Source organism: Pteronotus mesoamericanus, unplaced genomic scaffold (assembly GCF_021234165.1).
Source record: "Pteronotus mesoamericanus isolate MK-2021 breed Mesoamerican mustached bat unplaced genomic scaffold, CSHL_Meso_final contig_94, whole genome shotgun sequence".
Taxonomy (NCBI): domain Eukaryota; kingdom Metazoa; phylum Chordata; class Mammalia; order Chiroptera; family Mormoopidae; genus Pteronotus; species Pteronotus mesoamericanus.
The window spans coordinates 33,685,499-33,829,677 of NW_026555285.1; positions in this window are offsets into that span (position 1 = coordinate 33,685,499).

A 144,179-nucleotide genomic window follows, 5' to 3' on the forward strand; every position below is an offset into this window, starting at 1 on the left:
TTGTGTTTGATCTCAGATTGATCAGCTAGCGCAGCAACTGGTTTCTAACTGTGGTCTGGTGCCTAGGCAAACACACCAAATCCAGTGACAGTGCAATTGTCTCTCCACCAGCGGTGGTTGCCACTCGATCCAAAACTATCTTCTGGGATTTTTGGTCCAATATCTTCAAAATGTATGACATGATTTCCCCCCCAGATCTTTAAAACTATAAATTAGGGAATTTTTAATTATGTCAGCGAATAACTCTTTCTTCCTTGGATGCCGCACTTTATCCTTTGGACGACATTGAGGTCCAGTGCTACTCACCCAATTGGCAATACTGAGGTGGTGGTGCTGAAGCAAATTGTTAAATAAGAAACATTTAAGTGTGTGTTGAGAGTTCTTTAAGTCCTCAGAACTTTTCTGATAGCCAGTCCTCTTTCGACTGGAAGGTTGCCTCACTTTTTTATTCAGCACCTTCCCTTTTATGCTAGGGACCTACTGAGGTTGTTATTTTTAGTGTCATTCTACTTTAGCAATTTATCATTTAGATATTTAGATTTGGGTATAGATTTATCATCTAATTTTGTCTTCTAGAATTCCCAGATCAGTGTCTACATGGGGTAAGGAATTCTTCTGAATGGTTCCATTTTCTCAGAATCATGCTGGCTGCAGAAAGAAAATACACAGGGTGGGGCGAAATGTAGCCTTACAGCTTGTATGGAAATTAGTGTAATAATTAATAAGTAATAAAGTAAGAATAAACCCCATATTTTGCATACCCACATCTGTAAACCCACCTTCGCTCCACCCTGTATGAACTGAGGCATGCATGGGGGAGAATGGGGAAGAATGGACAGAGACAGAGAGACCAACAGAATGATCATTCAGTGGTCTGAACTGAAGAGAATTTTGATTTAAACTAGGATAGTGACAATGGAAAGGAAAGGTATGGACAGCTGGAAGAGGCGTTTGGGATGTGGAATCAGTAGGACTTGGAGAGAGCTGGATATGGTGAGTTCGGGAAGAGTTTTCTAGCTTGGATAAACCGGGTGGATCCCTACTGAAGCAGAGGACAGACAAAGAGGAGCAGGATGGTAGGGAAGGTGTTGAAGTCCAGTTTAGACATGTTCCATTTTAAATGCTGATTAGCTTTTCTTGAAGAGAATCTCAGAGAGAGTCTGGGTATCATATTTTTGTATACAAACTCCTTAGCATATGGAGGGAATGGAGAAGGTGTGAGTTTTTGTCCCCAACCAAGGGGTGTCACCTCTGACTCTGCTTTTCCTTCTGTGTAGACATGGAGGGATTTCACACAGAAGATCTAGGAACTTTTCTACCTACATTGGTCCCACATTGATATGAACTAGGATTCCCATATATGGAAAAAATCTGTGATAGCCAGTCATTTTTATTAGCTTGGCCGAATTGCCTAGGCACCTACAGTTGACAGGAACTTGATAAATTAAAAAGCACGTGGGATAATCTTGTACCTAACAATTCTTCACAGACCTGGTGTCTCTAAAGCAGTTGTCCTTTTTGACTAATGGATTTGAAAATTCAGCTTCACCCCTTAGGGATCTCAGAGGCCATTTCTTTCCTGCAGCCTAATTGCATCATGACTCTTTCTTGATTTTTGAAGCTAACAAAACTTGAGCCAAGCATAATCTACTTCTAAATATTTTCTCCTAGACACTGGAAAAAAGCTGAAAGCTTCATCTTGTGGTTCCCTCAGTAACTCCACAATGCTGTCAGTGAGAATGGCCCAGAACTCTGTTTTGGCTGCTGGTCTCCCGTCGTTGGTCTTTAGCATTCACAATCCTCCACAGAGGAAGCATGAGAAAAAATGCAGTGTATTGTGAAAACTTGTGTTTCATTCACCATATTCTACCATGGTGCATAAAAAAGCTTGACCTGTAAACACGATGCAAAACAACTGTGGGTCTTAATGTAGGTTTCGCACATAATATTTCTACTAGTGGAACTTGTTTGGCTAATAAAGAAGATTTGTAATTGATTTCTTTAAAAAGTCTATGCAGTATAATTCTTTTGGTGTTAATGCCTGGCAACAGTTTTGGAGAGAGAGAATGAATTCTGGCTTGGCTGGAATTTATAGATTGCAAGTACAATCTGAGAAAGGGCTATTCCCATGTTCTCCATCTCAAAAAGATGGTCACATGATTCGGCCCCCACCAAGCCAGGATGCTGAGAGCCACGATAGAAGTAGCCAGGAAAAACATTCCCCCTTTTTATTTCTTTTGGATTCAACTTGTCCTGAAATCTAGAGACAAAATCGACTTCTGTTGTTTTACTAGCAGTATGTGAACAACGTTCTTCCCAATACTTTTCTTTAAATGATAAGCTATACATTCTCTCCTTGACCGCTATTGAAGAGGTCAAGTCCAACGCACAACTTGTAGTGCTAGATTCCTGCCCCACCAGTTCTTTTCAAAAAGTTTGCTTTTATTTTTTTAAAAGACATTTTTATAAAGTTTTCATAGAAGTTTGTTTTGGAGATGTATTGGGCTAGGGAGCAGAGCAATGGAAGGGGTCCTTGCACCTACTGTGAGCGCTACATTCAGGACCAAACATAGTTTTTTAAAGAAAAATTTGTTTATAGCTAATGGTTCACAAAGGCATATTTTGGGAATATACATAGTAGCATGAAATAAATGTCAAGGAGCTTTAGCCAGGCTGTCTAATTCAGTTTTGTCTGTGTACTCATACCACTGTTCAAGGTCATTCCAAGGTCAATCTTGGATTTTTACATCCCAGGCCATTTTCTACAAGGCTCTTAAAGCTGGTCTGTATCTAAAAAGTGAGTTTTTCTTTCTGTTGAATGTCACTGAAGCACAAAGAACAACTGATAATAAAGGCCACACAAGTACTATATTCTAGGCACAACACCAAGCTACTCTACTTGCTTAATCTTCTTTAATGGCGAACAAAGGCAAAAGGTCATGATGTCACTATGTGCTGCTGCCCAGGATGCTCAGCGAGGGGCAACATTTGAGTATAGTGTGCACTGGAGTCATGGGAGGAAAATGTTAGATGTTGAAGCTGGAAAGGTAAGCTAGTTGACCGTTAAAAGATACCCATGACCCATGCTAATTACCCCAGTCCACAGAGATCACTTTCTCCTCATTTCTTCCCTCTTTCTTTGGTCCTTATCTTCTCATATTTCCTTCTTTCTTTAGTTCCCGTTCTTTCCTCTGCCAGCGACTGTGAACCCTTACCTTCCCTGACTCCCTCGGGCTCTGGATTACTCTCCATCAGTTCTGACTGCCCTGGCTGTACCCACTCTGGTCAGCCTGTTCGGTGTGAACTGTGTCAGTGCGGCTGGGCTATGTGCAGCATTGTTTTCTTCTTACAGAGCTTGCGAAAGCAGATATTTGGGTAGAACTATATTCTGTCCCTGAAACATCCTCACGTGCTGTGTGTCTTGATAAAAATCTTCCCTTGAGCTGTATTTTGAGCAGAAAAGTTGACACCTGGTACACTGGTGTTCTTCACTATAATTCTCAAGAAAATAGAGAAAGGCCCACTATGAGGGAAAAAAAGATTTTTTTTTTTAATCTATAAGGTTTTTAGATAAAAGCAGACTAGAAATATTCAAAGTTTTTTTCCTCAAAAAATATTCTTTTTGAAATCTGGGGATATTCTTCAGCTGAGGCTCATAGCTGCCAAAGTTAAGAGAGAACTGAGGCACAAGAAAGATGAGCTGATTAAAAGAGTGATAGGTTAAATATTTATTTCTGAAGGTAACCAAGCAAATATGATCTCTGAATCATAGTCAGTAAGCTTAGCTGCACGTGTCATGTGGAACAAATGGAGATGGGACAAATATCAGTCCTGGGGTTATAAAGGTATGGACCTGGGTTGTATTTCTGTGAAATGATCGCTCTAGACTGCTGAAGACATGGTTTGTGAGGATGTAGAATGTGATCTCTAAAAGCCATGTGCCCTTTCACTTAGAATCTCGTTAAACCAGTTCCATTTCTTATTTTGGAAAGCACTAGCTTGGCTGATCAGGAGTCTCATAAAGATATTATAGTTTTGAATGTCATTTGACAACCTCATTAAGGGGTTAGGAGTAATGGCTCTGGAGTCTTTGATGGAGAGCTAAGTTGAAATCCCCACATAACTGCTGTCTGACTGAGCATCTTAATTGCTTTGTGTCCTAGTTCCTTTACATGCAAAATGAGATAATAATATGACCTACTGTGTAGTTATTATAACGTGTAAATGAGCTAATGAATGTAAACCCTTTACAGAAACTAGCACTAACAGACTCACAGTACATGTTAGCTATTTTCATAATCATGATGTAGACAATCTCTTTGTATACCACTTGAAGAAATGTGGGTGGTACCATGGGTTCCAGAGAGTCATAGCTACTGCATGGTTGTGGACCTAAAGATGCTGGTTGTTTCATTGTCAACTGCAAGCGGGGCTCTCTGGTTAGTATTCTTGGCTCCAGCTTTGTTGACATTTTGCTAGTGCATTTCATTAAGATGTAGGAGAAGTACTTACCAAACATATAGCTGGAGTAAAGTGAAGGCAGAATAACTATATTGAGTACTATAGCTGGAATTTAAAAAGAAATGGAAGAGTTAAAAAGATGGCCCGAAATTCACCAAATGTAGTTTAAGGCATCTAGGTACAAAGTCTTACTTTTAGGTTCCAAAAATTAAGCTGTGCTATTCTAGAGTAGAGGACATCAACTTCAAGAATAATTTATATCACAATTAGGAATAAAACACTTTATGAGTCACTATAATGTAAGGGTGTTCAAAAGCTAATGCAACCTTAGACTAATTAATGTAACAAAAATGGTCCTCCTTGAGCCGGGCTCCAAGCCGGTCAGTTCCTTGGGAACACCCCAGCTGGTTCAGGTCAGGAGGGATCAGAAGGGACATTGACATGCAAGAGCTTTGTAGAAGGGGGTAAAGGAGATGGAAGCCAAGACTCTTGGTCAGTGGTTGAAGAAATTTGGGATAATTGGCCTGGGAAAAAGCAGTAGTTAAGGGTTAAGGACCTCTACTGTTAAATACTTGAATAATTTAATGGGGAACAATGAGTCAATGTATATTGCATTGAACCATAGAGAGAAAAGCAGTACACACATGTGAAAATCACAGTGAGGTGGATTTTATTTAAAAACTAGGACGTACTTTGTAGAACACAGGAATGTCTAAAAGTGTAAGGTATTGCCTGTAAAGCAGTGAGCTTCTTGTCACTTGAAGTATTCAAATGCAGTCAGAAAGACATAAATGTTGAAGAGACAGGGCCAGATTAAGGTTCTCTTTACCCTAAGATTCTTTAATTCTCAGCCTAGTAGCCATCCTTCTCTACTGAATCATCTGTGACTAAGGAGACAAATTTGAACATGATGCTAATTAACTAAGTTGATCCCTTAGAAGTGAAGGCAGAAGTACCGCCAAACAAAACACAGAGCCCTGGAAATATCACCCTGCACAGTTGCCACCCCTAGAGAAGTACAAGCAACAGTTAAAAACAGAGCAAAACAAGAGTATTCACATAAAAAAAAAATGCTTTGAACAAACAAAATCCCAAAAAGCTTCTTTAAGAATTGTGGAAAGAAATCCAAGAGATTGGAGAGTAGGTAGCAAGATGACTCATTTGCAATGAGCCATGAAACTAGGGTCCAGAATAAGTTGATAGAATCAGCGTTAAAAAGTACAATTAGGGAGAAGAACAGTCAGCCTGTACAGTCGAAGGTGAGGGATGCCAGTGGAGCATAAAAATTGGAAAAGGAAGAATTAGTCTTCCTGAAGGAAACAGGCCTATGGTCAGCAGTACCCAGAAGGACCGAGCTGGGTGGGCTTTTATTTGATTCCTTTAGGAAGAGTGCCTGGAGGTGTGGCTATTCTCTCCTTTTACCTGCCATAGAGACAGACAATATGCAATTCTAGCTGAAGACACCTATTACTAGCCATTGAAAGGGAAGAACAAATAAAACCAACTCAAAAGAAAGAGCGGTTAAAAAATTGGAAAAATAATTGCCTCCTGCATTCTGCAAGAAAGGGATGTTTTCAGAGACAAGAGTTGCTTAACAAAGGTGAATTAGCAAGGAGGGTGCCAAAAGCAATCACCTAAGCAGCAAAGAATTTGGAGACTGGTTTACGAAGGCTGGATTGAAGGATAACTCTCAACTGATGCCAGGGCTAGGAAGTTCATTAATAAGGGAAAGGGGACAAGCGGAATAGATACAATCTACTTACAAGAAAGCAACGTTAATAGACAAAATAAAGCAAGGCAGGTGTGTAATGGAAGGAGAGGCAATTAACTTTGAAATGGCAGGATTTGTAGGGGGAAAGGCAAGCAGCCTGAATAATTTTTCTGGAACAGGAAAAGAGGAAGGTGATGGAAAGGCTGATAATTACAGGGTGAGAAGAATGTTCTCTTTCAGGATACAAAAGATGTTAGGAGACCTGGAAGAAAAAAAGATGGCTCTGAAACAAACATGCTGAAGTGGAATCCTCAAACTCAGGAGGATGCGGGAAGATGCAAACTCAACAGCACAAGTCAGTTAATTGAATACCTAATATGTCAGAGGCCCCATCTTCCAATAAAAGGTCCTCTTTTCTGAGAAGCTTACAGTCTGGGTAAGAATAATAACAACAATAACAATAATAATAATGTTTATTGAGTGCTTCCTATATGACAAGTATCATGATAAATATATTTAATAGTCACAATAATCTGTGGAGGTAGGCATTAGTACTATTAATATTTCTATTTTACAAATAAAGAAATAGAGACAGAGAAGGTTTAACACAATGAGAAGCAGGTGACTTGGAAGGTAAATTGGGCACTTTGACTCTAGAACCTATGATCTTAACCACTATTCTAGTCTGCCTCTTGGGCATTTAATAGGGTCATTTCAGGGAGCTTAAAGTTTTGCACCCTCAAGTATCTCACTTGAGAAAGTAACACACAGTACATGGAATTCTAATACTAGACATCTCTCATTTAGGGTAGATTCATTTTGAAAGAGGAAGCTTATTAAATTATTACTGACTACTGACTTCAGGGAATCGATCCCTATCCATTCAACAGCCACTTTCCGTGTATTTACTGAGGTGCCAGAATTGAGCCATGCCTTACGGATGCAGAGATAAATTCAGTGTTTTTTCCACCCTGAAGCACTGCATGTTCAGGATACTGTCTAGCCCCCCCCCCCCCCCCGGCCCAGGCTGCCATCTGCCTCCTGGACTCCTGCAGAAGCATTTGAACTGGTCCTTCCACTTTAAGCCCTTCCCATTAATTCCCATGAAACAGTCACAGTTGTCAGTTGAAATGCACATCTCTGCTTGTGTCTCCCTTTTGGAATCCTTTGATGGCTTCCTGCAGCTCTTGGGATTAAGACCCAATTCATTAAAATGCCCTACAAGACCTGATATGATCTGGCCTCTCTCTAACTTCTTAGATTAACCTTGCTCTCCTCTGCCCCTTCCTCTTCCAATGTCTCCATGCTAGCATGGTTCTCCCCAAATTACTTTTGCCCACTTAATTGCTATTCATTTCTTAAGATCTCCCACCCAATGTCACCACACCAAGCTGTCTTCACTGAGCACCCCTCCTCCATACCCAAGCAGCCTTCCCTCTTCATTTCATCTTGTAGTTCCCTGTGATTTCACCTTTTAAGCACTGACTACAGTTAGTGTGATTATTTGATTAATGTCTGGCTCTTACAGTAGACTCCATTAGGACTGGGATTCTGTCTTCCTCTCATTTGTATCTTCACACACAGAAAGTATGCAATAAAGATTTATTGATTATATTGATGAATCCCCTCCTCCTGGAAAAGATCCCTATTTTCTTTGTGGCCACTTCTGCGGTCTCGGTACTGCACTCACCATGCATATTTAGGCATGGCTTCTACTGCCTCGTGGCTTGAACATATGGGTGTATCTGTCTTTTTATCTCTACTGCACTCTGCTGCCTGCTCTCCTCTCTGTATATTTGACATTTAACCCTCCTGAGAGATTCTTATAATGGTTCAATTGGTTCTTCTCTAGCATAGAGGAACATTTGGGGCTTCTCTTACAAGCTATTTTATAAGCTGCTGAAAGGTCATTAAATAGCCTTGCTTCAGTCAGCTGCCAATTCCTCATCCAAACAGATATGGCCATGGTGGCGGAGTCATGGAGTACAAATTCCTGAAATCAATATGTAAGGAATTGCCTGCACTGTCTTCTTCGAAAGGAGTCTTAAACATGGCAGGCATTCAGAGCCAGCACCCAGCACAGCGTTTGGAAAATATTACACATGTAATAAGTAATCATTGAACAATGAATCTTATATGAAAAATAACTGGGCTGAGGGTATCTAATAATGATGTCAGCACTTGGTGCTGCAATGAGAGCTCCTGTCCCCAATTGCCTTCCTAGAACTCTTTCGACGCTACCATTTTGCATCTAATGATAAAATGAAATCCTTAAACAATTACAAGATTGACAGCTAGAGACAGTAGACTCTGAATACACAGCTAGAGACAGTAGACTCTGAATACATACATATTGCAGCCTTTGGAGCAATAGTGGCCTTTTTGTTTTTTTGGTAGTTGGTTTGCTTTTTGCTTTGTTTCCTTGCTTCCCTTGTTTAATATGATCCCCTTCTAACTCTGGAAGTCCTTTGTAGATGAGGGTGGGTTAGAGGCATCGCTGGCTGGAGAAGGGCACCTCCTTACATCTACCACCTTCTGCGATGCTTACCTGCCCACATGACTTGGCCATGGTTTTTATTTTTCCCTGGTACAAATATGGAGGAGGTTTTTCTGCACTCTCAAACTCATGAGTGTAATACCACCATATTCCATAGCAATACATTTTTTCTTATTTCAATGGGGGAAAGAAGAGCTTGCTGGATTTTATATTTTGAACGTACATATATTGAAGTAGGCAAATTAAAAAAACTTGTTCACTCGTGAATCATCAGAGCCAGGGAGGCTTAAAAGAAGTGACACGCAAGTACCACTCCATCTATGACTGGATGTTGAGGCCATTCTCGCAATAACTTATATTTTTACAATGATTTTGTGGACATTTAAGAAAAATGAGCTTATTGCGGTATTGGTTTAGGGATAGCTTATCCTGGATTATACAACCACTTGTCTCTATACTTTCTCAAACTATAGAGACATAGAAGCAAAATACTTAGCCTGTCTTTTTGGCCTCTTCTCCCCTGAGCTTTGTTTTGTGGGAATTCTGAAGCTGCTCTTGACAGTTAACCTAACTTTTTTTTTTCCCCCCACAAGGGAATAAACCCAAGCACAGCCTTTGGAGCAATAGTGGCCTTTTTGTTCTCTTATTGAAAGCCTCTGGGATTGGTGGCTGATGAATCACCCCTGGTCCACAGACAAAAGCTCTTCTGATTGGCTGTCACTGGGTCAAGTTTCCCACCCTGTCTTATCTCCGTGGCATCCTTGTACGCTAACAACAGGACTGGGTGTAGGGCCGTGTTAGTTTAGGGAGAGATAGTGTGGTTTAGTCTGAGCCTTTGCCTGGTACTAGTGATGCCAAGTGAGACAAGAGATGGAAAAGCACTTTGCACAGACCAAAGTGCTCTATGCGGCGAAGGAGAGAGCAGACAAGAAAGAAGGCCACCTATGGATAGGACCAGTGCGACCTTCAGAAGCTCATGTTACAGGCTGAGGAATCTGAGGAAATTCTTTGTCAAGTTACTTTAATTGAAGTGGCTTTGCAAACACAAATTTTACATAGTGAGCATTTAAAAAATACAGGTTACTGCAGCTGAAAACTGTTATATTAAGATAAAATGTGCAGCTGGGTTAAAAAATGACAGGAAAGGGTAGTCAGCTAATGCATGTGCAATTCCTGCATTTGCTAACAGAGAATGCAGCTCCAAAAAGGGCACATTTAACAAAATGTGGCCCCACCATCTCATTTGAGAGGAGGGAACTGAAATCCTGGAGACTGAGGAGCTTGCTTAGTGCCACCCAGCAAGTTCATGGCAGAACCACAATTAGAACTCAGAACATCCGACCCCTAGTTTATATGTTATGAAAGGAATGCCAGCTTAGATGTCTGAGATGTGGATTCAAGTCCTGGCTGTTCCACTTACTGTGTGTCCGTGCAGCTTTCTAATTGTACAGTACTACTCTATTTGCTTCTCAGGTTGGCTGAAAGGGTACTATATGCCAAAGTATTTTGCCAAGAGTTATATAAGTGCAGGGTTATGTTGCATTTGTTTGCTTAACTCGATACTATCTGTTTGATAAAAGCCAACTTTGTAAATAATAATAGAGAAGAAAGCCTGTTTTTTTCATTTTCTTTTACCCTTTAGAGTCTGGCAACAGTGCTGGATACACATCATACATAGTAGAGGAGCTCACTAAATGCTTGTAGATTTGTTGAAAAGCAAGATTTGCAAATTTAAATGTCCTTGTGACAACACAGCTTACTTTAAAGAAATCTTGCTTTCAGAAAATATGTGTAAATGAACCATAATCCATAATTAATATTGCTCATTCATGTTTTTCATGCAATGGATATTAGTGAGGGTTTTTCTTTTTTAATATAATCAAGGAGGTAAATAATTTCTTGTTTGCCTGGAAATAGTCTGCCTTACCAAGTCCCAATATTTGCCCTGGTTTCAGGTGCAGACTCAGATCAGTGTAACTTTATCAGGATATCACCACATTCATCATTACCATCCACTCTTGGTCTCCGTAAACTCACTGGACGTTTATTTAAAAACTATGGAACAACTGTCGTACTTTAGAAACACATAGATAGATAACATTCATCACACCACTATTTTAACAGACTCAGCAAAAACATGCTTTAGAACTGTAAATGTTATGACACAATTATTTTATCGAGTTGAAATTCATATAGTATAAAAGTAACCATTACAATGTGTAAAGTTCTGTGGCACTTAGTACCTTCACAATGTTACGCGACAATTACTTCTGTGTAGTTCCAAAACGTGTTGATCGCCCCAAAAGAAACTCTGCACCCATTAAGCAGCCACTCTTCAATCCTCTCCCCCTCTCCCACCACCCCCGGCCCCAGCCCCTGGCAACCACCCACCTCCTTTCTGTCTCGAAGGATTTACCTGGATGATCGATTGTATTGGCTTATACTGTTCTGTCTGGCAGTATCTCCTTTAGTTTCACACTCATTCTGAAGACATGGTCAGTTTGTATTTTCATGTCCAAGCTACAAAAATATAATTAGAATGAAAGAGAAGTTAATTGACTTGCCACTGGCCCGTCGGGAGAGGCATTGGCTGGCTGTGCCAGAAATACAATGTAATTGACCATGACAGATTACATGGGTACTCAGAAGGGAGAAAACTACAGGTTAGCATTTGTCACTGCATTCACACTAGCCAGCCTCAGAATTGTGCTGCTGAGTTACTCAGCTTGAATGGGATGGGCGACAACGTTTGCCCATTCATTCATTCAGCCAAGAATGAGTGTCTAAAATGTACACATTCCTGAGCTATGATGTACTGTGAATGACTGCTGTGTGCATTACAAGTCACAGTTCGAATGCAGATGGTTTTCTCAGCACTAGTTCCTTGCAAATCAAACTAAGTAAACAGTCTATTCTTAGGAATCATTTAATACACATACACGTTCACTAATATTTAAAGATCAAAATTCTGTTAGCTAGACTGGGGATTTTCTTCTCAAATGGCTTTGCAAATGTCCTAACATAATCTGAGGGCACCGGGTGAGCTCCTTTCACGGCCTCTCTGGCCACAGGTGGGGGTTTCTCAATGCCTGAAGGGGCTGACTGCTGGGCTAGTCCGTTTGTTCAGGGCTGTTTAAAAGCCTCTTCATCAGCAGCTCTGTAACTGTGCATTTATAGAACTTCACTGTAGTCTCCCACTGAAACCGGGCTCTTGATGCCTTGATGTCTAGCCAGTCCTCTTCTGTACGCGTCACCCATGTGCAGGCGTAAGATGTGATGTAAACAGAGGGCTAAGGTTTGAAATGAGGAAAATGGGAGGACCTAGCCAGGTCATGGATGCCGCTGTAAAAAGTTATTTTTGGCATGAATGTGGGTTCAATTTAACCCATTCTTTGTTTAAAAGAAGTCAAATTATACATGGAACTGGGACCTGGGAACCCCCAGCCCCTCCCCAATATCATGGTCTGCCTGGGCCTTCATGATAAGAAGTTTCAGGTTATTCTATTGAAATGCAAGGGACCAAAGAGTGTTTGTTATCTGTTGCCTTTCAAAGGGCTCTAAGCAGTGAAATAGTATCTGAGAGAGTGAAAGAGACACAAGACCAGACTAGCAGGTGTTGATCCAAAATGAGGTGAAAACACTCAGAGCACAAACTCCCAGCCAATATGAATTTATTTTTGTGCCTTCAGGTAGGAAATGCCTTACAAATGGAACATGATCTACATTCTTAGTCTTGTGGAATAGGTTTTAAAATTTTAAGGTATTTGCACTAGAAGAAAGATTTCATGATTTACCACAGTACTGCATTCTTTCTTACAGCAGAGGAAAAATGACATAAAGGTTACCATCAAAATTAGTCATTTGTAGCTTAGATTGAGATATTTTCAGCTTTGAAGAGATATGCTGCTATGTGGCTTATAATGTGGCCTTCACTTATCGAACCCATTACCTGTTCCTTGAATGAAAGTGTCCATTCCTTTGGTGTACCAGGGAAAGGATTCTTGTTTGACTTTGAAAAGGAATAAGGGAAATCATTCTTTTGGCTGAACATGTACTTGTTTGCTGTAATTTCCACTGAGCTATGGTGATATTTTAGGATTCTGCTTCGGAGGTGATTAGTTTTTTCCCAAATAGCCCTAGGTTTTGAAAACATTTACATTATGCAAAGAAAAATACTTCTCTTTTACCTCTCTGCTCCTCTCTAATGATCAAGATATGTCTCTTTTAAAATCAAACTTAAAAATCTCAGGAAGCCTCCTCGACTTAACCCATGCACTGGGTGGGCACCCACATACAACGCCACACAGGGGTGATTCACGAGTTGAAATCTTGTTGGTGGTGACTTCTTTTGAGGACATTATTTCAGTTTCCCCAAGTAAGCAGATGCCTGCTCAGGATGGAGAGAGTCCTTCCCCAAAGGTGGGTCCAGGAGAGTCCTGAGCACACAGGAAATACCCAGTAAAGTTAATTGGCTCAACTCGAGGCCAACATACAGGGTCCGGCAGAGGTAATCCCTCCTTGAGTGTGGTTGGTAGGGTATGTGCTATGTCTTGTACGAGATGGAGAGCAACTTGAACATGTCACCTAAAATGTCATGTGGTGTGCTTGAGTGTGATAGTGTTATGTTACAGAATTACATGCTTATGATTTTGTAATAAAAGCTTTTGTAATAAAAAAGGAGCATTATTTGTGCTGGACCCTGTATATTCTGCTCTCAACCCTCCTCTTAGATTTTATACATGCACACGAACGATTTTTCAGAGTAAAGCATGTGCTGAAGTCATTGAGGGAGGGAGAGAAGAAAGAAAAAAGGGAGGGAAGGAGAAAGAGGGAGGAGCACAAGAGGGAGGGAGACGGAAAGAGAGGACAAGAAGAACAAGGGGGGAAGAGGAGGAGGATTTAGTCTTTATATATTAGACGCTGCACTGCCCTGTGGGTATACTAGGCCAGCTTTTATTTTAATATGACAATAGGAACTGGTCACCATTTTCCTAGGTGACGTCCTCAGTCTACATTGAAAGCGGAGTATGGTTTACAGACGTTGTTTCTCTGAAAGCATTGCCGTTCAGATAAGTCCTGGAATCTTGGATGCTCATTAAAAAAAATAAATGTGAGAAAGGGGAAAGGAAGTCTATGGTTCCCAATGCCTCACCACTGGGGAATTTAAAACACCGATCTAATACCTCAGGTCACAAACTGATAGTCCAATTTCTGAGTTTGATGGCCTTTTTTCACAGGCTATGATTCCTCTAGTGAAAGAATCTTTGCAAAAGCATGTGTTGGAATTGCTCTTCCCTTTCCTTTTTATTTAGTTCATTGACTTAATAAATATTTACTGAGAGTCGAATTTTGTGTCAGGCCCCGTTTTAGGCCCCTGAGAATAATGTGGCAAAGGAGACAGCAGAGTCTGCTCTGGGGGAGCTAAACTCCCAGCAAGCAGGAATAGACAAGAAATACATTATGTCGGACTGTTTGTCCTCTTCACTGCTGTCTTCTCCAAATTTTAGCTCCAGCCTCACATTCTCTGTGAGGTCTTCCTTAAAAATTGTTTCCAAATGCTAGATACCACATTCCTCTATTAAAAGCTCTCATATTGTAATTTTGCATGTTTGTGTGATTATCTGATTAAAGCCTCCATCTGCCTCTGCCCAGGAAACTGAGGACAGGGATTACGTCCTCGTCCCATTGCAATCCCAGCAGTTAGCACAGTGCCTGGCACATGGTAAACACTCAAATATTTTTGAATGAATAAGTTAATACATGTGTAAATTAGACCATATGACAAAATGAGATAAAGGCATGAAAATACTTGTTGTTTATGAAGGGCCTTGTGGACTTATGAAATCTGGAGTTTTCTGGCGATACCAAAGATCCTTCTTCTAGTCTTATGCATGAGGTGGGCCCTCCTGAGCTCCTCAGGAACCTAAGGAAAATTAAAACCAACAAAACAAGTAAATAAAGCAAAATTTTCGATGGAGACCTGAGACTGTGATTCACATGACCCAAACCCCCCTCAAACTCCAGCCAAGACACTCTCTCTCCAGTTCTCTCTCTCCAACTTTGGCTTTTCAGTGGAGGAAATGTATCTTGTTTTTTCTTTTGCTGGCCTTTTTTTCCCTTCCGATATCTGGCATAATGCCAGACAATTGTGTTTACTCTAGTAGTCACATGATCCAATAGCTGAGGCATTGAATAAAAAGAGACTTAAGAGAGTGGGTAAATGAACATATAAAAATGTCAAATTTATTATATTGGACAAATAACTGACCTACATTTCAAGTCCTGGAGGATTAAAAGTTTATGCCATTTTGAGGTCATGAAACCTCAGGTTAAAACATATAAGAGATATTTTATTTTTTTCAAAAGAAAGTTTTTCTCACCTTGATTATTGGTAAGGCTCTGGTTCCGTCATGAAACATTTTCTAAAACAGCCACTTCAACGAAAGATCCTGAAAAAAACAAAACAAAACAAAACAAAAACAACCTTATTTCTGATTCATTTTTTGGCTGGAGCTAAATAGTTTTTTTTTCTTTCTGCAGTTAGCATTTACTTCATAAAACGTATTAGTCAGCTTCCTATTTCTGAGGGACTTGTGTTAAAATGGAACCAAGCATGCTATATGTTGATAGGCTCCAAATTATGGTTCGCAGGTACTCAGCCTTGCTCTGTGAGGTTGTTAAAGTCACAAGCTGAGGGAATTTTAATCTCCAAGATCGACCTCTTTCAGAAACAAAAGGGGTGGGGGTTAAGGAAAGAAAAAGTACACACCTGCAACCTACTTCTTTTTGAAGCAAAGCCTTTGAGCAGATGGAAGATGAGATAGAGAAAGAAAACAGGCCAATTGCCAAGAGAGGTTTGTTTACAATACAGGCAAGTTCCTTCAGAAGTTGATAGGGAGCTGTTGTCATGGAAATGAAGAGAAATATTGCTGCAGGGTTTCACAGAACAAATTCCTACTACAAATGTACCTGGATTTAAAAATGATGGAAATGAGAAGGGGGGCAAAGAGCTTCCTGAAGTTTCAAGTAATCCTTCTCTCCGTGGCTTTTCAGTCCGTTCTTCAGAGCCTGAGAATTCCTGGCCTTGGAGTAAGCAAAATAAGTAATCAAAAAGGAACTCCAAACTGGAAAAAGAGAATTAAGTGTTAAAGAGAAGAGTCAATAGCCCACAATATATTTTAATTTTGAAATATTGCCTATTGTTTATACGGTTTCTCTGAAAAGTAAATTATCATTATTAAAAACAAACCAGAAAGACGTTTTTAGTCCTGATTACAGTAGCACAGGTGAAGTGCCTAGTACAGTACACTGTTCTACGGCGCACAAATATTAACCTTTAAAAACTAAATAAAATTGATCCCCTGTTCCCCTCCAAAAAGACAGAACCAAAAATCCTTCCACTTTATAATCTGTTGCCTGTTTCAGTTAACACGTCATGTTTTCTCTTTGCATTTTTTGAAGAAGATGGAGAATGTTGTCACAAATTATTTTCCTAAAATGTAAATTGTAAATTGTTCGCATGACGCAGTTTAGTCCTGCAAATCCTCCAGGCTCCAAATTCCCTTTTCGGAAGTGCTTAGGAAGCCGTTTTCTAGCTTTTATCCTCTCTGACAATTTCAGCTGAGATTGACGTCATCTTTTCCTTTTCCTTTCCCACCTCCTACACTTTTATCCCACTAAGTTTCTTGTTAGGCTTTAATTGAACAAAGCAACACCTGTGTTTTTTACTTGACTTCAAACCCGAATTTCCAATTCATTTTTTCAGCTGCCTACAAGGGTTGTTTTCACTGACAGCAGGTAATTAGCAACTTCACACAGATGGAGAAAAAGTAATCTAGAAGCTATAGAAGACTTTGCTGCCTATTGCTCATATTAAATTTAGATGCTGATAATCAAAAACTTGACATTGTTTATGAGACATTGTAGCACAGTATTATGGAAAGAATAATAAACTGTAAGTTAGGAAACCTGATTTTTCTTCTTGGCCCTGACGTTAGCCAGCTAGATAACTTAAGAATTTTGCCTGACCTACTGTAACTTTACTTTTCTCCTCTCCAGCAATTAGAGTGGCTGTTATGTTTGGTCTCTTGTAATGTTGTTATTCTGTGAGAATCATATACAGTTCAAATAATAACATACCTATTTGCAATATGGCTCATAATCTTCTAGAAGCTACCGTAAACTTATCATTACTGTTTTTTGGTTGTTTTTTTTTTCCTTTCTCATCCCTGTTCCCTCTCTATTGCTCACATTTACACAGGCATCCTCAGTTTCTCTCTCACTCATGTGTTGTCTCTGCATACGATCAGGCTCTCCAGCTCTCTCTGCTGTTGCTATAATTCTCTTCCTACCTTCCAAAGGGGATTCATCCCAGAGAATGTGCTCAAGGTTCGCATTCACAGAATTACCAGTAAAGGTTTGCCTGGATGCCTTGCCATCAGCATTCATTAAGGTCATTAGAAGACGTGAAGACTTAATTTAAGCAAAAGAGCCAAAGGTAGGCCAGAGGATGGTTGCTTAGAGGTGGTTCAGTGTTTGAACTCACATGCATTTGTATAACTTACTTTTATTTTTTTTTAAAGATTTTATTTATTTATTTTTAGGGAGAGGGGAAGGGAGGGAGGCAGAGAGGGAAACATAAATGTGGTTGCCTCTCGTGCGCCCCTTACTGGGGACCTGGCCCACAACCCAGGATTGTGCCCTGACTGGGAATCAAAAGTGAGCCCCTTTGGTTTGGAGGCAGGCGGTCAATCCACTGAGACACACCAGCCAGGGTTACGTGTTATTTTTTAAATTGCAGTTAACATACAATATTATATTTCAGGAATACGATATAGTGATTCGACATTCATATACCTTACAAAGCGATCACCAGGAGAAGTCTTGTACCCCCGAGGCCGAAAACCCCATGGGCACTCTTGACGTGTGGGGTGTGGCGTGTATCCTGTCGCTGACAAAGCTGTAATATGCTTGACGCTATTCCCTGTGCGGCGCAGGACGTCCCCATGACTCATTTTATAACTAGAGGTGCGAAAGTCTTAGTCCCCTTCCCCTTTTTCACCCACCTCCTTACCCCACCCCGCCGCCTGGCAATCATCAGTTTGTTTTCTGTATCCATCAGCCTGTTTCTGTGTTGTTTTGTTTGTAAGTTTATTTTGTTCCTTAAATTCCACATATAAGTGAAATCATATGGCATTTGTCCTTCCTTGTATGTCTTATCAAAGTCTGGCCATGCTGTCTCAAATGACAAGATTTCATTCTCTTGATGGCTAACATGCCATGAACACCTAAATTGCTTCTGTATCTTAGCTATTGTAAGTAATGCTGTGACGGACATAGTGATGCATATATATTTTCAAATTAGTGCTTTCATTGTAGTCAGAAAAATACTCAGAAGTGGAGCTGGTAGGTTGTACAGTAGTTCTGTCTTTAATTTTCCATAGTGGCTGCACCAATTTACAATCCCACTAACAATGCATGCGGTTCCCTTTTCTCCACATCCTCCTGCCAACACTTGTCCTTTGTTGTCTTTTTGATTATGGCCTTTTTTTTTTTTTTTTAACAGGTGTGAGGTAACATGTCCTTGTGGTTTTAATTTGCATTTCCTTGATAATTAATGACAGTGGCCATCTTTTCATGTGTGTGTTTGTCTTCTTTGAAGAAATGTCTATTCAAGTCCTCTGTCCATTTTTTAATCAGATATTTTTAAATTTGTTGTTGAGTTGTATGTGTTTTTTATATATATTGGATGTTAATTCCTTATTGTTATATCATTTGAAAAATATTCTCTCCCATTCAGTAGGTTGCCTTTCCTCATGCACTTAAAAGTATTGATTGATTGTGTCTCTTAGAAGCTTGTGTGACCTTGCAGCAGCTGCTTAGATGATCTGTGCTTCTGTTTCCTCATCTAAAACATCGAAACATTAATCGTACTTATCTAACTTAGTTGTTAATGAGACAATACATGCAAAATATTTATAGCAATACTTGAAAAATACCCATCACTTGTCTACTGTCAGCTTTATTCCTGGGGAGGGCAAAAGTGGTAGGGATTCATGGACACATTTTCTGCTGATCTTCAACTCCTGCTATTTCCAGAGTTGCTGGATCTTTCCCCGGTTTTTATTTATTTATTTATTTATTTATTTATTTATTTATCTTTTGTCTCTGTTGTTCATTGTTTCCTTTCCTCATTTCTATTCTTTCTTTTTTTTTTTTTTTTTTACTTCCAGGACATACTCTTCCTAAAACCACCTAAATAAAAGGAGATGCTCCTTCCCATTCTTGCATTATGATAGGCTTCTAAAAAGGGAAGAGAGGCAATTAGCTCATCTTATTTCACTGAAATATATTGTCCACTTAAAGGCAATCAGTAGTTCTGTGGTTCAGGCAAACAGGATATTGATTTTTTTTCTTTGATCCAACTGAGTAGTTGACATGTTTGTGTTTTATTCTGCATCACAGGTACTTGGACGTGGGGACCCTGTTTCCTAAGTAATTCCATCCTTGTTTTATGCCTAATGAAACATGAGGCACTCAATAGGAACTCGGGGCATGTTCGTTAATAGTTTTTCTTGTTTTAAAATGAGGGATTCTATGAGCCTGTCTCCATTTTGCTTGGTAGTTCAGTTTGTTCATAGAGAGCAGGATGACAGCTAAGGTAGGGGGTGGAGGGATTGAGCAAAAAAGGAAAAAGGACGTGTGGGCATGGACAGCAGTGTGGTGACTGAAGGCGGGAGGGGAGTATAAGGGAGCTAAATGGCAGTGGAAAAAATACAATAAAAAATGTGGTTCGCGAAGTTTTGTGCTGAAGATTTCTCTCTGGGTGATGCTCCACCATTGGGTAGACCAGTTGAAGTTGATAGTGATCAAATTGAGGCATTAATTGAGAACAATTAATGTTATACCACAGAGGAGGTAGCCGACATACTCAAAATATCCAAATCAATAAAGTTATTGGTGAAAACGAAAAATAAAATAAAATGAGGGATTCTAAAGCTTGCTCCAAATAATGCTGATGGTTTTCAAAAGCAGTAATAAGAGGGATGGTGGAAGATAAGCAACTACTCTAAGCCCCTCCTCTGCTGAACCGTATCTCTCTGCCTCCCATCATTGGGCTTCTAGAGGGTAGAGCTGCACTTCAGTTTTTGCTGCGTGTACTTTCAGTTAGTGGTGTTTGTAATTTATCGCTGGGCCCACTGAATTTTATTTTAAAGATTTTATTTATATATTTTTAGAGAGAAGGGGAAGGAAACATCAATGTGTGTTGCCTCTCACGCACCCACTACTGGTGACCTAGCCTGCAACCCAGGCATGTTCCCTAACTGGGAATCGTACTGGTGACCGTTTGGTTTGCGGGCCGGTGCTCAATCTACTGACTTACACCAGCCAGGGTGTGAATTTTAAACAGAGAATTCAAGAAAGACTGGGGCATCTGTGTAACAAATACATTTAAGGGGAAATAACTACCCCATATTCTAGAAAAGTCAAAATTTTGCTCCTTAACATTGTCTAAGATAGGATGTCGAGAGAGCCTTAAACCTTGTACAGGTACCTAAGTTCCTGGGCCTCAGTTTCTTCATCTGTCAAATGGTGATCACAGCACTATCACATGTATGAAGATTAAGTGCCTTGGTATGTCAATGATAATAATGCCTGGCATTAAGCATGTACTCCTAAAGTGCAGCTATTGCAATTTTTTTCTCCTCCAAATGTTACTTTCTGCAGCTATGGTTGTGTGGGTGCATGAAATAATTGCTTCTTTTCCTTGGAGTCTTTCTGTGGAATGTTTGTCATGACCCTATCATTTCTTGCTGTTGGAATATTTGGCCTCTCCATTACAAACACTTCAGATGATGACTCTCTCCTTGCCACACAAATAAACCCAAACTGCAAGTGAGGAACTAGCTTGAATTAAGATCTGTGAATGCTCTTACTTACTTTGCCTAGTAAGATTGACTTTATTTTAAATCTTGTTTGTTTTTTCTCCAAGGGAGGAAACTTCCGGCCCTAGCTTCTTAGGTGGGTTTGAATCTTGGAGTTCTTCCCCACCAAAGAGAGATTGGTTTAGTTTCTCAGCGATAGACTTCAGTGTGTACTCTAAGTTTATTCAGCTTCTTAATTCCAGGCTGAACGGTCATCATTTTCCAGCAAGTGGATCGGGCACAGCGAGCTAGCTGGGGTTGCAACCTCTGAGTCTCGGTGGGTTACAGCGCCGTTGGGCGCAGGACAGGAGCAGGGGTTCTGTTGCGGGTCGTGTCACTCTCGTCCTCTTGGGCCACAGCGTTCTGCCCTGGGCTCCCCGAGTCTCCTCAGCAGATGCATGCAGCACACGGTGTTGTGTCTGCATGGCAGGCTGCTGGGGCCAGGCCTGGAAGTAGCGGCTGTGCTCTGCCCCCAGGCGCTGGACGGCCTGAGGGAGGCTGGAGGATGGATGGAAGCGTGCTCAGAAGGACAAAGAAAAGATGGTAAACGACTACTCGGTTTCTGCCAAAACAAGCTAGTTGGTTCCACCAATTTTTTCAATTGTGAAATATTTCAATATATATGTATGTTGAAATATTATATATATATTTTTAACATATATATAACATATTCCACATATATGCGCACACACATATATGTGGAAGATACAAAGAATGATAATGCCAGTTGAAGACATAATATGTTACCAAAGCAGTTGAGATCTCTTACATGCCTTTCCATCTATGCATCTTTTTGTATATTGCTGTTGAACAAGAACTATTTTTTTTTTGTGCTTCTTGGTCATTATTTTTATGACAGATATATTTATATCCAAGGTTTATTTTGTTGTTATTTTTGGCTTTTGTGCAAATAGTATCCTATAGCATGTGTTCTTTGATGACAGTATTTTTACTCATCTTTATGATTCTGAAATTCATTCATGTTGATGTGTGTAGCTGTAAATGATTCATTTTCACTGCTTTATAGTAATGTGTTGGTTAGGTAAACCACAATAGATTTACAGTTTCCTGGTCATGGGCAGCTGAGTTGTTTTCAAGTTTTTCTTTTGTTTTTGTTTTTTTTCAATCAATAGTGCAGTGAATATTCCTGTATGTATCTTTTCATACACATGTGTAAATTACTCCAAGGTATGAATCTTCCTTCAATACCAAAACACCATTCTATTAAAATTTTATGCAATAGTATAGATCCTTCAAGGAAAATTTAAATAATTTCAATTTTCATTAACTGTGGCCAGTTTGGTGTGAATTTGTGGCCACTGAGTGCTAGCTTTCCAGAGCAGGGGGCTAAGATAGACAAGAACATTCCAGCCCCCAAAATCCATTATCCCCTTCTGTTTTTTGAAGAAAATTTACAACATAAATGTCTGAAGGAGCTGTACTTCCATTAGCTGTCTTACTTTGTGCAATGGGACTGGGTAATTTTTTGAGATTTCATGTTATGTGACGGCCTATCACTTTCCTGAGGTACAGGATTCTATATGACAGAACTAAATTTATTTTTGAGATAAAAAGGGAGAGTCCCCAAATTTCCTCTCCTGCCCAACTTCTCAGCCTCCTTTGTATGACATAAGATTTCACTTCCCTTGGAAATGCAAACACAGCCCTCTGGACAGTCCATGAGAGAGAAGGTTTAAGAAAAGCAGAGACATTCTTAGATGTTCTTAGAACCAGAAAGAATTGTATCCAGGGTTCTCACAATGGGGAATAATGTCCTCAGTGGGATCATCACCACAAATGACATGGTGGCTTTCACAGGCCTGTTCTTGATAGAGCCCATTCACACAAGACAGTGACATCGCCGTGATGTGACACTGGTCACAGAGACCCCGCGGTGGGATAAATCGATGAGTTTTACACTAAGATAATCTTCCCATTGCCCAGAAGAAGGGCAATATTTTTGATAAGAACAAAAGTAGTAAAGAATTATGAAAACAATGTTCTAAATAAGAACCACAGAGGAAAGAAACCTGTTCTTGTAGCAGAGGTTTGGCACCCTGCTCATTCATCAGATAACTGATCTTGCCAATTCAACATAAATTTCTGGTTGCTTTCTCATATGACTCAGAGGTTTGCATATACCTAGAATTTGCCTATGTGGGGAAATCCTTTCAATCCTTACAGACCTGAAATATTAGAAAAACAACAAAAACAGACTGACATTTTAAAATGCATGTGTTTGAAACTACTTGTTTTTAAAAAAACTTCTGCAATTTTAAACCACACGGATAGTGAGCGAATTTACTTTCCACATATAAAACTGTGTTGTTGCAACAGTTTTCCCCTGAAAGGAAATGAGAGAGTGAATAGAGAATTTCTCCCTTTGTGATATGCTTCCTAGCTGTGAATAGTTCCTCAGTCCCTGGGCTATTCAGACACTGAATATCCCAGCTGCCCAAAGTGCAAATACTCGCACACAGCAGTCAATAGTGAAGGTTTTATTGCACAGCTGCCTGGGTTCAAATCTCACTTGTGTTGCCTTCAGTGTATCCCCAAATCTATCCGTTCCTCAGTTTTTCTTATTTTGTAAAATATGACTGATCAAACTACAACTTACCTTGTGTAAGAGTAGGGACGAAATAATTATCCTCCACACCGAACATCCCAGAACCTTCTCTTTGCCAGATATTGTGCTAAATGCTAGTGATATAAAGTCAGGGCTTTGGAGAAAGAGCAGCTAATAGCTTAGTGGGAGACAGAAACTTTCTGCACAGTAAAAAATATTCACATTTTCCTAGGGGCCATTCTTGCATTTACATTTCCTTTTTGCATGCATTCTTTAATTCTGCACAAATAATTTTAAAACAGTTTATATTTTTGTTACTACCACGTCCTCTGTAAAAAAAAAAAAGTATAAAGAAAACAAATATATCTTCATCATGACATTCTTCAACTTCGTATAGGTTCTCCTACGTCTGGCAGAGTTATGAGAGGGGCAGGCGACAGACTGAAGGACAGGCAGGCCTGGAGTGGAATTAGATGTGTAGGGCACCGGTACTTGCCTCCTCAAGCTCTTGTGCTCATAAAAGGGAAATTCCCATGGGCCAGCCTTCTCAGTGAGACATCAGAGAAGATGCTCCTTCTGTCTCTTTGCTTGGCTGAGAGGACCCGTGCTTCCCCTGGGGGTGGGTGGGGTATGGTCAAGGTCACTGCTCAGGTGTGGCCTGTAACCCATTTGCTCTATTCGGAGGCCCTGCTCGCAGGCTGCTGGCATTGTCCTCCTGATTGAGCCTCCTGAGGAAGCTGCATCTGCAAAGAAGATGAGCAGAGGGGATGCTCCCACAGTTCCTCAGTTTCTCTGTCTGTGACCAGTTTAGTGGAGAAAGACTGGAAATCCCAGTCAGATCTCAAGGCCAGAATATGCTAATACAACTTTACCGGTTTTGTTGTCTAAAATCATGTCTATTTCTCCATTAGAACAAAATATAATGAATTGGCCCCTGAAATTTCTGGGTTGTAGTCTCTTTTCTATCACCTACCAGCTCTGTTATCTTGAATAAGTTATTTTACTATCTAAATGCTCTGTAAGGATGACAATTGATTAGCTTCCCATAGCTGTTGTAACAGACTACCACAAATTTAGTGGCTTACAACAGCACAAATTTACTATCTTACAGTTCTAAGCACCTGATACATCATAGTGGGCTGAAAAATCAAGGTATGGGCAGAACTGGGTTTCTTTTGGAGGCTCAAAGGGGGTGTCTACTTTCTTGCCTTTTCTAGCTTCTAGAGAGTGCCTATATCCCTTGGCTCATGGCCCCTTTTCCTATCTTCAAAGCCAGCAGCATAGCATCTTCAGATCTCGCTTTTACTTTGACTCTCTTGCTTTCCTCTTACAAGGACCTTGTGATTACATTAGGTTCACTAAATAATCTAGGACAAGCTTCCCATCTCAAGATTTTTAACCCCATCTGCAAAGTCCCTTTTACCAGGTAAGGTCACATACTTAAAGTTCAGGGGATTAGGATGTGGACATTTAAAACTTTTTTTAAAAAATTTATTTATTTGAGAGAGAGAGAGAGAGATATCAATCCACTGCTGTACTCATTGATGCGTTCATTGGTTGGCTCTCATATGTGCCCTGACCTGGGATCGAACCTTCCACCCTGGTGTATCAGGATGGTGCTCTAACCAAATGAGTAACCAGGGCAGGAGGTGGACATTTTTGAGGGAAGGAAGGTGGGCATTGTTCTACCTACCACATATTTTGACTGGATAATCTCTAAATTATTTTCTACCCTTATATGTTTCTATTGTAAATTATGTTTGGGGTCCTTATTATTTTGCACACTTTCACTTCCTTATAAAAATACAGCCTACCTGATACCCAAAGTCTTTATATCACCATGTCACATCTTGATTTTTATATCACGTTCCCTCCATTCTTATAGCAACAAATTAATAATTATCTTCCCCTATAAAATTAACTCTCTATTTAAACCCAATATTAGAAACAACTCCAGCTTCTAATTTCTCGAAGTCTCTTTCCTTCTTTAAGTTGTATTTATCCTGACACATTATTTGTAGTTCTAGTGTTATTCTTTGCTGATGTTTTATCTTCTTAGTCCTATTTATTCACAAATGATGGTAAAAAATGACTTTATCCTCCCTTTCTCAATACTGTAAGGGTACCTTAACCTAGTTAAAGCTTAAGGATTACATATATATGTATATATATATTTATATGTTTTTTTATTTGGAATAATCAACTGGGTTTTAGAGTCAGAAATATGAGGTAGCATGCACTCTGACATTTAACTGAATTCTTATAAGACACTAGAGCAGATCTTCACTGTTCTGAAGACATTTGCAGAATGCTTCTGGAATTTGCTGATTAACAAGAGCTCATTTCCTGTTCCTATTCCTGATCACATTTTTGTCTTACCATAAAATCATCAAATGGAATTTCGTAAACATCAACATATGTTTCCTTTATTTGTTCTGATTCTTCTCATCAGAAGAGTGCCTAATTTTTAAGGAACCGTATTCCTGATGCTGCCTTAGCTGAGAGAATGCTCTTTTCACTGCGAATGAACTAGTGGGCTGGGCAGTGTCAGAAATGGTGGTATTTTACTCAGGTCCTTATTTATTTAGGTACTCATGAAGGAGAAGATTGCTTTGTCATCCAAAAATGCTCTATCTCCCATGTAAGTGTCTACTCGCTTCCGCTAATAGTCAGACAATGCAGGGGCCCAACCCTCAAAAGATTCTTTGAAAATGTACCAACTGTGGTGAGGGGAGATTTCTTTCAGTTACCCCTGAGAAAGAAAGTATTTGCTCTTCACTGCGAGAACAGCATTTTCAGAACTTTTCAGTAGGGCTTGAGTTTCACTACAGTCCTTGAGAACTGCCATCATTTGGTACCACTTCTCCCAATTCCCAGGAAGACGATAACCTGCCGAGACTGCCGCTAGCACCGCGTGTGAGCTCCGGGCAGGGGTGGAGGCGGCGGGAGCGGGGCGAGGGGGAGGCATCGGCTTTGATTTGTTAATTACGTGGTTCCTCCTGCTCCGATGCCTCTCCCTTAAACTTCCTGGGAAATCAAGGTAAATGTCACATGGTGAGCGTCCCTGTAGGAGTATTCAAGTATGAGATAGAAAGGAGGGAGGATCGTTTGAACTGTTTTCCTCCGTCAGGGCCACCTGGAGGGTGTGCAGAGCCCCAGACAAATACTTATTTTTTGCGAGGTTTGTCTCTACGTAAAAATTATTTTAAAAAAATGTATCACAATAGACGCAAGCGTATGGACAATGACTTATTGATGAAGATTTAGAGTAAAAAGTAGAGAAGAGGTACTTAGGTATTTGTTCATTGTTCAATGAGAGCACAGGAAGATTTTTTGTGGTGTTTAGAGGCAATTTCTTTCTGCTCAGACCCAGGCACCATTTCTTCATGTTCTTATTTGTTAAATGTGATCATTCCCACCACAAGAAAAAGGTAGCAATGATGCTGCTACAATGCCATGGCTTTGCAAATCCCATTTGTATTAAAACACTGATGACCTTTTCGACTCTGAAATTCCCCTCTACCCTTTATTTTATTTATTTGATGCCAATTGTATCACCACTCATAACCTGTTTCATACCAGGAGGGATGCCCATCCCACCGCCCATAGATGATGGCTTCCAAAGCTCTCTCAAAGGTTGTTATTGGGCTTCGCTGATGGTACAAAAGCACATCTCATTCAGAGTACACAGAAAATGTGAAAAATAATTCATTTGCTGGCCACATAGAATTTATTGTGTGTAAATCTGTAACATAAACATCAAACGAATACATCTTCCAACCATGTTATCCCTTGAATTCTTTAGGCCCTAATCACCACATTCCTAGGGGGGGGCATCTTTTAATATTGACAATCACTCTCTGCCTTCCACACATGGTCATCAGCAGGAAGGGTGCACATAAGGCCATGGAAGAAAAAGAAAAGTGATTCCTGCAAGGAAAGTGTGTTCCTCATCCAGCATGGCTTAAGCTCAACCTAGGAAGCACGCTGTCACCACAGGGATGGAAAGAACTCATTGGTATTGAAGAACAATGACGGTCCCAGGAAGAGATGGGTGTGGCCAACTGGAGGACTGCCTGCCACATGGGGCAGAGCTATGAAGGCCATAGGTGACCATCCTGGGTGCCAGCATGGTCATGGATGGGCAGACCAAGTAGAGAATGCCTGTACCACCCCACCATCTTAGGTACTGTAGACTAAGGATGATACTCTGCTCAACACATGCAGAGGACCCACACATAATGCTCCAACCCAAAAGGTAGCCCTACATTTGGATTTTTCTTTACCGGATATGAGGAAAAACTTATCTAAACTACTGTGTGAGCAATACAATTCTGGTGACCTAAGTGCCATAGTGGACAATGAGAATGATGCACTTGCTTGCCGTCACCTTCTGGAAACCTTGTCCCAGTTGCAGTACCTCAGAACCGCTGCATAGGCACAAGTATGGGACTCCTGGGTCATTCACTCAACCTTAGGCTCGAGGGAGGTAGATTAAGAGAGTTATTGGGTTGGAGAGCACCTCAAAGAGGGGGAACAAAAACAGGGGTCCCTGTGGGTCCTGACCAATGCTTGTGCTCATGGCCAAGATGGTACTGTGGTCTCTCTTGGTCCCAGGCACAAGAGGGGGACTTGGAAGAAAATACTGAAGATGACACTCCAAAGAGCAGAACCCCCTGAAATGCAACATGAGTCCCACTTCCTTGAGTCTAATGACTTTGTGTGATAATAGGTATAGGTGTGTGCTGGTAGGTAGATGATTATACTGATTATAATATGTATATAAACTCATGTATTTTACTACTAACTGGGGAATCCCTTTTGTCTCCTATTTATTATCCTTTGATCAGACGTGACTGAGTGCTTTGATATGACCAGCAGAGCCAATTTATCCACTGGGCACCAAGGTCAGCAATGCTTTTGGGAGCTCAGAGAACCGTTTTTACTGCTTTTAAAAGCAGTGAGAAATTAACTTTTATGTCTAAGACAACATTTCAGTTTATAACATTAATCTATCTTTATACCAACACAGTCATAAAAAATATACATATATGTATACACACACACACACACACACACACACACATACACACACACATATATATATTTGTTTTTCATGGAGGAAGACACAACGCAGCCCTTATGGCCAGCTCTGTACTGGGAGCTGGAGATGCAGCCGTGCACAAGAAGTAGTCTCCTCCTTTATGGTATATGACAGTGGAGGGAGATGGAAAGGAACATAGAAAGTTACCATACAACACAATACGTTCCTCCACCAGGGGTCTGCCCAGGGAACTACTGAAGACTTGGTTGCAGGGTCGGGGCTGCGTCTGTGCAAATCAGTGACGGGTGGGGGGTGAGTGCCTCATTTCACTGTGCTGTGCAGCCAGATCACCAGTTTTCACTTATTATCCTTGTTATTGATGCAGATGATGATCCACGTGTATCATAGGCAGCTATTAGCAAGTCAGCTACTGGTAGAGATTTAGCTTTGATACTCATTGCTTTGAAATATAAGCATCCCATCTGAAAGCATTTTTGAAATAATTGTGAAATGTGTAATAAATGTATGTATAATTTGCTACCTGGCTCTGTGTTCATGATTACTTCCAGGTTCTTCAAACTATCCAAATCAATGGTAATCCTAACATGCCATGTTGAAGCTGTGGAGACTGGAATAGACATCTCCAAGTGATGCCTATTTAAATACCTCATGGGGCTGTGATCTCATTACCTCTCAGCCTGGTCTACAAAGGACAGCTTTGTATCTAATAAGTTCTCCTTGAAATTTCTTTAACAAAAACCCTTCTGTGTGTTTGTTTTGCCACATCCAGCAATGATACGTTATATATTGAATGGCTTATTAGTTTGGGTTGTATTTGATGATATCCAAGTTCCCTTAAAACCTTGAAAGTCCAACTTATTTACATTTTGTTTAACGGAAACAGGGACTCAGCTGAAAACAGGTACGTTATTCAATAAACAATTAGTGAACACCTATTATACTATTGTGCCAGACACTGTGCCAGGCCCTCAGGTTTGACAAATAAAAATACAGTCCTTACCTTCAAAGAACTCATAATTTACTGGCGAATATGGACAAAGGCAGAGCAGTGATTACAGTACTGTTATGCTTACCTTTCATGACAGATGGACCCTCCACCCAAAGTTGGGTTTTGTTGTTGAGGCTTATAACATACACACACCTAGAGGGTATGATAAGGTTTACTGCTTGTACGATGGAGGTCTCTGAGACAAGTAGAGCAGATGTCTCAAGCAGATCTGAAATGGCTTGAGAGGACAAGGAAAGGACTGGCTCAGGTTTCTATTGTGGTTAGGGGGTGAGGCCAGAATGAGGGGTCCCACTCACAGACAAAGGCTTGCATCGTGTGCGTCTTGTGCCAACACCAAAGGAGGAGCTCACAGGTCTCCTTATCAGCTCATTCAAATGTAGGACGCAAAGCAAAGAGGAAACAGTGAAACTTAAAAGCTATTCGCAGTCAAACATCCAAAAAATGGAGCTGGACTCCTCATTCCAAATACAGTGTGATGAGCAGTGATGTATGGGAGGTTTGCAAGGGCTGTCTACCTCAGATGAGCATTGAACCCAGGTTTAGAGGGTTCAAAGAAGCTCCTAGAGAAATGTACTGTTGAATGAATCGTGAAGGGTGAGAGGAAGAATGAGAAGACACTAGTCATGAAGATCTCAAGGCAGAAGGGTATCATGCTGGAAGCACCGAGAGGTAAAAATGCATAGTCCCTGTTCTGGGAGTAAGTCTAGATGATAGGAAAGATGTAGAGACAGAGCAGTAGATGGTTCTGAAGAGTATGAGGTTAGAGATCCATTCTAAGGATGACGGGGAAGCCCCGTAGAGCACTGATTTTCAACTGGTGTGCTGTGGGATCAAAATTATACTTATTTTTTTGTGTCAGATCAGCAAAAAATATAATTAGTGTATGTGTGCCATGAGATGAAGAAGGTTGAAAATCACTGCTATGGAGTATTAATCAGATCTGCATTTTAAAAGATGGCTATTCTATTTCAAAAGCCGCCTAAGTTTTAATGAGGAAAAGTGAAAGTCATGATCAGTGAGCGCTATATAACTTGATTAGTTAACCTGCTCTTGGTAATCACAGACTCAGTTTAAAACAGTCACTCTCAACATAATCTTAGGTGTTTCTAGTGGGGGCTGTGCCATGGAAGGGCAGGGGAATAAGAAACTCTTGGTCAGTCTTTTCAAACGATGGAAATCACTGTACTTTCCCCAAACATTCTGATACATCTCATAGGGTTTAAGAAAAAAAAACACCTGTTTGGGTGATTTGGGTATATGTTGTCTCCTGCCTTCTAGAGAATTACCGGGCTAACCAAGCAAAGCTCTAAGAGTGAATTTTAGGTTGGGGTCCAGCTGTCGAGATGATAGACTTGGCCTACAAGACTGGGATAGAGGGTAGAAGGGGAGGGATAGTGGAAATCTTTCCTGGAGCATTAGAATCACAGAAAAGTGGATTCCAGGGTGGTTGTAAGAGGACTAGATGACCTAGCTCTCATGCTTGAGAGATGTTCAACTTTGTGGAGGACAGAACAGAAGATAATGCACAGAAACTGACAGGAGAAAGAGAGAGCAGAAACTGCCAAGAGAAGCTGGACCCTGAAGCTGGACACTCCCTATATGTCCATCATACTAGACTCCCTTCCTCTTACTTTTGACATAAGAACTAAGAACTCATCCTTCAGGACTTTTGAGAATGGGAAGCAAACGCTAATCAGATATTTGTGATATGTAGTCACAATTTTTATTTTCTAAGCAGATTCCCTAGTAACATCTCAGCCAGTGGCCTTTGTCTTTTTGTTCCATTTCAGGCAGCTCTCCTGGTAATCCTTGTGCGACACTACAATCAGCTGCCATCAAACTGTGGGCTCCGTGCTGCTGGAGGCAAAAGAGTAATAAAGTTGGAACTGGTCTGCTGAGCAAAGGCTCCTTTAAAAAAAAAAAAAAAGCAGGAGGCTAGGAGTTGGGGGAGGAGGAATTTGATTAAAGAAAGAAAACCTTCTGTGACCAAGGCAACCAGAAGGCCCCCAAAAGCCTGTGAGAGCTTGGGGGACAAGGATGAAGAAGTCCTGTAGATTTGTTACATCAAGATGTTAATGTTTCTAATCAAGGTTTCTAGGTGACCCTTAGGTAATTACTCATGGTCCAGTTGCCCTATTATGTATCTTCAGCTGATTCTCCTCTTTGTACCTTCTCTTCTTTTTTCCCAACTGACACCACTAACTTTGAGAAGTGGTTATGAGCACTAATTTGATCTTAGTGCTTAATTCACTTCTTTCTCTTTTGGTAGCCGATTGAAGAAAAGAAGAAAGTTCTCTCGATCAAGGTTTGATGCTTTTGAGAGAAGAGTGAATGATTTAAATACAGGAGCGTGATATTTTTCAAACAAAGGCTAGCAGCCTAATAAAATAATTCTGACCACATGAATGAATCCACTTTACATTTTCATCACCAGGTGCACCCAAGACCAATGTCCATTCAGGTGATTATAGGAAAATACTTGTAAAGTTACTGTTTTAGCAAATTAAAACTTCAAGAGCATAATTACAAATATATGCCTTAGTAACAGTAGGCACTTTTAAAATAGCATAAATTTATTATAACAACAAGGAAAATTGACAATTTGTAGTTAACCCCACAGGTTAAGATTAAAACAAAACAAAACAAAACAAAACTCTGAACTAAAAAGAGAGAACAGTAGGTAGGGAAGTATTTAATAACATGGCATTTAAGGAGAAGAAAACATATTTTGTACTCAACTTGCTGTTTCACATGAATCTTAAAGTATTTTATATTGTACCCTCTCACTCTAACCAAGCATTATTTACATTTTTACCCACTGATTAGTTTGTAGAAAATTAGTTCATCAGAAGACATACGGTTAATTGCGTATTATCTATGATTCATTGGGGCAAGTCTAGTCTCCTTACTAAACTTGAGTCCTCTGACTACAGCTGGCACAAAAGAAATTTAAAGTCTACAGAAAATAATAAATACTTATTGACTAATACTTTCAAGAGCTTAGACTTTGCCCACTAGGCTGACTTACAGTGTCAGAGACTACCTTTCTAAGAGTTAAGTTTTCCAGAGAATGTGATTCCCAGGCAGGGTGGCAATGTTTAGAACAAGAAAAAAGCTCGTGGCCACCTCCCGCTGCTCTCTCCAGCATTTCCAGGGAATCTGATGGCTACTCTTCTGGCGTCCAGGTAAATTTCTGAAGATGGTTGACTTCAAAGCTCTTTGATTTTTGTCAAAGTGGGAAGGAGGGATGAAAAATGTTTCTTTCTGGTGAGCAGTGGCCTGTTTTTCATGACATTGCTCAATGCATTTTGAAACCTTTTCCAGGAACAGTGATGGATTTGCATGCATGTATCACACTCCATCAACATCTTCCCTCTTGCTAATATGGATTTATGAGTTAGCTTCTCCAGGCATCGGGAAGGCATCACATGGCCACATCTGAGAGGGGAACCCTGCACCCGTCCCGACCTCTTCAGGGATCCTTAGCGTCATCCTCACCTAACTGTAATCTACCCCTCCGTATGCTCTCTTCCTTGATGGCAAAAATTAGTGAAGTACTCGCCATTTCTCATTGTTAAATTTATACATCAGATTTAAAATTACTTTATCCAACAAAGAAACTGACTTGGAATCCCAGAACTGAATCCGAAGAGAAGCCCAGTCCATGTCAACAACCAGATTTGGGCTCTAGCAAAACTAAAGTTTAACAAAGTGGATCGCCCCCGCCCCCCCGCCAATGATTCCAAATATATTAATTATAGCAGGACCTCAGGTGACTTCTTAAAATAATCTGATTAATTGTTTTGATTGCACCAAATCAAAAGACAGGGAATCCCAAGTTTCTGAAACTCAGATACCTGAAGTATGGTTAATAAAATTATAAAAGTACTATTTAGTGAAAATATTATTAAACCTTAGTAATAAAAATGACCATAAATCATACTGAAATATATTACATTTTGTCCTCTAGCCAGAAAGCGGCTTTATGTTTTGTTTTGTTAAGTTTGCTGTATTTATGTTACATAAATAGAAGCTCAATTAACATTTATTCAATAGAATAAGTAGTGCACACCTGGTAATAAATATAATAAACTCTGGGCACATTTTTGGAATGGTTAAGTCAGTATTCTCCTTTGGTAGGTTGTCTTTTCTAGACTTGCCACACCCTTTTCCTATTTTAACCTTCTCTATTCTCACCATGAATACCATTCTTTTCAGGATTTGAAAAGTGTGACTATTCTGAGATTTTGTTGCCCAAGTATCTTCAGGTAAAAAATAATCTTTTCTCCAACAGCTATGCAAATACAGTAGCATTACTAAACTTTTGGCTATTTCAATAATAAACACTTTGCAGCTTATTTCTACTCATCATTTGTTCAAGGGAAGGAACTGTGACATCTGACCTCTTGAGTATGGTCCACCAGGCCGGAGCTGGCACTTTATTTCTGCTTCAGGCCACAGAGGTTGTGAGAGAGGATGCTAGTCTTCCCTAAGTCTTCCAAAGATAGAACCTCTCTGAGTTCTCTTTTATCAAGGAAGTAACCGGTAGCATAAACTTGCCAACAAGAGACAATCACTTTTTGTAGTTAAACAAAATATACAGACTGGTTTCTGGTTTCAGAAGCCATAAACTAGGTTTCATTCTTCTAGTGATGGATAGAATTTAATATTTGCCACTGAAACATGAAAATGAGGTGATTTGATAAAACGACATAGTCTTAATGGCCCTATCTTTTTAATCTTCCAAAGAGGAGGGAAGCAGCAAGCAACATTTTATTATGCTCACGTATTTTGCGTGTTAGGAATTCAGACTTTACCACAGACAGGATGGCAAACTTCTGCTTTACCATGTTTGAGGTCCCAGTTGGAGAAGCTTTGAAATGAATCAGACCACTAGAGGCTACGATCACCTGAAGCCTTCTTCACTCATGTCTGGCACCTGGGCTGAGACAACTTGAAGGCTGGGCTCAGATGGGTCTAACGACCAGAATTCTGACACATGAGCTTGCCACATGACTTGAGCTTACAGCATGGTGAGCATTGGATAGATGGACTTCTGATGTGGTTGCTCTGGGCTAACAACTGTGCATCCCAACCAAAAAAGATGGAAGCCACATGGCCTTTTGTGACCTAGCCTTAGAAATCTCGTGGTGTCACCTCTGCTATACTCTATTGATCTCCCAGACTGAAGGGGAGAAGAAGAGACCTCATCTCTTGATGGAGGAAATGTCAAATATTATGGCCATACTTTCAAAAAGCTCCAGAGGAATGGCTTTTCTTTGAAAAAAGCCTTACTCAAGTATTGTGGATAAGCTCATATTGGTTATTTCTTGTTTCCTCAGTGACTCTATTTCCATGTAGTTCTTCCGACTCAGCCTGTGATGAATACTTCAGCTACATGAGAGAAGAAGGTGAAGAACTAAATTTTTGCCGAGTTCTGACTGATTATGTGTGTCATATTCACTCCCACTAAGCTCATATCAGCGCAAGCTATGGCCAGGCCATTCTGGAACTAAACCGTTTTAGAAGACTTAGGGAGTCTTTCTTCCTAGAATCATTGAGATTTTAGAGAGGGTTTGACTTGGTTGGCTTGGTTTCCTCAAAGACTGTGTATCTCCAACCTGATAAATGTGTGTGCCCACCTCCCTAAAGAAAGTCTCTCAGAGGTTCCCTCAGGGTTGCTGTGCCCTTTCTTCAGATCTCTGTCCTTCAGTGGCTTTACCATCTTATGAGAACTGCCTGGGGATCTATTCTTAGGTCTGCTTTATAATCTGAAGCCTGTGTATAAAACCACACCATTTCTTTGGAAGTCTACACAGCCATTTTTACGGCCTAGTCCTATTCTGTTTTGCTCTATGATTTTTTTTTTTTTTTTTTTGTAATTTTAGTCCTTATTGAATGAGCCCAGGACCTAAACCAAAAATGTGTGTGTGTGTGCACTTTCAAAATTGTCATAAGTAATTATAAAAAAGACCCCATCTTATCCCTCTCCCCACTTAATACATTTTTGCTTTCAGCCTTTTCTTCTCTCATTTCTTGTGGAAACAGTTCTAGGTTTGCCAGAACTCAGCCTGCTGCTTTACTTGTACGTGTACATTTCATGTATTTCTAATTCAAATGCTTCTGTCATTCTCATGAAAGCAAAGCGAATAAAAACTTACACGTCACAATGGTTCATGTGCAGGACTAACCCACAGAAGCCCCACCGGTGATGGTGGTGGGTCCATGACTATTTTTGCCAAGGTGTTGCTACTGCTTCCGATCTCCTGCTGGCTCCGTGGAGAAAAGAAACCCAGGAGGACAGGTTAGTTTGGGTCCTGACAGGGTAATCAGAAAAGCCCCAACATCTAAAACTAACTCTGACATTCACAGTCCTCACAGATGGGTCTCAACAAAACAGAAAGTGGTCCCGTTCTGGTAATGTTAGCTCTGCCCAGGTCACCCTCTTGCCTAGCTGGTTTTGTTCATGGCAGCACAATGTGACACAGATTCCAAAGGCGGAACCCTTTCCAGGACCAGGGAGTGGTAGATTATATAACCAACCTGGGGTAGTGTCAGGTTTATCAGTGGCTGATAACTAACAACTTGCAGCTACTTGTTTTTGCCAAGAACATCCGAAGAGATCTTGTTTTTCTTTGTAAGACAGAGTAAAATGATTCTAAATTCTCAACAGTCAAATGAACACATCGTTTAGTAAGATTTATTTTCCGTGTAAAATCTATAGTTCACTTAAAAATACATTCCTTAGTAATCTCTTTTCAAGCTATGCATTTATTCTTTGTCAAAGCTGGTAGATGGTGTTGGCAACAACATGTGTAATAAGATTCCTAGAATGCTGGGAATGGTTGGGTAGATAGATCCACAAATTGGTGAATTTGCAAGCAGAATTCCAATTGAATTCCAAATCTAAGTAACATAACAGCACATGCAGGCAAAAGAAGACAAAGTACCCAGTATATCGACACAAAAATTGAAAATTACATTTCAATAAGCAATGGAGTCATTTATTTGAGATACAGCAAGACATCAACTCAGCAATCAACACTAAGGATTAAGAATATTTAGTTCTTTGATGCCATCTGGAAAGGATCTGTGTTTCAGGTTGTGTATAAAAGGAAGCAGTCATTAAAATAATTCCTATTCTGTCCTGGCCAGGTGCTGCGACTGGTTGGAGTGTCGGCCCGTACGACAGAAGTCTGTGGGTGCCGTTCCCGGTAGGAGCGCGTACAGGAAGCAACCAATCCATGTTTCTCTCTCACACTGATGTTTCTCTCTCTCTCTCTCTCTCTCTCTCAAATCAATAAGCATATCCTTGGGTGGGGATTAAAATAATAATAATTGTTATTATTATTATTATTTCCATTCTTTACCCCACCTCAACCCATTTATCTGTGTTATGGTTTAAGAAAGTTATAGACAAAGTTGAAGTAGGAGAGAGAAAAGAGTGGCCCACAAAGGAGAATTTGCCCAGATCTAGTCCTGAAGGCCCTGGAAGATCCTGCACTTTCCCAGGACTTTCACTAATTCCAAAAGCTCTGGGAGGTCAAATCTAAATCTAGGCCCAAGTAAAAATCTAGAGTGACGTGGGGACAGAAGCTTGAGCTTGTATCCTCGGTCCTTATTCTTACATACCCGCCCCTCACAAGGAACAGAGCAAGACCTGTCTTTTTGAGAACAGGCAGGTAGGGGATGGTATAAATGATGAGAATTATTTTAACCTTAAAGAAAACATTGTATTATAGTAATTATTTTTAATAATAATTATATATTATGTAGGTAGAGCCTCATTCTTTTTAAAGACAGTGTCACTTCTGTTATTTTTTTTTTATCATTTATTCTATTACAGCTGTCCAGTTCTGTTATCTTAATTGAGCAAACCAAACAACCTCGCAAAGTAGATAAAGAACACATTATTTTCATTTCACGGAGCAATTCACTGAGGCTCTACAAGGATAAATAACTTACACAGGATAAATTAGAAAATGAGTACCCAGTGCCTTTTCCATTAAAGGGTTTTGTGACTTTCTCCAAAATATGTTCCTTGGAACACTCATCATGGTAGGTAACACAATGGCCCTTAAAAGATCTCCACATCCTAACCCCTAGATCCTGTGAATACATTGTTCTACATTGCAAAGGGCGGTTATGGTTGCAATTGGAATTAAGGTTGCTAATCAGCTGATCTGAAAATAGGGAGATTATCCTAGACTATTCAACTGGATCCAATGGCATCACAAAGGTCCTTAAAAGTGGGCAGCAGAGTAAATAAGAGTGAGGCAATGTGAGGTTTCAATTTGTGTCAATGGCTTTGATGATGGAAGCAGGGGGCTATGAGCCAAGGAATCTAGATGGCTCTAGAAATCAGACAAGGCAAGGAAATACGCTTGTCCTAGAGCCTCCAGAAAGAAATGCTGACACCTTGATTTTAGCCAGGCAAGACCTGTATCAGACTTCCAATGTACAGCACTGTAAGGTAATATATTTGTGTTGCGTCAAAACAATTAATTCTGTGGTAATTGCTTATAGGAGCAATAGAACACAAGGTCTGTCCAACAAGTGCCCAGCCATGTACTGTGAAAAATAGAGACATTTATTGAAGAAGATATAAGAAACATTGTACATAGGACAATGATGCTTCAGTCCCCTTCAAAGTTACGACCTTCTTCAAGGAATCTGATTCATTGTTAGTGGTTTCAATCAAGTCATTAGCAACTGCAGCATGATGTTCCTTCTGCTCGGGTAGCAGAAGCTGTGGAATGAATTTTGCCCCAAGGTGTTTCATGCTAAGATCCTGCATCAAAATCTCGGACACAGTAGTTTTTGGAATCCCCAGACCAGCTTCCAGGTCTCGCACTGTCAGTCGCCAGTCTTTGCTGATTGCAGCCCATGCACGCTCAACATTCTCAGGTGTTCTGCTTGTTGCAGGTGCTCCAGAACGTGGATCACTTTCAACAGATTATTGACCATCTTTGAAGCATTTGTGCCACACTTTTATTTGTGCTGCACTCATTGCATTGTCCCTGAAAGCCTCCTGAATCATCTGAATACTTTCCGTGGAGGAATGTTGAAGTTTAACGCAAAATTTGATGCTCTACTCTCTTAGTCATTTTCAATGTGATGGTCACACAGTGCACATGGTCGCTCAATGGCATCTACCACCCCAACTGACTAGTACAGTGAAGTTGTCATTGCTCACACATGCACAATCCGGTCCGCTCTCTTCAGCTGCCAGGTTACACTGCTGTTGCACAAACTGCTCTCATTATATTAACAATGGCTGGACTTTTTCTGGACAGACCCTGCATGTACTGATACACTAGTGCTGTGGCATATTTTATGAACAAGTTTTTCTAAGGTAATGTTATGCTAGTACATGTTTAAGAACGAGGTTTCCGGAAGAAAAAAGAAAAGCTCCATCAGTGTTTGTCAATTTCTATGGTATAAGTGCTCCCACCAGGGTTAATTTCAAGCTACTAACATCATCTATTTCAGTTGGAAAGAGAGGCCCACAGTCTCCCGTGAGCTGGTACGAGGAAGCGGCAGCATGCCACTGGAATACACTTGGGAAACTGCATACTTAGCCCTTTCAGAATTTCACTGTGCACATTAGATTTGTTACAGGTAGTCCTTCAGAGAAAAAGCTTAATTCTACAAACTTACTTGACAATATTTTTGCCCCCTGAATTGTAGACATTATGTGGAAACTTGGGAAGTCAGTGACAAAATAGTATCAGCCATGCCATCTACTGCCTCCCAACCTAGATTTTTTGTACTCTACCAAGACATCTTCCCGACTTGTGAATACATTTTACTTTCTTCCTATTACCCATCTCATAATAATTGGGGAATATGAGCCTAGAGGTAATAATAACATAGGAGAAACCAGTATTTGTGGCTAGCCCTCATCGCTGACTACTCACTTTGCTGGGCAAGGCAAGTAGCAGCAAGCAGCTGATAAAAAAAAAAAAGTGATTTATATTGACATCAAAGACCTATTGACTGAAGATCTCCTCTCTTTTACCATAATCAGTCCATGTTGACTACTGAGTGAGGGGTCACCTTGCTTCAAAGAACCAGCTTTTGCGTGCTGGGTGTTAGTGTAATAGGATAAATGACATTTGCCCCGTGACTACTAATTCAAATAATTCCCTCTCACAGGCTTTTCAGAAGCTTGGGGGAATCTTTTGATAATGATTTAATTTTTCTCCTGAGCTTGTTAACTCTGCTTATTAGTGGCATGGGGTGGGGGTGGGGTGCTTTAATCTTGCTAATTAATGCATTTCTGTCTCTTCCTGTTTAGATAATTTCTTTTGGATGACTCAGTCTCTTTAGGGTAAGTGCTCAGTCTTTCAGATTTCTCAACCGTTTCCCTGCTCCTTCCCGAGATGGTGTCATATGTCTCAGGGCCGCGGGCCAGAGGAGATCATGTAATCCTGTGGCAGTGGGCAAGTGGGGCCGCTATGAATGCCGGTCCTTGTTCTGCGCGCTGTTCTCGGGCTCTGTGGTGAGGAAGTTAGTCTGTTTGGCTCACTGAGGTCTGCTGACATGTGGCTGGCTCCATGTGGCCTCTAGAGAGATGGAGCTGATACCCACACCTGACATTTGTGGGCTCAGCCTTTTGCCTTCAGTCTCAAGGCTCCATACCCTGCAGCCCTTGTTTCCAGCCCCGACTTTGACCCGCCCTTCCCACACTTCTGTGGACCTTCTCGTTGGGGCTTCCTGGAGCTAGACATGTCCCACACTGACAAATGTCACTTCAGCCATTAAGGAGCATCTCTCTTGCTGCCAGGTTATCATGCTGGTGGCATGTTGGATGAGACAGAGACAAATGTAGAGCTTCTCTGTCCCTCAGGTTATCACAGAGACAGTATGTTACTAACTCTAGTGTTCTTGGATCTCTCATGACGTTAGGGGGCCTTGGGGATTAGACAGTTTTGTATTCCGGTTCTGTCATGGTGGCCTATCGCTTCTTTACTTCTTGTACCCTGCACGGTGCTTGAACAGTGATTTTGCATTGCGCCTCCTTTCTGAGTGAAACACAGTTCTTAGCCCAAATCTATTTCAGTGTGGATCATGACTTAGGCTTCGTGGGTGACAGAGATATTCTCTCTGCACCAAGGGTTAAAAACTCAAGTGTTAGATGGTTAGGCTTGGATTTCATATAAGGAATCATGGAAAAACTAGGGGGTGAGGATTACCTAGGATGAAAATAGACTGATTTAATATCCTGGCTATTCTCATTATACCTGCTACTAGAATTGTGCTAATGAAGATGGAGAGACTCTCCCTACCTCTCATGCCCCCAGTTTGACATCACTTGAGAATTTAAGTAAATCTCATTGAATTTTATTCCTAGTGTGTGTGCATATTAATTTCATTCATCCATAGCAGGTATGATTCATAACGCAGTATGATCATAGTGGACATTAGTATTCATAATGTGCTTGGAATAGATTTAGAGCAATTGCTTTATTTTCTAGACAAAAGACTTATACTCCTCCTCTCTATTTCTCTAACAACTTGCATTTTGTTCTATTAGCATATATTAACCACACTGTAACTAGTTTTCATATATTCTGTCCTTTCTCTAAGTAACTCTCTGCATGTACATTAAATATGTGTGGCCCTAAGAGCCAGGATCTTGTGGTATTTATGTCTGTATCTTTCACATATGTATCCTAAGTGATGTGCCTGGACCCCAGAAGCTACTCAGTTCATGAATGAATGAAGTCACCTTTCAGCAAATAGGTAGCAGAGGAAAACATCTCATTTCCACATCAGTGTTGGGTCCCTGGTCGAGGAATAATGACTGAGGAGTGGGAGCAACTCCCGAGAAGTGAATCCCAGCAGACCGAAACCTCGGTTTCAAACCTGAGACATTTTTATCAAGTTCGACAGTGTAGATTGACTGTATAAACATGAAGTAATCAACCAACTGTGAATATTGAATGGGGGCTCTAGAGCAATATGTTTTTATGACAAAATAGACATAACTGAAACAAGCATCTGACAGCTGGGCACATGGTAAGCCCGACATGTTTGCCATCGTCATGATATTTCTACTGAGTGTACTGTTAGCCCCAAGCAGTTGTTATTTTTATAAAAATTTAAATTATTTTAAGTTCAAAAATGAATACATACTTCTTATTGAAAAAGCTATAAAGCACAGGTAGGTTAAAAAAGAAAAAAAATAATCAATATACTACCTGATGAAAATCATCATTAATCATTTGGTCTGTATATTTATATTTCTCAAAAAAAATTACATCATGCTTTATTAACTATTTTGCAGATTTTTTTTGCTTTGACTTAAGAACAATACTATTATTGACATCTCTTTTTAATATTTTTCTATTCTAAATTCTAAGTTGTACTGACTTTTTAATGTATCTCTTCAGTTTTACGAGGTATTAGAAATTTTCTTTCCTCATGGTGAAGAAGAAAGTATGTGGCTTCTTTTAGTATGTGGCAGAATTTTCATTCATTACATCCAAACAATTTTTAGTGTTTCTCAGAATTCCTTCTTTTTTAAACACGAGAAATGGTTTTTACTGGGCTATGCAATTGATTAACGAATTACTCCCTGAGCCTGGCTCTGCGTCTTAGGCTCAGCTGTTACTGTGTCTAAAGAGACTCACACGTCTTCAGATTGTTTCAATACTGTTGGGAAACACTAACCATCTCTAATGTCTGCCGTCTTGAATATAATGTAAGCTAATTTGTTTATAATATGAACAGATCTCATGCTGGGTGCTTGGAAGTGAAGAAAGTTTTTCAACTGTGAACATGCTGTTTGGAAGTGTGAGTTTCTCTGGAATGTGGAACAGGTTCTGCTCAATACATGATCCCTAGATAGCTTTCAGCCCATCTGTCCAACAGGTTACATAAGAGGTAGGCATTTCTCAAATGGGAAATATCTGTATGTCTCAGATCGAACTGATTTTCCTGGAAGCAAAGGTGAGAATTACAAAAAAAAAAAAAAAAAAAAAAAAAGCACTGGCTAGTGTGGCTCAGTTGGTAGGAGCATCAACCTGTACACCCAAAGGGTACAGGTTACATTTCCTGTCAGGGCATGTTCCTAGGTTGCAGGTTCCATCTCCAGTCCTGGAGCCTATGAGAGGCAACAAATCAAACTTCCTCCCTCCCTCCCTCCCTCCCTCCCTCCCCCTCCCTCCCCCCTCCCTCCCTTCCCTCCCTCCCTCCTTCCCTCCCTCCCCCTTCCCTCCCTCCCTCCCTCCCTTCCCCTTCCCTCCCTTCCTCCCTCCCTCTCTCCCTCTTCCCTCCCTCCCTCCTTCCCTCCTTCCCCCCTTCCATCCCTCCCTCCTTCCCTCCCCTTTCCCTCCCTCCCTCCCTCCCCCCTTCCCTCCTTCCCTTCCTCCCTCCTCTCTCCTTTTGTCCCTCTCTCTCTTTCTCTCTCTCCCCTCCTCTTTCTAAAAAAGTAATGAAAAAGATGTCCTTGGGTAAGGATAAAAAAAGGAACAACAAAAAATATTCCTAGTACATGCAACATCCTAAGAAAGTCATTGTCACTTATTTATAATCTGAGATAAATATAACAAGCTGAGCCAAAAAAGACAATTGTGTGTCATGTAAAAGGAGGCTTATGAGCCAGTTAATAAGGAAAACCAAGGTAGGCAGATCAGTGTAGGCAAATTTTAGAGTCAGGCAACTTAATTAAGTCTTCATCAGGACATCCATATGCAATATATATTAATTTTATACACATTATTCTCTATTTCATAAAGTGCTACATAACCTGCACCTAATAAATATTCTGGTAATATCTTTTGGCTTAGTTTGGGTACTATGTGGGTTCAAAGATAACAACATTGCATTTATTTGTGTTATGTAATTAATCTGGTTTTCAGGAATGTCTCTCTTTTTATAGTCTAATTCCTACATTTGGAGCTAGAGAAATTGCCAGTTGACAGTGAATGCATTTTAGTATCACTATCTTTAAGGCAAATTTGTACTCCTTTTGATATTGAAATTGGGAATTTGCAGTAAAATAATATCATCATTGTGCAGCATAATAGGTTCCATAATTCAGTATAATTGGAAGTCAAAGATTGTTTGAGAACGTAAAGCAAAGTATAAAATAACTAGTTGCCGAGAAGTGTTTTCTAATTTTTCTACAAAGAGTATTTATAGGATAATATAAACATCATAAAAAGTATCATCTGTGACATATTGTACTACAAAATATTTAATTACATTTGGCACTAAGCTCTTGTGTACGTGTGTGCATGTGTGTACATATGTGCATGTGTGTGTGTGTGTGTGTGCAAATGTCCTAGGTCACAATGTGATGGAATTCTAAATTTTTTTAAATTATATTTTATTGATTATGCTATTACAGTTGTTCTGTTTTTTCCCCCTTTGCCCCTGCTTCAACCAGCACCTCTGCTCCCTCAGGCAATCTGCATACCATTGTTCATGTCCATGCGTCATTCATATAAGTTCTTTGGCTACTCCATCTTCTATACAGTACTTTACATCCCCATGACTATTCTGTAACTAACGCGTTTGTAAGTCTTAATCCTCTCACCTCTTCATCCATTCACCATCTAAATGCTCTCTATATCCATGATTCTGTCTCTGTTTTTCTTGTTCACTTAATTTGTTTTTAGATTCAATTGTTGATGTAATTATATTTTTGCCATTTTATTGTTTATAGTTTTGATCTTCTTCTTAAATAAGTCCCTTTAACATTTCATATAATAATGGTTTGGTGGTGATGAACTTGTTTAGTTTTTTCTTGTCCAGGAAGCTCTTTATCTGCTCTTTAATTCTAAATAATATCTTTGTTGTGTAGCGCAATCTTCGCTGTAGATCCCTGAGATTCATGATTTTGAATGTTTCTTGCCAATCCCTTCTAGCCTGCAGTTTCTTTTGAGAAATCCGCTGACAGTCACAGTCTTATTGGAACTCCCCTCTAAGTAACTGACTTCTTTTCTCTTGCTACTTTTAAAATTCTCTATCTTTAACCTTTAGCATTTTCATTATGATGTGTCCCAGAATGGGCCTCTTTGTGTCCATCTTGTTTGGGACTCTCTGTGCTTCCTAGACTTACATGTCTGTTCCCTTCACCAATTTAGAGCAGTTTTCTTTCATTATTTTTTCAAATAGATTTCCGATGTCTTGTTCTTTCTCTTCTCCTTTTACCTTCCCTACAATGTGAATGTTGGACCTCTTGAAGTTGCCCCAGAGGCTGCTTACACTACCCTCATTTATTTGGATTCTTTTTTCTTCTTGTTGTTCTGATAGGTTGTTTTTTGCTTCCTCATGTTCCAAATCATAGATTTGATTCTCAGCTTCATCTATTCTACTGCTGTTTCCCTGTAAATTGTTCTTTATTTCAACTAGTGTATCCTTCATTTCTGACTGGATCTTTTTTATACTGTTGAGGTCCTTACTAAGTTCCTTGAGCATCCTTACAACCAGTGTTTTGAACGCTGCATCTGAAAGATTGCTTATCTCCATTTGTTTATTTCTTTTCCTGGACTTTTGATCTGTTCTTTCATTTGGGCTGTGTTTCTTTATCTCCTCATTTTTGCAGCCTCCCTGCGTTTGTTTCTGTGTATTAGATAGAGCTTCTTTGATTTTGTGTCTTAGTAGTGTGGCCTAATATAGTAGGTATCTGGTAGGGTCCAGTGGCATAGCCTCCCATATCACTCAAGCTGAGTTCTCAAGGTGTGCCTATGTCTGGGCTGAGTACACACTCATCTTGTAATTGAGCCTTGGTTGCTGTTGGCAGACCAATGGGAGGGATTTATGCAGGCCTATCAGCTACAAGGATTGGCTATGACCACTTACCACAAACCTCCACCTTCTGTGGAGGATCAGTTGTACAAGGGTAGGGTGGTGATCCTCCAAAGTGGTCTATAGCTGTCCAGGGGGTACAACGACACTGAGGTTTCCCAGGTGGTGCAGGCCAAGGTCAGACTCCATCTGTTTTTGCCTTGGGCCACCCTACCTGAGCTATTAAGCAATCTGAGATGGCTGCTACTTGTGCTGGGCTTGGAGATTTTTGGGTGAAACCAAGCTGTGAATCTAGGCTGGCTGCTGCTAGAGCTGGGTCTGGGGCCACTTAGCAAAAGGTACAGGGGCTAGGGGCTCACTGAAGCTGGCTGTGGCTTGTTTGAGAGGATTTATGAAGTTGTGAAGCATGAGCCAAGACCAATCACTCATATGAAAAAGCAGCTTCAGAGGGCCTTTAAGTTGGGTGGGACAGAGTTTCTGTGGATATCCAGGGCGCACAGTGTTAGCCAGGCTTATGGAGTCTCAGATATGGCACCAGCTTGCTGGCTGTGTGTGGGGAGGGTTTAGGAAACGGGCAATGGCCTCTGTTTGCCTTGATGCCAGACACTTCAGTTTCTCCCTGTATACCACTGGTGCCTTTCAAGCTGCTACCCTGGTGCTGGAGCTCAGAGGAGTGAGTCTGAGTAGGTGAGTCCATTTGTAGGGTCTTTACAAGGAACTGCTTGGGGGTCCAGAAGTTTCTTCCACCAACTCAATCCCCACTAGTTTTTGCAGTCAGAATTTTGGGGACCTCCTGGCACTGGAATCCTGGGCTGGGCGGGGTGTGGGGGGCCCTGATGTGGGGCTGGGACTCCTCATCCCCAAAATATCCCTCCCAAATTTTTATCTACCACACATGAGTGAGGGACCAGCCCATTGTACATCTGTGCCTCTCCTACCAGTCTGGATGGATGTGTTTTCTTTTATTCTGTAGTTGTCAGACTTCCATTCAGCTCAATTTCTGATGGTTCTGAGTGATGGCTGTTGTATATTTTAGTTGTAATTTTGATGCGGTTGTGCAAAGAGGCAGGCCATCTCTGCCTATGCCACCATCTTGAGTACAAGAAGTCTCTAAATGTTTTCTGAGAAACAGAAGCCTATAAGGAGTTGGGCCAAATTCTGGGGTGAATTATTCATGGAAAACGACATCTACAAATCTTGATGTCTAATTAAAACAGAAGGCAAATAAGTACATATTTCCTTTTCTTACGGACATTGATTTTGTGTGTGTGTGAAATAGATATTACATTACCTTTTTCTAAATATGTACTACAGAGTGAAAAATAAAAACAGCATTGTATCTTTTATGTTTATAAAGTGGAATTATCTAAATTTGCTCATTTTAAATAAAGAACACTGTAATACTCTTATAAACCAGGATTCTGTTAATCAGAAATCAAATATATTTCTGCTTATCTCTGCTGTAGGCAAAGATTTATTAATAGTTTTATGAAAAGAGTGCTACATGACTTTATATTTAATTGTAAAGTGTGCTCAGCTCATTGATGTCTAAAGTCCATTTCACTTTAAGATTCTATTCAGAGTTATTCCTCAATGACTATTAGCATTTTCCAAAGTGTTTGAGAGAATGTTCTAGTTTTTCTTCAACATTGCTGAAACAGAATGCTCACATAATTTTAAACTCCTTTTATTGCAAAATAACTGTTATCTCCTCTTTGCAAATGAATACACAAAATATATGAGATTATTTGCTCTGAATTAAACTGTTTTATATACATATATACATGTATATTAAAAATATATATTTTACCAAGAATTAATCATGATTCTGCTATGAAAAGCTGAAATCTGGTCTTACTATATTTAGATAGCATGGCAAAAATGACCCAAGTGGCAGGACAATTTCCAGAAAGTTTCAGTGTAAACTTAGGTAGGTTTTGGCACATTTGTCTTAAAAGTGGAGATGAGCCCATGGAAAGAAATAGATTATTCTCAGATGCTCCATTCCTGGCATGTTCAGCACTCACCTCTGAGTCTTAGAGTGATAGAAGCAGACTGTGTACTTGTGAATATGAAATTCTACCCAGTGGCTGTTTTAACAAGGTAGAAAAAGGTTTTAGAGGACTAGGAAGTACCCAGAGACTGTAGTAAGAGATTAGAAACTAGAAATGAGCTAGAAGGCAGTTAGGGCGTTATATTGTGACAGTAAAGAATTCCAGCGATTCCTTAACAAATAGTTGTTGAATAGCTGCAAAGTAGAAGACCCTGTTCTATGTCCCATTGAGGGTCTAGCTGTGCTGTAAATTATAAACTACTAGTCACCTGTGACTGTTTAAACTGAAATTGGAATGAATACATAAAATTAAAGTTTAGTTTCTCAGTTGCACTGGCACATTTCATGTTCTCGATAAACACTGGTAGCTAGTCACTACCATAATAGACAGTGTGGCCTAAAAACTTTTACATTATCACAGAGAGTTCTCTTGGAAAGTACTGGCAGAACAGTCAAAGATGTGATTTGGGTGCTCTTCCTGCTGGCAATCCATTTGAGGACATTATGTAAACAAATGGCTTCAATACCAAAGAGTGCATTATATGAGCAATTTCAGAGGTAAAGACACATGAATGAGTTAAGAGTGAAGATCAAATCACAAAGACTGGTTAGAATTGAGTCATAGAACTGAAGAAAGAGTATGAGTTTAGCAAACAAAGATAAACAGAAATATTCTCAACATAAAGGAAGACAGGAATTCAAGGGCAGAAAAGGTGGCAAGTTAGCTGGGACAAAGAGACCCTGAGAGACGAAAGCATCTGAAGTCATTGGAATTCTGTCTTTGAAAGAACCCTTCCAAGGCTAAGAGTCTGGACTTTTCTATGAAGGGGTTGAGAAACCACCAGAATTTCTTAGTAGGAAATGTGATCCAAGTATTATTTCAGAGAGGTATTTTTGGTAAGTATGTGAAGGCTAGATTGGGTGAAGAGAGAAATTGATAAACTATATTAACAACTGTTGAAGATAGGCAAAAATTATAGTTGTAGGGACCTGAACTTCGATATTAGAAATTTATTCTGGACACACGCTACAATAAACTTTAATAAAAATAAGATTATTCTGAACAGTATTATTAGAAATTCAGGGGAGAATCAAGATGGCAGAAGAGTGAGTGGAAGTCACACTGACCTCTCAGGACCAATCTGGAATTACAATTAAATTGGGGAGAAATCACCTGGAACAAACAACTGAACAACAGCGAGAGAGGAGCCTTATAACCTTGGACAGACAGAAGAATCAGCTTTAGCACAACCTAACAGGTAAAGAGTGTGGTACAGACTCAAGAAGGTGGGTGGGGTGCCCACAGGCAGCACCAGAAGGATACTGAAACAGCCAGTTGGATCCCCCTGAGAAAAACAGGGTCTAAGCCATAAGCGGGGATCTCCAGTCTACAGCACTAGAGCCCAAAGAGTACACAGAAAACAGCCAGCTGTGAAAAGTGGCAGGGTTGCTCTCTGCCAGAGACAGGAAGCTGGAGACACAAAGAGCTGTTTTAGGGGCCAACATATAAATTTTTATTTGCAGCCACTTACCCTGAGTTTTGGCAGAGGCAGGGGCAGGGTGGGCTGGAGATGCCTGAGGAGAGACTGAGGAAGGAGGCTTTGGGGAGAGAACTGAGAGAGTAGACAGTGAGATCCCGGTGCTGACTCATCCCACATGCTGCAGCAGCCATATTGCTCAGGCAGGCTACTCCCTTGAGTGGCAGCAGCATGAGAGGACACAATAGCCCTGCCCTCAGGAGGGACTCTGCCCTGGCCTGGTGGTGCTACAGCCTGACAGCTGAATACAAGGTGGCAGCCACAGATAGTAGATCCCTGGCTAGCGGGGTGCAGAGTGGTCTGGAGATGCTTGAGGAGAGACCAGAGACAGAGACTTTGGGGAGAGAGCTGAGAGAGTGGCCGGCGGGATCCTGGTGCTGACTTATCCCCCATAAAGCAGCAGCCATCCTGCTCAGACAGAGACCCCTCCCCCTGAGCAGCAGCAGCCTCAGAGGACCAAATAGACCTGCCCCCAAGAGGGACTCTGCCCCGCCCTGTGGTGTCTCTAAGCCCGACTGCTGAGAGCAGAGTGACTAGATTAACAGCTGAAGGAGACAGCCACAGACAGTAGATTCCTAGAGATCTTGAACAGACTATCTAAGGTCAGACAGGGTCAACATCTGACATCATCAGAGGCAGATCCAGAAAGAAAAACACAGTGGTCTCCTACCATAGATGTTCACACCATAAAGTCAGGAAATCAAGACAGATCAATTTAAGAAGCAGTAGCAAAAAAGAAGAGTCTCACAAATAATGGGAAGACAAAGAAACACCCCTCACCCCAGTCGAAGGGAAAGGAGGAATCCCCAGAAAAAGAACTGAATAAAATGAGGCAAGTAAACTATCAGATATTGAGTTCAAAACAACAGTTCTAAGGAAGCTCAATGAGCTCAGTGAGCTCAGAGAGAATTACAAAAAAACTACAGAGAAACTACAAGGAACTTACTGCAAACTATATCAGCATGAAAAAAGACATAAAAACTATCAATAAGAGACAAGAGGAAATGAAGAATACAATTTCTGAATTAAAGAACAAAGTAGAAGGAATCAAAAGCAGGCTAGATGGAGCAGAGGACTGAATCAGCAAGCTGAAGATAAGGTAGAAAAAAGCTCCCAGAAAGAGCAAGAAAATGAAAAAGACTCAGAAAGAATGAAGAGGTGTTGAGGGAAGTGCAGGACAACCTGAAACATAATAACATCCATATAATAGAAATACCAGAAGGAGAAGAAGAAGAGGATAAAGGGACAGAAAACCTGTGTGAAAAAGTAATGATGGAAAACTTCCTTAATTTGAGGAGAGAAAAAGTCACATAAGTCCAGTAAGCATAGAGGTTCCCATTCAAGATGCACCCAATGAGGCCCACTCCAAGACACATCATCATTAAAATGGAAAATATTAAAGACAAACCGAGATCCCTAAAGACAGCAAGGGAGAAACAGGTATTAACACATAAGGGAGTGTTATGCCTGGTATGTCTAGCAGCTGGCTTCTCAGCAGAAACACTACAAGCCAGAAGGGAATGGCAAGAAATATTCCAAGTCATGAAAAGCAAAGGCCTGCAACCAAGACTGCTCTACCTAGCAAGGCTCTCGATTAAAATGGATGGCAAAATAAAAAGCTTCTCAGATAAAAGAAGTCTAAAAGAATACAACTCCACCAAACCAGCATTGCAAAATATGCTAACAGGACTGCTTTAAGGAGATGAAGAAAAAAAGCCTATGAATACCCAGTTCCTTTCATAGTCACCAATACTTGATATTACCAATATTTTTAATACTTATTAATCTAATTGAGACAATGATGTGTTATTTTGTTACTTTATTATTTGTTGAAACTAAACCTAAATCTGGTTACGTATATTCTTTGCCTATTTCTATTAGTTTTAAAAAGCTTTAAATGACATTTTGGCATTCTTTATCTACTTTCTGATTAAATGTTTGTAGAATTTTTTTCCCTAATAAAAGAAAAAAAACAAATATTAACCTTTTTTTAGATGTGTTGCAAATACTTTCCTATTCTATTACTTATCCTTTAACTTTTTAATATGTATATTACTGTATAGTCTTAAATGTTTAATATAGTCATATTCTCAATATTTTACTTTATAACTTCTGAGTTTGAATATGTTACTTCAGGGTAAGAAAAATATTATTTTGTATTTTCTCCAAAAACTTAGATTTTACATATTGATTTTTAACTCACCTGAATATATTTTGTATAATATGTGAAATAGGGCTCTATATTTATTTTATTTCAAGTAATAGTGGTCCATGTACCTTGTTTGTTGAATAAGCCTTATTTTCCCCATTGATTTGAAATATCAATTTAATCATGTATTACATTGTTAGATATATACATTTGTTTCTACAATGTTCACTTGATTATTTCTGTGCTGGTATCATGTTGTTTTAATTGTAGAGACTTTGTAATGGATTTAAATTTTTTAATATTCTATAATGGATCTCAACATTTAAAAGAATAAATAAAATCAATCTTCATTAAAAAAAGAAAAAGAAAGAAAGAAGGAACTCCTAGCTTTTGTGACAACGTGGATGGACCTGGAGAATATTATGTGAAGTGAAATAAGCCAGTCAGTGAAAGACAAATACCATATGATCTCACCTATAAGTGGAATCTATTCAACAAAATAAATTAACGAACAAAATAAACCACAGGCATGGAAACATGGAGCAGACTGAAAGTGACCGGAGGGGATGGGGAAGGAGGACAATGGTGGAAAGAAGGAGAAGGGACTAAACAAAGAACATGTATGAATGACCCATGGACATGGACAACACAGTGGGAATTAACTGTGGTGGGGGGGATGCATGGAGGAGGGCAAAGGGGGAAAAATTGAGACAACTGTAATAGAATAAACATGACATAAAAATAAAATTAAAAAAAATAGAAGTCCAGGTCTCCATTTTCCCTAAATGACTGATGTATTACGTCTCTCATTATCTTCCATCAGAAAGATGAAGCTTGCTCATAATTCATAGCAGAGCAACAGGAGTATCTGAGGACAAGCAGGTAAGATCAGTGGGAAAAATTAAAGGAATGAAAATAATTCAGGCTGAAAAATTGTTGGAAAGAGAATTCAACAATTTCAGAGTGGAAATGAGCTGAGAGATTGGGAGTGCTGACACCTTCATCTTAATAACATCCACCCCCACTCTCAGTGCTCGCTCCGTTTATGCAGTGGGACAGTGGAGCAGGCTAGTGCTGGCTATATGGCATCTCTTCACAATTTTGCCTTCAGTGAAACCTCATGGTGGGAGCATTTACACCACGGAAATTGGCAAAGGCTATATAAATCAGGGCAGTTCTCACCCCTACTGTGCCTACAAAAGTTTGTCACCACTGTGCCCACAGGAACCACAGAGACAAGGTTGATCTCTTCTTGAAAAGACAAGATTAGAATCTAAATACACTATTTGTGCCTGAACAGTCATACCAAGGGCATGGAAGCTGGTTCTTATAACCCAGAGTTTATAATTCTCAGTGTACCTAGGGATCTACAGTATTTTGCAATGTCATGTACATCTTAAGCAGCATATACAAGTGCTTCAAATGTATTAAGTGTTTGAGATTTATTTTTCCTTTCTCACTTTACTGTGGAGCTGTTCAGGAGCCATCCAAGAGAGGGGAGTCTCCTGCATTCTGATTTCCTTGGGCAAATTTTATGTAGCCTGACCTGTGATTTATGGGCAGGAAAGCTCTCTGTGTAGTTACACTCTTACTAACTGATGTGTGTAGCTTGTCTCCCTTCAAGTTTAGAGAATAAAAGTTGTTTTCTCTTTTAATGGACTTAGACCCTTCCCTAATTGGGTACTTTTCCTGCTACGGCAATAGTGAGCCATACTTGCTATGGCTGTTTTACTGTAATTTCTTGCAGTCATTGGCTGAGGGCTTACTACATGCCTCATACTATCCTAAGCTCTTTCAATGCACTCTCACTTAATACTCACCACCATCCTTTTAGTTAGAAACTTTATACCCCTTTGCCAGATTAAAATAAGACCAAAGAGGTTAATGAATTTGCCCAAGGTCACATAAGTGGTTGAGCTAGGATGTCAGTTCAAATCTCTATAATGCTAACCCTATACCACTAAGCTACGTAGCATGGGGGAAAAAAAAATCTCTTTCCAGACAATGATAAGGGCTACCAGGAGCCTTACGGAGTGAAGAATGACAGCCACTAGGGCTTTGGCAACCAGGAATGAGGCTTTTTTTACTGTGTGCCCAGCAAAGTGTGTTGCTGTTACCTTTATGGGCTTGTGGGGAGAATAAGGCCCAAGGTGCACTTGGACACACAAGGGGAACCTTGTTCTATGGATTTACTTCCTCTGAAACCTCACAGGTAATGAAATGGATTTGGTGGTTCTAATAAAATGCTGGTGAGAATTCCCAGATTGAGTCAGGGTCCCCAGATTGAGAAAATCCATGACCAAATTTTTCCAACTCTTGTCTCATTCCAAAGCTCTAATATTTTAAAAACAACAACAATAACAAACTAATCAGGCATTTCTGAGATTTGAAAGTAGGAAAATAATTGTTTTTGAGATGCAATGTACAGATACAGTTATGATGGGGGAAATGCACTTTGCAAATACCTAGAATGCTTACAAAATTGGTAAATAACTTTAAGGTCAAAAACCACACAAAACATGCTTGCAAAAGGATCCAATTGCAATTTGTGGAACTGATACCATTTTGTGAACTGGGTGTGTAATGTGGCAAAGCTATCTGCTTTTATAATGTCATGTTTGTGTATGTTCACACTTATGCACAGACATGCATCTATGATAGTAACTTGATAAAATACCCAGAGGGTATGAAAAGTCCTGCCTAGACTGGGGTTTTAGACATGCTTCCTTTATTCTCAACACCCGTGCGCATAAGGACCTGCTGCAGCCTGAGCGCAGACTTGGCAGGCAGAGCCTGTGCACTGTTTTCTTAAATGCTCTTCCTTTCTCTTCAGTGCCCCTATTTTAGGGGCACTAAGTAGCCTCATACTTGCCTCTCAGACTTCTGAAGGGTATTGAAGACTTGTTTGGCGCACATAATTTATGCTGTGCTGAAAAATAGCAAAGACTCTAATGGTGCCCAGAGAATCCAAGTTCTCTGAAACCCAGGATCACATTAATATGCAATATTTCATTTACAACCCCCTTCTAAGTAGGTTTGAGAGGATAATGCCTTGTTTGAATAATAATATAGCACATTTTACTATTCAAAGTGCTTTCACATAAATCATCCGCCTCATTTTATTTTTGAAACAATGAGGGAGATAAGGCCAGGATTATTACCTACAGGGAATCAGAAGCTCAGAAAGGTCAAGTGATTTACTCAAAGTCACATTGCAAGTTCTCAGCAAAGCTGAGATTAGAAGCCGCGATTCTTCATTCCCAGCTCAGCTGGGTCTTTTTGAAAGAGTGTTAGTGCCCATAGCTTCATGGGTGGAATACTGAAATTCCCAGGCACAGCCTCTTTTCTCTAAGTGCTCATTTCTTTGGTTTGCCAAATTTTAGCATAATTTCGATGTGTCGGTCTTAGGAGATGGCAGAGAATTTTGAATAAAAGTTTAAATTTAAACTTTTCTCTTAATAAATGACTAAAATCTGACCTGAAATCACATCAATTTCTTATATAATGCTTAACATTTAATCATGGTCAGGGTTTTGAGTTTTATATGAGACAATTAATAGGAAAGCACTTGGTAATCTCTAAAGTATTGTAATAGGGAGAGACGACATAGGTACTATTAGTGTCAAAAATTATTTAATTGATTTAATTTGTAACGTAATCGTTTCAACTTGTTAGAAGCAGCATTTTGTTTTGTTGACAGAGTTTCTGTGCTTCGTCCCTTTTTATTAGTTTCATTGAAGCCTCCCTTTAAGTACTTGTATATATTTTACATAACGCATAAACATGGTGATATATGTGTATATAGCTGCACACATGCTAGAGGGTCTTATCATTTTTTACTTGCAATCCTTCTCACTCTTCTCACATTCCTTATGTCCCCCCCATGACACATAATAACAATGTATTCATTCACCTCTGTGTATCTTACCATGTTCATATTATTGCAAACAAAAATATACTCAGATACCTACACATGTACATATAAATATGTATGTGTATATATAGTATATATACACACTACCTTATGTACATGCATAAACAGGGATTTTAAAAATCATTGAAAAAATAAATACAAGATCATACAATAAACATTTCTGCAACTTGTTCAGTTACTAATTCCACATGAAAATAAGTTCTATCATACCAAATGGTCTAGCTTTCTTCTCTTGTCTCTAGTGGATGCATAATATTCCATAGTAAGGATATACGATCTGAATTCATCCATTCTCTTATCAGGAGGCTTTTGTTTGTTTCTAGTAAGGGTTTGTTGGGTTTTTTTCCCCACATGAAACAATCCTACATGAAATATACCTAAACAAGGCTGCATGAAATACACCTATATAATTGTTTAATTTAATTAATTTATTTATTTAGAGTGCATGGAAGATAGGGAGAGAGAGGGTGAAAAACATCAATTGGTTGCCTCTCTCACATGCCCCAACCAGGGACCAGGCCCACAACCCAGGCATATGCCCTGACTGGGAATTGAACTGGTGTCCTTTTGCTTTGTGGAGTGATGCCAACAAATTGAGCCACACTAGCCAGGGCCTCTTATATAATTTTTTTTTTAATCTCTATTCTGGATTACCAGAGGGGGAATTTTGGATTTAAGAGTATTTTTAACTTAATAGATTTTGCCACATTGCTTTCTAGAAGACCCTGGAACTCTTCAGGTTTCCAACACTGTATGGGGGTTCCTGTTTTCTTTTATATAATTCATATTCCCTCCTTTAGGTAAATATATAACAAGTGTTCTTCTAATTTTTGCTAGTTTGAGGCAAACTAATAAAGTGACATATTATTTTTTCTTTAAATTTTCCATTCCTGACTGCTAGTGAAACTGAGCATCTTTTCATACAATTGTTAGTCATTTGGATTTGCTCCATGAACTTGCCTACAACCATCTCATGCCTATAACTCAGTAGTTCTTTTTCCTTTTCTTTATTTGTAACATCTACATATCCACTATTGTGTGCTTTATATATTAACCCTTTATCATTTGATTTACAAATATTTTTTCTTGATCTTAGTTCTTTGACTCTGTGCATGATATCTTTTGCCAATTTAGTTTTTCTAAAGTAAAATATGTCTATCTTTTCTTTTCGTTTCCCATGTTGGTTAAAATTGCACATTGGGCCTTTGAGATCTTCAAATATTTTTTATTCCATGTAGTATTTACTCTTGTCTTTAGTTCCTCTGAATTAATGCTGCGAGATTGGGGCCCTTGCTCATTTTCTTTCTCTGTGTCATTGCTAATGATTAAATAGTTCTTGGTCTTTCCAATAAATTAAACTATTTTTGTCTATTTTAAATTCTCATACATACTGAGATTCTCTCATTTAATTCTCTGATTTTTAACAGAATTTATTGGGGTGACACTGGTTAATAAAACCTTACAGATCTCAAGTGTGCAGCCCAATAAAACATCACCTGCATACTGCACCATGAGCTCACCACCCAAAGTTCTGATTTTTAAAAAATTTATCGAAACAGAAAAAAAAAAAAATGTATCAGTCAATTTAGAGTGTGGTACCAAATTCTGCCTGATGGTAACTCCTGGAATTTCTGATCTAGATTATAATAAATAGTAAAATATCTCAAGGAGCTCCTCTCGAAATCCAAACACTATAAACTTTGTGGCAATTACTGGGCAGTTTAGTGGAAAAAGAAGGCACAAGGATATAAAGTATAGAATTCACATCACAAACTGCTCAAGGGTAAGGAAGTCTGAGGGAGATAAGTTGCTGGTCATATGTTTCATGATGGCAGTTTCCATGTTAATATCGGGGAAGAGAGATGTATAAAAGTGTGCAGCTCTGCCGGGCATGATTTGGCTGGCATTGTCGGACAGTTCAGGAGTCTTGATCATGTCAATCTTCATCATTGTTTCGCCTCTTTTATGCTGTACGTAGGTGTCAACTCTGAACTGATGCCATCAGAGCGGTAGTTTACAATTACAATAGAATCAAAATATATGTCAGCGAAGTGTTTGACAAAGTCCCAGGATATCCTGTGTATGTTAAATAATGGCAGGTTGGATAAGAACAGAACTGCAGAGTGCAAGCCCACATCCAATGCTATTAATTAGTTAGATGAAATTGTTTTGGGATTATTGGATTTTTCTCTTGGCCCTGGATTTAAAATATTTATCAAAGTCTTGCATAATAAGATTGATGGCAGGATTATCATATCCTCAGATGACACAGAGCATTGAGGAATAATTCCATGATAGGTAGAAGAATCAAGATTAAAAATCAACTCAATAGGTTTAACCAAATAGCGACATTTACCTAGGATATTAAAATGTTTCTCATATGGATTTTTAAAAAAATCATATAGGTAAATACTGCATTTGAGCAAGGTTTCTACAACCCAGATAAATGTTATAACATATTTATGCTTCAATGACATCTCTCTTAACCACAAATGAGCAGGATATTCTGTCCAGAATACATAGATAAATGTGGAATTTCTCTACGTCACTTTGAAAATAAAATTCAGCCTCAGTCTTTTAAGTATTATAGAATATATTTTTACCCATATTCTTGTCCCAAATCATTTGATGTCAGTTCAATTTGATAAATGTCTGACAGGCGCCTACAATGATGCTGGCATGATGAAATATTCCAGGAAAAATGATGCAAATGAGATCTCATCTCTTGACCTTGAGGAACTCAGGATTTAATGGGGGAAGGCAGGCCTGAAAAACAAATGATGTAAAGGTACTCACTGGCAGGGCGCTGTGGTTACCTAGCTATCGGCAGTAAAAGTTGTTAATGGATTTTCGTCTTCATTTATACCACTCTTACCTGAAAGACGTCCCTTGCTCCCTTTTAACTTTGCCATTCAGAGTGAGCAGTGAGTTATTCTCATACTGCTGTGGATTCACAAGTCCCACTCTCCCTGACTAATGGCTATAAAGCAGCAAGAGTTTCCTGACTAATTGGCATTTCAAAGAACAATAAGGATCACTTAAACATAATATATTTATTTATGAAACTATCATAAACTTTGGTTTTGTTTGACCCTCTAGCAATTGGCACAGATTTATAATATAGAGAGCTCTGCTGCTCCAAATACTTTTATTCTTATTATTCCTATAGGGAAGACTCAAAGGAAATTAACTAAACAAAGTAAAAGAGTAATAGCAATATTTTCTTCCCAGTGGAAACAAGAATAAAAAAGAATACTCTACCTGTCCATTTGCCTTAATCTTCTTTCTAAAGGCAAATCCTCACTCTTAATCCATCTCATTTGGATTTGGAAATAACTTCCAAATGGTTTAAGAGGCCCCCATTCCATTCACCTTTCTCAAATAACAAAAGTATAACAAAACCCTTTAGATTAGTATTTCCGCAATTGTCTTCTTCAGAACAACAGGCCTGAGAGCTTTCAGTGGTAGAGAAATACAAAATGGAAAATATTTCATACTTTGCCCTCTCTTCAAATTTCACAACACACATTATCATATTAAAGGGAGTCATATTACTGGGTTTAAGCAAATATATTCCAAAATGCTGTGATCAAAGAGCTCTTTACATTAAACACCTATCAACATCCCTGGGAAGTTGGAAAACGCTACTTTAGATAATAGAATGTGGACATCTTGACAGAGTTTGATAGCTAAAGTGCTGAAAAGTTTGCTTGTGGTATCAACTATTGATTTTTACTGCTTTCAGAAGTTTAGCATTACTGCTAATCCTGTAGCTACATTATCAGGAAGAAATTATATAGAGGAAGAAAGTCTTCAGATTTTGGAACGGGAAGAGGAAATGTGTGTGTTGCATGTGTGTGTCTTTCTTGGAGAAGGGGGTATTGGGTAAAAGAATGTGCGAATATATTGTAATGGAGTTTTTCTTTAATTAGCCTTTAAAGACTTGACTGTTTATAGAAATTAAAATGACACACGATATCATTAAAACCAAGTTAAAGCATTCCTTTGGCAGATAATGTCATGTGATTCATGAAGTATACAATATGTATTGTCATTTTCAACAGGTTGTCAATCACTTTAGGTGGACGTTAAACTTTAGATTCCTGTGCAGTGCAATACCCCAGTTTTACAGGTAAACGGGCACATAGAGGTTAGGAGCCTTGCCCAAAGTCACAGAGTTAGTAAGAGGCGGAATCTGGAACAAACTTTCTAAACTCCATTCCCAGAAGAAATCACTAAACCATACCTCCTTTCAACGTGGACGCTTAGACTATTTGATATTTTCATCTTGCCTTTTTTTCCTCCCTAAGGCTCATGGACAGCCTTGCTGTTGTGGTCAGACCAGGCCTTTCCTTTCCAGCCTTCCCCACGATTGCCTCTCTGGCACTGAAGCAGCAGCCTGTATTTTCTCCGCTTGGTTTAGGAAGCTCCTTTTAGAGGGTTTCTGAATCGCTGGCCCTGAAGTGATGTTTGACGCAACAAGCCTCTCTACCTGTAACCCACAGCACTGACCTCAGAGCTCAATGAACTTTTCATTTACATGCACAGTCAAATTAAATTTGCCTGGCCTTTGAAAACTTACATCTGTTGAGTGTCTAATTTGTATGCCATTTGTTCCACAGATGTGTAACAAGACAAATACCTGTCCAGGCTTACATGGGATTCAGAAATGCTTACGTTAATCATGCCGGTGGAAAGAGGTTAAGGGCTATACAATAAATCAGTCTCCAAATGGTTTCACTTGGAAAGGCCTGGGAGAACAGGGTTATTTTTATCCTAGGATGCTTTTAATTTGAATCAAAAATGCTTTACCACATGTTCTGCCACAAGTTCAAAAGGATTGGTAACAAACATTTAATCTTTTTCTTCTCGGATTGGCGCTAAGCCCTCATCAAAAAGCGTATGCAGTCAAGCAGCTTATCTCCACTGAGCTGCTTCCCTTAATGTGTTCCTAATTATAATCGTATATATTGCTCACTGTGGCCGACTGAACAATATGGCAGTAATTTCTTTACAGGCCTCCCTGCTCTTTGAACTGTGAGTACAGAGGGCTAGAACAGAACCAGATCAATGGGATTTGAGTGCTGGCAAATCAAGCCAGATGCAATCTTTAGAGAATGAATCTCCAGCTGTTTCCCAGAAAGGAACTTCGACAGACAGCTGGGGACCTTATCATTATCATCATGATCATCATTATCATCATTCCCACAAAATACACCCATGACTCTTTAGGAAATGTGCAACTATTCTCATCTCTTCCTAAATCACTACCCGCCAGAGAGTCTCCTGAACGCTTTGAAATGGAGACTGAGTAACACAGATAAGCCTGTGACTGATGATGTGGGTTGAAGACATAACAATATGATATTGACACTATATATTTGTCAGTGCTGCATGATACGTGGCTGAAAGCGATGTCTAAAAGTCATGTTTAAAGCACAAAATGCTCACGACTTTTCCACATGCGTGTAAGAGGGAGATACTGTAATCCTCATTCTCTTGGTCAAAATGGCATGTTCTTGCTTTGTGCGTACATCTTTGTGTCCTCCACGTCATTATCACCAGGCCTTGTTTGGGGTAGTAGCCAATAAATGTTTCTGGGAGGAATAAATGCTTGCTTTATAGAAAGCCTTTTGTCTTAGGGGAAGGGACAAGTTCAATAAATTCAAAGGAAGTTGTCAACGTCCTCAAAGGGGCTTCCAATCTAAGAGAATCAATACATGTGTTTAAAATGATTATTACTTTGAACAATTTAAGAATCATTCAAATGAAAGGAAATGCCCAATATTAGAAGGACCCACAGGGCTTCCCACATGCAGTTTGCAGAGTTGCCTGGTCTGTACGAAATGATTTATGCCTCCCTCAAAAGCCTACCCCATAAAAGCCCTTCACCTCCATATTTGCGCTCATGACCTCCCTTTTTCAGGGTTTTCTGTAGATACTTTATTTCCATTGGGTTACAGTGTTATACAGTATGTCCAGGGAGAAACTTCAGAAAAGCCAGGATCAATCATATTAAGCTTATTATAATCTGTTGTCACCTAAATGAGATTGTCAGGTAAAATACAGGGGAGGTTGAGGAGAGAGGTCAAGGTCAGGAGAATGAGAATACTTAGGGGCCTCACGATTCAGGCAAATGAGGAAAGAGACTAGGGACCTGGTTTTGGGCGTAGTGGCCATAGAAGAAGAAATATGAACGGAGAAGCCGAGGGAGGTGAGCATGAAGAGATGCTCACTACAGGGCTTTGTTCATATCTTGCTTAAAACACTTTATTTCCATTTTTCTATTTTTTTCCCACCAGCTTGTAAACTCCCTGAAGACAGGACTCACCCATGCTCTTCCCTCATCGCTTAATCCCCATTACCTAGCACTTGAAAAGAGTAAATTCTAAATAAATATTTGTTTATTAACCTTTGTATCTTCAGTGTATCATTGTAGGTGCTCAATAAATATTCGAGGAATGGGTATTTACAATTTTAGTCTGACTATCCTTAACTGAAAAACTCCCCTGGAGATTTTAACTTCCGGTTCTCAAAAAACAGAGCAACCAACAAACAAAAAGCCATTAGGACTGAAAGGGTATTGTACAATTAGTCCTTTCATGTGGCTTTTGGCACTGAAGGTAAAACAGTGTTTAAGTGTATTGCAAGACTTAGAGCAGTAGCATAGAAGGGCAGAGAGGTAACGCTGGAGACCTGCCTGTGTAAGGGGCCGGGCGGGGGGGCGGCAGGGGGGCGGTGTACGAAACTGCCTATGCAGCGAGGGAAGCATGGGTTTTGAGGCCTCTACAACGTCTGTTTCTTCTTTGCCAACATTTTATTAAGTTTAGTAAGAACATGTCTGGAACAGGGATAAGAGAACCAAAGTCTCCTAAAGAATATGTGAAATCATCACAACCTCACTTAAGTTCATGATTTGCGAAACATTAAAAGTGAAACTAATTTCTACTATGAACCTATTACAATGCTTCCCTGTTTCCAGGCCACAGGTCCGTGAGCAAATTTGAATTAAGACTTGGATAAATAGGATAAATGGTTCCTTCTGAGGGGGAGGGGTGGGTAACGAGAACAGGGAAGGGTAAACAGAGGGCTTCCGTTTGGCGTTGTTTCTGGGGAAGGGTACAGAGATAATGTCTGTATATTCTTTCTATGTTTATTCTTTCTATGTTTTTAAATATATAAGAGAAAAGGCAGCTATTATTCTGGAAACATTTTTTAAAATTTGGAAAAGTCCTAGAGTTGGGTTTACTAGAATAATTTAAATAATCAGGTACATAGGGATTGGAGACACTTAAATTACTCTGGAGAGACTCGTTGTAATAAGGCCCAACTTGACGGAGCAAGTTGTTGGAGAATTTGGTCTTTTTCCTTCTAAGCCCGATTTTGGAAGGATGAACACTGTGGTAGTTAAAAAAAAAATGTTTAACTTCCTTTTAGGAGTGCATACAAGTTCTTATAGCTTGTATAAATACTCTCTTTTATGCCAGTTGGGTAGTCAGAAGTTCTGTAAAATCCTCCATTATAATTTTCATGGAAAACAAATCAATTCTAATTCAATTCAACAATTACACATTGATCACCTAAAATGTGCCAACCAAAATACAGAACGTGCATTTTACAGGAAAATTGGACGGCACTAAGATATGCAGTAAATCATCTGCAATTTTATGAAAAGGGAAGCCAGGCATGTTAATGGAGTTTGTTTTTATAAACATGAAGTGTTTGGGCATGTTTGATTTTTCAGTTGGGCTGCTCAGCCAAGCTTAGTTAACACCTTGTAAAAGCTGAGTTGCTGCTCATTTCCTTAATGGAAAGCAGTAAGAGTCATGGTTAAGATCCCCCCTATCAGCTGGAGGCCTTCGGCCGCATTCCTTAAGCCTCTGAGGTTGGACCTAGGATGCAAATCCATCTGGATACTTGAGACCAGAAAGTGTGTTTCTCCAGAGAATTCAAACTCTCTCCCCATCAATCTTAGACAAGTAAACTATCTAAAAGCAGATCTTTGTTTCAAATTGCTAAGTTGGAATAAAGGTCCTATTGATAAGCTTTTACATCTTAATAATTTCTTGAAATATATAGCTGTATCCTCATTTTTACAATCCATTTGGCCTTCAGTATGTACCATATTTCTGCATCTGTGTGGATATCACTTTTCTCAGTAATATAATGTTAACTTAAGAATGTGATAAAACAGGAAGCATGCTGGAACTTTTCCTTGTCCTATGGCCTTAACAAGCCACAGCTGTATCAGCAGCTGGTCACTGAAGGAGCCTGGTCCTAGCCTCTCCCAGCATCCTTTTTCAATGAGATCAAAAGGAAATAGATGAGGCAGAAGGTTTTATCATCAAAGGCAATAGAAATCTGTGGGAACCAATATTTCCATTTAGATTGTTTTAGTCTCATCAGGCCGAAAAGATTTTTCTCTAGTAGGAAGAGGTTATTAAATCAGCCAATTTGAAGAGCTTTTTTATCCTCACAAATTTATCTTCACCGAGCTTGGGAAAGAACAGGAATGGCGTCAAAAAATTTGTTCACCTCCCAACATGCTTTGCTAAACTGTCAGTTTATTCTCCTGACAAATATTTTTAAAAAGTTGTGTTAAATGCTGCCAATGATTGCCTAGCCAGCATTTTCACCGCAGATATTTAATAAATAATTTGACAAATGAATACAAAACTTTTGTTTTTCATTTGCAGGTAAAGTTAAAGAATAACTGCTATGAAATAATGAATATTATCTGTTTCTAGAAAGAAGTCAAATAAAAATTGTTTCATTTATTTTAAAAATAAGTATTTACCTTAATTCTCACTGATGATACTGTCTCAATGCAACTGTTTTGCTTGCCCTTTCTAGGAGGCTAAGTTCAACTTATTCAACAGATTCACTAAGGCCGTAGAGAGATGTTGAAAAATATTCTTTTAAAAAATATTTCTAGAGCACTTTTAGGTTCGCAGCAAAATTGAAAGGAATGTACTAAGATATCCCTGGCCCCAATATATATAACCTCCTCTATTATAAACATCACCCCCCCAACACACACACAGAATGGTACGCTTGGTGCAGTTGATGAACCTTCATTAACATGTAAGTGTAAACTTTGAACTTTGTTTATAGTTTACATTAAGGTTTACTCTTGGTATTGTACATTCTATGGGTTTAAAGTTGTTGGTAAGGATGTGGGGAGATTGGGACTCTTGGGCACCATTGATGAGAATGTAAAATGGTGTATCTACTGTGAAAATATATGGAGGTTTCTCAAAAAAATTAAGCATAGAATTACCATATAATCTATCAATTACACTTCTAGAAATACAACCCAAAAAATTGTAAGCAGGGACTCCAAGAGATATTTGTATAATCATGTTCATAGCAGCATTATCTACAATAGCCCAGGGCTGGAAGCAACCAAGTTTCATCAACAGATGAATTGATACACAAAATGTGGTGTGTACATATAATGGAATATTATTCAGCCTTCAAAAGGAAAAAAATTATGACACATGCTACAACATGGATACGCCTTGAGGACACTATGTTACATGAAATAAGTCAGTCAAAAGAAGACAAATGCTCTGTGATTCCACTTATATGAGGTACCCGGAGTAGTCAAGTAGAGACAAACTAGAATGGTGGTTGCCAGGGGGCTGAGGGAGCACATAATGTGGAGTTATTGCTTACTGGGTACAGGATATTATTTTTGCAAGATTAAATAAGTTCTGTAGATAGATGGTGGTGGTGGTTGCACAGCTATGTGAGTGTCTTTAATGCCACTGAACTGTATGCACAGCAGTTAAGATGGTAAATTTTATGTTATATTTATACTGCTACAATTTTTTAAAAAGTAAAACAGAACACTAATTGCAAAAAGGAATTTAATACTCAGTAAAAGGAATGCCTGGGAGGATCTTGCCAAAAAGCAATAAAATGCTCAAAGAAATAAAGGGAGCAAAACAAAACAGAACGACAACAGATGATGGGGCATGTCAAAGGGACACAGGAAGACAACCGGAAGAGCCAAAGCCGGAACAACTTGAGCAATAAAATAAATAACATAGGATTGGATTATAACCCAAAGTGTGCAATAAACATGTGTGCATCCACACTAATATACATCAATATTTAAATCAATAAATGGAGGAGATTGGATTAATCTCCCTTACAAAAGAATTGTAAATATTATGTGTAGGTGCTTGTCTTCTCCATGAGGCGAAGCTTAGTTTCTCTCTCCCCACCTGAGAGGGGCATACCTCATGGGCAGCTTAGTGAATAGAGTATGGAAAGGGGAAAAAATAATTTTGCGATGGGGAGAACTGGCAAGCACTGCCTTAATCAAGGTTAACATTACCAGGCATAAGAAGGTTGATATTAGATACCCACTAATATAAAGTGGTAACAAGGACACTTCTCTGTGACTTTCTTCCCCCAAATCCATAAATCAAATCTAACCATGAGAAAAACATCAACCTCAAATTGAGGGCCATTTTACAAACTACCTGACCAAGAATTCAAAGTTGACAAGGTCATTAAAAAAACAAGGAAAGACTAAGAAACAGACTATAGATAACTAAGGAGGCATGAAGACCAAGTGCAGCTATGAGATCCTGGAGCAGAAAAAGAAAATTAGTGGGAAAACTGGAGAAATCTGAATTAAATCAGGAGTTTATTTAATAGAATATACCAATGTGAATTTCCCAGTTTTAACAATTGCACGACAATTATGTAAGTTGTCAAATTAAAGGAAACTGAACAAAGGGGATAAAGGAATTCTCTGTACTACACTTGGAACTTTTCTATAAACCTAAACATTATTTTTAAATAAAACTTTATTTTTAAAAAAGAATAAAGTTACTTGTCTTAGCACAGTGAACTGTATCTATTTCAAACCAATAGCCAATCACATATTTAAGGATATTGGAGGCTCTTTTTAAAATGAACAGGAATCAAGGAAGTAATGAAATAATAAATAATATATAATGTTTATTAAACAATTATGGCAGGGCCTAGCACATTGAAAGTGTTCAATATGTGATAAGTGTTCTCACTTAACATTGTTTTGGAAGCACTTGAATATGCAAAAAATAAAAATTATATTTTTGCATAGGAAAGAAATAGTATTTTCATTATTATATGTTTCCATTATTTGTACACCTCTGCGAACAGTGAAGAATCAATTGATTAACTATTATTGTAGAAACTAACTATAATTACTAGAAAGTTTAGTGAAGTTACTTGGCACAAGATAAACAAACTCATATATTTAATAACTTTCCCATATACCAGTAATAACAATCTGCATAAATACACTGGAAAAAGAAATCATTAAGTAGAATCAGTAGCATTTATCTAAGAATAATATAAGTGCCCCAAAACAGAGAAATTAAAAATATAATGTATGGTTTAGGTACATAATGGAATATTATGCAGGCATTTATAATTGTGTTTTCAGGAGAATTTGCCACAGTAGAATCAGGTGTTTACTATCAAGTAAATTAAAAATTCAAGAGGCCAAATTATGTAATAAGTTTATTCACATCTAGGAGGAAATTATATAAATAAAAATCTGTAAAATCTATCCACTTGATACTTAGATGAAAAACCTCTCAGTAGTGGTGAATCAAAGAATGGATCCTTTTCAAGATAAGGAATTTGGTTTTTTTATATATTCAATGATGGTTTTCAATGTGAGCTGACATGAGCTGATCTTGCCCATCATAGTTTTCAGCTTTTTTTTTTTTTCTGTGAATTTCAGGCGGTCCCATTAAAGAAATGGGAAGTTAAATTTGAGATGCATATTAAACATGCAAAAGGAGACACAGAATAGGCAACTGAGTGCAAAGCAGGGGAGAGATCAGGACTGGTGATATAAATTTGCAGTTCACAGAACAATGGCTAAAACCAAACGCCTAAATGAGATCGACTCTGTGTGTGAAGAGAGAGGAGAAAAGGGAGCTGAGGACTGATTACAGACAACTTCAACGATTTTCCTTTCAACTTGATTTTAACAATATAACAGAGAAATAAAAACACCCACTGCTTTTGCATATTTCAGCGATTTTGCATGTTTAAAATTACGAATTTTTTCAGATCTAAATTGGAAAGAATGTAAAACAATGGGAACACTTAATGCTGGTAGAAGCATAGTTGGTGTAACCACGTTGAAAAATAACTTGGCATTACCTAATTCAGTCCAAGGTGTGTTTGGTTTTTTTTTTAGCACTCAATTTCTATCCAAAGACAAAACAATTATTTGCTTTTATCTGTAAAAACTAGTTTGAATGTTCTTGCCTAAATCCTTTTTTTTCCCCTAATTCTCTTTTCAATACACAATTCATTAAACATGGTCAACAGAAAGGGTTATACATGTATATAAAATGAAACCACCTGATACATTGCAAAGGCTCTACAACTCAGGGGGACTCACCTCAGCTACTCGCTTTGAAGGTGTATGCAGTAAGAGTTGACTGAGTTTTTACCGTATACTAGGCGGTGTTGGTACAGAGAACCTAGAACAAATACTAAGTACAGCTTACATGATTAGAACAGGTGTGGCGGCGGCCTCTGTGGCGCGGTTCAAGGGAAAACTGCACAGTGACAACAGTACCTCGACAAACTCTGGTTTCTGGTTTTGTCCTTCAGGCTTTGCACTTTATCCCAAAGGTCATAACATGCCCATCTTCAGCCAAAGCTACTTTTCACAAGTCCCTGCTTTAAAAAAATTAAGCGTTCTGCTAACAATAAACAAACATTTGTAGTAGCCTTCCAAAGGAAAATTTTTTGTGTGTTGGGGGTAAACATGATTGAAAGCTTTTGTCCAGTGCACACACAATTTGGACTCTTCGCAATTTCTCATAGAAGATGTTGACCAGTAGTGGAAATCTGCTGTGACATGTATTCGATTATAAAATTATCTCTGACATGGGCTTTGCACTGGAAGCTCTGCTGGAGAATCCTTCTAACCGGGCATGTAATTTGACACCGTCCCCAAAGGCTGGGCTGAGCCTGGAGTCATTGCATCAGCCCAAGTGAAAGGTTCGCATTTCTTTCCCCTTTCTCCCTGCTCCTCACGTCTCTGAGACTTCTTTATAAATATATGCTCTGTAAAGTTAAGAGCGAGAGAATGCAAGCGCTGCTGGAAAGAATGAAGAGTTCGCAAGCTTAGAACAGAAAGGGAATTACGAAACTATTAAGCTCAATTAACAAGTGAAAAATGAACTAAGTTGTTCCAGAGTGATTTTTAATTCTGTCAAATAAAGAGGAACCAGACTGCAGGGTAAACTCTTATTTATTAGTTTTGGTTAATGACTTTTTCATAAGCAGAATTTCTTAAATTTTATTGAATCAATAAAGTCACCATTTGGAAATCTGTTTTTTCCCACCAGGGTAGGATTTTAATTGAGCAAACACCCAAGTGCTGTAAAGCGACTCTATGGAGGTGAACTGGCCTATGGGTTATATTACTGGCCTGGCAGACAGGGTTGCAGACGTTCTCGATTTGAATGTAATCTCTACCATGTAACTGTTGTGAATGAATTTTTATCTTCACGATGACGGTATTTTCCTTGTGGTTATTACCAAAGAACCAAAAAAAAAATTCAAGGGTCGCTCCCTTGAAAGAGGAGCACTATATTCTTCCTTCTAGCCTCTGACCAGACGGAGCATCATTGATCACTATGTGGAACATCTTGAACCTCTCCTAAGAATGACAGCAGCTGGGGTGTGACCGCCCCTTTATAGTACAGACAGCTTTGATGTGTTCCATGGCCACAGGACACATCCTGCCCTAGTCAGTTGCTTTGGGAACACCTGCCTTTGTTTATAAAAGAGTCCGGTGGGCAAAGGGTGCTTGTGGAGCATAAATCTGTTCCCACAACTTGAAAACAGCACGCAGCATGTGCTCTGCACAGAGTCAGTGAATACTTCCTTCCGTATTTCAGAAAGTCATGGGTGGAAAAGAAAATTCCTACAGTGTGGCCTCAAGGTCTTAGATTTCTGTTGGCATGATATGTTTTTAAAGACAAAAAAAAAAAAAGAGAGAGAGAGAAAGAAAAGAGATTGTTGACTTGTTCACAGGAGAATGCCTAGATTAGGTAAAAGTCTTCTCCAGTCTTTCCGTTAAATGAAGTGTGTGATATAGCCAGATAGCGCCCTTGGTTTGAGCATTGTCCTGATATGCCAGGTTTACTGGCTTGATCCTGGTCAGGGCAAATACACGAAGCAACCGATAAATGCATAAATAAATGGAACAACAAAACTGTATTTCTTTCTCTCACTAAAATCAATAAATAAAATATTTTAAAAGATAATTACAATATTTAAAAAATAAAATGTGTGATATACTATAACAGTCATATACAGGGAATCAGAAGAATTGGATTTCAGTTCTATTTTCCAGACCATGTATTTGGCTATCAAGTGGGTGCCTTTGCCTGAATTATAAAAGGCCTCCCTACCATCTCTGAAAATACTTTCTATAGTTCCACCTCATAAGTGGTAATCCTAGGGGTGATTCAGGTTTTGTCTAGCCTGAAGTTTATGAAATTTGAGGAATTATCTTTAAGATATTTATTTCTAATTGAGATGCTAACTGAGAACTGCAGAGTAAATGTAAGGATGATATGGGAAGATACTGGATTCAGTCCACTGCTCTAAAGAGCTGTGCTTTTCCAGTGCTTTCTCTAGCCTGTTAAGCCCGGGGACCACATCCCTCAGAAGATATACCTGTGTGTGAGAGGTTGCTGACAGGTAGCACTGGCTGGAGGTGACAATGGCCTCATCATCACTGCCCTGCTCTTCCGCCTTGAGAGTGTTTGTCGTGGGCCCCCACGTCCTGTGTCAGCCTTCAGCCTCAGTCACTGCGGTTTGGCTGGCTCTGCTCCTAGCCTGCAAGCACACTTTCTATCCTCTGGCAACTCCTGGCAACAAGCCAGGTGGCCTAGGTATCCTCATGGTACATGAGAGGCCTTTTTGCTACTCAGTCCCCTCTATTAATACTTCAGGGTCTAACTCAAAAACTCTAACCAAGAGCCCTGGGGCACCCCTGTACCGCGTGCAGACACCCGGATGGAGCTGTGTCCTGGATGAAACGACGGTCTCCTGGGGACCCTGCTCTGTTTTGTGTGTACTCTCCTGAAAAGAATTATTTCCTATTTTATGTTTTAACACATACTCATTTAAGCATTATCAAAATAACCTCGGCCTTTACGTTCTTCCACAAGCATTTTCCACTGTCATTTTTTTTTTTTTATTCAAGAGACAAAAGGAAACTGAAAAAAATTATTCGTTTTATTGGAAAGGAAATAGAAAATTTCCAGAACCAGATATTATTTTCTTATGGGTCTGTCCTTTCCACAAATAACAGTTTCTATGTTTTTGCTCAGCATAGGCTAGAAACATCTCTGCAGTCGTTTTTGGGTTTTTTTTTTTCTCTCCAACTCTACGCTGGTGCTTGTGTAGTGATCATTTCTCAAATTTGCTTTATGAACTTGTTCTTTATTCTTGGGTTCCAAGACTCAGAACACAGAAATAATAGAAGTTTTGGAGGGGAGAAGACCAGGGGAAAAAGTAAAATATTTAAATTGTAAGTAGCATAGTTTTGAAATGGCCTTAAAGAGAGGAAAATAAGAACTGCACATGTGATCAATACCATTCACCAAACCAACTTACTAAAATAATAACAGTGGAACTCACTGCCCTTTCACAGATATGTTGTATCAAGGCTTTCTACGCTAGTTGTCTGGAATGATCTCCCTGCTGTCTCTGGAGCTGCCCCAATCGATAAACTGGGAAACTCCACACTCGCGGTGTGAGCAGCCTCGATGACTGTGGACAACCACTGTCTCCAGCGTCGCCTGTGGGATATTCTGTTAAAGGTCAAGTCCATGAAATGGAAACATGGCTGGTATGAAAATAAACTTCTGAAAATAACTTCTGTTGCTCTAAAAAAAGAAACCCTTAATTCCAAGCTTTAGAACTTTTCTAATTCTGTTGGCAACTGCACCTTCAGCTCTCTCCCTTGTGACATGTTTTGCACTCATGTTCTATGGGTTTTCTTCCTTCAAGAAAACACACTTTCTCCAGCCTGTCTTATCATTCATTGCCAACTATTAAATTAAAATCAGGCTTGTACGCTCTTTGGGATTTCAAGCTTTCTTTAACACACCTAGAATACTAAAATGAACAGACCAAAAATGGTTCTTAGTGCTTTGCTTTTTAAAGTTTGGATTATTTTCTAATATTCTCAAAAAGTCCTTCTCCTGGCCTTTCCCTATGTTATGAAGACACTTAAAACGAAGGAAGAAGACTGGACTACATTTGTTTTTACTGTCAGGTACTACAGGCTTCTGCTGCCTTTTCTCACTTGAGCTAACTCTTTGATTTGTGAGCAAAGGTTTAAAAGGCTAAAAGGAGGGAAATTGGTTCAATATTTCAGGCACAATGAAACATTTCTTTTGTCACTTTATTTCCCTGCTGTATTAATTTGTGGTTACTCACCTTCTCCTCAGAGATCCCCAGGGAACCCCAAATCTGACTCTCTGTGATCTGACACATGAACCCAAACATTTCTCCCAATAAATTACATCTCATGTGTAATAAAACAGAAGTGACTTCTATGGAATCTAGAAGAATGTTTCAGGCACCAGTTGGCCATACTTTCGTCTGTTGGTCACACGCATCCTAATGACGAGGATCTCTGTGGCTCATGCTGGTCTGGGAAGAGGAACGTTGGGTTCGCTCACCGAACTGAACAATGCTGGAATGTTTTTTCCCTGTCCATTCACTTAAACAATGTGCCATTCTGTACCTCATAAGCACTTAATTTATTCCAACTCTTTGGCCTGACCTGTAATCCCTCTCTCCTTACCCATCTGACCCATCTGTGTTTCATTTCCCACTCATCAGCATCCAGAGAGCTAGGCCCAGGCCCTGTTTGGAACCATTAGACAGAGATTGGCACTCTTCCCTCTTCCTGCACCACATCCTCCGCTGGAAAAAAAATGACCATCAGATCAGAGAACAGAGCCTGCTTTGTCCCCTGCAATGGGGATCTGGAAGCATTTTCAATCATTTGCACTCTATACCCACTCAAACGCATTAATGTGATCAACATTGGGCCTGTTGTGGGCATTTTTTCCAGCAAATAGCTTGCTAACATTCCAGGCATGTACTCCCCTGAAAACAAGACTGAGACAGGGCCCTGAATATTCAATTGGAAAATCACCAAGAGCAAAAGCTTAGCTTGGCACGGCTGGTGTTGATTCTTAATAAGTGACTTCCTAAAGCTGAGGCATGGGGCTTACAGCGTCAATGACTTGTTTGAAAAATATTTTGTAGGTGCCTCATACCACTCTATTTCCTGTGGTATGCGTCATATTGTGAGCTATTCCAAGCCAGCCTGGTTAAGCACGCTAACTTTTCTGCACCCCCCCCCCAAGATTGTGGTGTTTAACTAAAAATGTCTTTATACAAGATGAGCTCATAGCTATTAGTGCTGATGTAGTTTTAACTGCTTGGATACCAACTGCAGTTGGTTGAAAATGTGCTGAAAAAGGGTAAACCTGAGCAAAAACATATCTCACCCTGTCTAAAATGGCGGGATGGCGGTCCCAGTGGCAGCGTTTCTTTAGGGGGAAAAAGTTCCAGATTTAAGTACAATGCATACCTTTCACTTTCATTAAAAAGACTTACTGTTCTTAGTATATTACTAAAGTCAAGGTGCTGAAGACATCTGGAACATTGGAATAAAATTAACCCTTTTTATTGCTTCAGGTACTTTGTAAAACTTGCCAAAGAACAGAGCTAAGGTAATTGGAGAAAACAAGTGTATCTTTTCAATAGAGTTTCCTAAAAGGAAATGAAAAGAAATCCAAAGACCTAAAATTCTGCCTCTGAGATGAAAATATTTAGGAGAAGGATTTGTTTAAGGGTCAAATAAGATATCTTGACAGGCACTTAGAATTCTAGAAGTGGAGAAGGGGCCTAACATTGATGAGTACCTACTATGTGCCACACAGAGCTTATGGAACATCTACATGCTAAAGTGTTCTTCACAGCCCTTATGGAGTAGCTAGGATTACTTTCATTTTGCAAACCAAAAAAAAGAATCCCGTAGAGAGTCATTAGACTCCCCAAGGTCACACCATTTATTAATTACAGAGGCCGGATTCAGAACTAAGGCAGTGTGAATACCAAGCTTGTGTTTTATCCTTTAGCTGGCTACGCACAGATCAAAATAGCCACATCTCTATTATGATTGTACTTGCCTACTTGTTCAAAGGATGTGTGTTTGCCATGAGGTGAAGGGCTAGGGGAGGAGATGAATATAAATCCGTGTTATATTCTCCCCTGCCTCCCTCCAGTGAATAGGTTACAGACAGTGTCTAGTTTGGGGCCTGTACCCAGTGTATGCCCAATAGCTAGTAAGTGATTAGACATTGTACATGCCATCTCTGAGTGATTTGTGCTTCTACAATAGGGCCTTTTATAACACAGAAGAGAGGGATTGATACTCTGGACACTGCCCCTGCTGTGTTTGCCTCTCGGGGCAAATAATTTTCCTTGGTGCCAGGAGCAGCTCTGACTGGCTGCTCTGCCCTTGTGTGGCCTGAGGCTTTGAGCTCCCAGGCAAAGGCCTTGTGGGGTCTGGGATGAGGCAGGAACGCAGCAAGGTGGAGCCAGGGAAGCCAGATTGTCAGGAGAAGAGGCAGCCATGGATGTTTCTATCTCTAGGCCATCGAGGGGGCCACGGAAAGTCTACAGGAAATGACCAAGACCTTTTTTGGGGCAATGAGCTGGTGGGCCAAAGCACTGTACAGTATTGTAAAGGGAAGGGAGAAACTTTATTTCCCTGCACGTTTAGGGAGGCACATGAAGCTGTACCCATGAAGTGGAAAAAGGGGCTTTTGTGTTGAGTATTATCTGTGTTTGGCTCTGTTGAGTTTACAGCCTACAGAATTATGCTCTGGGACTAAATTGTTAGCTGATCCTTTATGACCTGATACTTAGTGTGTTATCTAAAGGAAAGAACTTGTTTCTTAGTTGAGATTTGCAAGCTGGATAAGTTTCTTTTTACAATATAGTTTTTAAAAAATACATAAAAAATTTAAATGCGATGATTTTTTTCCCTCACTTCTTACAAGGTAATCAGTTTGAAAAACTATCAGTTCGAAATATGTAGCCGAATGACAACTATGGCATTAGAAGGAAGCTTGTTTCGAGTGAGTAAAAAAAATTCACTTTTATTATTTTGAAGTGATCCTGACGTCAGCAGTTTATCATCACCGAATAGTGAATGTTGGGACAAGCTATATAAATATGTTACTAAACTAATGAAATTGGATGGTTTTGAGAAAAACATAGACTTCTTTTATTCTTGCAGTTTGGAGTCTACATTGGAACCATTTAATAAAAAGGCAACATTAAGAAAAGGAAAATAGATTTTTCTAATGAAAGCAGGTAAAGTGGGTACTGGCCAGAAATCAGTTCCACTTAGGCCTTTTGCAAAATCATCAAAAGTCAATTCTTTTTTACATAGAATATTCCTGTATTGTTATTGTTACATTTTTTGCCAGTTGATTTGCTCTCTTTTGATAGAGAGACTTACTCCTAGCCACGTAATGGGAAAGAAACACGTAAGAAAATGTCAGCAGACTAAAACTGCATGATCGATCACGGTTTTTTAAACGTAAATTGGGAAATACGGACTAGGAGCAGCTGAAGTCCTCAACTCTTGATGTTTGAGCTGTGAGCTTTCCCTGGGCCAGCTCCATAGCGGGCTTTCGTGTTTACCGTGGATATAAATTCACTGGGACTCTTAAGTAAGGCCTATGTCTGGAAGAAGTGAACTGCACGCTGGGATTTTTCTCTTACGATTACATGTACCCCTTCAAGTAAAGTTCCATGCAACATTACTTCCCAGAGCTGTGCACACAAAATTTCAGGAAACAGCAGGTCTTAATTAGGCCTCCAGTTTATAGTTTCACCTGAAAAAATACATTTAAAAAAATCATATATGTTTGGCTGTCGAGATTTTTCAAGTCAATAAATTCTTGCTAATTAATCACATTAACGGTGGTCCTTAAAAGTTGAAACAGAATCAGAAAACAAACCAAATTCCCCATAAATATCCAACATAAAGGCCTATTCACTGATGCATTTTCAGTTTCTAAGAATTTTATAAGTGTTTTTTTTTCTCCTTGACAGGACACGCATGCACATATACACTATGTCACTATCTGTAGTCATATTACATTGTCCGTACAGGAAAACAATTCTGGTGACATATTTTAATACTCTAGAATGATGTCATGTGTGTATGAGTACTTTGCTGCTTCAGTGCCCATGTGTGCGAATATTTTAAGAGATTAGAGCCCAGAAAGCCTCAGCAGCACGTCACCTCATCTCAGAACACCGGTCCCCGCAAAAGGAGAAAATTAACAATGTTGGGGGTGAGGAAAGAAGGTGAACCGGGAAAGCAGAAGCTAAGTGTCCAAATGGACTTCCTCCTGTTTGTCTACCATTACACTCTTCAGAAGGACCTTAATCCATGGTATAAATGTGCCCTCCAACGTCCCAGTTGATGCTTTGGTCTCCTCTGGCACAACTGCACAAAAGCGAATTGCTTAAATCCCCTTCGGAAACATAAACAAATAGATCTAAAACCCTGCCTCCCCTCTGCGGCGTGCTTCCCGAGAATAGTGCTACTGTTGTTCGTTAAGCAAATAACTTTTCAAACTCATAAACCTTAAGCTCCCCAAATTTCTTTGGTGTGCGCTTGTCATGATGCTGTACTTGAGCAGGAGTGTGCTGCAATTTAAACTTTGGCTACTGTTCTCCGTCTAGGAGTTAGCCATTTCTCCAATAGGATTTCCGACTGTGATAGATCCTTTAGAGGGAAAGAGGGTCAGTTACAATTTTCAAAAGGTAATGAATTTTAAATCAGTGAAATGGGAGAATTCCACTTTCAAGGGGATGAATTTTAATTTCTTTTAAACCTTGTATGTATTATTATGAGGAGGAAAAGGTCTTAATTTTATAGATGTCCATAGGGGAAAATGTCTATAAGAATTACTGCTGTAACCCCTCCCCCAGCTGCAAATAGTTGATCACGGAAGAAACACAATATTTTATAAAATCCCTATTCAGAGATTTTAGGAGTTCAGATCTGAGCTGATTTTGTGTTGTACAGACTAAGAGAAAAAAATAATATTTTAATTTTTAAATTTCAAGTACTTGCCTTTGGATTTTTTTTTTAAGTTCAGTTCTTTGGTGTGGGAGCTTTTTATTTATTATTTTGTCCTGCCTTCCTCAAATTTAGCTCTTATATTCTAGGCTCGGTCTCTCCAGCCATTAAGAACAATTAGGTAAAAAGCAGTATGTTATATTTAACTTAGGCAAAATGTTTGACCTGCTCACCAACAAATTAAGGAGATTCAATTGTTGATTCACTCAACAAACTTTCTGTCAATTATACAGGCAAAGCACTGGTTTATATGCAGATGCATAGCAGAGTCTCTGGCTCTTGAAGGTCTTACAGAATGAGCAGAAAGGGGAAGAAAGGAATAGAGATGACACCTACTGATATGTTTCCCTTTTGATCGGCGAGTTTGCTACCCTGTTTTCACCCCATGAAAAGAAGTGAAAAAGAAAGGGGAAGAAGTGAAAAGTGAAGGAAAAGAAAGAAGGAAAAAGAACCTCATGACAGTTCCAGGAAGGGGTCCATGAAGGGGCGGGGAGAGAGAATGAGATTGTTTTCTTTCCTGACATCTGTTGGTGGGGAGCATGGAGAGGTTCAGAATCCCTACATGTATATACCAATGTGAGAGCCAGCGAGCCAGCAATGAGCTGCCCCAGAAGGGAAGAGGAAGCCCTAGCAGAGGCTGAATAGAGGATGACCTTGCCAGGGGTCAGATGGAGTCCAAGGCTGAGACTCGGAGGATCCGACAGGCAGAGAGAAATGAGGTCAGCCTGAGGTGCCAGGTGTGAGCTGCTGGGCTGAGAACAAACCAGCCTTACAGCAGCGAACAACTTCATGAACAGAAGCAGAGAGGATAGTGGCCAATATGAAGATGGGTAAAAGGAGCTCACCTTAGCCGAAGGACAGTGGGAGCCAGAGAGAAATACAGGGCCCCGCCATAATGCCACAAGGACACGCAAACTTCTCCTTGTGCTTACTTGTTATCTGGGAACAGAGCCGGGACACCTGTGACTCGGGTGAGATTATTCTGTTGGAGAGTTTCAGCTTTACCTTGACTCTGCCCAAAATGGACTGTATTAACCTAAAAGGAGATTGTTTTAAACTAAAAGAGATTGAGTCACTTGGAATGTCTTCTTTTATGATAATATAATGATAGCTTACCTTTTATGACGTTTTCTCACTTTTCAGGCACTCTCCCATCCATGATTATTTCATTTGCCCCTTCCGGTGAGTATGAGAGGTTGGCAGGGTATTATTACCTCCCTTTCATAGGTGAGGAATCTGAAGCTCCATGAGGCTGGCTTATATCTCTTCATCTATGAGATGGAGACAATAACACTTACTTGGCCAAAGTCTTGTGCCTTTTGCGAGGATCAAATAGGAATAGAGATCTTTTAGGGAAATATGATTTACTATAACCCTGAGAACATCTAAAAGCAGACGAAGCAGCGCGATACTGCCATCCAAATGACTAGGGTACACATGATGCTGTCAGACTGCAATGATCTTTTACCCAGTGAGAGGACGATTCTTCAAAAGGCTTCAGTAAATCCATTCCTTCTCAGACGCTCGGGTGAGCCTCATGTTACAGGAAACACTGGAGTGCTGCATTTGGGTGCGAGGACTCGATCTCTATTTGAGATGTCCTATAAAGAGCATGATTTAGGACACCCAATTCAAGTTCTAGCTTCTGCACTTAAGCGAGTATGGATTCGATAAGGATATGTATTACATCCCCCCTACCAGACGTTCAAGTTTGTTATCTTTTTAAGCTATGTTAAATCTATGAAAGGTATGATAATTATATGATTCTTAGAGAATGCAGTTTAATTTACACTCACAGTTTCTATAGCATATGTAAGTGCAGTGCTCAGTTAACCTAAGATTTGGGTCATTGGCAGGTCAAGGCCACCTCTAGGCCTGTGTACTCTCTTAGGCGAAGCTCTTCATGCCACAGGGAATGAAGTTGCCTCCTCTCCTTGGCCATCACGGTCCTGCCGTCAGGTTCCTGCTGACATTTCCAACTTGATTGCACATCCTTCCCTTTCCCTTACCGCATGCTACTCATTCAGCTCCTCATGTTCCTGATGAGATTTGTGGGTATGATCTTCCCCCGGCAAGAAAGCTTTCCGCTCCCTAGATTTTTGGCTCCTCCTCATGCCTTCCACTCAGGGAAGACTTCTTCAGTTATTCCATTTAAATACAGTGCCTATGCTATTCTCTGTTTTCACACACTTCTCTTTCTTACACTACGTGCATATTTTGTAAATAATTGTTCAGTTGGTTACTTATTGTTCATCCTCTTACCAAGCTATATGGGGGGTAGACACTTTATTTCATCCACCACTGCACGATCGGTCACTACCTGAGACATAGTAAATAACTGTTGAATGAATAGGTAAATAAATAAATAAATAAGCCAGGCACATAAACTTTTTAGTCAAGTGTATAGCACATGGCAAAATCTTTGAATCTTTGAAAAACTACCTATCATACTACATCTCACTACATACTACATAATAAAATAATGATCTCAAAATCATTATGGTTAAATTTGTATACGGATATAGGGGTAAAATATAAGGAACAGTAATAGGTCTTGTTATTATCTACATGATTATCTTATATATAGTCTTAGACTGATTCAAGTTATTCATAATTTAAATTGGGAGCCCCAAAATAGAAATGCAAATGAACAATAAACTTATTAAAAGATATTCAAACCAACTGAGTATTAGGTTAATACAAATGGAAACGATGAGATATCGTTTTTCTGCTATAAAATTGGCAAAGAAAGATACAGTTAATACTAGTCTATGTTGTCCAGCGCCTGGAAAAATGGACTCTCACAAAGATTTTTCTAAAGGGCAAGGAGGCAGTATGTAACAAAGTTTCAAATGTGTGTTTCTGTTGTTCTAGAATTCCAATCCCAGGAAATGATACTATGACAAAAATAGGAAAGATTTAAAAATATGAATATATAAGAATGCATACTCCAGGATTTTTTACAATATAAGAATTATACTCTTATCAATACTTCAGTATAATGTAGATAATTTGGAAATAAGTTTGGTATAAGTAATGCTGTATTTGTAACTGCTGATGAGAGTAAAAATCGGTACAAGCTTAGAAAACAGTTTAACATTTTCTTTAAAGTTGAACGTGAACACGTCTTATAGCCTAGAAATTTCAGTCTTTAGGTATAAGCTCTAGAAAAATCTGCACATCCACATGAGCCCAAAGATGAATATACAAGAATGTTTTTAAACATTGTTTTTAATAGCTGAACGGCTTGATGTATAGTACTTTTAGCATTGTTTATCATATTTTTAAATTTATATTATACAATGTACAATAAGGTTAGTTCAAACATTCATCACCTCATATAATTACATTGTGTGCGTGTGTGCATGTGGAGGACATTTAAGATTTACTCTTGTAGCATCTTTCAAGTATATAATACAGTCCTGTTAACTATAGTCACCATGCTGGATATCAGATACCCAGAACCGATTCTGGGTGCGAGAGCCGATCGCCAAGGCTGTTTCAGGTTCCATAGCCAAGGTTGAGGTCTATAGGCCTGGTTCTGGAGACATGAACGGGTATGTCTCCTGCCAGGTCCCTGAGTGGGCTGAACTGGTCCCTGAGCATGGCGAGATGGGCTGGAGCCAAGAATAGGGCCCTTTCAGGATTTCATGGGACATAGATGTGTCCCCCACCTGGCCTCCGTGCCAGCCGGACTGCTTGCTGGCTGCAGCTGGAAGGTGTGTAAATGCTTCCGGGATCTGCAGGGGTGCAGATAGGAGTGTGTCCCCGTGGTCACTGGGCTGCGAGTGCCAGCGTGCCATCAGGACTGTCCACAATCTGTAGTTGGGAGGGGCAGAAGCTGAGTCTAGACCCCTTCAGGTAGACCCATATATTATTATTAGAGAACATATTCTATATAACTTTGGTTCTTAGATGATTGTTTGCTTTATGACCTGGCACATGGTCCATTTTCATAGACATTCTATATGTTCTTGATAAGAATGTTTATTCTTTACTTGTTGGGTACAGAGTTCCACATACATCTATTATATCAAGTTTTTTATATTGCTCAAGTGTTTTAAATATGTGTCACTCAGAAACTCATTTAGCTATGACTAAGTCTCTTCCCTGACAGAGAAGTTCTCTCTCTCTAAATTCTGTCTCTCAAATTTCTTCTTTCTCTCATCCTGATCATTTTAGTAACTAATGTCCTATTTAGAGAAGGTCTAATTCTGTTTCTGATGGCTTTTGCCTACTCTCACTCTCAAATTGGCTTGATTGGGCATGTGCTTTTAAAACGTGGATTGGAAACTCATCTTTCTCTGCACTCTATACCTGGCAATTATGTGGGGCCCGGGTGGAGATCATATGTCTCCGTCTAAAGAGTTTCTTTTTTTCCTTTTGGTAGGCAAACTTAAGTTGGGTACAATTTTGAGTTTCTCAGCTTGGGGCTTCTTAGACCACAGGATTTGTATAAATTTGAATCCTAGGCCTGTGTGAAAACAGACTTCAGTTACAAATTTTCAAAGACTTTTTCCTACCCAGTGTTTAGCTGGAAACCAAGAGGTTAGCACAGTTTTTTGCCTTTAGATGGATTTTTCTATTCCACCTTTTTACTGACAAGGTAGCTCTTCAGATCCTTTATTCAGAGAGGATTCTTACAGCCATGTCTCTTGTATTTCATTTCACTATAAAACTTATACCTCCAAGTTTCAGGGATTTACAAGAATTTTATGGTCCACTACACCGTTGGTCTTAGTTTGCCTCCCTGTTTCCTATCTGCTTCTCAGCCTTCAGTCTATGGATATTTTGTATACTATTTTGTCAGCTTTGTCATGCATTTTAAGGATATGTATTAAGACACTTGCTTCATAGTGTTGATGTAAAATTAAATAAACATCTATTTACAGCATTTAGCTCACTGCCTGAAATATATGCAGATTTAGGGGTTTTAAAAATACTGCAATGGAAGCTTTCAGCATGTCCTTTTAGTAAAAAGAAATTGTCTGTGGTTTCTATTCTTTTCCCTAAAATAAAAAAAATCTTACAGTATCTTGCAGACTGAATGCACAATAAACATTCAGTTTTGCTAATGATTTAGATAAGAATATCTCCCTGATTTTTCTTTGTGTGTGAAGGACAGACATACCTGTGAATTGGTGTATAGAAATATCAGATTAAGAGTTCCATTTTCTGATGGCCCATGGACTAAGGGGACCTAGAGAGAAGAGATTTTCACAAATGATAAGAATATCCTCTGCCACTTTTTCTTTTCAATCTAATTTTCTTTCCATTGAAAGCAGCTGTGCTTTTTTTCATTCTGACAATTCAGAAATCAGTGTGGCTCATTCTTCATAAATGCTTTGGGATATGCTGGCAGAAGCTGCTTCTGCAGGAGGCTGCTGAATGTTCAATGGTGCTTGATTATATAGAAGGTTAAAAAGACCACTGTGAATATTTCTTTCTTTGTAAAACTGTCTTTGTCTTATTACAAAACTGCTAATTCTTCCAGAAACCAGAGATTATCTAAATAAACTGGAGCAGAGCAGTATATTATGTAACAAGGGCAGGTCCTTTTATTGTTTGTTTTCCGGGATCTGTGTAAGTGTGTGTGGGTGTGTGTGGGGGGGTGTGTGTGGTGGGAAGAGAGAGAGAGAGAGAGAGAAAGAGAGAGAGACTTTAAAAACAGCTTTATTGAGATATAATTCTCATACCATACAAGGCACACATTTAAAATGTACGATAGCATAGTTTTCAGTATATTCAGTTTAGTGTATTTTTAGTTTTAGATGCCAACGCTGTCACCAGTCAATTTTTCAAAACATTTTCATCGAGTCAAAAAAAGAAATCCAAGACCTTTTAGCAATCGCTTCCTACCTGCACCCCTCAGTCTCCGGCCCTAACCAGCATCTAACTTGTCTCTACAGTTTTCACTCTTCTGGACTTTCACATGAGTAGAATTATGTAACGTGTCCCTTCTTGTAACTGGCTTCTTTAATTTAGCATAGTGTTTTCAAGATTTATGCACGTTATAGCATGTAGTATTTCATTCTCACTTATGGCCAAATAATATCCCATATATATTATATGTTACATATAATATATAGACACCCCCACACACACACACATTTGTTTGTCTTTTCCTCAGTTGATGGGCATTTGGGTTGTTCCCAGATTATGGTTATTATTAATGATGCTGTTATAAACATTCATGCATTTGTGTGTGTGTGTGTGTGTGTGTGTGTTTTCATTTGGGGGTGGGGGGTTATGTACCTAGGAGTGGGATTTACTGGGTCTTATTGTAACTTCACGTTTAATTATTTGAGGAACTACAAGGCTATTTTCCAAAGTGACTGCATTATTATACATTCTCCTCTGCAGCATGGAAGGGTTCCTACTTCTCCAGATTCTTGTCAACTCTTGTTATTGTCAGACTATTTGATTTCAGACATCATGGTGGTTGTGAAGTGGTTGTCTCGTCATAGTTTTGACTGGAATTACCTGATGACTAATGACTTTCCATGCGCTTACTTTTGTATCCTTTGCCTATTTTTCACTTGTGTAAAGGCAAATTTTTTTTAATGATTTTTATTTATGAATTTCTTATGGAACCTAACAACTTAATAGATATCATATTTAATAATATTTCTAAGAAACTTACTTGATTAAAAGGAATAAAATACTAAATTATTATATAGATCATTCAACAAAAAGAACTTAAAAAAGTAATGACTGAGCACCCATGTCTTTCATTTTAGTGTTCCCCAAGGTCTCTTACATTAGAACTTAGATCTGCATGACCCAATGAATAAAATTTGCAAAAAGATTCTATTTGACTGCCACGTTTTTCTCTTGCAAATCATTGCTCTAGTCGTGGGACACCTTCTCAGATGTTTACTTGTCTTTTCCCTGTCAGCCCTTTAAAATAAGAAATCTAATGAGAAAGATGTTTTTATTTTTTTCCCCTCAAACAATATCCCATTCCCTCTGGCAGGAACTTTTCTTCCTACTATTGACAGAAGCCAATTGACGTACAGTGACTAGAGGTCCTTGATGTATGACACTGGGTCTCTGTCACTTCCAGCCCTGCCTGGATGGAGTGGGGCAAGCTTTCTCTGACCTCAGAACACCAATGCTGTCTAAGAAACTATTACCTAACAAACTATTACTAAAATTGAGCTTCCCCATTTCAATGTCTGTGGATGGCAACCATAAGCCATGGAATTTCCTGTAGAGTTACAATTTCAAGAAATTAATCATTTTTAAAATGTATAAGTAGATAGGACTTAATTTCCCTAGTGTTTTAAAAATCTTCATATAAATAAAATGACAAATATCTTTTTTAAAAAAATCCCTTTTTTTTTCTGACCTGTTATCTTGAGTTGTGTTTCAGGAACTTGTGAACCATCTTAAAAAACAATAAAATCGTGCAAACAAGGTTGGGGCCTGTGGGGGACTTCAGTAATTAACTGCTCACATCTCCCTTCAAATTGATATTCTAAAAATACTAGTTTAATATTTATTTAGGTTTTTTATTATTACAGTCATGTTATAGGGGATTTTCCTATTCTGGAATATGTATAAAATGATATATAACAAAAATTCATCGGAGCATCAGTTTTAACACCCAAAGTTTGTAAACAACTAAATGTCTATTAGTCTGCTTTTTTTAATATAAATAATTATTGTTTGACCACACAATGAAATATGTGAACCACTTAAAAATACGAAGTTCTTTATTTATGATATAGAAAGGTGTCTCTAAAATGTTTTAATTGAATAAATACAAAGCACATAACAACATAGATAACATGTTACCCCATGTGTGGAAAAAAGATTTCTGTGAGTATTTGGAAATGCATTGGATATTTCCTGAAGTTTACGCAAGAAACTGGAAACCGGTTGTCTTTGAGGAGACGAGCTGGCAGCGCAGGGAGAGGAAAAGGGAGACTTCTGGCTGTACACCATCTAATGTCTTTCCATCTTGTGTCATGTGCATTCATCCTATTTAATAATTCACAAACCTTATAAATAAATAAAGCGAAGTAAGGAACTTAGCACACATTTTTGTTGTGTGCTATTTCTTATATCCCACAGCTTTTTGGGAGGCATTGTAACACCGAAAATTCATGTAATCAAAGAACTCCTCCTTAGCAAAGTGGACTTGGTTTACATTATTAGCTTTCAGAGATTCTGCTGAGGCTGCTAACTTCACACAGTACTTTTACAGAGGGTATGTCAGTGAGGACTTTTAAAAAGAATCTATTTCCATTCGAGGTACTTTTCTCTGGTTATTTAGGAAGCTGAATGAGGAAACATGAATATGTCCATTGAATTAACTGGCACCATATTTCTGATTTCTTCCAGTAAGTTTTATTGACCTTTCAGGCTGGAGCTCTGGGAACCTGCCCATCTAAGTTGCTTCCTAATCCTAGTGTGGTTTCATGCCAACGTAAGAACATTGCTAGGTTATAGTACTTAAAACTTAGTTATAACCAGATATATTCCACTAAGTTTTAGACAGATTTTTACTCTTCTATATGCACTTTATTTGTGTGTATGCATATGTATGTTAAATATAGTCCCTTTGCTTTGTTACAAATGACATCTGATTTATTCCACTTATTCAAATAGCTTGTGTAGGAATTACCGAACAAACTATTACTAAAAGAATTTGACTTTACTCAAAAATGACTTTGTATAACACTTTTCCAAGAAAATAGAGCTAAATACTGAGACATACCTAAAATCTTGGAAAGGAAACTGAAGTGTAATTGGAAAAAAAAAAATCCAATTCCCTGTTATTTAACATGTGAGCTGTTTTTTTTTGTTTTTTGTTTTTTTCAGTAGTATCAACTAATCTTATAACCTGGAGCCTGCAATATGATCCCTGTTTGCACTCAAGAAAATCCAGTCTAAAAAATTCTCCTGAGTAAAGAGGGGAGGGAACGTTGTAGTGGAGAAGCCTGACAAGTAGTTCCCCAGCCGGAGGATGGTGCTCAGGCTTGCGCCCTTCTGTTCGGGACCGTTGTCATGGAGTGGTGAGCTGGCTTCTCCCTGCGCTTTTTCTGCTGATTTGGGTTATGCCACACTTGTTTCCATCCAGTCCTGACATCCAGTTTGGGTAAATGAATATTTATCCATTGTTATTTGTATCATTTACATTATTGTCACCCGAAGTGTATAGCTTACCTTAGGGTTCACAGTTGATATTGTACATTTTGATGGATTGGGCCAATTATATAATAACATATATCGACCACTGTAGTATCATACTGATTAGTTTCACTGTCCCTATAACCCTTGTGCGCTGCTTAGTCATCGTTTTTCCCCTTCTAAACCCTGGAAATGACTGATTTTTTTTTCTTGCTGTCTCCATAGTTTTGCCTTTTTTGGAATGTCATACAGTTGGAATCATATAGTATGTAGCTTGTTCACATTGGGTAGTTTCAGTTAGCAATGTGCATTTAAGCTTCCTGTACATCTTTTCATGGCTTGACCGCTCATTTCTTTTCCATGCAGAATAGTATTTCATTGTCTGGATGTGCCAGTGTGTTCATTCCTTCACCTGCTGAGGGACACCTTGGTTGTCTCTGAGTTTAGACGATGCCGAGTAAAGCTGCCATAAACATTCCTGCGCAGGATTCAGTTTGAACAGACATCTCAACACCTTTTAGTAAATACTAAGGAGCACTATTTGCTGGATTTTGTATTAAGAGTAGGATGACTTTTGTAAGAAAATGACAAACTGGCTTCCAAAGCGACTGTATCATTTTGCATTCCATCAGCAATGAATGAGAGTTCCTGTTGCTCCACGTTCTAGTGGGCATTTGTTGCTCTCACCGTCGGAGAGGAAACGTCCTGTTGTCCTTTGATTACATCTCAGTCTTCTGGTGAACCTATACCCTTGAATTAGAGGCCCTTTTCCTGAGCTTCTCAGCCCCACCACCCTCCTGTTAGGTGAGGCAGGATGGTCAGAGGGAGCCGGAGTTGAATATTTCCCTTCCCCAGATGGGTTAGGCTCTGCTAAAACCCCAGCAGGTTAGGCTATGGGGGGAAAAAAAAGTTTCTCTTGAGGACAGGCCTTTTAAGAAGAAGGCAATGCTCTTGCGTATTTCAAAATAATTCCTTTTTCCCTCCCCCTGCTGGAAGCATTAGGAGATTTTACTCCAATAATCACTGTGAGGACCTGGGCTGAGCTACTGAAGGTAAAATTCACAAAAGCGTGGGAGTTCCCCTACTGCCTGGAGTCATGAACTCCCCTAGTTGTCTGTCCTGCGCCGCCAGCTGTTAATCAGTTATAGGTATGTCCTTCCCCTCCTGCAGCGGTTCCCAGGGAGGTTTCTGCTCATGGATTTCTGCTCCAGTGTGTTGTGATTCCCTGTATTTACCTGTCTCTCCAATCTGGGGGACAGGGGTTTGACCTGTGACCTCATGTCTCTCATGGATCTAAAGAGAGTTGTTAACTTCTCACTTGGTCCAGGTTTTTGTTTATTTCAGGATGGAGGGGTAACTCCTGAGCTTCTTCCACGCTGGAGAGGAAACCAGAAGTTACTCTGACCTCTTTACAAAAACACTTACCTACACACGCTGTGGTGTGCCATCAGTTTTGATTACCGATGGCTTACAATAGGGTACGCTTGGATTTCCTTATTTTGCACAGTTTGGTCCATTAGGGACATTTTTGTTAGGTTCTGGTACATCTGGTTCTTACTTTGTCCAATGAAGTTAAAAAAAAAAAGGCAAAATCCTGATTGTCAGCCTCTGAGGCACCAGAGGTTTCACTGTGGAACATGACTCTGCCTTGTCTGTCCCTCCCAATAAACAATTGCTCACTGTGGGCCTGGGGTCCCCACCCAAGGTAAATGACTCAGTTGCAATTTCAAAAATATCATAAGCAAGCACATAATATTTGTGCAAGGAAACTTTCCCCAAGTAAGGTCTACTTTAATTACTATGGCATTGAATGGCATTGAGCAGAAAATCCTAAGAGAAATAAAAATGAGCATTGTTGTAAGCATTAGAAATACTGTTCAATGTTGAACTCTTGTCTTTATTACCTCTTTTTAATCTGCCTTTTAAACAGCTTTCGACCCAGTACTGGTTAGCCTGTGTGGTCATTTATTCCACAGACATTTATTGATTCTCTAGTCCCACTTTGTCCCCCGATGAGCTATAGGAGATCTGAAAAACATTTTTCAAAATTCTGGATTTCGGTGTTAATTTCAGAGGCATAGAATCTTTGAAGTTTCTTTTTTTTCTGCTTGTAAAATTATTTAATAAATTCTGGATTATTGAGCAAAGGACTCATTCAAGATGATGTTAATCAGAGAAAACAACGGTGGAGAGGCCTCAAACTGGAGGGCTGGTCTCTCCCCTTCCCTCTGGCCCCCTTAGCAAATGTCTACAACGTGTTCCCAACCTGGTTCCCATTTCACCACCTGTGAGAGAATGTTTCTGACTTCTCCCATGAGCGACTCCTCCTCTCTGCCCCACAAGACTCTGGTATAATTTATAGAAGTGTTTTTTTGGGTTCTATGTTTACCTATGTACATGCCATTTACCCCCACTCCCTGTACTGAAAGCTACACAAGAACAGGAAGCATAAGTCACTCATTTTTGAGCAAACAGAGCTCATCCTTCCTATAATAAATGCCATTTATTGATTTCAGATGACTTTGGTAATTGATAAAGTCTTCTGTTCTGTATACGTTATGTATATTATAAACTGGCCAGCAAACGTGCTCAGCAAAATGTGTGTGCACATTCTTCTTGTGTTTTCTTCAGTTCTGGGTGCGTGGCAGGCAGTCAGTGTGTAGATGCTCTAATTCTCTGACTTGGAAGAAGGTTGAGGGTCATATCCTGGATGAGCCCTTTCTTAAGAATCCCTCTGTTTATCATAGTTCAAAAGCACTTGTTTATTGACTTGCACATTACTCCTATCAGGTGGGAGTTTAAATGAAGTGGTTTAATCCAGGGGACCCTGACCCCCAGGCTGCCCACCGGTACCGGGTCTGTGGCCTCTTGGGAACCAGGCTTCACAGCAGGAGCTGAGGAGCCAACAAGGAAGGAAGCTTCCTCACCTTACGACCTGAGCTCTGCCTCCTATACAACCTCCTGCCCCGTTTGTGGAAAACTTGTCTTCCACGAAACCAGTCCCTGGTGCCCCAAAGTCGGGGGACTGCTGGTTCAATCTATTATTTTAGGCAGCTAAAAGTATGTGCACAATAGTTCACTCCTGGAGGGCAAGGAAGGTGCCAGCTTATCTTGCATTACAGAGTACATTAAACAGTACAGATATTATAACTGTTTTTTAAAATACTCTTTTATGACAGGGCTGATTCATTGGGCTGGAGAGCTGATGTGAACAAGCAATTCCTTTGCAGATCGGAGGGCAAAATGCAGAGTTGGGGCAGGAATACTTTTAGCATCTCACTCTCCAGTTCAAACTCTCTCCACCACATCCTTTTCTTTATACTCTGACGAGTCTAAGAGAAGAAGAAAATTGCCAGTATTCCCTTGTGAACCTTCATTGGCAATAGGTCCAGTGTTCATCTATCTCCAGGCCTGAAGGCCGGATGGGTCCAGAGGTGGCCTGCGAGTTGCTCACTATTCATACATGAAAAACAATTTAGGATATTATAAGTGGTCAGGCAAACTCACTTAGGCAAATACAGGCAAAGTTTCCTTTTCTTGCGAAGCCACAAAGATTTTTAATTGAATTATTCAGGTAATGGCTTAAATGTGTTTTGCCTTTTGGGGCAGCTTTTGGGTTTTCTCTTCTTGCCTGTTTATTGACAAGATGGTCAGTAAATCTCTTGGAAGAACTTGACACCTGGCCAACGGTCATCTTTTCCACCCTCAAGCCTGACATCATTCTGGGTGACTCAATATGACAACCTCGCCTGGACTCATGGTTCAATGCCTGCCTCACCTTCAAGGCCCTCCCCCACCACACACACTCAGGCACCATTCCAAGACCACACCCTACCTGTCACATCCGGATTGGGTCACCTCTCAAATAAAGATTCACACTCCTTCTTAACCATCACAAGTTCCCAGCCATCTCTCTCTCTCTCATTATTGTTCCCAACACACCAGTTCTCTGACATCTTTATTTTAGAGTCCCTTGTCCCTCTCCTCATTCAGTCCCTCCTGTGTCACTTTGCTCCCTACCTCTACCATCACTTCATCCCTTTCTTTACTAGCGTTCTAAAACCTCTTGTCTTCCTATCACACTGCATGGAAGAAAACACCGCAAATCTTGGTAAATCTAGTTGCTTTCCTCTCCTTTTGCATTCAGCTCATTAACATTTCAAGAGAAAAGTCACACCATTCCCAAGATTGGTCCACCGTGGATTTATATCTCTAATCTTGGTGAGACACTTGCAACTCCTGACAACACTATTATCTTTTTCCTGGTCCATACGCTCTCACTCCATGTGGTATTTCAGACAATATCTGTGCCTCTCACCCCCCCCCCCCCCCCCCCCAGCTATCCTTCACTATCAGCCTCTGATCTTCTCTTCTGAACTCAGAGAAAAAAATGAATAATTTGACAGTAATTCCTTCAATTTACTTATATACAATTCTATTCTTTTTTTTCCTTTCCCCTGTTAAAATGACAGAGATTCTCTTCCTTCGGGGCTAAAATCTGGTTATTTCATCTTATTCTTTTTATGTGATGTCTCTGTCTCCACTGGTACATTTAAATACACACACATTTCCAATGCGGGAAGTGGGGGGACTTGTTTCCAATTCCTGCCTCTGCCCACCGTTCTCTCGCTAGTCTTCTTTTTCTGTTTTGAGCCCATCTTCTTGAAGAAATGTCTTTACTGATACCTCCACAGCGCCTCTTCCCAATCCTGACTCACTTTAGCCTTCATTCTTACTGCTCTACTCAGACAGATCTTTAAAAGGCCACTAACAATATCCTTGTAACTAAGTTCAAAGAACATCTGTGAGTATCTCACTGGATCTCACTGATAAAAACACAACTGATTGCATCCTCCTTCCCAAAATACTTTCTTTCAGATTTTTTTTATATCACTGTATTCTCTGATTTTCCCCAATGTCTTCAAGTAACGGGGCACATCCAGGGCCCTCCCAAAGGGTATTTGTAATGGGGTCCAGTGATTCCCGGGCTCAAGAACAATATATTCTCCCCACCCCAGGGCAGACCTCCATGGGGTAGGGGAGCCTGGAGCGGGGCCATTGAAAGTCATTTTGCATGTCAATAACAGGATAGCTTCGTTCCTCATATGCAAAGAGAGTTATTTTGATTATCACCAAGGCTAATCAGGAAGGTTTAAAAGACTTAATACTGAATGTAACTGGGAGAGGAAGGAGGAGAGACAGGGGCCTGCAGGAGAGACAAAGGGACACAGACTCTGGGGAACGGTGTGAAGACCACGGGGGAAGAAAGAGGGGAGAAAGGACTCTGGCTAGTGGGCCGGGAGAAGGTGCCACGTGGTTATGGATTAAGAGCTGGAGATCGCGGCGACGCAGCGGATGGCCCTGAGACCCGCGGGAGGCCTGCCGAGCCGAGGCCCGGACTTCTGTTCTTTTTCTTCTGAAGGACGGTACCCCTGACGGGCCTGACTGGGCAAAGAGCGGAAGGCAGGACTGCATGTGCTGGTGGTTGTTTTAAGGGGATTTTGAGATTTAAGAGCAACATTTGGCCATTAATCAAACCTGTATACCTTTTAAATAAATAGTTCCTTTCCTTTTCACCAAACTCTGCCATTCAGAGCCATAATTTCAAGGGCGGCGGGCAACGGACCTACAACCGAGGGACCCCGCGGAAGGGGGCGGTGGTCGTTGTTCCGATAATAGCATCTGAGCACCCCTCGTCCCCATGGGCCCATTTTTGTTGGGCCCATGGGGAAGTAACATTCACACGTTCATTCGGGGTTACCTCGCTGTGAGTCTTCTCTTCCTCAGCCCATACCTCACATTGGTGCTACGCAAAGTGCCATCTCGGATGCTTTTCCTGGGTCACTTCATACCTCGTGGGAAGTAGAATAACCTTCTCCTCGGAATAGCCCTGACGGCATCCTAGTTGCCAACACCTATGAATATGTTACCTCGCAGGGCAAAAGGGACTGCAGGTGCGATCGAGTTAGGGACCTCAACAGGTGTTAACCAGGTGAGCTGATGTAAACACAAGAGTCCTGATCCGGGAAGGGGGAAGGCAGGAGAATCAGCGAAGGAAGCGTGGTGATAGCAGCAGAGATTGGAGCCAAGTGGGCAGCTGCTGGGAGCAGAAAAAGGCAAGAACACAGATTGTTGCCTAGAGCCTCTGGAAGGAATGCACCTTTTGCTGACATTTTGACACAGTTAGGCCCGCTTCAATGTCTGACCTCCGGAACCATGAGGTAATACAGTGTGTAGTTTCAGGTCACTAAGTCTGTGATAACTTGTTACAGCAACAATGGGAAAAGGAATGGGAATAGTCCTCTTCCTGGACCATTTCATCTGTGCTTCAAGTCTTTATTCCTTACCCACCTTTGTTCAGAAGGCTCCTGGGTCAGCGACGGCAATTCCATTGCTGTAACGAATTCACCCTAAACATACACTATAATGCCTCACTCATAATACCATTTAAATACAATTTACATATTGGGTAGGTGAAAAGGTCAGCTGAAGGGCTCTTCCTTAGCCGTTCAGTAACTCAGGCTGACAGAGGTCATGCTCTCTTCAAATCTGCTAAAAAGAAAAAGAGCAGAGGGAAGAGATCAGGGACCACGCTGCACCTGGAGGTTTTTATAGGTCTGGCCCGCAAGTGGCATATTTTCTTTCTCACTTTCCGCTGGCCAGGTTCCAGTTGCATGGTGGTATCCAGTTGCCAAGGATACAGGGTAACGTAGTCTACTTATATGCTCATGATGAAAGAGAAAACATGGATTTTGTTAAACGGCTTTTAAAAATCTCTCCCAGATTTACGAGTGCAGTTCTAAGTCTGGTCTATTTTTGGAACACTGGAACCACGTAGCCAACTTCTTATAGGATATCTTTGCTCAGAGACGGCTAAGAACCTTGAATTCAACATTTTAAAAAGCAAACCCATGCTCTCCTCACCATTTTGCCCTCCAGTGCATCTGCATCAACAAATGGTAACACCGCTATCCATCTATGCCTTCTCTCTCACTGCTTAATCAATCACCAGGTACGTCAATAGTGAAGAAAAGAATTACATTTCAGTTCTGTTCATCTCTCAGCATCGGTCTCAGCCGCCACCCTGATCCATGGCACCACTCACCTGCACTCGTCAAAATGTGTCATGACTTGGGCCCCTTTTTAATCTTCGCATCTCCATTTTCCACACTGTAGCCCAACGATCTTCTGTAAATGTTGTTTCCCCATTTCATGCCATTTCTCAGCTCACATAAGTTGTAAATTTTCTCACTATTCCTAAGACCAAGTCAAACGTAACCTGGTTTCCCGACTTCCTGACCCATGTGTGCTTGCACCTCCTGCCTTCCCCCTCGGCCTCCGCCATCCTGTCCTGCAGTCACACCGAACTCTTCGGTTTCCTTAAAGCTCCATGTTGTCTCCTGTTACTGAATCTTCCTATATCCTGTTCTTCTTGCCTGGTTCGTCTCCCTCTCCCCTCGAATTCTACCAGTCAACTCATTCATCTTCCAGTTGTCAGCTCAAAAGTCATTTCCTCTGAGAAACTTTCTCTGATATCACACAAGAACAGGGGGCCCATATCACCTCTATCTGTGAAATTGTCTGTCTGTCTTCTGAGAAACTGCAGGTTATGTGAGTGCAGGAAAAAAAACCTGTCTTATTCTTATCTCCAGCAAATTGGAGAAGATAGGAAGACAGGGTACTAGTTAAGAGTTCATTTCAGTAACTCAGCAGTGAGAGGATGATGGTACTTAATAGCGTAGAGGTGAGGACTGATTTTCCACTTCCAGAGGAGGGCTTTTGACAATGTCTGGAGGCACTTTGGTTGTCACTACGGGGGGTGGGTGACAGTGGCATGCAGTGAGCAGAGTCCAGGGATGTTGCTAAATATTCTATAGTGCACAGGAAAGCTCTCCATAAAAATGAATTATCCAGCCTAGTGTATCAATAGTGTCAATGTTGATAAAGCCTGTTTTAAAGTAAGGTGTGGGTATGGAGATGGGATTGAAGGGGGCAGACGGAAGCAGTGTTCATGACACTGAATCGAAAGGTCCTGGTTACTGACTTATGGGAAAGGGCCGTGATACAGGTTTCTAGTCCAAGGTGTTTATCCTAGCACCTGTTAGAATGCCTTGCACACGTACGGTATTTGAAAATATTTGTTGACTGGAAGAGGAATGAATATGTGAATGAATGAATACAAAATAAACAGAAATTGAGAATTATCTCCAGTTTGGCAGCTTGGGCCATTCAGTTAACAGTGGAGACAGCCTCTGCCGTGCAAGACATACAAAGAGGAGGCGGTCTTGTGGGGAAGTGGAGAGTTCAGTAAAGGGCTTGATATGCTTAAGAGAATTATGTTCCATACAGATGACCTAATTGTTCAGTTGTTTTATGCCTCAATTATTGATTCTGATACATGGGGTAACAAATTTTTTAAAGTGAAAATTTTCCTTGAAAAGTCTTTAAAAATAATATTGGATATTTATAAATTATAATCAAGTTGTTATGATAGCTAGAGAAGTCTCCATTTTCACATTATTTTTTTTGAGGAAACCATATTTTGAAACTTCCAGTTATATGATCTTAGGATGCTAACTATTTCCTCCCCTCCTAAATGCTTTTCTCTTGCCTAACATCACTAATTTGGCTATGAGGTAAAGAAATAAAAAATCTACTCATGCATTTGAGCACTAGAAGAAGTGGGATTACTTGTACCCTCAGATGTGGTGACTTGTCCTTGTCCACAATCATCCCTTCTCCAAAGCCATTTTTTCCTCAAGGGCCCATCTGCTATTGATCTATCCAATGGTTTCTAGAACCAGAGTGAAGATATTTGTCTCCGGGGTTCCCTTGGCCTACACCCAGAGAATGCCACTCAATGACCTTGTTGAGTGGTTTCTGTGCCCCTGGAGAAGCACAGGACTGTTACAGATACCAGGGACACTGAGGTCATTGCCATTGTTCTTCGTACCCTTGTCATTCCACTCTGGGTATAACACTTCACAAATATCTTTGACATAAGAAGAATACCTCTGTTTTTTAGCCTCTACTTATCCCCAAGAGCCACCCTATTTTTTTGGTTTATGGGCCCTTCTCTAAAACCACTTAAGGCAGAGGCCCTGGAGCCTGGAGCAGAGTGTATTTGCAAAGTGCTACACCATGACCGGAAGAGGACTCATGAATCTGGACTCTTTATATCTCCAAGTGATTTCCTTGCAGGCCATGGCATCTGTTGGTGGATGGACCTCACCTCTCCTTCTTGTGCAAGTGTGTTACTCTCAGTGACCCTCATGTTCTCAGGGATCATGTGATTATCAGTTCCATAAACTTTCCTCTTCATATTTTCTAGAAACTTTAGGAGTCTTAAAGCAAGCAGAACACATGAGAACCTGACCTGGTACCTGAATCTGGTCAAGGTAGACACCCAAAATATACCCCACACCTCTCCATTCTTACATAAATTTTTAATTAATCCCATTTTATTTTTATATTGATACTGGCTGGAAATTCGTTTTTGGACCATCTGCATTTACTGACTCTGAAACCTAACAGAATGAGGTACTCAAAAATCATCAAGCCATTGCAGTTTGTCTTCTATAGCCTCTCTTACACACCTTTAGGATCCTAAGTGCTGTCTAAGTAGGATCTTAGCAAACATCCTTGAAAAAGAGTTGTAATTGGACTAAGTCCTTTCATCATGGCCTAAAATTATTTTTGGTCAGACTTTTAAATCCTAAGTCCATTTTGTGCATTCTGTGGTTGGGGGGTTTGGCAGTCATGCTTTCCAAAAATATTGAAACGTCAGGGAGAAGGCCCTGAAACCAGGGCAGATGTCAGCACCTTCATTTATAAGTACTCACACTGCCGTCATGGAAAACATGCTAATGCCAGAAGGAGGGAGGAGAGATTAAAGGAGCTCCAGAAGCAACAAGTTGGAGCTGGATTTCCTGGTGGTAATGCGTGCACACACTCACAGAAGGATGTAAAAACATTTGTAAAGAGTTCTTTAAAAAAAATCTAGCAAAGGAACATTTTATCCATTTGTCAGACCTGTGACCTGCTCCCTCAATTGCATTAGCTTTTTGTTCATTTTTAAGTGACTGCATGATGAAAACAAGTGCCTTGTGAAGTCTCGCCAAAAAGCATCAGGGGAAACAGTATCTGTTCACGTATTGGATCAGAGTTCACATTCTGACGGAGTGTTTTCATGTCAAAACGAGTATCTCCATGGTTATGAAGTCCTCTTCTTGTCACCTATTAAATTGCTGCTACCAAGGATTACAGGTTGGATTTTTTTTTTATTTTAATTTTTAAAATGTTTTCCATTGAAGGAAAGCAAACAAAATAAAACATTGGTTTATACAGAAATCCTAATGTGATACAAAGAAACGTATTTTGTGTGATCGCATAATCCAAGTTTCTTCCATGAAGCCTTAACCTGGTTCTGGGAATACTTCTGCGAGTTTTTACATATGTCCCTTTTTGTCGAGCCTGAGGAGGCTTCCATGTAACACCGCACCCCAGGAGGTTTGTAAAGCTGTTAGAATATTAAGAAAGATATAATGTTAAAAGGCTAGTCCTTAAGTGAAATCCCATGTGAAATGTGAATAAAATCTCCCAAGGCTACAAGGTGACAGTGTTGCCTCGAGGTCCGATGTGGCCCAGTTCATTTCGCAAATAGTATAAACAGCTTCATTATGGGAATTTGGTACAGAAATCTTTCATGAACAGGAAATATTAGGCTCTAAACTGCAACTAAAGTGATGTTTACATAATTTGTTAAAATCTTTCAGAGGTTCAGCATCTTTCTGCTCAGTGTTAACATGAGCACTATATTAAATATATCATTTTGAAAAAAAAACTTATCAAATTCAGTTGTGGGTAATGGTGATTTCTCATTTTAGGTTGTATCACTTTGTTGTTCACTGAGCTCATCTGATGTCACTAGGGAAGTTGACTCAAATTCCTACTGTGGGCTGATGTGCATAAATAGGTTTTGTTAGTGGGCTTTGATGGAAAGAGGTATATCAGGATCCTGAGTCCCCAAATTTATAAAGAGGAATCTGTCCCAGAGTCCTAGTAGTATATGCAGAAGGGGCATTTCGAATACACACTTGATCATATGGGTTTTTACACCAAATCTCAATGAAAACCTGAACGGACCGCATGTGAACCTTTAGACTCCTATTGCCCTTGAGCCTTCACCTAGAATTTGAGCCAGCCCAACAGCCTGCTTTAATCTACTCCCCCTGCAGACCACCTGGCATTCAGCAATTAAAACTCTGCCTGTGTCCTTGGCTTGGCTCACACTCTTCTTTTCCTGGAAAGTGTGCTCCCCTGGGATAGGCCAGAGGTGGTGGTGAGCCACGTATGACCCCGAAGTACTGAGCAGTCTCCAGATTAAATAGATTAGTTTGATTAGTTAATTACAGTGGGTCACCAAGAGCCTCTAAATTAAGAAAAGACAATCCAATTTAATTTGGAGTAGTGACCAGCACGGGTTAATTCATCTTTGGTGTGTCAGGGTGGTGTGGGGAATCAAATGCAGATGGACTCGGCCAAGCCTTCCCTCGCCATCCGTGGTCCCTTGGGCTCTGCTGGTTTCCTTTGAATCTACATGGAGGCCCAGATTTTATCCTGTACAGGCCAGAAGAGGGGCACGAGGATATATAGATTTTGAAAAGAGAGCCTAGAAGTTATCCAAGTGACAGATCAGAAGGGGAGAGGGCTGGAGGCAGGGCAATCAAGGTCATACAATATTGCAGGTGAGAGACCCAGATCATCAACACAAGGGAAGAACGTTGGTTAAAGGAACCGTAATGGAAAATGACTCTCAGGATGCAAAGGTTCCTTAACAGAGAGAGGTTTTTAATTTCAAGGTGTAGAAATGGGCAAACAGAGAGGAGCTTTTATTCTCTGAGCTTATCAAATGGCGTGGAAGAAAAGTGTATAGGACAGGAATGCCATAAACGAAATACCCAATGATGAAAAGATCTCAAAGTAAAGTGAAAAATGGCAGGAAGTGGAGAGTTAATCCAGAAGGTAAGGAGTTTGCTGGTTCCTCTTTAAGCTGTTCTGAAAACTCCAACTAAGATACATATTAATTTTACATTACATAGCACTAACTCTTCACTTTGTACAGATTTTGATGAAGCCTTTCCTGTAACATACTATCCCTTACATTATGCATTAGCACGCTCTGCTTCTGCCTCTCTTCAGCCGTCACTCTTCCTTAGTGGTTTCTACCATCTGAAATGGTGGTTCCCTGGCACATAAAAGCAGCTGATCGTTATCGTCAATCCCCTGGCTTCATTATTATTTCACAGGATGGGCTGCAGAAGATAAAGTATAAATACCCCTTTCTTACTGTTCATTACCAGTCACATTTTCTCATATTCAATTTCATTCTTCCCTTCCAAGAAATCTAAATGGGAGTAGATATTGATTTTGGAAATGTGTTTCTTAATGGTAAGAAATAGCAAATTATACCCTGAAATGTGACTTTAAATGTACATTTTATGTCCTTCAGATAAAATAAAGATCTGTGCTTTGTCATAGCTTTAGAGAAACATATCAGGAGATGGGTATTTTGTGTTTAGTAGGAAAAAAATTGTATCACTTTTTCAGTGCCTAGACTGAATAAAACATCTAAGATTTCTTGCTTTGCAAGTCCTTTTACAGTTTAGCAGAATCAAGAGGGGAAAACTCACCTGCAATTTTGATACACAACATGACAGGACACAGACTACAACTCACCAAAAATTTCTGATTGAAAGATTTATCTCCTGGAAGAAATCCATGCAGAAAAAGTAGCAGGGTGGAATAGCAGACAGTTGAAAATAGTTCTTACATTTTTCACATAGTGACATTCTTTTAGTCTATGTATTAAATATTCCACATAGTCAGTCTCGCTCTGTATGTTAATTGCTGGAATTAAAGTAAGTTAGATATTATGTGCACATGCGTCATTTCTGATTGGCCCCGTTTGAAAGCTTACAGGGGCATTAAAAAAAAAAATTCATCACACACAATGCTTTCTTTCTGGGCAGCCTAAGCAACACAAGACTGGAAACAGAAATGGGAATGTATTCTGAAAATCACAGCCTTGAATCAGCAAGCTATCATTTTCAGAAGTAAAAGCACAGTACAATTCAGTGTGAGGACACTATCCCTTGTTTAACCTCAAATGAAAAGCACATCGAATCCAAACCTTCATATTGTAGTTCTCTATAGTCACAGACAACGCTGCCGATGGTGTAATTTTCCCTGTGGGCAAGTGTAGAGAAAAAGCCTGATTTTGTGTGCAGTTTTTGCCTCCTAACAAGGTCAGCCTCAGGGGGCAATTGTTCCGGATCCAGCGCCCAAAAGGGCCCTGCTCTTGGTTTAGTGCTCCGCTGTCACTAAGCATTGAAACTCTTAATAAGTTTTAAACAAGGAACCCGCATTTTCATTTTGCACTCGGCCTCACAAACTATGTAGCCAGTCCAGTCTGCTGGACCTATCATTTTGCAGCTCAATCGTTTTCCTTCATAAACGGCAAAGGCATAAAGCCTTTTTTTTTTCCTTTTTAAAAAATTACACAGTCTCACTTTTGGGGGATGATATATTTATACTTTTGGACTTAAATAACTCATGGCTTCTGAAAGGCAGGGTATTGTTCTCGTTGTATTCTTCTTCTTGGAATGAGGTATTCCTTGCCCTCACACACACAGTTCAATGACCATCCATTAACTGTAGGTAATGCTATGAGATAGAGCTCTAAGTCAAACCTCCATCACACACACTGAATACATCCCTCTGGCCTTAGCTCTCTGAGATAGAACCTCTGTGTAGGTTTCATACACTCACTTGCTTTTTCCCTGATGGTCTTCCAATATTTACTTGGTTCCACTTTTAGGCTGTGTTTCCATGGGTTAGTTCTGTCAAAACTGCACGTCAGAAAAGCCTAACTAAAAAAAGAGTGAAGCCAGAAATATGCAGACATTTTGATTAACTTTCCCCTTTTAAACCACTTTTGAATTTTAAAATGCTTTCTGTGGATCAGACTTAATTCTTTGCCCGCTACTGCATCATTTGAAACAGGATTAACTGAATTGCAATCAAGCGTTTCTTGCATCTCCTTTGAGGAACTCCATGTTGTTGAAATGATTAATGGTTTTTTTTGTTTGTTTGTTTGTTTTAAGCCACAAGATTTCTGCTAATTAGATATGGTTAATTTACCCAATCTGTTGGTTTTTAAAAATTTTAAACATTATAAATTTTAAAGTTGGCTATTTTAGCTTCTAAAACATGGAGGGGACTAGCATTAGTGCTTCAGTGGTTTTTAAATTAATGAAGTCAAATGATCGTTTTCTTATGGATAGTGTCTTTGTGTGCTACTTAAAATACCTTTGCCTATTCTAAGCTCATGACTATATTATCTCATATTATTTATCAGAAAATGTATTGTTTTCCTTTTCATATTGAAATCTGTTCCATCTGGAATTGATACTTGTATATGACATAAGACAATAAGGTGGGATTCAAGTTTCACTTTTTTTTGCCCATTTGTGGATATCCAATTTACATAACATCATTTATTGGGGAGAAAAAAGGCAAAAAATACTTTTTTTTTAACTGCCTGTGATAACAATTTTTTTCATCAATAAAGCATTTGTATATATGTGGATTTGTTTCTGGAATATTTTGTTCAGTAAATTTTTTGTCTATCCTTTGATAATAAACAATTATAACAACTACATAAGTTGGTTTTTTTTTCTCCTTTAAGCTCATCATGGCTATTTTTTTCTTTAACATTTCCACATTGATTTAAATAAACTCCTCGGTCTCACTTGTTAAATTTTGATTAGCAGTACACGGAATTTATTGATCAATCTGAGGAGAATTGCTTGTCTATACTACTGCCATCTAATTCATGGCCATACATTATGCTACATTGACTTAAGTCTTTTTCAATTTCTATAAAACAACAATGTCTTCAATTACTATAAAACATTATTTTCCCTGTTACACACTTTTGCTAGAGATTAATTTTTTGATGTTACTGTAAATAACAGTGTATTGACTTTTATTTTCTAATTATTTTATAAGAGCATAATTTACTGTTGTGTGTGGACTGTGCATCTACTTGCTTTGATAAGTTTATTTATTGATTCTAATAGCTTATCTTTTGGATTTTCTGTGTGCATTTTCATCTCTCCTCTTCAGTTGGTATATATTTATTTCTTTTTCTTGCCTTATTGCATTGACAGGACTTCCAGGAGAATGTTACGTGAAAATGGAAATGCAGCTATTCTTACCTCCTGAGATATCTTTATCTTAAGAAAAACTTCTCCAGTAATTCATGAGGTATGATGTCTGCTATAAATTTTCTTTGAAGATATTCTTTATCATATGAAGAAATGTCCTTTATTTCTATTTTGCTAAGAGGAATATGTTGTTTTGTTTGAATCATGAATGGTTGTAAATGGTTTCATTTTCTTTTTTTTTCTCGCATTTATTGAAATAGGTACATGTTTTTTCCTTATTTCTGTTAGTGTAGTGAATTACAGTAGTTGATTTTTGAGTGGTAAATCAACCTTTCATTCTTGGTTTAAACCCAATTTTATGAGAATATATTATGATTTTGGTTCAACTTTCTGCTGTTTTATTTAGTATGTTTGTGTCTCTCTGTTCATAAGAAAGGGCTTTAATTTTTTTATGTCTTTGTCACTATTGCTGTCAAGATTACAATGGCCTTATAACATGAATTGGGATATATTCCCTTTATCATGAGACTAAAAAAGTTTGTGCACTGTTGAAATTGTTTCTTCTTAAACTATTTAGAATAATTCTCTTTCGAAGCATTTGGGCCCAGAGTTTTTGTGGGAAGGTTTTAATTTTGAAATAAATTTTTAATAGATAATAGAATTATTCAGATTTTCTATTTCTTTATTTGTATCAATTTTGATAAGGTGTGGCTTTTTCAAGTTAATCTACCTAATTTATAAAATTAATCATTATGAAGTTATTTATGACCTCCTATTACTATAATTTAATATGCATAGTGATGTTCTCTTTTTATTCTTGATATTAATAGTTTTTTCTAATACTTCCTTTCTCTTTTTTTTTATTTATTTGTTTAGTATCACTGGGGATTTAGAAATTATATTAATGTTTTAAAAAATGAACTTTTGCCTTTTGTATTTTCTCAATTATTTTTTAATATCATGAGTACTATTTTTTTTAATGCTATTTCCTTCCTTTCTCTATGTTTAAGTTGTTCTTCTAGACTTTTTTAGCTGAATGCTTAGATTACTGACCTTTAGGTTTTTTTTCTCTCTGTTCAAGTAAGACTTCAAATTTTTCCCTTTAAACCCTATTCTTTCTACATTGTACACCTGCTACTCATTTCCAAGTATTTTCTAATCTCCCCAATTAAAACTTTTTTGATTTTTATCTCTGCCGTGTAGTAAGAGTGCTATAAAATGTATGCAACTCTTTTTTTTTGTTTGTTTTGTTTTGCTTTCATGCTCGGAGCCAAAAATCACCCCATTCCCCAAGGGCTTGTGGGACTCACCTGAAAGTATCTCCTTTCTCTCTAGAATCCTGACTGAATCTTCAGGGATTTGGGATCTAGAATCCTCAAGTCCTGGCTGGCTGCATTTGTTTCTTTCTGTAATGTTCAAGGAGTTCTTTCTTTCTTTCTTTTTATAATACAAATTTTGCCTTTGTCCTTGGCAGAGGATGAACCTGACCCAGACTACTCCCTCATACCAAACACACTTCATTCAGTCCCTGGGCCCAGTTTAAATTTTACCTGTAAACATTGTTTACTTCTGCATATGTAACAGCTCATATTTATTGAAGTTAATATCTAGAGATTGAGAATTGAGGTTATTTTTGAAACAATTTAGTTTAAAAATTAATAGTCACATTATTTCCCTTTTCTTCATGTGTCTTAATACAACTGTGTATTATTTCAACATGTGATATTTATCACTTAAAAAATAGTAAATTTTTTTTTTGAACGATTGTTGTGAAAGAACTGTTTCTTGGCCAAAGGGAGACATCAGGCATTCATCATTTTGGCGTTTCATCGGACCTGTGTATTCCTTGTGGAGTTTACCAGCACAGCAGTTGCTGTCGCGGCAGTGATGGTTGAGAACTCCTGCTAATGAGGCTAACACTTTGGCGGGATATTCTCTCATTCATGTCTATGGGTCAGCACTTTCAAGTAGTTCTCATTTGTTACATTGCAAATATTTTCTCAATTGCTGAAAACATTTCTGACTGTTCATGGTCACTCAGTAGCATCATCTTCCCCTAGAAAGGATGGCCCCTGACGATTTTTAGTACTATCGTTTAGTACTCTTTTTTAGTACTATCTTTTAAGAATGTCTCAGACATACAACAGGTGATTTATTCATCATGCAACGAGTTGCTTATGGTGTGGTCACTCAGCCATAGTGTTCCATTTGAGATTATTTCTTTAATTCATTAACTAGAAAAGAAGGCCTGTTGTGTTAATGCTTTTATGTTCTCACTGACAGGCAGCATTTTTGCAGGCTGGTGTGAATTCTGTCTCTTAAATTGTATCAGATGACTTATCCCTTGTCGAGCTTTGCAGCCTGGCCCCTCCCTGGAGGCTCTGGATTCTGGACTGGGATTCTTTGAGTGCCTTCTCCTCACCCATGCTTTTATTCAGGTGAGCTCAGGTTATGCTGAACCTCAAGGGCAGCCTTGAAGTAGAAAAGACATGCAAAGATAATACCTTCCAGTTTGAAGGGTGGAAAGAAAGAGCTAGTCAGGCTGTTTTGCCAGCTTGGCTTGGGGCTCGGAGAGGAATTATGTTCTGACTACACGTGTATTGAGACTACAGAGTAATGAGACTTGTTCAACAGGTCATTCAGGAAAAGCATTTTCTCAACTACACCAGAAGGCTTTTAGGTCTTTCTTAGGAAGTGGTATCAGAGCCGCTTTCTTCTCCTTCATTCTAGAAAACTGATTCTCTGGACCAGCATGTCCCTCCCCATCATCTTTCGTCCATTTGGAGCTGTGAGTTGCAGATCACCATGCGAGCACTGTGCACCCAGGGTGATTAAATACAGCTGGACGGAAAAGACTTATGAGCGGAAGATAGGCGCGGCCTCGAGAAAAGCCTGCACTGTGTAACTTCCATGATTATACCATTTTTTCCCCTCTAGAATAACTGTTATTCCTTGCTTGAAACAGATCTGACAGAGAGCACATTAATTGTTCCAAAACCTCATGCACCCTTGCCACAATCCAAGCCGAAATCAAAACTGGTAATCATGACACAGAGCAAGTGAAAACAGGGGAAAAATCATGATTAGAAAAACACTCGTAGTGTCTTAGTCTGTTCCAGCTGCTACAACAGACTACCGGGGATGGGGTGGCTTAAACAGCAGAAATTTATTTCTCACAGTCCTGGAGGCTGGGAAGTCTAAGGTCAACATGCAAACAGATTCAGTGTCTGGTGAGAGACCCACTACCTGTTTCATAGTTGGCCGTCTTCTCACTGTGTTCTCACATGGTAGAAGGGACAAGAGAGTTCTCTGGTCTTTGTTGTTGTCATTGTTGTTTAATAAGAGCACTAAATCACATTCATGAGGACTCTATTTCCACCTCTTAATATCATCATATTGGGAGTTCAGATTTCACCGTATGATTTTGATGAGACACAAATGTTCAGTCTATAGCTGGTAGGCTATGAGTTGCTTTGTTGAACTTACTGCTTTTGAAAGAGAAATGGTGGCTTCCTAAGTTTGACAGTGTGAAAAATGGATCAGAGAAGCCAGTGAAAAGTAGCACCTAAGTATGGATAGAGCAAAAGGAAAAGTTCCCAACATTTCTAAGGATTGGGGTCCTTGATTGTGAAGCAATGTTAAAACAGTTTGGATTTATATAGAGGAACGTCAACATCTAGATAGAAAATGCATGGTGCCCTGTGTATAGTTGGTGTTTATCAAGCATCCATTTACTTCCATAGTTTCCTAAACAACTGAGCCAATGAAGACTCTACCTCCAATTCCTTCTTCCCCTGCCTACACAAATAGTTACCAATTTTTATTTATAAAATAAAGTGAGTAAATTAAATATTTCCCAAAGTCCTGATAGCTTTAATAGTTGAAGCTCTGCCTTTGTGAAGCCTGAGGTTTTGTGACTGCGTACCCAGTTTGAAGATTGAGTGACATATCCATACTCAGTGACTTAAAGACCCTTCTGTTTATTACAAGTGTGATAGAAACTGCCATGTGCCTCACTTCAGACTTCATTTTCTTCAAGTGGGTTGCCAACACCTTGAAGCTAGAGGTCACAGTTGCCTTTTGGCCTATCATGTGATAACTGGTATCAGGGCAGTGCCAGTCAATTCAAGAGAAAGATGACACTGGTCACCTGTTTTAAGAGGGCAATTCAGGTGTAAGCAGGATAGACTTGGTTGTGTGGAAGTGAAGCTTGCAGATGGAGGGCAATTCACAAAGCCTGGTGTCAACTGTTTTCTTTTTGGCAGGTCACCAGTCACTCAGATCTCAGCTTAGCAATTATAAGTGCTAATTACTTTGAAGTTGATCAATTCACCTAAAGGCAAAAGCAATCATCTGATGAGTAAGATTATCACTCATGTCAAGAATCATTAATGTGTCTTCACCCATCAGACTATATGTGTAGCTCAGTAGAGAGGAAAGATGCTCATATTAAGTGAAAAACCTGGGTCCTACAATTTCATCATTTACTTGCCCAGCATCCTTAGGTGAAATCACTGATCTTCTCTGAGCACTTTTCCACTTCTAAACTTTGGAATAATCCCTAAGCAACACTGTTTTGTAAGATTATTAAAAGAGCCAGCAAGAACATCTAATTCACCCTCTAGTTTTATAAACAAGAAAACCAAGACTAAAAGAATTTCATTAACTTAAGCTATGTCTTCAAGTTTAGAGAACTGAAAATTCAATGTGTTTTCCACGAAGTCTTATAAGCTCTATTCTGAAGACCAAAGGAGACAATGTCTATGAAAGTTGTAATATAGAAACTTTAATATATTATACTATATTGGATATCTTAATAATGTATTGACAAAGAAGGGTAGTAATGACATCTCTGTTTTCCAATGAGAAAACCAAGGAGAAATCAAAAGATGAGTTGAAATCAGCTATCAAGGAATCAAAGTTTGCTTTTTAATATACCTATTCAGTAGTGTCTCCATGAGAATATACTGTAAGGGAATATTATTTCCAATAGGGACTGAATTTACTTGTCACTAAGTGGCAGTGTAGAATAATGGAAAGGGAACAAGATCTGGAGGCAGGCAAACTTGGGTTCCAAACCTGGATTCATTTCTTATGTCGTTGTGGATAAATATTTAACATCCTGAGTATGGAATTCCTCAGGTAAAAAGTGGAGATATAGCTAATTAGTAATAATTCTATTGAATACTTAGGGAGCATTTATCAAGCAATAATTACTGCTTTAGTAGTTTTACTATTATTGTTTTGATAGTTTTAAATTTGCTATCTCTGTGACTCTCTAGAACAAGATTTTTTATAAAAACTGTTGTGAGATCAAATATGCGAAGTACCTGTTGCAGTTTCCTTCCTCTTAAATACTATAGACAAGTTTTTTACTCATGTTGGTGCAAATATATGCTGTGACAATCTCCTAGTTTTTCCACTGGGACTGCATTTAAGAAGTACAGGGATGAGAAGGGAAAAGTAATGTAATTGATTATTTCATAGCTATCACAATTTGAAGATAAATTATTGATTTTCAGTGTTTTTCCAAGCATTAATGACAATAATGCTCTGGTCTAACATTATAGTCAGTTCTACCTAACCTGAAAGAAATTACATTTACTGCTTTGAAATTTATGTCATTGGTATTTGTCCACAACTGAGCAAAAATATTTTTCCTCCAAAAGCTGTCTTCTAACTGAGGCAAACTCTATCCATTATATAAGCACATATCATTTGATTTTTGTAATTTCATTTTGTAAAAAACATAATGAGAAGGAACTAATTCTCACAGGAGTTTGTTTTTTTTTTTTTTCCTAAAGAAATTATATCCTATAATCAAAATCAAAATTGACTTTCCAGTTAGAAAAGAAATTTAGGTCAAGAATGTGAACTAGCAGTTTCAAAATACAACCACTATATGGTTTAGAATGAATATTAAAAATAAACTCTCTTTGCTGTCCTATTTACCAGAAGGTCTTTTGAGAAGTTTCTGTAAATTCTTACCTTGTTGCCAAAGAGTGATTTGAGGTTCAAAAGCAACTGGAGAATAGAGCTACTATTTCTGTGACTTTTCATTAATTCTGGACCTTATGGTGACTGAACATCTTTCTTTCCAGAAGCTCAGAGATATTGTTTACTGAGCTGCTATGCTAATTTGTACTTTGGAACAAAGCTTGAGCTAGTACTTACTTCAGAGATGGTGCAAATGAATTGGGCAGAAGCAATGGTACCCAGATCTTGTAGATTTGGAGCTTGTCAAAACTTCAGTAACAAACTATTGGATCATTAGTCTTAAATCTATAGGTTTAGTCATCACTTCTGTTCTGAATTCTAAATATATATTATATTAACCATGCATGATATATTTACCTAGAAGTCTCAGAGCATGTCAAATTCAAGTCATCCCATGCACTCATAATATTCCCCTAGAAATCTGGGGCTCCTTTGGTATTCTACATCTTGATGTGCAAGCCAAAACTTGGCCATCATTCTTAATTCTTCTTCTCCCATTCAGCATTTGTATACACTGAATCTCTCCTGACTATCAATTCTACTTCCAACATGTCTTTGAATCTGCTCATTCCTCCAACCACTATCCTCATTTTCTCTCTCCTGGATTATTGTCATAGCTCCCTAATGCGTCTGCCCATCTCCAGGGTAACCACTTTCCATTCCACCCACTGAACTGCTGCCAGAGTGTGTTTTCTGAATAACAAATCTGATCTTGTCACTCACACAATTAAAATCCTCCAGTGGATCTCAGCCACTTACAGCATGAAAATTCAAACTCCTGAGCATAGCCTGTGAAGACTGTTTTTGACCCAGCTCCTATGTCTTTCATTCACAACCTGAGACTATCCTCCCTGAGCTTCTTCTCATAGTTTGGCCTCATGTAGTGCTCTCTTGTGTAGCCTTGGTTTTGTACATTCAGTTCCCATGCCTGAAATACCCTTTCTTTCTTACCGTCTAAACACCTACTCGTTGTTCAAGTGGCACCTGTTCTGAGCAGCTCTTCCTATGCCCTCGTGTGCATATTCTGAGTAACAATATACACATCCTTATAGTAGTTTTTACTTCATTACATTTTAATTCATTGTTTATATATTAGTTTTCCCTTTCTCTCTGTGCATTCATTTGAGCATTCTTTGTATTCTCAGCATTTATCAGAGCACTTGGCAGTGGAGTAGGAACTCAGTACATGTTTGCTGAATATGAATGAATACCCGGGCAGCTGGTTGCAGTCAAAGCACAGCAACCCTGGGCATGCAACTTAATGTCCTTTGAGACTTTGTCTCCATTTGCAAAACCAGGGACAACAAGACCTATCTTCCTGTGCTGCTGTAAGAATTAAATAAAACATCAACATACTCTGTAAACTGTAAATTAATATACTCATATAAATGTCATATATGATCATATAATTATGGTGGCCCATTACACACTAAATAATAGACTTCTAAAAACTGATTTATTAATACCCATAACACACAAGGACACTTCACAAAACAGCCAAGACCTTCCTTTAAATTCTATCTTCTTTGCTTTATTCCCCCCTGCTATTGATATACATTCTCTTTCTGTTCTAACCACCGTATCTGGTGACCCAAACTTGTTATGCACTTTCACACCTGCATGGCTTTGCTCATGCTGTTTCCCTAGTCAGAATCTCCCTTCCCTATTCTTCTGGTGAGTGTATTCTCCAAAGTCTGACAATCTTCCAAACCATTCCTGTCTCCACCCAGACAAGACTGATCCTCTCTTCCCTCAGCCCCCAAACATTTGGTATATTCTTTGCTTATGACTTGCATCACTGCATATAGGTTTCGTTTATGTGTTCATCTTTCTATACTCTACTGTGAACTCCTTGAGATATTATCTCATTTTCCCAGGATTGTTATTATCATTTCCCATGATTGCCTCCTGCAAAGTGTGTCTCTCTGAAATTCCCATACTAAGAGTTTATAATAAACCCAAGAAGCTGCCTTCCTTTACATAATTTTGATCATTGGAAAATTCTAGTTCAGTTTTTGTCTCTCAAGGAGCTACTTATAAAATTAGACAGTTGGTGAAGCAAATCTAATTTGAACTCAGACATTTTTAACTGGTGTGATCATGAGTCATTGTAGAGTGTATGTTATAGACCAAATGAGTTTTGTGTAAAGTAACATAAATCAGAAGTTTTCTTCCATGAACTCTGAGCGTGTGATGGGAAAAGAAAGGAAATAAATATCAATATGAGCCAGGAAAGGTATTGATATAAAAATGCTTTTTGGATCCATTAATTGAATCACACAAATTTTAAAGATGTTGCTGTTTGTTATGTTAATCCATGTATGATATCTCAGAATAAGTAAACACTTATCTGTCTGAAAATAAAATGGCTATATTTAGCTATTCATCCCACTATCCTGCTGCTAAGGGCTCTACCAATTCACATCGACAAAGATTAGCAGTGGGAGATGCAAGGGAAGGCCTGAATCAGAAAGAAAAATGGTGTAGCACTAAAGGCTATTAGACATCTCAGTCTCTAGGGTAAAATTAATTGCCTCTTTTTGTCATCCACAGTAAATGATAGAAAATATCTTTCACCCAGATCTATAATCCATTCTTTAAAGTTCAATTAAGAGAATTTTCTTGGAGAAACGACTTGAAGATTTAACATCACATGACAGATGTATTATAATAGTTAGGCAGTTCATCTTTTACTTAAAATTTGCTAGCACATCGAATTTATTGGGTTGACCTAAAGGTCCATTTAGTTTTTTCTGTAAAATAAAAGACACATTTTTCATTTTCACCAATAACTTTATTGATTTGGCTAGCTCCCATGTGGTATAACGTTGACAATGATTGTTCTCAATTGATGTCTTGATTTGATCGCTATCAACTTCATCTGGTCTGCGCAACCATGAAGCATCAACCAGCAAGAAATCTCCAGCATGAAACTTCGCAAATCACTTTTGACACATTTGATCAGGCATAGCACGTTCTCCAATACACTGCACAACTCTTTTCTTTTTTTGTGTTTCAATTGTGTTTTTACTTTTCTTGAAATAATAAAGCATAATATGCTGAAAACATTGCTCATTTTCTTCCATCTTCAATATTAAAATGGCTACAGAAAAATCTACCAATTTTGATAAGTTTTTCTAAAAATGCACACTGATATGACAGCTGTTACAATACAATCTAACAAAATTGTTTTGAATGAAGCTAAATACAACTAAGCACTACTAGAGCCACCTTACAGGAAGCAAATGAACTTTTTGTCCAACCCAATATGTCTACATGAAGCCATAAAAGCAACCATTGCTTTCCAACGTTTTTGTATATAATAACTGATATTTTAAAATTGATTTCATAGGTCAAGTAGTTAATACAAACTGCTTTTTTTTTAGGAAAAAAGTCCACCCTTTAGCCAATTAGTATGAAATTATAAATGCTTTTGAATTCCATTTACTAAAATAAATAATAAAGTTTAGAGAGGTAAATGTGCCAGAGAAAATCAAACATGTAGAGGAAATAAACTTTAGTGTTAATAGAAATAAAATTTAAGAATTATTTTTCTAAACCCATGCAAAAACAACCTGTCCACTCTGCCAAATATAACCTGAGATTAGCTCATTCATTCATTTGTTCTTTTAGCATGTAGCTACCAAAAAATCTACTTAAATTATGTTATTTGACCCAGTAGATGTTTATTAAAGAGTAATGTCCATGATTTACCAGCCAGGGAGGACAAATTTGATGTAATTCAAAAATTTTACATGTGTATCCTCTAAGCCCTTACCTTCATGAAGTATTCTATATGTGAAAGATAAAGTAGCCCAGAATTTACCAATATTAATGTCCTTAGGAAGATTAGTTTTTAATTTATTCATAGACCCATTGTATTGATTACCAAATGCAGAAAGACAGGATGTCAGCCCTTCCTTTCTTAATTCTGTAGGAACCCTGTGGCGTGCAAGGTGGAGTATAGATGAGCTACTCACGTATAACCACATAATATCTGCCCACTGCTTCAAGGCCCCTCTTTCCTGGCTCCTGCTCTTACTGCCTGTGTGGGTTTCCCTCTGCCTCCTGATCTGCGCTTCTTCCAAGGCCATTCTTCGAACCTGTGCCACAGCCAGACACATCCAGACAGCATTCCTCACTCCGCGGCACTACTGCTCTTTCCTTATAGAGTGCGATCTGCTTAGTCATGTGTGGTCAACAGGATAATGCCCCGCCCCCCCTCCCCCACCCAAGATGTGCACAATTAGATCCTATGAATTAGGTCACAGAACCTATGAACATGTTATGTTGCATGGCAAAAGGAAACTGAAGTTGTAGATCAAATAAAGATTTATAATTCTTAAAATAAGGATAATTCCGGTGGGCCTAATATAATCTCAAGGGTTCTTAAATGGAAGAGGGAGACAAAAGAAGTCGAAGTAATACACTGTAAGATGGACTTGACCTACCATTGCTGGCTTTGAAAGGAGTGTAGATGGCCTCTGGAAGCTAGAAGAGGTAAGGTAACCGACATTTCATTAGAGCCGTCAGCAGGCACACACCTTGCTGACACCTCATTTTTAGCCCAGCGAGACTCATGTCGGACTTCTGACCTATGGAACTGTAAAATCATAACTGTGGTTTCGAGCCACCAAGTTTGCGGTAATTTGTTGCGGCACCCATAACAGTATAAAGCACCATCCCTGTAGTGATGTCCTGTCTGTCCACAACCTTGGGAAATGGGATTTCCATACTGTCTCTAAGAGCAGTGGTCCCCAACCTTTTTGGTACCAGGAAACAGTATGCTCACTGATTCGCTGCTCACCTCCCGTTCCGTGGCCTGGTTCCTAACAGGCCATGGACAAGGAGTGGTCCTACTTGTCCGTGGCCCAGGGGTTGGGGACCCCTGTCCTAGAGCACTCACGTATCTGACTTTGAATTTTGGTGACTCTTTCCCCAGACTGGAGGGCACGTTGACTTTCACACATCAATGCCTTGTAGAAGGGCAGTATGGATCCCACAGAGAAATGCTTGTGCCCCTGGTCATACACTAATTTTATGTGATAAATGTCCAGATATTCCAGACTGATGTGGGGAGTGCTGAGTGGGGGATTGATCACGCACCTTCTTACTTGCACCTGAATCTACTTCTCCCTTTCAAACATAGGCCAAGATGAGACGTCAGGCCCAACCTGCCAGGTTTGACATCATGCCTTTTCCTTTTAAGGGACCCTTGTCTTTTAATGGAGTCTTGCTCCTGTTCCCCACCTCCAACCTTTGTCAGCCATGTCTGCATATTGAGCACCAATGGTGAACAGGTTCTGTTTCTCATGACGCTGTGGAGCTCCAGGGAAATCGGGCATGTTGACAGATGACTGTTTCTCTGAATTACCACATATTCTGTGATGGGTAAGGAGTCTCCTAAGAATTCTAGACCAAAGAAGCAGTTGTCCATGCTTGAGAATTGCTTCACATGCTGACCTAATTCAGCTCTGGCATAGCCAGTATGCACTGTGACATAAAATTAAGTATTGGATGACCTCTATCCCCAAGGAGCTTAGCTGCCTATTAGATATACACAACCAACCTTTCAGGCTGAAGATATTGAGCTGGTGTGTGCTGGTAGCTGCATGGCTGGATCTGTTTTGATTGGCCAAGCCCTCTGCCATATTGGCTATTAGGTGTTTTGAATGTGGGAAAAGGGTGAAATTGAGCTTAACTCATCTCCAGTGTGGAAAAAGAAGCCTGTTGGGAGAGAAGAGCCAGAACCTTAAAGAATTAGGAAGAGCTGCTAAGCAGCAGAAAGAAATTCCAGGGCAAGGGTAAAGGTAAAGATTCAAATCATTGTGTAATTGTTTATTGTGTGTGGAGAGCATTAAATAGTCCAAAGTGACTAGGGTGCTAAGTAAGTGCCTAGGGAAGCCAGGGTACTCTGGATAATTTGGCTCTACAGTGATTAGATTACACATTTTTTAAAATGCTGATCAATGTAATAAGTTGCTTAAAATGTTTTTTTTGTTGTTGTTGGAATAAGTGTCTCCAGTACCATTTTTCCTCCAATGTTTCTTGTTTTGGTGCACCATGAGTTAGTCCCTCACATGGCTTGAACCATTATTGATTTTTAAAATGGCTTTTTAATTTTAATTTTTCTTCATAAAATTTTAAATTAATTGCTTAGATATTTCTTCCTTGTGCTGTCTGTAATAGTTGAAAGCACACCCTAAATGTCCATCAATAGCAGAAATTATAATGGCTACTTGGGAGCATGGTTAGTCTGTGTACAAAATCCCACATCTGGACATAGACACAACATGGCCTTGAACTTGCATTTAGCCTCTATAAGTTCATATTTTTGCATTTATAAAATGACACTCTTAATATCTGCCTCAGAATTACTGAGGATTAAAACTAAAATTTGCCACAGTGCCCATCACACAGTAAGCTCTCACTCATTAAAAAGTAGTTTTTCCACACTATTTTCTATTACATTTTCCTGATTCAAAGAAGCAATGAATTATTACTGCAAAAAAAAAAAAAATAGGGCAAACATAAAGAAACACCAATCCCATCCATTCCAAGATAACTTCTATTAATAACTTGCTGAATATTATCTAGAACCTTTTATATGATTTTATATAGTCTTACATATTACTGATTTCTTTTGTAAACTGAGATGATACCATGTGTGCTACATTAGAACCCACTAAAATTAATTTAAGCAAACCACCATTTGGTGAATATTTATGCTATCCCAACCTTTTGTTATATAGCACTACAAAACAAACAAAATGAGTGATAAATTAAAAAGCACCAATGATTCTGAGAACTGACACAAACTTTAATACACAAAGAATAGCAAAATCATGCACAATTGGCCCATACCTTAAAGCCCATTTGGTCATTATTTAAATTGGTCATTATTTAAATTTCTCTTTCATGTGGCTCTGTTTTCTTTTCATGAAAATATTCTTAGAAATATTTTATTTAACTAAATCGCTCCTGGCTAAGTCACATGCTACAAGGGCAAATGTGAAACTTTGCTGGCATGAAAATGTGAGGGCAGGAAGAGCTTGCATGACATGTTAAAGAACTTGGCAACAGAGGATGAAGAATCTTACACAGTTTTTAAAGCAGGGTCTGAGGAAGGACCATCTCCATTTTAGACGCTGCAAAACAGAGAGTTGGAAAGTGTTACTTAGGGATGGAAATCACCTTCAGATGGGGGTAAGGGCTGTGAGTTAAACCAAAAGTTCAAGTTGCCTTGAATCCTTTCTGGACAAGGTTAAGTAAGACATAAATAAGTATTAACCAGTCCAAATGGATCAAGTCTCTTTTCTGCCCTGTAGGAATTCCTCTCTCTGTTGTAAAATGTGTTACACTAATAAACTCTGGATACCTGTTGCCCCCATTAGTATTCTAAAGATGAAGGGGAAAAATAAATTAGCTGTTACTCTATTTATGAACTGGACTGACTGCAAAAGGAAATGGTTAATGCCTCATGGCTGCAGGGAGGCACTTATCTCCAGTGACATGCCTAAGAGTTACATTCCAAAGCAGACGCTTTCTCAGGCAGGTTCCTGCTTCCACTTCGTTTGCGTCTGAAACAGGGAACTCTGTAGAGTGTTTCAGACTTGCTTAGAGGTTTTGTAGAGTTTCATTTAATTCCATCCCTGAAATAGACATTTTTAAAAAATCCAGGATCTTTTAAAAATATACCTCCCCATGACATGCCTGGCTGACCAGCATTTGGGCCACAGTGGCACAGGAAAATTGCCAGTAATCAGTGCTGTGAATACGCACGCCTACCTGATTCATCCACTGGGCTCAGCTTGGTACCAGTCCTTTTGTTTTACATTCATTAAAATTCCTATCAGGACACAAAATGCTGAACATCACCCAAAACAAAACCAAACAAAACCCAACCAACTAAAAAAAAAAAAATGCTTAGGCACAGATACAGCAATGGTGGTTGATGAAGAAACAAAACAAACCATTTATATATTGCTTATTCTTCTTTAGCTCATTGATAATTTTTTTTATTAGAGGCTTTTTGGCAGGTATAAAACCCCAAATATTACTTTTTTGCTTATTTAATTCTCTCTTTTCCTCATGAAGATAAACTGAAAAAGGAAACAAAAGTGAATAGAAGATGTTCAGCCTTTCACACTCATTCTAAATGTTCAGATATAATGGGATATCTTGTCTCTCATTTCACTTCAGATATTTTGGTCATTGAATCTTTTTAATATATAATCTTACTGTATGCAAGTTGAGGAAGCATATTGGGGCTAAAATAGGTATTTTATTTCTATAAATAAGATGAACCTCTACCAACCATACAGACATACAAATAGTTTAGTCTTTATTTTCAAAAAATACAAATGTAAGTTAATTCCAATTTTAGGAAATGCAATTATTTCTTAAAGGAAAACTATAAACTATTGTAGGATAGAATTGTCATTTGATATACAGTATTGGATTTTATTTTATTTTTTTATTGAATGCACATGTACTCACTGGTTTCCCTTATTCTGTAATAAGGCATATAGAAATAGGTATTGAATAGGTCACATGTTGTGCATTTTTTTAAAGACAGATATTGTATTAAACTGAAGAAACAATCGTTTTCAGTAAAGGGGGCAGAGGTTCTCTTTGTCTCCATAAGGCTTGTTCCCCTTCTCTCCTACAATAATGCAAAGCCTGATTTGAGGGTTGGCACATCACCACTGGAGATTACCACACTGCGTTTACCAAACTCCCTTGCTAGATGTGGCCCTGTGACGAGTTTGGGATATTTGTATTCCACTTCCGGAGCCTATCCTCCTTCCTCCCTCCCTTCCTTCGGCTCCTCAGAAGTAGGGGTGATGTCTGGCATTCATTTTGAACTGCGAGGATAAGAAAGCATTCTGGTCATAACGGCGTGGAAAACTGGAAGCCACGTGTGCCCCAGATCTGACTGTGGAGCCACTGGGCCATTCCTCAACTGCCTCCATTCAGACGTTGATGCAAAAAACAGACAGCATCGTTATATTTAAGATCTCTATTACGGGCAGACATGCATAAACCCTAATGAATATAGAACTGGGCACCTGAAAGTAGAGTGTTGGCCACCACAAAACCTAAAATGTAGATGCTAATGGCTCAGACGGTGGAAGCTGAAAAGCTAAAAACTCTTGTTATGCTGAGATAAAACATTTGATGGAATGATTACTGTGTTATCTTGGAAAGCAGACCACATGCTATGGCCAAAGCAATAGGAAAAATCGCTGTCTTTTGTTGGTTGCTTCTTGTTGCTTTAGCAGCCCATAAAAGAGATAAGCTCAGGTGTGAGCTAATCAGTCTGGAAGCAGACTGCACCCTGCAGTACAAATCGACCAACAGTCTAGCCACCATACCTTAATAAATTAATATTAACTACACATACATGGTGCTAGCTGTGTGCCAGGCACCATCCGAGTGCTCTCTATATTTTAAGGACCTTAATCTTCAAACAACACACTGAAACAGATACTGCTTTTAGCCCCATTTCACAGATGAGGATCAAAGAAGTTAAGTACCTTGCCAGTTGCACGTCGTTAAAGTGAGGAAGTAGGCCTCTGGGTCCCCACACTGTATTCCTGACTGCTGCTGCAAACACTCAGCAATTTGGGCCTTAAGGGATTAAAAAAGCTCATTGCCTTTGTACCTCAGGATGCAGCAGTTCTAAGTAAAGGCTGCAAAGGCGCAGACTTAGCTGAAGGTAGCTGGGGCCTCTGAGTCTCTCCCAAGCACCTGCAGTTAAGAGGTCTGTCTTTGCCAGACAATAGGAGCCAGCTCAGTGGCAAAGATCAGATGCAGAGTGTTGTCCCTCACCCCGGCTCTTTGTTTCAAATGGCTTTAAGTGAGCCAGCCTGAAACATGAGAAAAGGGGGATGGGCAGAGCCCAGAGGCGATAAGTAAAAGCCCTGTGTGTCTTCGGTCTTAAAAACTATGACTCTACAAGATTTTTTATCTGTGGTTATTAACCCATAGAACTGACCAGAGGCACATACACTGTAAGTCGATTTGGTTTTTGAAGAAATTATATTACTAAAAACCCAAAATCCTATTCAATCTGAAAGCATTTGCCTGGCCTTTAAGCAAGTACAAGTGAGAAGCAGGCTGCGGGAGCCAAAAAAGATACCCTCCCCAATGTCCACCTTCGATGAATCATAAAGGATAGTAAACAAGGAAGTTCTACTCAGAGGAGCTTTCAGATGGAACCTAGGAACTTATTCTGCTGACAAGAAAGGAGTCCTCATGATTCCTGCCCAACAAGACATGGTAACTTCCAAGATGGTTCTGTTTTCCATTCTTCAATGGTATCATGCTGCCAACAACCTTTACTATTGGTTCTGCTTCTCTGATAAATTTTGACTCTTTTCCCCTGGATGTGTGGAGTCGGGGCGGGGGGCGGGGGTATGTTTTCATAGCAGAGGTATAATATATATAATACATTTGTGAAGAATTGTTACATAACTCTTCCTAAATATAAAGACTATTGTGAAGCCTCTGTTCAATACACCTCCCTCTCTATGCCACAATGTTTCTCCTGAGCATCTATTTAAGAGCCTTCTAGGCTTGGCTGCTGCGGCTCAGTGGATTGAGTGCCAGCATGCAAATGAAAGGGTTGCTGGTTCAATTCCCAGTCAGGGCACATGCCTGGGTTGCAGGCCAGGTGCCCCGTAGGGGGCGCTTGAGAGGCAACCACACACTGATGTTTCTCTCCCTCTCTTCCCCCCTCCCTAAAAATAAATGAGGAAAGAAAATCTAAAAAAAAACAAAGAGCCTTCTAACTTTGTTTTTCCCTGTGAATGACGCTTTTCTGTGCTGTCCCTTTTGTAAAATAATGGTGATTTCCAACTGGATAGAAGAGTTCAGTAAAGGCTGAGGGTAATATTAGATCAAGTTCAATGCAAATCAAGATCCACTTTAATCTGTCTCACTTTGACATGTCAAAGATGAGAATGAGGTTCCAGAATAAACAGTAAAGCAACATCTATATAACCCAAGAGGAGAAGAAAATATGGCACATTTCCAGTAACTCCAGACTGTGTAGGAAGACCAAAGATAATCGAGGAGAGAAGATTGACTTGTAGATTAGAAGTGCTTTTATGTAGATTTGAGCTCCAATTGAACTTGTTATTTCTGAACTCCAAGAAATGTCTTTATATCAGGGAAATGTTTTTATTTATTTAACATGTATAATATGTCCCAGACCCTCAAGAAATAAATGGAGGCATTATCAATGTTAAAGAAGAGTTCACCCTAAGCAGTGATGCTTTGGGGGAAGATACCAAATCCACTTGCAGATTTGTTGGAAAGAAAGTGGAGTGATTGTCCATGTCATTTATCCCTGAGTCAGCTTCCTGTTATGGCAGATCAACATGATATCAAGGATTGTCTAATAAATAATTGTCCTCATTGCCCTGGCTGGGTGACTCTGTTGGTTAGAGCATCCTCATGAACACCCAAAAAAGGTTGCGAGTTCAATTCCTGGTCAGGGCACGTACCTTAGTTGCAGGTTTGACCCTGGTTGGGGTACATGGGGGAGGCAAATGATGGATATTTCTCTCTCTCTCTCTCCCTTTCTCTCTCTCTAAAATCAATAAACATATCCTTGGGTGAGGACTAAACAATATTTAAATAATTGTCCTCACTGAGGAAGGAGAATTCCCAGGCTCTCTTCTTAACATCTAGTCTCCAATGAGAGATAAGGAAACCGAATGATTTGGAGAAAGCAAATTCAACAGAGTGGCCACAAGAAGAGGGAGAAGAGCAGCTTGCACCCTTTGATCCTATAGGACAATGTAGTAGATGTCCTATAGTAACAAAGCCCTTCTCTGGCCCGCGATTGGTACACAAACATTGGATTGTTGCCGGGGCTGGCAGCAGATGGTGGTGTGTCCTCTGCCAACACGTGTCCTTTTCCTTTGATAATGGTGTCCAGAATTCTTGATGAATAGTTGGGTAAATTTCCTAGGTTTCTGGGTGGGGACTTATATCAATAGAATTGTGACACCCTTGAAAGATAATACTGGCTTTAGTTAACAGAGGTAGGTGTCTGTGACACGGTGTTACATAATCTTGTATTTCTTTCTTTCTTTCTTTTTTAAGACTGGCCAGATCAAATACCCCAAAACTATACTTGTTACACCAGATAATGATTTAGAAAAACAAAACAAAACGCTAAAGTCTCATTAAGATTATAGCAATCCAATATTCGATATGGGTTTAAACCAGAGAGTTTATACTAAGTTTGCCCTGGTTAGAAACCCACCAGACCGTCTTCAGCTATGCCACTGGATCTGACACATAGACGCAGAGTAAAATTGTGAAACACTTTTGATGATGGAAGGGATGAGCATCACAAAATCAAACATCGATATCATGTTGAAAGTTTAGTGATGCCTGTTTTAATTCAATGTAACCAAATGAAAAGGATTGCTTTTTGTCGAATTATTTAAGATAGACATATATTTACAATCCATCTGGGTGATTTGGAACAGAACTACTTGTATCACATACTAACCCCAGTCCATAGCATTTGACGTTCAAGTTGTACACTGAACAAAAAAAAAAAAAATCATTTCCTTTTTCCATCCCCCTTCCCTGGGGCAGGGCTAGTCAGTTTGAGTTACCCCCGGCTTTTCCATGGTTGCATTTACTAGGCGCAGGAGCCTCTACTAAGATATCCATCATCTCATCTCGTGTTCAATTATTGGCCCACAGAGGGTAGGAACTGTCATTTCTTTATTGACTTATTTTCCCCCACAAAATACACAACCAACCCCCCTCTTCTTGACCCCCAACTTGGGAGGCACAGAATGGAGGTGGAGAGATTACATTTCTCTCTGCAATCCAAAGGCTATCTCTATCCACTATATCTCCTCTCATTCATCCTGTTTTCCTTCCTGTCCAAATGAATCTTTTGCTAGACTTTAGTAGGGGAGAAGTCAACTGTCTTATACTCTTCTTCCCATTTATTTTGCCCTTGCACAGCATCCTCACTGTTTGCTTAACCACTGGGTTTCTTAACTTTGGCACTATAGGCATTTGAGGTTGGATCTTTTGTTGTCATCAGGGACTGTCCTGTCTGCTGTGGGATGTTTAGCAGCGTTCTGGACCTCTGCTCACTAGATGCCAGGCGCACCCTGCATTATAAAGATTGAAAATCGTCTTCAGACCTTGCCAGATGGAACTACCGCTTTAAGGGCATTCACTTCTGGAAACCAAAGACATAAAGATTCCTCGGAGACAATGAATAGTGAGGAGGGGGGTTGGCAGGAGAGGTAGCCAAAGGAGAGGTGGGAAAGTGGGGGGTTTTATTGTAAATTATTCATATACTCCCTACTTGATATTCAGGAAAAAGAGACAGAAATATTAGGATAGCTACACACAAACACTTCTATACTGAACGTAAATACTTTAATGTTGGACGAGTTTTCAGCTTTGTATCTTTTATGAAGTAATTGTCTTCCCCTTACCAGCACTGCTCTTACTTTTCTATAGAAAACTTTGCATCACTGGTGCAAATTAACTGATGCGAAGAAAATACATTTCACAAGCGTCGATGTTGAAGTTGTGTATGATTAGTTGTTTAAAATTGCATTCTTGTAAAACATATGAATGTCTTCTAATATAAATTAATGAAACAAGGAATGCTATATAGGATATTGTAACATGTTATTAAACAGAAAAACCCCCACTAAATATAATATGTATGTGTAGGATTAACTATGCCACACTTCCTGTGGAAGAATAACAAAAGTACTAAATCATAATGAATTTAGTTTCTGAGATGTTTTTGAGTTTCTGAGCTTAAGGGAAAAGAAGTCCCCCTCTATTTCCCCATGACTGATATATGACGGGCCACCTAGAAATGTCAAAGGCTGTTGACAGAACAAGAATAATGAGCATACATTTATGGCCTTTTGTCAATAGCCCTGGAGATGAATTGTCCTGTTGACCAAGCCCAAGTATTTCCTCCAAAGGATGAATCTTGAAAAAAAAAAAGGTTTCCAGATGCAGTTTATATCCAGGTGTGGTGCTGGCTTTTTTGACACTTTCTCAATCACCTTTCCCCAGGCAAAGGAAATTTGAAAACCAGCTAAGATCAACAAGCTTGCTTTCTTCCAGGCCATGTTTAGTAAGCAATGGACTGGTGGTTGTATTTGTTCTAGTGCCTAGTAAAGAGTTTGGAGCAGTTTTTTAGGATGTTTGCCCTGGAACTTTTCAACCCTCTCCCACTTAAAAAAAAAAAGAACCTTAATCATTTGATGTTGAGCATATCTCTTCCATTTGAGGGTGACCGACTTTGAGCCTGCTGCATCCTTTCTGATGTGCTTACACTGGGAGAGATTTCAGTGCCCTTGGCACATAGTTATCCGAACGTGACAATTGTTTTAGCGGGGAATTATTTTTCTTAAACACAGTACTGATATCGGAACTCCAAAGATAACAATTTACAACTATGAGTTATTCTGTATATAACACCTGGTTCTCTAATATCAGCTAAATGTTTTATATGTTTTCAGGTTTTATTTTATTAGTTATCAAAAATCTATACTCATGTTTTTATAATATGTACATAAATTGAAAGTTAACTGAATTAAATGTCAGCAGAAAATGCAAATGAGAATATATATCTTATTAAAACATGAAAAATATCCATTAGTGAACTATAAAATGCAAATAAAAACAAAAACATAAAATTTTTGTTATCAAATTAGCAGAGATAAAAAATTAGAGTATTCAGTATTGGACATTGTATATTGCTAATGGGAAAAAGAAATGTTACAGCCACTTTGGAAAATAATTTGATAATATGTAAAAAATTTTTTCTTAATGTTTAAGTCTGAGACAAGTAATGCTAAATCTGGGAATCTATTCAAAGAGAGTTTTATGTATAAAGCTACTCATTGTAGTACTATTTAGAATAGGTAAAAAAGGGGGAAACAAAGTGGTAGTAAAGAAAATTTAATTAAATTGTAATACATAGACATGAATATGCATGTATCTATTATATATGCTAATAAATTATTTGTAGTTATGGAAAATACACGTCATAATATTTAGGAAACACTTTAAAAAGTTCCATGTGTAAATTATATATCAAAATTATTTAAATTAAAATAAAAACTAAAATATGGCAAAATATTAACATTTATATTTGGACAGTGAGACTATGGATAAGATTTTAAATATTTCATCATATTTTCTAAATATCCTATATTTAACATTTAAAAATATTGTATTTATTTATTTTCAGAGAGAGGGGAAAGGAGTGAGAAAGAGAGGGAGAGAAACATTGGGAAGTGAGAGACACTGCCTCGCAGGCCCCCAGTCGGACCTGGACCGCAACCCAGGCATAGGGCCTGACCAGGAATCAAAACAGTGTCTTTGTGGCGTGCAGGCCAGCACTGAATGCAATGAGCCATGCTACCCGAGGCTCTATATTTACCTTTTATCCCTTTGTATTTAAATAAAAATTGTATTAAAAATTAGATTTTACATTTGTAAATGGTTACTCTTTACATGTATAGTTCTTCAACTATTATGTTTTTGCTTACAAATGAAAAACTTCAGAATCACAATATTTAAAAAAATGCCTATAACCTCATTCTTGTCACTAATTTTTTTAGTTAGTCCCGCTTCAGCCATCTTTGGTAAAATTCTGACCATCCTTTTTAAAATAATAATAAACTGTGTATCATGGCTTGCCCCAATTTTTAGGTATTATTAGGAAATTTTATTTCCAGGACTTTATATCTCCAATCTTCTGTTAGAGTCCCATGCTATCCTCTAAAGCTATTTACAGACTAATTTTTGGTTATGCTTGTCTTTCTTTCCTTATTTGCTTCCTAATATAATACCTATATTCTGTTTGAATTTTAAAAGCTCTCATTCCTCTGGTTTGTAAACAAGAAAGAATGGTCACACTGGTGAGCCTTCCTTCTTTGCGCTTTCAATATTTTAAGTGTACTGTGTGGTTGGCGTGAAGGGCAAGAACACATTTGTTTACCACCATATCTCTAGCCGTCCTCAGGTGTCAATAATCTCAAGATTCCTGGACGATGGAGCAATTTCTAGGTCTCATGGTGTGTGTGTGTGTGTGTGTGTGTGTGTGTGCGCGCGCGCACGCGCGTTGGGATGTCAAGGAAAATGGGAAATACAGGAAAAAATAGTTTAACTTCAAAAGTCTTAAATAGTACTATGTGCTTTTCAAAGTGCGGTCCTAAACTCACAGAATTTCTAACTTGTCAAAAATGAAAATTCTCCAGCCCTCTGCTGATCTATAGAATCAAAAGTTTTTGTTCATAAGAATCAATCAAAAGTTTTTGTTCATGCCCTCTAGGTGATTCTACTGCACACAAAAACCTGAGAACCACAGCCTAAGATGAAGTCCAAAGAAAATCTCAAAGTCATGGGCAAACCGATGTTGTATGCTGCACTTTGAATAGGGTTGAGGCTAGCCAAGGCACTTTTTGGAAATGATTATTCTTATTATGTGAACCCAGCTGGTTTGGGTTTTTTTAACCTTATAACTATGAACAAATCCCTAGTGAAGTCTGTTTTCCCCTTTTCCTTTCTTCCAAATCAGGTCTTTCATGGTTAGATGTAGTGGGCCATAATGCTGCGATGTGCCAGCACAGCAGAAGTCCTCAGATTTCCGTTCCACGTGACTTGCCTAGGAAGGTATTCAGGACAGTAACTACATGCTTTCATGTCGCTACATTTCATATTTAAGACACTTCAACCTGTTACAAAAGAGCCTAATGTGTTTATCTGAACAATATCCACAGTAAGGGTGTGGCTTCCACATGTACAAATAGAGAAAATACAAGTAAACTTGTATACCCTCCCCTACAAATCACCTTCACAAAAGTACTTGTTTAGAATAGAAATCTTCATAAAGATTTTTTTTTTTTTTTGCCCCAGCTGTTTGCAGCTGTATCAAGCGTTCTTTGATCAACATTCTGGGAATGTCCAGAGAAAGAACCTATAATTGTTATTCTGGATCTGTAAAATAGCATGCCTTGCAGTACTCTGTTTTTTCATTTTCATATTTATGTTCCAGAATTCACTATCAATTTCCCAAATTCTAAACTTACTCAAACCCTTTCATGCCTGGGTACTGTTCTCAATGAATTATTCATTAAGCTTTCCCTACATAGTGTTTGCAGAATATTTTTCTTGTCTTTACCCATTTGTCTTATGCCAGCAGCCAGGATGGGTTCTACTGGTAGACAAGAAAGGTAGTAAGATTTAGAGAATGGTAAATGTTTTCCTTGCAAAATGTCTCCTTTACTAGGCCTGCTACGAGGCCTGTGTTTTCACTGGGCTGTCAAATGTCCAAGGCCTGATCTCTCTCCCACACCCCTGACCCATATTTTTTACTCCTTGCTTGGTGTCATTTAACCTTCTAGTATGTTCTCTAACTCTGGAACGGTACTTCTCAAGCCTTCTTATATATCACAGTCACCTGGTAAGCTTTTCAAAACACAGATGACTGGCCCACTACCAAGTATTCTGGTCCAGTAGGCCAGGGACAGGCGACAGAACTTACACTTCTAACAAACTCAGGTCTAGAGACAACACTTGGAAATCTTCATTTGCTCACTTGTTTTGTGATTCACTTTTAATTTTTCTATGTGTGGCAGACTCTATTGCTGTCTTAGCCCTCTGCAGCCATTTCTCCTTTTTCCTTAGAAGAAGATTTTGAGCATATCTAGGGACTCACCAAAGCCTCTTGGTTCAGGAAAACCTGTCTTCAATTCTGCTGCTAGAATGAGAATTTTAATAAGTTTAGGATAAGCAAGTTAATGAATTGAAATCCATAGGAATTTTATTCTCCTGTGAATGACTTAGTGAGCCATAAATAAAGTTGGCTGGGCAACTTCTGAAAAAGGTTTCTTTTCACTCAAGGAGATGCATCTAGAAAAAAGAAACTCTTTTTCTGGCTCTGGACTGGTAGCATGTGATTGCAAAGGTGCTACATGAACAGCCGTGAACATCATGAGAGTTTGCCAAATGCTGGGGACAGCAAAGTGGGAAAAAAAAAAAAAGAAAAGAATTAGGTCCTTAAAATGATGATAAACCAACAAATTAATCAACTTGGAGTCACCGTGCCTCAAGATTTTTTATTATGAGAGATTTCTCTTTCTTGAAACTAAAAGTGTATTAATTGATATAATCTCTTTATTATCTTTAATTTGTCTCTACAATTACATTATATTTGTTTAATAAATGTGTGATCAGAAAAGTTAGTTATGGGATGTTGTAAAACCACTAGGTTGCTTGGGAAGATGAGCTTACCACCCATCAACATTATGTCAAAAAGTAATGACACTTTCTTCTATCATGCAGAGATTTGAAAGGAATCAAATATAGGACAGTTAGGTCTGACGAGATGTGTATAGGCAGACAAAAATTTCAGAGTCTGTCCAAGAGGGAAGGCCATAAAAGGGCCCCGGAATGTAGAACGTGCATTCCTGTCGTATAGCAGGAAGAAACTGGAAGTCTGTTTTCAATCATCTTTTCTGGTGTCCCTTCCTGCCCTCATATGCCTGCGTAATTCATTCTCCACCATGTGTTCAGTGTGATCAAAAAAATAAATAAATAAAATAAAATAAAAAACACACACACACACACACACACACACACACACACACACACACACAAAACCCTGATCATGCCATTCTCGTTAAAACCCCTTAAAGACTTTCATTTCTTGTTTTGTCTTTCAAAAAAACTTATTGTGACAAGAACACTTAACATGACATCTATGCTCTTAGCAGACTTTTAAGTGTACAATAGAGTATCATTATCTATAGGCATGTGTTGTACTGCATATCTCTGAAGTTATGCAAGATCTTATTCATCTTGCATAACTAAAACTGAACAACTTCCTGTTCCCTCCTTCTCCCAAACCCTGGCAACCACTATTCCTCTCTCTACTCCTGTATGTTCAACTGTTTTAGATTCCTCATATAAGTGGAATCATACAGTAAACGTCCTTCTGTAACTGCCTTATTTCACTTAACTTAATGTCCTCGAAGCTTATCCATATTGCCACTTTGGGCCACAGCTGTGCAGAGTAAGCTCAGCTGGATAGAGCCTCATCCCAATATGCAAACATTGTGGGTTTGATTCCCCATCAGGGCACATACAAGAATCAACCAATGAATGCAATGAATAAGTGGAACAAATTGCCACATATTTCAGGATTTCCTTCTTTTATAATACTTTTATAAAACTGAATGATATTCCATTTTGTTTATATACCACATTTTCTCCATTCATCCTTTGATAGACACATAGGTTATTTCCGTATCTTGATTATTGTGACTAGTGCTGCAATGTACATGAGAGTGCTGATATCTCTTCAAGGTCCTGAGTCCAATTCTTTTGGATAAGTACCCAGAAGCAGAATTGCTGGGTTATATGATAGTTCTATTTTTAATTTTTTAAAGAATTTCCACACTGTTTTCCATACTGGCTACATTATTTCACATTCCCACCAAGAGAGTACAAGGGTTCCAATTTCTTCACATTCTTGCCAATACTTGCCTTTCCCTCCCCCGCCCCCACCATAATAGCCACCCTAACAGGTACGGGGTGATATCTCATTGTGGTTTTATTTGCATTTCTCTGATGACTAGCATGTTGATCATTTTTTCATATATCCGTTGGCCATTTGTATTGTTTTGTTTTGTTTTGAGAAATGTCTATTCAAGTCCTTAGTCTATTTTTTAATTGGTTTATTCGTGTATTTACTTTTTTTCTATTGGGTTGTAGGAGTTCCCTATATATTTTAGAAATTTATCCCTTATCAGATATATGGCTTGCAAATATTTTCTCCTATTTGTAGCTTGTGAGGCTTCTCATTTTTCTAAAAATAAGTATTCCAAATTTTCACCATGGCTTACAAGGCCTTCTTAGAGCTGATCCCCCATCTCTCAGCCTTATCTATACCTTTCTCCTTGTCCCTTGTTCTTTTTGTTCCGGCTCCAAAGGCCTGCTTTCAATTCTGTATTCCCACCAGGTGCTTTCTGCCTCACAGACCTTTGCCTACAGCACCTTCTCTTCCTAAAAGGCATCTCCCATATCTCTGCCACTTCACCTTTATCTTTCATCTTTCGTAGTTCAACTGCAATGCCATTGCCATACAGAACCTCTTCTTGAAACTAGACTAAATCTTGTTCTGTTCTTATTCATTCTTGTAATGCCATAATTTTCTTTTGTGTACTTATCACAATTTTAATTGTATAATTAAATGTGTAATTAATTATTTAGTGTCTGCCTCCTAAAGTACCATGTGTGCCCCTGAGGGCAAGATCACATCTGTTTACTACTGTATCCCTAGCACCAGACACTAAACAGAGGTTGAACAATCTCTCTTTTTTTCTTCAGGCACCTTTTCCAATGATTAAATGAATGTTTCTTCATCAAACATTGAATAAATAATAATCAATCTGATTTTGCACATGCCCTTTCCCACTGCTACAGTCAAGTGGGAAAAATAGGCATTAATTTTCCCCTTTCACAAATTAGAAATGGAGACCCCGATCAGTTAGCTCACCTGCCCACATTTTAAGTCAGAGAGCCTGACTCCTGCTCCCTGGCTTCTCCTTGAACAAGTCACCTTCAGTACAGTGTTATTCACCCTGTTTTATCCAAGCAAGCACACTCATGCTGAGCAGATTACAGCTTTCTAGCTTCCTCTGCCCCAGAATTCTAAGTAGCTGACCCTTGCCTGAGTCACTCATGGAAAGCATCTGAGAACGCATTGTGGGAAATGCACCAGCCCACCCAGAAATGTCTTGTCATCATTCTAGCAACAAGGGTCAATGGAGTGCTCTAGGAACATCTTTGAAAGGGAAGGAGAGCATTTCTTCCCAGTCACTACCCTACTACTTGCCTATAGACTGCCACATATGTGCTTACCTATAAAGACCCAGGAAACCTTGGCAGGGAATGAAAGAGTTTCAGTTCCTTCTGGAAGACAGTCATTCAAGAGATACATTAATACAGTCAGAGAAATTAGAATCCCTGAGGTGGCCTTGAAGCTCTGAAAGTAGCACTTAAGCAATCAAAAGATCTCACACCATGAACTAGGGCTGTGGAGGAAACTTGCAGAGTAGATGGTAGTAGTTGTCTAAAAGGGAAGGGGCTTCTGAGAATTTCCCGTAGGGCTGTGGCCTTGTCCCCTCCCTCCTTCTGCCTCCTAACACTCCTCTCACACTAGCTCAGGGGTGAGATTCTTCAACACTGGGCACTGTTAGCTGCTTCAAGTTTGCATGCTTTTGTTTCCACACAGGCAAGCAGTTCAGCCATGATTGAGGAAATATAAAGACAGCGAAGTGGCCAGGGATCCAATTTAGAGGGATAATGGCCCAGTTTAGGAGCTGTTGGAGTGTTTGAAAAATCTGTATTAAAATTTTGGCATCAAAGTTACATGCTTCACTTTATCAGTAAATAATTATTGTCGAGTATCTGCTCTGAGTTCACTTTGTGAGAGGAGCAGTCAGGAAATTCAAAAGACGATAGAGAGGAGGAAGGCCAAGTAGAAAGAACAAAGGCCTTGGGGCCAGAAAAATGGATAGGGCTTCAGATCTTCAGATTAATGGATCAACTTCCTTTGAATCTGTATTTTATTTGGAAAGCACGATAGCCTTACCAACTTCATAAGGCTGTTGTAAAAGTTAGGGAAGAAAACTGTTTTAAAAAATCTAGCTTAGAACTTTGTTAGCTCTTAACAAATATTTTTGAAGACCTATAATTGATATTAATGAATTTACCATACAAAATTCAAATGCTTGGGATAGGTTCCTGTTTACCCTTCAAGGTTCAACTCTACTATAACCACTTCTGGTTATGTTATTTCCTTCAATAAGTCTCTTCCTTAATTAAATCTCAAATGCCCTTACTATCTTGTATTATGTTATATATTTGTTAACATGTCCATGTTCCACCCTAAACTGTAAGTTCCTCAAAGACAGAGACTCAATTTAAGTCACCTTTCTATTCCCATGATGCCCAGGGTAGCACCTGATTCCATCTGTGTCTTCATTAGATTAGATAGGCTGAATGGATGGATGAAAAGATGAATGGGTGCCAGATATGGTAGAACCTGGGCTTGGAGGGGGAAATCAACATGAATGCAAGAAGGCTGCCTTGACTGAAAAAGAAGATGGGTTTTGACTTGCACAGGGAAGTAAAGTGAACACACACAGCAAGGTGCCATGGCGGGAGCCTTGAGAACAATGTTATTGAATTTGGACTTCATTTTGTAAAGTGTCAGAGGCTTGTAGAAGTCCTTCAGCAGACAGATGGTATGATCAAACAATTACCCAGACAAAGAGAAAAGCATTTATTAATTAGAGAATTCTGTCCATAATCAATGTCTTGCTACACATTTAATAGAAAAATTCTACTGCAGAGGGCCAAAGAGGATCTTGCCATTTTGGGAGCTTTCTGCGAATCTGTGACAAGAAGTTATCAGAACACAAAAGTTATCTACTCAGGAACAAGGTTGGAGATGAAAATTGGTTGTACATGCAAAGTATAATTGAACAATGCTTTTATCAGAAGAGTTCAATGCAAGCTAATTTATGAATGTCAACTATACCTGTTTGGTTTTTTTTTTCAGTTTTCACTTGCAAGAAAAAAAATTTCTTGAGAAAAAAATGATAAAAATCATCTTTGGATTTTAAAGGCTTACCTTTAATGTCATGTTTATTTCTTAAAGGCAAATTGTGCAGGAGAAATATATAGCCTAAACATTTTTATCCAAATGATAAAAATTATATTTTATTACCAAATTTTATTTAATATTTACTTTTGTAATACTAAAACATTTGTAAGAACTCAAAGACCAATGAAGTTTCCAAAGTTAACCATTTCAAAAAGTAATATCAATATTGAGATAACTTACTGGATTGTCATAGACCTAACCTTTGTAAAGTTGAGTAGAAATTCCTACCTTCCTTGATTTGAATAATCTGAGTCCTCCAACATTAGATCAGATGTTTCTAGTTTGCATTGTATAAGTGTTCCTGGAAAATTTCAGGTCAAGCATTTTTAAGGGGATCCTTTAAAATGTAAGAGGGTGCCTAGAAATAAAATCACCAATAAATTCTTTATACTATGAGCAAGCCTCTATATCACATGTTTTACAGGATCGATATTTCTTGTGTCGGATTTTTCATAAAGAGGGATGTAAATGGTCAGGAGACCAGGCTTTTTTTCTTACTGTTATAAACAAGGTTACAAGATGCTGTTCTCAAGTACCATATGTCTTCCTTTCGATTGTTAAGAACCATTTCTAAAGATCTAACACAAGAGCAGATGAGCCACACTGGCTGGATTTGGGGATAATTGGATTTTCTTTTCTCTTCACAAAAATTATGCATGCCTGGGAAGAACGGCAAGAATAAACTTCAACCAATGCCTACTAATTACCATCAGCTAGTGCCTGGCTTTTGAAATCTGATTTAAGAAAAAAAAAATGAACTAAAACCACAGGCTTGGCTGATAGAAAACTGTATAATGTGTAAGCAATGATGGGGGGAAGCCCAATCTTAAGCAGGCTAGACTTTGGACCAAACCCAACTGATGTTTCTCAGCCTTGTTTATTTTGTTACTTGACATGATTCAACTCATTAAGGATTTCAAAGGTCCAAGGGAAAGTACTTCTACTTTGCCAAGGCATCCTTAGTTGGAATTCCATTATCTTCCATGATCCGAGACAGGGATTTCCTCCTACTCAGTTGTGAGTAATTATGTGTAAGCAAACCCTTGGTGTTCTGCAGAGTGACTGTGCTGAGTTGATGGTTCACCATGAATCATTCATGTGGCAGGCATCTTCAATGAGAGGGTGAGGAGGGGTAACATTGGTCTGCAGTGTTTAGCTCAAGTATGGCTTTCTCATTCGTTTCATTTGCTTCATCAGAGTGGATGCTTATCCCTGTAAACCATACCCTGTCCTAAAATGATTACAGGAAAAGAAGAGAGAACAAGCACATTCAATCAGCCCTTCCTGCTCTACCGACTCTGATTTAGATTATGCTTTAGGAAATGATGCTTCCTGTTTTCAGAAACTGAGAATTAGCGTTCTCTCTCTGCCTCTCCCTCTCCCTCGCTTTTCCCTTCATGTCCTTCCTCCACTTCTCCTCCGCCAACCAGGGAAACATAATGGGTATAAACTAGGGCATGACATTTAAAAAATACTCTGCATTTTATATTTCAAAAATTTAAAGTTGTCCTCTTTCAGGGGGGTGGGTACAGGGAGCAATTGATTCCTCTGAAACTATGATAAAAGTGTCTCTTTTCAGAATACTTCATTTAACCACATGTTTACAACTGACATACAACTTCAGGGGGGTTGAAGCCTGAGGTTATCTATGAGTTCCCCCCCATCCCGCAAACACACCCCTTCCTTCTAACCCAAACATACCAGGTTAAATCCCTGCCTAAAAGTCCCAGGGACACATTCTACCAAAATTTGAAGCCCATTTCCCCCCTTCATTCTTTGATAACATACGCTGCCTAGGCATGGTTCAATGTTCAAGAGAGAACAGCTCAAAGGGGTACCTGGTAGGGCACAGGATTCTGGCCCATAGTGATTCTTGCATGACTCGAGAGCTTTTTAAGAGCTTCGAGGTTGGGATCACAGTACATCATAGAGATCGCTCTGGCAAGTCCTTCTGCCTTTCTTGTTCTTTTTCAAAATAGTTTTATGGTGATACAATTCACATTCCATACCATTTATCCATTTCAAGTGTTTAATTCAGTGTTATTCATATATACCTACTTTTGCCCTACCCTGTAGTATTCACTTATTATTTTTTTTTTTGCAATATACATAATAGTTTGTTTCTCAAAAAACTATGTTGGCTCTTTATCTTAATCTATTTGACCTCCATGCTCCCTGTCCTTGGCCTTCATCTCAGATGATAGTAGCCAGGTCTATGGACTTTAAGAGCACCTGTGGGCTGATGACTCATCAGACTGGAAGCCTTTCCCTGGTTTCATCTCTGATCACTTGTGGTAACATATCAAATTTAAGGTAGCTATTGATTCTGTCGTTCCTCTATTCCTCCAAAGCTGTTTGCATCGTTTCAGAAAACAGTGTCACAATCCCTGTAAACGCTCAAAATTAAATTATTATTATTTAAGATTTTACTTATTTTTAGAGAGAAGGGAAGGGAGAAAGAAAGAGAGGGAGAGAAATATCGACCTGGGATCGAACCAGTGACCTTTTGATTCATAGGCTGGCATTCAACCCAGCCACACCCGCCATGGCTCAAAACAAAATTATTGATACCTACCCTTCCACCATGCCCGGGGTCTAAACTTCAAATAAGCTCTTCAAAAACACCTTGGATCCATTTAATTCATTTTTTCTTCACAGTCATTGTTCTCTTCACAGCCACTCCTCCTCAATAACTCGAATAGCTTCCACACAGGTTTCTCTGCTTTCCCTACCCTCTAATCCATTTCCACACAGAAAATGGAGTGATCTTCCAGAACTGTAAGTTAGACCAGATCATTTCCCTGGTTAATACACTTCAAGAATCTCCAATAAATTTGAAAACAAATTTAACTCTTTCCCATGGCTTACAATATTCTAGAAGATCTGGCCTCCACCATTGTCCCTAGTTTCATCAAGTACCCTCTCCCACCACGTATTAGGTTCCAGGTCTTTGTTCTGTCCTTCAGGTACAACAGATCCTTTTTCTCTTCAAGGCTTTTGGTGTTAGTATTTACTCTGCCTGGTGTTATTTTATCTTAACTTCCTCAAAGGTAGATGTAGCTCACATTTCTAATGTTAATTCAAATGATTTCTTCTCAGAGAGACCTCTCCTGACTATCTTATGTAAAGATGTCTCCAGTTACTTTCAAACTTATTAGCTTATTTATTTTACTCACTTACTACTCTCTGAAGTGATCTTGTTTGTTTACTAGGTTTGACCATCCCCCTCCCTAGCACGTCAGCTTCTTAAAGCAATGGATCTTATTTTCTTTTCACTTTTCTTACTTTTGCACTCAAATCAGGACTCTTGGCAAACATGAGTGAATGGAAAATGAGCGTTCGTAGGAGTAGGCTGAAGTGAATGGGGAAGAAATGACAGCGGGAGAAGTCATAGCACATCTCTAGAAAAATAATTGGTTTAAAAAATACAGCACAAGGTAAAAATAAAGTGAGAAAATTCTGGATGCCAAGTTTGAACAGGTTTGGGCCATGCGCCCCTTTGTGAATGATATGACATTATTTGGCATATACTTTCAGGGTATTCCCTGGACACTCTGCCCATCTTCCAAGGTCCTCTCCACAGGTTTCACAGATGCCCAGGTAAGAGTTTCTAGAGGTTGGTCCGTGACAACTTTATCATTCCAGGGAACATTTCATTCAGAAGCTCACCCTCCATATAACATTGCCACTTTGTTGATACATCAGCTATGACATCGAATTCCTCTTTTTGATAAACAGAAGTGAGAATACCTAGCTGGTGTATTAGCCCGACAAAAGTTTAGGTTCAGCAAAGCTCCGCGGGACAAAATAGGAAACACAAGAAGAGCCCCAAGAACCTGTTTCTTGCAGTAGAATTACTCTAGATACTGCTGACTTCATTAGGTTTTACCTTAATCATAATTAAGATATCATTAAGTAAAGTTTCTTAGGATCCACATTGTGCTCATAGCTTCCAAAGAGAAATTAATTATTATCAAATTTTGTCTGGATACAGGGACTTTAAAACAATTCCATGGACCAAATATAATTTTTCCACTGGGTTAATCCCAAGGATAATATGTGTATACACGGTGTGGCAAAAGTAGGTTTACCATTGTTCATATGGAAAATAATACAATAATAAATAATAATGCAAGAATAAACTCTGTGCTTCATGTACTCACAACTATAAATCTACTTTTGCCCCACCCTCTATAGGGTTGTTGAAGCCACTGGAGAAAATTGAAACTCCTACTTGCTAGATTACACAGGAAAAATGTCATATTTTACTAACACTCCCTAGAAAACATTACTTGACGACACGGCCTTACTTTGATGGGATGATGTTCAGAATAAGCAGGGAAGCATTCTCCCTCCTATTGTATCTGAGTTTGCTCAAGAAACTGAAATCATTGTGTCCAGAGCCACGTGCCGCCTGTAAGGCCTCTGAATAGCACACAGAAAACTCTAAGGAATCGTTATTCAGTGACTCTTCCTCTGCAAGCCTCTGGCATCCAGGTGCCCATAGGAAGGAGCAGAGAGGTTTTAACTGCCTGAGCATATCAGCTGTCTCACCACAAGAACCTTCTGTTTTGGCTGAAGTCCTTCTATCGGACCCAGGCTGTTCTTTATGGCCAAATGTGAGTTTAACATGTCTGGTTTCTATCCTGTAAGCGTCTCTCTCGTTCACAGGCTCCTCTCCTTATATCCAGTGGCTTGACTGCTTTGTATTCATGTTTGTTTTTCAAAAGGAGGTAGGAGGGTTGGACATGTGAGAGCATAAACCCTAGAAGTTTAGATGCAGGGAGTAGTGCAATTAATAACACAAAGAACCATAGGCACTGAGAGGAGAACAGAAAAACATCAAACAAGTAGGATGTGAGAGGCGATTAAATAATAATGTGACTGTGGCATGGCCAGTAATAGGAATAGAAAAATTGGGGCGAATTAAGCTTTAATAGCTATCTTTTTCTCCTGTTTGTCTAGTGTGGTTTGCTGTAAGCTATAGTACTGTGGCAAAGTACTTGATAGAGAAGAAAACAGTAATAAAATTTCTCTTAGGACCCGGCCCACTGGAATTATGAAAGCAGCCTCAGTAAGTAAGATAGACTGGTGTGCCTCCAGTTACGGAGGTGTAAGAAAAGGAAAGACTCCGGGTAGTGGAAACCAGTATTTGCATTGGACAACATCGTTGTTTGCATTGGATGGTGGAGGGAAAGGAGCATCTGAACTTTATCAAATATGTTACAGAGGTAATTTTAAATTCATCTACTCAGGCCATTTTGTTTGTGGCTACAGAATGATTGTTAATATTTTTTAAACACATTGTAAATGTTACCTTTAAGCTCCTTAAGTATTCTAAGAATATTCTCAAGCTCCTTAAAAATCCCCAGAATCATTGGTTTGCAAGTCAAAGAGTGACTGGCATCTGCTACATTCTATTGTTGATTGCTTTGTGAAAGTAAATGGAAGCATGCTTTACTATTCTTTTCTTATGTAGATAAAAGAATCAGAGAAATTCATTTAATTTAAAAAAAAAATTTTCCCCACAGAGTAAAACACGCTGGTTCTGCCCATCCAAAACACGAAGTAGTTTGCATTTTTTTCCTTTTTATTGACTTTATTGGTGTGACACTGGTTAACAAAATTATACAGGTTTCAGGTGCACAATTCTGCAACCCATCATCTGCACCCTCTATTGCGTGTTCACCACCCCAAGTCAAGTCTCTGTCCATCACCATTTATACCCCCATCCCCTCCTCCACCTCCCCCCTCCTCCACCCCACCTCCAAATCACCACACTTCTCTGGGTCCACGAGTTTTTCTTTCCTTTCTTTTTGCTCATTCCCTTCCCCTTCCCCACCCCCAACAGATGTCAGCCTGCTCTCTCGGCTAAGTGAAATAAGTCAGTCAGAGAAAGACAAGTACAATATGATTTCACTCATATATGGGATCTAATGAACAAGATGAACTAACACGACACATAGTTTGCCTTTTAAGGTTATATTTTCTGGGATGTAAAAATTATTCAGTTTAAGTGACTTGGATGGCGATTTCTGAAAATTAGTCAGTAAAAGGTAAATGAATCATCCTCCTCCAAATAAAAGGAGTTCAGCGTTCAAGGAGCTGCTTTTCTAAGCTCTCCTTGGATTCCATTTTTACCAGCTTTATTGAGAGTGAGTTGTGCTCACTAATCACCCCCAGGGATAGCCCACCCTTCCTTCCGCAGCTCATTAACTTGCAGGAAGCACTTCACAGTTCACTCCCAGGCACATCACGCTTCGATCAACGAAGGAGGATGCGCTGGAGGTTTGAGCCTGGGGGTGGGAATGGAGGCGTTTCCGTTCTATTTTGGTTTCTCCTCCTGACTGGCTGCTCAGCTGTTCATGAGTCATCTTAACCTCAAAATCTGTCATTAAAACAGAAATGATGATACCTATTTTCTGTGCCTTATATGAATTGCATGAAGGCGTTATTCATATTTCTGAAATACATGTGAGAATTAGTCAAGATTAGATGTAAGGAAAAGTACAATGTTCTTAAGTCATGATAAATATGCTTTTATCATTTAGATCTTGAGAATTCTCTGTACTGAAAAAGAATGAGAAGAGATCCTGGTAAGGTTTAAATTTGACAAAATATTTATGTGGCAAACTGGATCAAGAATATATATGGTTTACTTGACTAGGGGTGGTGAACACATAATACCATATACAGCTATATAGTTCTATTAACCAATGTCACCACAATAAATTCGGTAAAAAAGAAAAAAAGAATTAGAATGTATTCATTCAAACATTCATTTAATAAAATTTTATTGAGCATCCTGGCACTGAATTTACCTTTAGGGATACTGTATGACACAGAACCTTAGTGCTATCAGTTTCAAGTAATAAATGATCTATAATTATAACTTGTATTAGGTGATCCTATTAAAATCTCTAAATGAGAATCAGCCTATACTTTAATTTTTGTTCTCAATATTTGACTGGCCACATAAGCAAATTTGTTTGCATAGCAGTTTCTTTTGCCTTTGTCATAAAGTCCAAGTTCTTCCTATGGATTGTTGTATACTTGACCTCTGAACTAGAAAGAGTATTTTACAGAAGCTTTATTTAATTCTTCCTGGTCCATTCACACACAGGATTTTACTGTATTAAGCAGTCAGAGCAATAGGTTTCCACAAAAGATTTCTGCCAAATTGGACAGTCTTTGCAACAGGCCCCTACAAACAATGAAAACAGTTTATTTATTTGGGTTGGGGAACAAAAAAAGAAATCATACCAATACCTACCTTTCATTCTCTTATCCAAAGTCCAAGGGAGGACACCCTCATGAACTGGCGGTGTTCTCCGTGGGATGGATGGGAGAATTCCAAATGGGATATTATTGGCCTCTCTCGGACTGCAGCTCAGTTATGTGGTCTCCCCTCTTTCCTGTGGGGGAAGAGATGAAAGAGGAGCATTTGGTCTCCATGCGGCAGCATCCAAACACTGTGGCTGGAATCTCAAACTCTTAGCCTCGGTCCGTGAGCTGGGCTCAGACCTTTTATCATATTACAGGACAAGCTCATCCCTGGTCCCTCTCTCCTTGCCTTGTCCTGAGAGATATGGGGAGCAGGGAGGCTTTTCTCTTAGAGCTTTATTTTCTCCACCAAAGATCTGTTTAAAGAGAAATGGAATTCTAATTATAATTGCCACTACTGTTTTACCTCCTTAAGGAGAAATAAAATGAATCAATTGAATTATTCTTCTAGCTAGATCTTGCTAACCAATATATAAAGTTATTCTTTATTTTTGTTGTATTTGATGCCAAAACATACTTGCCATCAGAATTCTAAACACACTCTGAAAGCTGTTTATCTTTCCTTTCCCCAGGGATAAATTTCATGATATTTTGTGCAAAATCCACATACATGGGTGGTCATTTTTTTCCATTTCTCATTTACCAAATTAAGGTCAAAAAAAGTTTAGAAATCCATACAAGAGCCTGATTGAAATTAAATTTCTTAAAAATTAGGTAATTCTTTATTTCTAATTCATAAAGTTTGACATATTCCTTTGAGCACTTCACAGCTCCTTTCTTCCTGTCATCCACAGTGATCCTTGCTGACAGTATCAGCATTAGTCCCCTAACCGTTCCTCATTCATCCACTCTCCAATTAAACCCCATCAGTACCCTCAGCCAAATTTTAGATGCTGGAAACGATCCTTTTGTTATTGAGGGAACTGAAGGAGCACTATTTTAATAGTTCAGATTAATCAGCATTAAAACATTGCTTAATCTTGTTCTGACCTAGCAGCTTGCTTCTGACCTGTTCCCATAACAAAGTGCCCACATTCATCATAAATAGCTAAATATCAAACATATTGACCCACCCCTGAGTATTTAGCTGGGTAACCTATGAATCCTTCCTCTTCATCTTCATTTGTCTTCTTCATCTGTTATCTTCATCTTCATTTCTTTTGTCTAGTGTCTTTATGTACTGGCATCCCATCTACTACATTAGTTCAATGATTGTTTCCCTCATCTACTCAGACTTTCTAATACCAACAATCATCCCTCCCTGTCTCTGCCTCTTCCCTGTCTCCATTTTCTCCATTATGATGTTTTTACTGACTTCTGAGATATCACTTATTACCTCTCTTAGCACCTCCCTTATGTCATTGATCTGCCTGAAGTTTCATCTATCACCTGCTACCATATTATTTTAATACTGGGGATGTTGGAAATGGCTCAGAGTATTTATCAGATGACTTTAACATAATCCTTACTTTTAAGAACAACTTCTGAGAATGCATTATAAGGAAATACCAAACTAGAAGGGAAAAAGTAAGTGAACAAAGATGCCCAATGTGACTATTTATAATATGAAAATAATGAGAAAATACCAGCAACAGAGAGGTGTTTAAATAAATAATAAACCACTTGATGGATCTTAATTCAAACACTAAAATTATATTTTTAAAGAGAAAGTGCTATAATATGGAAATGTCTTTACATTAAATTAAATCACCTAATTAATAAATAAGCAAATTGAATTTAATGGTCAATTTTTTTAAAGCAGGATTTATGTACAGAATGTGATAATAACTAAAGTCTTTTAAAAAAAACTTATTCATAAAAGAAAGACTAGAAAGAAAAGAAGCAATATAAAATTTTTCTGCATTTTCTCAATTTTCTTTGATTAGTATGATAGACAGCCTCTAAGATGGCCTTTGATGATCCATGCCCCCTGCACCCCACCTCTTGGAATGCACACCTCTTTATAATCTTCTCTTCCTGAGCATGGACTGGACTTGCTTCTAACCAACAGAATATAGTCAAGATGATGGGATGTCACTTTCACAGTTAGATTGCAAAAGATCATGACTTCCATCTCACTAGCAGACTGCATCACTTCTTGACTTGCATGTTTTGATGAACAAGCTGACATCTAGGAGAAGCCCACCTGGCATGGAATTGAGGGCAGCTTCCAGTCAACGACCCGTCAGAAGAGGATTACTGCCACAACTACTGATTGGGCTTCGATGTGGAGCCTTCCTCAGCTAAGCCTTCAAATGAGAATGCAGACCCAATCTAATACTTTGACTGAATCCCTGTTAGAGAACATGAAACAAGACCCAACTAATCTGGGCCCAGACTCCCAAAAAACTATGAAATAGTGAACATGTGTTCTTTAAAGCTGCTAAGTTTCGGAGTACACTTGATTCCTTGAACAACACAAGGGTTAGGGACACTGACCTCCTTTGCAGTGGGAAATCCACATATAACTTCTGTTGACCCTTCACATCCTTTGATTCCCAACTGAAGATCAAAAATACAGTTGACCCTTGACTAGCATCGGTTTGAACTGTGTGGGTCCACTGACACAGATTTTATAAGTGGACCTGCAGAGTTCAAACTGGCGCTGTTGAAGGGTCTACTGTCATATATTATGTAGCATTAATTAAATGAAGGTAATATTTTAATATTTTTATAGCATAGGAGTACATTTCTTTTAAAAAGGACACATTGTTCAACAATTACCCTTAGAAGCTGACCCTCAGCCCTGAACAGGAGGAAAGGGGGAAACCGGTGGCTGCCCTCACAGCACAGACTATGCACAGATGCACAGGGGTAAGGGATCGTTTTGGATACTTCAGTATTTGGGTTTTATCATTTTGCTCTTTCGGAAGACTGAGTGATCTGGAAGGCAGAGCACACGTGCTGGAATGAAACCTGACTATGCGGGTAGTTGCCTTAAATGTATTTGGGAGAAATTTTCACTTTTCCTGTAACAATGTGCACGCCAGGAAAGGAGGAAAATGAGATACTGTGACACTGAAGGTCTCTTTTTTCCACCCATAGGAGCTGATGGAATTAATTTAATGCTGGCCGTGTGCTATTATGTGAGGAGGCCATATACAGAGGAGTCATTCAGAGGAGAGTGGTGACTTGGTGCACTCCCTCTCCGGGCACTGTATGTGTCTCTATGTAAAACTGTATGTGTATATGTGCAGGTATTTGGGCCAGGCAGAGGCTTAAAGAGGAGCGTGAAAACTCAGATAAGCACCTGACAAAGAAAGAAGGAGAGAGCACTTGTTCTTTTACGTATTAATTGTCCTTTTTCCTTTCACCCCTGGCTCTATGCCGCATAAGTTTCTCCATCCAGCAGAGCATTGGCCCCTTCCTGGAGTTATGTGGACCCCAATATCTGCTCCTACTTCTCCTCTTCCTAGTGGAGAACCCAGTCTAATTCATACCATCATTCGGCCACCATTCACGAAGCCCAACCCTACAGGCCTTCCAGTAGAAAGTCTCTCAATAGACACGGCTTGAGTGCCGGAGACACAGTTTGTCCTACTATACAAGACAGATGGGAAATACACACTATTAGTGCCTGCCTGAGTCACCAACATTTAGCTGTTTCCTGTTAGCCATTATCATGCTATGGGGAAGTGCATCATCATGCAGGACTGTGTGAAGGATAAGAAGTCACAGATTAATAATCAGACCCTCTCAGAGCCCAGTCATGGATAGAAACCAAGTCAGAGATACAATCTTATTACCACAAACATTTGCTTAGAAATGAGGTCTACTCATTTATTTTTTCCCCATTGACTTTGTATTAGTCAGCAGAGGCTCCCATAAAAAATACCATAAACTGGGTAGCTTAAACAACAGAAATTTATTTTCTCACAGTTCTGGAGCTGAGAAGTTTGAAATGAGGGCACCAGTATAGTTGGTTTCTCTTCAGAGCTCTCTTCCTGGCCACTTTCTCACTGGGTGCTGAGAGAGGGAGATAGAGAGAGAGCGAGGAGGGATGGGGCTAGCTCTCTGGTATCTCTTCTCATAAAGGTACTATTTCCATTATGAGAGCCCTACCTTCACGGCTTTTAACCCTAATTACCTCCGAAACACCCCATCTCCAAATATTATTACATTACGGTTAGGCCTTTAACACATGAATTTTGGGAGGTCACAAACATTCAGTCCATAGCAAGTTTATTGTCACATATGGAGTTTTCTTCCACACAAAGTTTTAACTACATGTTTTTTTGGAGAGCAAAATTCAAGCTATTCTTTGTATTTTCTATGTGTCACAGAATTTTGCCATTTAAAGAATGATTTCTGGTAATTGAGATTATATTTAAACTTTCAACTTGAAAGAACTCAAAAGCAAAAAAAAAATGTAGATTGTATTAGTATTATGCCTCTAAAATAATACATTTAAAAATAACACTTATTTTTAAAAATGTTGCAACACTGGCACAGATCATGAATTCAAATATGTTTTTAAAGGAAATAAAATGTATTTTGCACATAGCAACGTCAAAGTGTGAAGCTACACTCACAAATCCCAGTTACCTTATATACGAAGACTTACGCTGAGTGGCCTGAAATAAGGTCATTATACCCTGACGCTTTCACAACCTTCTCCTTTTCTTTATAACAAGTGCTCACTATTAGCGGAAGAATGCCTGCCTTTTCTTTGCAGCTTTGCAGAGCTTTAAGGAAGCAGGGTTTCTAATCACACTCTTTTTTTCCTTGCTTGCACTTCTGACTTCTTTAAGTTGGCAACAGAATTTTAAGTTCGTCTCTGAGATAGCATCTTTAACCTTGGACAGTTTAAAAGTCCCTCCCAGGGCATCTCTAGGCATTTTATTGCTTCATTCCTTTATTCTCATGTCAAAGATAAGTGGACTTGAGCCAACAAACAAAACTGGAGCAGAGCTCTTACTCTATTTCCAGATCAGCTAAACCAATTAATACAATTTAATTAAAACTTATTTTCTTTCCTTTCTGCAGAAGGGGCTCAGGGTGCAGCTGTTGCAATTGGGTTTTCAGTATGGGGTTCCAGCTTCATTTAACTCTTACAGCGACATTTTCAGAGGGAGACACTAGAGGTGCCTGACACTCCTAATTGACCTCGCTTTAAATATTCCGTGTAGTATCATGGCAAATTATTTTTTTAAAGCATGTATTTTCTCCATCTGAAAAAGAAAATTGTTGATTCCATTCTGACTTTTTTTCCTTGGTATTTGCTGCATCTGTGGTAGCTGTGCCTACAATGAACTATTCATATTTGGTAGGTCTCAACCAATTTATTTGAATAAGTGTAAAGCACACCTGCTACAGGAAGAAACGTTAAGGCAGAGGATGTGCTTTTCTGTGTTGAGTAGGAATAAAAAATTCAAAACAATGATGAACCCTATTTTTGCTGCTATAATACAATATTTACCTTGAGCGTTCCTTTAAGTTATATATATATATGTTATTGGAACAAATAACCTGACCGATTGGCGTATAAGAAAAAATCAGCAAGCACTTTCCTCTTTACCTGGACCCCTACATTTGCCTTGGGTTTCTAGAGGTCCTTCCTGACATTCCTCTTGTTGTGGGAACAGAATTTAAGTTCTTTCTCAAAAGTACACAGTTGTAACTAATTTTATTGCTCTTTTCTTCCTCTTTGCCCTCCCCTGGTCTATGAAATCTTTATTGAGAGTAGGGGACAAAGAGTTGCTCTTATCCAGTCAGAAATGAGTTTGACTACAACTAATAGAAACTGGGAGAGACTGAAATAATTAAGTGGCTTATTTTGCTCATGTAGGAGTCTGGAGAGAGGTAGACTCAGTTGATACAGTAGCCACGCACACCACAGGGGACCTAGGTTTTCCTTTTTTTCTTTCCGGCCAAGCTTTAAGGATGGTCTTCACCTCATGGATGCAAGACAGTTCTAGAAACTCCATACACCTCAGCTATGTTCCAAGAAGGGCCAAAATCCTTATGCCAGTAAAGTCTGTCTTACTTTTAAATATTTATCTGAAAGACCTATTGTGATTTCTGCATACCTCTTTTGGGTTGCAGTTAAGTACGGGGAAATCTAGGAAGATGAATATTTTATCTTGACATGATTTATCCAAATAAAAGTGTTCTTATACTACAAAAGAAGATGAAAATATGATATCCTTTGGTGGGATCTACAGGTTCTATAGTGTTGGCCACTCAACATCCGGATACACATTTATTCTATTATTCTATACTAGGTAATATCGTCAAATGTGTGAAGAGATTTTTACCTCTCAAGACAACTGGGAAGCCTTGGTAGTTAGAGCATCGTCCTGACATGCCAAGTTTGCAGGTTCAGTCTCCAGGAAGGGTTCATACAATTTTGTTATCGACATTTAAAACATCCGATACAACAATGGTGGTCTAGGAACAGCATAAGTTGCAATTAAAATTCACATTTGGATAAAAGTTAAGTCAGTGATTCATCGCATGCATCAGATCCTGCTGATAAAAATAAGTACAACCCTTCATTGACTAAGCTGGTAGCCCCAGCTGGAGTGCCTTGGAAGGTCTCTCTGGTCTATTATTCTTCACTGCCACCCTGAGCAGTGGGGTAGGATAGGAGCACACCTTTAGGGTTGTGTTTGCTGTTAGTACAGTTTAGAGTCCAAGGATTGCTTTAGGGGGTGAATAATCACAGGGGATGTTTTCCTATCCTGGAAGTTTGTTCTTTTGTTTGTTTAGAAAATATAAGTCTCTCAAAATTTAGTAGGCTTACAGGCTATTTGTTTCAGCCAATTCTTTGAGTAAATATTGCCAAGGATCCTGTGTGGACATAGTTTTCTGCATTAAAGGCTGTTATCTACTGGCTTCTGTTACCTGATCATTTTCTTAAACTCTTACTGGTCAGTGCCTTGAGGCAATTAGAAACAACCTCGGAAAGGGATACAAACCTTTAGAGTAACATTTTTTTTCCAATGATCATTCTGTCTATTTGGCATACAACTTTTGTAGAAGAGATGTGGAAATGGCCCAAGGTTCCAGTCTAAAACTGCCTCTTTTAAATGGTCCTTTATTTCAGATAGAGAAAAATTTAGCTCATTCAACCCTCCAAGGCTCAAACCAAGAGAATTTCACTCAACTTAGTTTGCAGGTCATTTTCAGGAAGTGTGTCTCCCAGCCAAGTTACTTTGTTAATTCATTTCTGCTTGCAGATGGTCTAATTGCAGTCTGAGCTCATTTATCTCTTGTAGGACTGGCTCAAAGAGGAAAGAAGAAGTAGTAGATCCTACCATTCTCAATGGTTCCCACCATTTTTCCTAGTAAACAGCCTTGGTTTGCACATGGTCAATACTCGATGTGGTGAGAGTTCAACCAAATGTTTTGTTACTGGAAAAAAAAGAAAGATCACCAGCTGTATTTACTTCAATCCCACTATTATGGTTTAACCAAATTGGAGCTGGTTTATCTCATAGGAAGAAGTGAAGGGCCCTGACCAGGGTGGCTTGGTTGTTTGAGCTTCTTCCCACAAAGCAAAATGTTGCCATTTCGATTCCCATTCTGGGTGCAAGCCTGGGTTGTGGGTTTAGTCCCTGGTGGGGGTGTGTACAAGAGGCACTGATCGATGTTTCTCTCTTGAATTGATGTTTCTCTCCCTTTTTACTCCTTCCCTTCCCCTCTCTCCAAAAATAAGTAAAAAATTTTTTAAAAAGCACTATATTTAAATAAAGAAGTGGAGGGGAGCAGCTCAATGGCTCAATGGCATCAGCGATGACGGGAGTCCCTTTTTTTCTTTTTGATCCACCAAAATTAACACGTAGCATTTGTCCTCAAGTTTGTTGCCTTATTGCTTAGAGCAAAACAGCTGTCTCACTTGCATCTTTAATATTTACTGTGT